Raw genomic sequence first — 144179 nt, 5'->3', positions numbered from 1 at the left:
AGTATTTGAAGCATGGTCCTTGCCTCTTTGGCTGCTGCCAGACATCCACAGACCTCTTAGCATGCATCAGATACAAAAATGATGAGCTACTTCCATGCCTGCCTGCCTGTAGCATTCTGCTGGAATACTGCTACCACCTCCTCCACCTCAGTTTCCTACCATGAGCTGACACATACGGTGAGCCCAGGTTGTGTTAAGAAAAAAAGAAAAGAATGAAGGATGGCAGCAGGAAAGGCTTCTTTTGTTTTGGTTTTCGTTTTTTAATTAGCAGAACTGCAGGTTAATGAAGTAGCACTGCTGGGGCTACTGTATAATTCCTGCTTTGATGCATAGGAGACTGGACCTGGTTCAAGATAGGGAAGGTACAAATTAAGCTAAGGTGGATTAGTGCGTCCAAGAGTAGGTTCAGCCAGCAAAATGCAGTTTCCCATTCCTTGTTCCCTAGCCAGGAGGTAGAACATGATTGACCAGGCAGGGTGCTGCTCCTGCTTGCCCAAGTACAGAAATGCCTAGGTATTGGACACTATCAGAGTGTCAGTCTGGCCTGCCAATACAAGGGTGTTTGTTATCCCAGGGGTCACGTCCCAGTGCAGAGAGGACTGGACCACCATCCTAGAGATCCCAAACAATTAATTCCCTGAGTCTCCAGAGACTCTTCTCCACAGTTCACAGGCAAAGCCTCACCTTGGAGAGTTTGCTGGCTTTGTAAGAAGGTGTGATTTTCATCCTTTCCTGTTGACCCTTACTCTTCCTAGTCAGTTCAGCAGGGATGCAGGTGTCACTGGCATCTTGCCCAGTGGCAGGGATGCTTGAAGAAGTTCAGCCCACTATGGCACGTCATCCATATCCACTTGTGGCTGTTTACCACTTTCCATGTTGTGCTAGTGTGAGAAATTGTTTTACTGCCTCGTAATCTGAATTAGTGAAGGGGGCAGAAAGGGGATTTTTGTCATTTCAGTAGCTGAATTTTTTATTGTCTTTTATTCCTCCTTGCCTGCCAATAGAAACACATTGGCACAGCTGAGGAAGTGCCCAATTTAAACTGCAACAACAGAAGCAGATGCAGATGAGTTTTCTGTCTGATCTCTGTAGCATTCCCCTAACTCTCTTCATGCCCTGGCTGCTCCCAAGCAGTGCTGGCTATGTTTGCAGGGCCTCGTAACCTCACTTAAGGGGTATTGATGTAAATGATCATAACGTAAGTGCCCTAGTTAGGATCACACTCCAGCAGAATCATAGAGTCACCAGGGTAGGAAGAGACCTTTAAGATCATCAAGCCCACTTGTCAGCCCAGCACTACCACTGAAACCCCTAAACCACGAAACCACATCACCCAGCACCAGATCCAGATACCTCTTAAACACCTCCAGGGATTGTGACTCTACCACATCCCTAGCCAGCCTGTTCTGAAGTCTGACCATCTTAACAACGGAAATTTTGTTCTAATATCTAATCTGAATCTCCCCTGTCTCAGTTTAAGACATTTCCTTTAGTACTCCCACTGTAGGCACGGTAGAAGAGACTGGCTCCCACCTCAACACAATCTCCTTTAAGATAGTTTTAGCAATGTAGTAGCACTGCAATGTTGCATATCATACATACGCAGGTGCATGGAGATGGAAATTAGTTAACATGGTCTTCTGCCAGAGCAGAGGATCTTTGAAGTAATTTTAAAAGTCTTTCAAAGGATAGCTGATTTGTCAGCCAAAAGAATGGGATGTGTGTGATTTTGTTGAAGATACTTTTTCTCTAAAGGCTGCTCAAGTTGTTGTAGTTCCTGGCATGACAGAAATGCTGACGAGAGTAGTGGGCTGGATTGTGTGTGGGTTAGATGGCTGCAGGGGATGTTGCAGCATTCAGAGCTTGTATTAACTGACAGTAACAGAGCAGGGAAGGAGGAACTAAGACTTCAGAAGTAATTGATCAGTGAGACATTGACACAGAAAGGGCTGTGGAGGGAAAATGTCCTCAAAACTGCAGCCTTTGTGCATCAAATTAACAATTAATTGCACAAAGTAGCTTTTGATGGACTTTTGGCTCCACCTCTTGCAGGTCTTTATTATCATGGCACCTCACAAGCTGTACTGACGTACAGTATAACAAATTCCCTGTTTCCCTGCCTGTCTGCTGCCCTTGTCCTCCTTCTCAGCCTAAATCCTGTCATCTCCTGCAGATAAGGCAGGTGTCAATATGAGTTGTTGCCAAGCCGTGCACACTGTCATAAGGCAGGGTATTTATAGTGTTACATGTTCTCCCTGGCAACTTCTCTGACCCTTGTATAATAGCTTCAGCACTGAAGAATTTTTTTTTTTTTTTTTCCTGAGAAGCAGTAGAATGATGCTATCAGCATCAGGAAATGATCAATTGAATGATTCTGCTGAAGCCAGTGAAAAGATTTCAGTTGCCAACAGCAGGTGTCAGACTGACATTCAGGTTACACCCTGGAGTCATCCTGCTGCATCAAGGTGGGAGAAACCAGGTGATCCAATCTGATTTGCAAAGCTGCCCAGCAGCCTGGAGTAAAAGCTTGGAACATCCTGTAAAAGACAGAATGTCTCATAAAAAATAATTGTAGGTATAAACGACCCAGCTTTGCCAGTTACATTTCTAACAGATTTGAAGGGGTGAACTCTTTCCCAGCTATGCCTGTACAATCCCAGAGATTCTGTTTCCTGCTCTGGTTGAAGGCAGACAGAACAGGGCCATACTGTCTCATGTAGCACAGTACTAGCCAGCCAGGCATTTCCTAGAGCAGTGTCAGTTAAGGAAGTATTTCTTTTCAATTGCTGCAATTATTTTGGGCATTTTGAAGACCAAAAGGCAGCTAATCTGCCACTCTATGGAAGTATATGAAGCAAAATTAAGACACATGCTTCCAATTATTTCTGAGCCCAGTTGTTCATGAAATCTACACATTCATGCCATATTTATTTCCACTCAGCCTAAAAAAACTTTATAGCACTTTCAGATTTGGGATCTCTCCAGTTTTATATAAAGAAAATAAAAAAATATTTAAAGAAAATAGACAAAAAATAAATATATTAGTAAAAGAATAAAGTAAGCTTTGTGTTTTTAATGTACAGCAATGTCAGCCTTGCAGACATTGCTCTACATGCCGCCTAACTAATCTTATCTGTCAACTAATGTCAACTAATCTTATCTGGATATGAATATATATCTCTCAATAAAATGCACTGTATTCCTTTTCTCCTCTGTTTTTCTGTTAAAATTTTTACCCGATATATATCTTTCTGCTCATTTTATATCTGTGGTGATAACATTAAATGTGATATTTAGGCCCCTCACATTGATCATGGATGTTTGGAAACCTGTAGATATTCCAGGACTTAGGGATCTTTTGACATGAAGGCATGTTTAGTTAGGAAAAGAGCAGAAAACAAGTATGTAGCTGATTGCACAATGATATATATGTCTTATATTGCTGGATGATTGGATACCTTCTTTGCATTTCACCAGTTGAGACAAAATTCATAGGGAGAAATGTGTGTCCCACATCAGTCCTAGTTTGGTAAAAGAAATTACAGACTTTGTAAATAGTCCCCTGGTGTTATCTGTGACTGAGTCTTTTCAAACCCTTTCCTCTGTATGCTCCTATGATTATTTCAGTACCTTACAGTCAAAAATAAGTATTTTGTCTTGATTTTAAATGGGGCGAATATAAATGCAGCAGCAAAGATGTATGTTTTGATAAGGCATACTTTGATGGTAGTGTTAAGATGAGAATTACAAAGAGCAGTTGGTGCCTCATGAAACTCTTAAAATTAAAAATCTATTCAGAAAAATTCTGGTTAATCCACTGTGCTTGGAGGGGGAAAGGGGAAAAAACAGGCTCACTGGAGATAAGTCTGGGAGGAGCATGCCAGTGTTTAAGGGACAGAGCACTAGAGAAGTCCTTGCCTGCTGTCTCAGTGGACAGAGTATGGAGATCCATGCAAGGGTAATTGATATGTTAGAAACCACAAAAGTTCCTGCAATGGTCAGGTAGGATATGGGGCTTCTCTTTCCAGGAAAGTGGCAGGACCAATAACCCAGCTGAGGTACATCTACACCAGTGCATGCAGCACAGGCAATAAACTGGAGGAACTGGAATCCACAGTGCAGCAAGAAAACTGTGCCAAATTTCCACCACAGAAACAGGGTGGGATGACTTGCACAACTGGAGTGCTGCAATGGATGGCTTCAAACTCTTCAGAAGGAACAGGCAAGGAAGGAGAGGTAGTGAGGTAGCCCTGTATGTTGGTGAGTGTTTTGATTGTCTGGAGTTTAGTGATGGTGATGATAGGGTTGAGTGTTTTTGGATAAGAATCAGGGGGAAGATCAACTAGGCAGATATCCTGGTGGGATCCTGTTGTAGACCATACAACCAGGATGAGAAGGCAGATGAAATATTCTATAAGCAGCTGGGAGAAGTCTCACAATCACTGGACCTTGTACTTCTGGCAGACTTCAACTTAGCAGGTGTCTGATGGAAATACAGCTAAGAAAAAATAGTCTAGGAGGGTCCTGGAGTGTGTGGAAGACACGGCTGGCAAGGGAGGTGACTAGGGAATGCACCTGCTGAGCAGATTGGTTTTAAGCAGAGGAGAAACTGGTGGGTGATGTGATAGCTGAAGCCTGTCTTGGGCAGAGAGGAGGTTTAGATTGAAAATTAGGTAAAATTCCTTCACTGACAGGGTTGTCAAGCATTGGAACAGACTTCCCAGGGAAGCGATGGAGTCATCCTCCCTGGAGGTATTTAAAAGACATGTGGCATCTAGGGACATGATTTAGTGGTGTACTGGGCAGTACTGCATTAACAGTCGGACTTGATCTTGGAGGTCTTTTCCAACATAAATGATTCTATGATTCTATGATTATTTTGTCATCTATTTCCATATTCCTCTTGCTTCTAACATTTTTAGCAGGTATATTTCTGTAAAACCATGATCATTGTTGCTAAAGAGCTCATTTGCTTCTGCTACTTAGCTCTCTCTCATGAAAGCATAATCCTTTGCATATCCCATCATACTTAGACACTTGGAATTTCTATAACTTGAGATGCTGAACTAGGGACAAAAACAGATAATTCCTAAACAAACTGTCTATACTGGCATCCTGTTTTTCTCTGTTCTGTAAAAGGAATTACTAACATGTGGAATACACTGAGCAAGATACTGAATAGAAACATAACATTTTAAAGCATTTAAAACAGGTATGTGAGCATTGCAGCTACTTGGGTCAAATGTCACTAAGGCAAGCTCCACCATCTTTAGGGTATGTAAAATCTCATTGCTCCTCTACTGGAGATGTCAGATGTCTTGGGAAGCATCTTTTTCTTACCATTGATTCCAGCTTAATCAATCAACACTCCCAGACTGGTTTCCAGCCCTGTGATATTGACTAGCACCTGTAATTGAGGTGGTGAAACTCCACAGACATAATTTGTACTGGCTCAGGTAACTGAAGAAGACAGATTTTCTTTGTAGCAATGCAGTGGATGAAATGAACCTGTATAAAAATAAATCTGAAGTAGTTCTGACCTAAATTTCAAACTGAGCATGATTCTCTCTTCTTTTTAGTAGTTTGAGCTTCTCTCTCAGTCTTTATTATTCTTACTTCTTTCCCTGCAGAAACTACTAACAGTCCTTGCATCAATAGCAATACCTTCCATTCAACCTAGCAACCTCTGCTGCAAAAAATATGTTCTTTAAATCTCAAAAAGCATTCTCAGAAGCAGCAGATTCTGGTGAGGTCATTGACCATATGGTGTGTCAAGAGTCTTTAAAAGAGCATGCTAAGCCTAAACAGTGAGACATAACTCTCCAGCTCACACTGTGGTAGCCTGAGAGACAGGTGGAAAAGGGTGAGAAATGTGTAGAAAAAGTTATCTTGGATTGTACTGCTCTGGGACCAGAAAAAGTGGAATGTATAGTGACTAAAGAGAGAACTGACAGCAATTACATGTGATTTTTAAGTGCAAAACAAGCTCTCTAAGTATACTAGCTATCAACCTTTTGAATTGCACCCATTTTTAGGAAAAGTTTGGGATGTGGCTAGAACATGCAGGAGTCTCCTTTTCAACACTAGACCTGAACTCTGATGTGTCCTGTAGCAGTAATATTTGGTATGGTACTTCTCCCTTTGCACAAGCTTCTTCCCATGGAGAAACTTGCACAGTATAGTCTGAGAACCTCTGCACACTTTTGTTGGTAAACCATTTACAGAACTCTTGCAGAATGGTGTTCTCAACTAAAATGTGTTGGTCTTTTTCACAGACTGGAAAATTGCTCAGCTTAGTACAATACTATGTGGGGGGGACTTTTTTATTTTTTACACTCATCTTTGCACCCACCTTGAAAATCCACAGTTATCTCTAGATTCATGAGAAGTCTGCATGAGGATGAGATCTATGAGATCTTCCTAGAGCTCTCCTTGCCATTTCCAGAGTGCTCAAGTTGTCCTAGATGTTTTGTATAATAAAACAAGGAACACCAGAACACCAGTCATCTCTGGACAGGTTATGAAAGTTTTACAAATAAAATATAGGGGAATTAGCAAGCAGGGAAAGCAATGTGAACAAACTCCAAGAATGTCCTAGCTGCATGTTTCTAATATAAAACAGCATCAGATGTGGTATTGCAATGTAATAGGAATTTACTGGCAAAATGAGATTTCCATTTCCGGGTCTGGCCATAACAGGATATTAACAAAAGATTGACAAACAAAGTAAAGCTGAGGTCACATCAGGTTTTCTGGATGGATATACTTCATCAATGACTTGGAGAAAATTATTTTTAAAAGTGCTATTTTTTCATATTGAAATCATCACTCTTCAAGCCTGAAAAAGAATCCTGTGCAATAGGATTATCACCAACACACACAACCTCCTTTCATCAGTGTACACGCATATGTTCCTCTGAGTAGGTTGCTTCCACATATGGCCATTTCAGTCTCAGTGAAAAATGGTATCTTTAGGCTATTAATTCCAAACCCTATTTTTAATTCCTAAGAGGGCTGGTATTTGGGGACTAATGCCACTACTGAACCAAATGTTTTGAGAGGTTTTGGTTTGTTAAATGGGTAAGAAACAGTTCTTGCCATTTATGGTGGCCTCAGGGTACTTCAAGGAAGTTGACCAATGACTGAAGGCATTAGTTCACATCCCAGTTAGGTGTTCTGCCTACCAGCAAAAAAAAAAAAAAAAAATTTATACCAGTAGCTTTAAAAAAGCAGGAGAAACATGGCCACAGCACATGTGTGAAGAGAAAGGATGTTTTTCTACTTGTAACTAACTTGAATGGCCCAGTGATGAGTACTGACACCAGCTCTGGGATCCCCAACACAGAAAATGTCTGGACATGTTGGGAGTGACCATGAAGACGATTAGAGTGCTAGAGCATCTCTGCTATGAAGACAGGCTGAGAGACTGGGGCTGTTCAGCCTGAGAAGAGAAGGCTCCAGGGTGACCATATAGGAGCCTTTCAGTACCCGAAGGGAGCTTACAGGAAAGCCACAGAAGGGGGGACCTTTACAAAGGCATGTAGTGGACATGTAGTGGGATAAGAGGCAGTGGTTTTAAACAGAGAGAGGGTAGGTTTAGATCAGATATTAGGAAGGAATTCTTTACTGTGAGGGTGGTGAGGCACTGAAACAGCTTGCCCAGAGGACTTGTGGATGCCCCATCCCTGGAAGTGTCCAAGGCCAGACTGGATGAGGCTTTGAGCAACCTGGTCCAGTGGGTGGCATCTCTGCTCATTGCAGGGGGTTGAACTAGATGATCTTTAAGGTCTCTTCCAACCCAAACCATTCTATGACTGTGTTGCTGGGTGATAAGAATAATGAGCATGTGGGGACTTGTGTCTGTGCTAATGAGCTCCTTTAGCCTTCAAAGGGTCCAAGGAGCACCTTAGTCGCTATGCAGTGATGGAGAGTTGTTTGATAGCTGGCACTTGGCAGCTCAAATCCAGGAGCACCTTTTTAATGCAATATTTGCTTTCCAGAACTGAGAGAGGTTCCTGGCACAGTTTATTTCTGGAATATACACTAAGCCTAAGCATGCTTAATCTCTCCTCCCTTGCATGGGGAAGGGTGTTCAGAGAACTTCTCCAGTACCATGAAATCGCTGGAAATTTTGCCACAGAGGCAGTGACCTGAAGCCAGCAGCACCCAGGGAACACTTTGAAAACAGTAGAAGGGAAACCACTTGTAAAATTCCTGAGACAAGCCACAAATATGAGGAGGTTGCAGAACAAAAACCTGCCTTGAAGTTCCACAGAATGCCATCAGCAGAAACAGCCTAAGACATTTCTGCTCACCCTATTACCACATTTCATAGTCTCTTGACTGGTTTGTACTGGTTTGGGCTGGGGCAGAGTTAATTTTCTTGGCAGCAGCCTATATAGTGCTGTCTTTTAGGTTTTTGATGAAAATTGTGCTGATAATAACACAGATATGTATCAGCTACTGCTGAGCAGTGCTTACAGTGTCAAAGCTGCTTTTACTTCTTACATTGATGCACCAATGAGTGGGCTGGGGGTGGGCAGGAGGTTTGGAGGGGACAGACAGGGGCCACAGCTGACCTCTGTGACAAAAGGGACATCCCATACCATACAATATAATGATCAGCAATAAAAGCTGGGGAGGAGTTAGCCAGGGCCGCTGTTGTCTGGGGACTGGCCAGGCACTAGTTGGCTCAAGGACAGCGGTTGCTATTTCTTGCATCAGTTGTCTTTCCTGTTTTGTTTTGGGATTTTTTTGTGGGTTTTTTTTGTTTGTTTGTTTTTGTTATTGTTATTGGGTTTTTGTGTGTATGTGTTTGTGGGGTTTTTTTGTTTGTTTATTTCTTTTTTAGTTTCTGTCCCTCTTTACTTATTAAATTCTGTTTATTTCAACCCATACATTTTCTCACTTTGCCCCTCTTATTCTCTCCTTCAACCCATGGTAGGAGTGAGCAAGCACCTGTGTCTGGCTCAGCTGCCCACTAGGGCTAACACATAAACCAGGCTGTTACAACTCTTTGCAGGGCTGCAAAATCCAGGTGAGAAGATCCATATCAAAACCAAATTATTATGTCATGATATTGAGATCAGACTCATAAAGAGCAGATGTTCCAGAAAAATCACAGATCATCTTTTAACTTGCTGTGAATGCTTTAGACCACTGCCATTTCTCTGATCTTAAATCACCATTGGAAACACCACACACTAACTGAATGCATTTGCTATTAGGAAAGAATTACCCACATAGTTCTCCAGAATGTAATCAGTGATCTGCAAAGCACAAGTTTATGAATAACTATTTGCAGTTTCTAATCTCCAGCCCACATTTTGATCTCAATTATAGATACCTCTGCGTCAAGGGAGCAGAAACAAGACCACATTATTTAAGGCAGGACATAAAGATTGCAAATGGAAAAACTGTATGACTGGCTGTAATAGTCACAGTTTGCAAACTGTGTTTTTTCTGTCAGCAGTATAGGTCAAATGGTATTATTTCTGTTCCCCCTCTAGACAATTTATATAACAAACTAGTACAACAAGAACAACTTATTTCGCAATCAGCCTGAACTTTACTTTTGGCATAGGAGCACCAGTTCTCATCAAATACTCAAATGATCTTTGAAAACAATTAATGGTTACCTCCCTAGTGGAATAGTGAATTTCATTAGAGATATTTGGAAGCATTTTTCCCAGTCACCAACTTTAGCTGTCATTTTCTGTAACACCATTTCTCAAAACAAAAAATATATTGCATTATTTTGATTATATGCAGTAAAACAAAGCAGTGTCAGGGATGAGTGCTCCAATTTTTGTCATCTTCATTTCAACAGAAAGGATCCATTTAGCAGCCTTCAGTCTGCCCCTAAGTGGTTAATGTAGTGTTCAGAACAGGTTTTTATTACCCTTTCTTCCTTCCCTGCCTCACTGCACACATACTCTTTTTTTTTCCCTGCAACTTGATGCTTTTGGTTCCTTTCACTGTGTATTATCTGCTGCTGGCAATAATCTTAGCACTTCAACTGACAGCAAAATTATGAGGTGCTCAGTACAAGATGACAATTTTCCTTCCTTCATTCTAATTCATTTGTGCCTCCATCAAGGAATCAGCGTCATCTTTTCAACACATTAACAGCTCTCTGCTGATAGAAAGCATTAGCCCCCCATTCTTCAGCAAGAGGTCAAAAATTATTTTTGTTTTGTGACAAACCATTAAATTTTGTGCTTTGGAAAATTCCATTGCTCTCTGATTTCAAACAGCTAGGCTGTTGTCTCAATTGGCACAGAGAGAAGAGAGGGTTTGCTTGGTGAGACACCAAGTGACACAGGCAGCTAAAATCCTTTTCTAGACAGGACTGTAGTCTACCACCAGTCTAGCTGAATTCTATCACCAGCCTAGTTGATTACTTTGGTTACTTGCTTGTTTTTCTTTTTTTTTTTTTTTTTTTTTTTGGCCTACTCTTCAGAAAGGGCTCTTCATCAAAATGATGAAGAAATTATATTCACACAGAGGCTTCTGGCATTGTTTTTCTATCTTTAGAATAGTTTTTAACTAAATGTTGCCATAGGTTTTTTTGAAAATTACAAGAATCTGGGTTTATGTATTACCAGACAAGATATAATCTATTTCTCTGTACATGGCATGGCTTTATTCAGTCTCCCATACAGCTGAACTTATCTGGGTAGACAAGTGAGTTCCCTTATTCCCAAGTAGCTTCATAACAGGAAACCTTGGTCAGTGTTACACACACTCATTTGCATTTAGTGTAACAGAAGCTGAAAATCTTTGTCAGAAAACTTGCATTAAATTGTTCAGTGAGCACAGTTGTGTTTCTGATGGGTGTACAAGCAGATTAAAACTGAGACCTGCAATGAGCCTGGCAGCAGAGAGAGGGGTCTGTAGAGACTGAGAGGCTGTGCTGACCCTGCCAACGTCCCCAGGCACTGGAGCAGAGCCCAGCTGACCAGCTCAGTTCAAGGACACATGAAGCTCGCAGTGACACTCCTTGTGCTGCAAGCAGACATATGGATATAGGGGTTTTCCTACCTCACTTTTAATTGTAGCACTTAGAATAAGTTGAAACCAAAATAAGGAGAATGAGAGATGGAAACAACCTGGTTAAAAATATCCTATACAGAGAGTATGCAGTAAAATATGCATACTGCAATATTTGCAGATAGGGCTGGGAGGAAGCAGAAGTGGGAAACTGTGGTTTTGGGTAAAAATATAAGTCGAAGAGCTAATTCAGCATTCACCTCAGCACTGTCAGAGCCCTGGCAGAGAAATCAGCAGGACACCTGAGATCTGCAAGCAGCAATAGCAGGACACCCAAAGGACAGGTTTCAAGGAAGAGAAACCCGTTCCTTTGGGGCAGAGGTGGATGACATAATAAAACCCCACTAATATTTTGAAACTGTTGAGGAGATCCAGCTTTCTTCTACTCCATGTGCCAGCCACAATTGCTTCATGCCTCTCCAGGGAGTTTTGAGGGGTTCCTGATGAGGGGTATAGCCCTTCTGCCCCTTGCTGAGCATGAACAGTCTGACACAAATCAGGCTGACTGCTCCTTTCCAAGGGGAGTGTTGTAGGCCCATTTCCCAGGAAACTAGGAGCTCTGTGAACCTTTAGTTTATTACTGTTACCTTGGGAGTAACTGTATCTATTTCCAGTTTTACATCAGACAGCAGCTGAAATTAATGCTCTCTAATAAACAGTAAAATGTGTGTTGTCATCATCTCAGGGTAAACACACATACAGTTAGACCTTTGGCAGACCTTTTTAATGTTCTACCTGCACCTAAGAGGGATCTTGAGATTTTGTCCCATGCTGTCTGGAATTGTAGGATTTAAGCATTTAGCCGTGATTCAGCAAAAAGAGGGGAAAAAACTGCCACAAACACAAAGACTTCACTCCTCCTCACTCTTCCCAGCTGCACACACCCAATCGACTCATTTCCTTTCCCAGCAAAGGAATTAGGCCCCCGCAATGCTGTTATTTCCAAAACAAGGATGTTCAGCCATAAAACTTTTGCTTTTGTGTTAGGGAATATGTGCCAGATGTCCTTGCTGCACAAGGGACGAGCCTGGAGATGAGCACACAGCCTACACCAGTTAGTTTGGGGAGATGCAATATCTGCCAATGTATTTAATGCAACGCATGCCAGCGCTCTGAGTGCAGAATGTGCCAAAGCTGCTGAGCTGTGAGACAGCAGGAGACACTCACCCCAGGGGATGGAAGCTGCACAGTGAAGTCTTTTCAGCTCCATGTAGTACTTACATAAAGTAACCTCTCCTGAAGCAACTTCCTGCTTCACCAGATTTAGGATCCTCCTTCCCTTTTTTTTCAAGGGCATTAAATTATCATTTGTTTCTTATTCCCTTGGATGACCCACCTAGTTTATGCTAATTCCCTCGTGAAGTGCAGCTTCTCCCTAGAGACCTTTCACAGAGCTTGCAATGTTTTCCTGTGTAACGATGGTTTCTCCATGAAATAGGCTTGATTTGAAAGAGAAAGTGTTTCCCTGAGCTGCCAGCTAAGTCTCCAGCAGCTGAGCTGGCTTTCTTCCACCTTGAGCTGGAATGACGCTCGTAATCGAGGGTCGTGCTGACAGGCTCCAGGCTCCGGCTGACCCTGTGGCCATCAGGTGATGCTCTAAGTGACAGCTTGCTCGATCTGGTGGCTCTGTCACATGGGGGAACCCACGGCAATGAAGCCAGCAGAGCTGATGGCCGCCAGTGCTGCAGAGGGGTGCAAAGAGGCATGAAAAGCACTTGAGACTAACTAAGATGTGGAGATACCTACTCAAGTGAAAACACACCATCTTTAATTAATTTTCAGAGCGTGAATGCACGAAGAGACTCTTCTACTGCACTGGACAGAAAAAAATTTTCTCCCCTTTACAGCTTTTTCCAAATGTATAAGAAATCCCTAAAGGAAGACCAAAATGCCTTCCTCCTCCCTAATATGAAACCATGGAACATAAATTCATGCATATTCAGACACAATCTTACGGGGGGAAAAAAAATATAGCAGCACTGAAAGAGACAGTTCAGAATGCCACTAAATTACATGTGCCGTGTAATTTGTGTTTTTCCTCCTTGGCAAATCAGTGCTATTCTCTCCTGCTAGCACTCAGTGTCGGTACTTGAATGCTGAACTGCCACTCAGAGCACATGGTGTTCACCTGGGGAACCCAGAGGGAATTCAATGCCCATTAGCTATGGCAAAAGGGAAAAAATGTCATTGCTATATTTCAGCTGGACCATTAGTGCTCTGCCAGGATTTCTGAGGACAGAAATGCTGTTTATAAAGCATCAGTTGGCAAGAAGGTGTTTCATTACTGAAGCACAGTTGAAAAATCTGGCTATTTAACAGACATGTAAATGTTGAGCTTTTTGAAAGCCCGACTTTTTCTTTTTTGTCATTGTTTTTTTCTTCTGTCACTTGTTATTCTGAAGTGTTAAGTGTTTCTGGATGTGTCTCTAAAGCTTTATTATTTTTTGATGATCTTTTTCACATCTTCATTAAATAGAAACATGTTGAGGAGAGTGCAACTTTTTAATATATCTCATCAAAACTGAAATACTGCAGGAAAATAACAATGGTATTCAGTTTTTATTTAATCAATTAGCTATTCAGGAGAGCTGTGTATCTAATATTACAAAGCATGTATGTGATCTCCTTACAAGGTGAAAGGAGAAGATTTTGCAGTTGAGTTTTATGCTTGTCCTTTGCATTTATTGGCTTTTCATTCTCTTTTTCCCTAACTGCTCTTGCTCCTGGAGGAGCCATAAACTTTGCTTCAGCTCTGTTTGAGAGCAGTATACCAGCCACTAGCTCTTCTTGTGAGTAAGGAATGACACCTTGTGGCTGTAAAGTGCCAAAATAAAAATAATCCTATTACATTTTGAATCATCAGTCTATACCTATAGGGCAAAGTTTTCTTTAATTATCATTTCTTTGAGGACCCAAAGAAATATCAGTAAATATGGGTTTGGGCTTTTTCATTTATGATTTTATATGGTTAAGAACATTTAAACTTTCTGTCTCCCAGGGAGAGAAAACAGCTTTGGAGGCTTTGTTCACCTAGCAGCCAGACACAGGGTTTTTTTACCCCAGCTAGACTGTCCTTAGGGAGAAGTTTCCTCAAGGATTATCTCACTGGGATACTTCACTCCTTGTCCTTTGCAGGAATTTGAGGAACAATTTTTCCCCATAAAACCATTTGCAAGAACTGGGCAAGCAGGAGTAGGATAGTCTCCCAACAGACCTTTCTGAGACTATTAGCCCTGTCAGACCTTTGTCAGACCTTTGCAGGGCAGACCTTGGCCTAGGGAGCAGAAGAAATGTGTGAGAGTGCCATCCTCATCTAGGGACAGGATGAGTTTTAGCTTCAGGATATTGTTTCTGCTTCCACCATAAAGTTTAACAAATAACCTTTGGTATTCTTTTTAAATTGCTAGTTTCTTAATTGTCCTAATAGCAAAAAAAAATGGCTCAAAACCTTTTTAGCTCAAGGAAATGGAAGTGCAGTGGTCTTGAAACACCCTCACTCCAACCTGGCATTTCTTCATATGTGGTCATTTATTTTTTTTGTTTAAATTGTACCAACTCCTAGGAACTTAGTGTGCTGGGCTTTGTACTAACAAAATATTCAAAGGTAATTAGACATCACCTCACACCCTCTGTGCTACATAGTGGACAAGAAGTATCAGGTAGACAAAATGGGTTACAGCTGATGATGTGTGCTGGGAAGATAAGACAAGAGTGAAAGAGGGAAAAAACAGGCATTCCTGCTCATCCATTGAGTTTACGTGATGTCAGATGAGAATGATTTGTACTTCAGCATGGGAAAAGCAAATTTTGTGCAGAGATGCTGAAGAGGGTATGTCTAACTTCTTCAGGTATTGGCTGAGAGCTTTGCCCAGTGAAAAAAAGAGTGTGAGGAAGACAATGCAAATCATCCTCCTGCTCTTGAAAGGTTCACTGGGCTAGTCAGGAGGCTGGCAAAGAAAGTGTTACCTGACTCAAGCTCAGTCTGTTTTGCCCATGCAGAGTGCATAACTTCTCCCAAAGTACAGCAGTCATCTCTTAGAGATGCTCAGGAGAAAGAAATCACTGACTTTTTCATGTGTGACCATTATAATGATGTAAAGGGCCATTTGTCCACAGTGACAATGTCAGACACTTTAAGCCATGCAACAAATGAAGATAGAGTAACCCAGATTTTTGAGCTCTGTTCCTTTTTGGGCTTTAAGATCACCTTTTAATGCATCCTTATGAACTTAAGAGCTGAAAGACTCATCCAAACCTCTTTCCTAAGCAAAGGGCAATGCTTGTTCTGGACTTCCCAGTTTGGATGAATATGCTTTGCATTAATATTTAGCTTGTGGCAGGAGCCCTTTTGAACATCACATATCATTCCAAGATACACAAACCTTTCAAAGCACAGTTGGAAAGGGCCCTGAGGAATGTAATTTGAACCAATCTGAACATGGAGCTAGATGAAATGCCCTCCAGAAGCCACTTCAAACTAATTTTTCTACCATTCTCTGGGCAAGCTGTGTGACATGACAAACCAAGTGTCAGACCAGAAAGTTGTAAATAAAGCTGTGATCAGGGCCTTCATTTTGAAGAGAAACTCAAGCCTAACTCACAGTTTATTTACATCATGGTATAATTGCTATCACTCTGCTAGAGATATGGGATGCCTCTTTTTGTAATTTTATTACAAATATTTGGAACAAAATTTTCAAGTTTCAGCTTTTGAAGCCTGAAGGTTTCAGAATTTCAGAAGGAAAACAGCATGCCTGTGGATTGAGACAAACTACTTTTGAAACATGAATTTTCAGACTCAATGATTTGTTTGTATTTTCTGGATGACCACTGAAGTGCCTTCACAGCAGTGCACCGAGTTCAAGTCTTTGATTCTCTGCAATAACCTAAAAGATTATTTTTATACAGTCATTTGTTTCAGAGGGGAGCAAGGTGGGGCAGAAACAATGCCCAGAAATGTTTCATCAGACATGCTTTTCTAAGGCAGTCAGTTAGTAAAAGCATCTGGGTCATAAGCCAGGGGAATGAAAAGTTTCTGTCAAACTATAGAGTAATTTGTACACATTTGCCTGCTATCTGGTCTCTTGTGCAACCTCAGTTTGAGGATACAATAGGTTAGAATACAGGTTTAGATTTTCTTTAGTTTTGAGTCATGCCATTAGGGTCTCTATCAGATTTATAGAGTCAGAAATCATGAAGGCAAATGACTGCACTGGGACTCCATATAATATTAGCCACAAGCAGTGATGATTCTTAGTTTATGTCTATTCTAATAGGTGAGCAGCATCTTCTGACAGGATTATTAAAACAGACAAATTATCCTAAAGGATAATGAGAGGTAAATAAGAACTTGTCTTTAAAAATATTAGACTAAGTGCCACTTCTTTCTCTGGTTTAAGGTTACCAAGAATGTTATAATTATAGCTATAATTATATAATTAACCACTCTTTATTCTATGGAATATTATTAAAAATTCTGGAAGCACAGTAATAATCACCATTATATAAATAAGAAATCTGAATCCAAGGAAAGAAATTTACTTGTAGAAAGTCAGTTGTGAAGCCTGAAATGCAAACAGGGTGCGAGCTTCCCTCGTGGTCCCTGATATGGGACTATACACCATGGTGCTTGCAAAAGCATAATTATGAAAAAAAAATACATAAATTTCTGGCCTGTGAAGTTTTTGTAGTGCTGTGTTTGGTACAAGAGTCATAATTGCCAAAAGGTAACTTTAAAGAGAAAAATGCAGAATAATAAAATATAGTCAGGGCTGGGAAAAAAGCCATGTATAAACAATCAGCATATATTTAAAAGGAATAAGAAGAGAAAAAAATAGTTACAAGAATAAAGAGTACAGCTAAACCCAGGAAATTTGAAATGAAATTAACAGGTGAGTTGATTAACAAGGCTATCAAAAATGATACTTTAAAAGAGTAAGTAAGGGAGCAAGTTTTAAAAGAAAAAACAGAAAGCAGCTCAATAAATTTGGGAATGGATATCACTTAAAATCATATTTATTCTTAATTAAGAGGCCTTTAGAATAACACCTACTTACCTAATAAAAGCATTCTAATAAAGTGTTCCAAAGGTTCTTACAGACACAAATTTGCTGTGTACATTCTGGTGTTCTGCTTGGGTGTATCTTTTCAAGGAGAAAGACTACAGTAAAGTCATACTGAGAGCTTCCATTTGAACACCAGTCTCACAGCAACTCCTATTTTAGGCATCCTCCTTTGCAGAAGCACAGTCCTATAGACCATGGGTTTATCTGTCTGGAAGGGTTTTGCAGCTGGTTTAGCTCTCACACCTGTGAAAGGCTGGATAGCCTGAAAGCCTGGCTTTATGAACTGGTTTCACTGCACTGGGTAATTTTCTGCAAGTGGAAAAAAAGGAAGTTTAGGAAAAGATTAAGGAAACAACAGAATTTTGCCTGAAGTACAATATTTTTTTATTGACCCATAAGTGGTGCAGCTGTATTTTCAATGTTTGATGAGATAAAGCTAAGATAAATATTTCAAGAGGTATGACTGTCATCGTTATTCAGGGCCAGCAACGTAGTTTGAAAGCTTTTTTTTTCCAGAGGTGAGCTTCCTGCAGTGCTTCTGACTCAAATCTGTGTATGCACATGGGAAGTGTTAGATGATTTCTAAATCCTACATGTCTGATGCTTCATGGCATGTCCTGCAGTATAGTTGAGCACAGAACAGGAAATCTCTCATAGCTACCTAAAGAAACTTCTCTGTGTACAGTGGTGTGCCAAGTTTATTGGCAACAAAATCCAAATGCTTGCCAATCTTTGAAATTGTTTCTAAAAATATTTAATATATACGTGATCATCTAGTTGAGATTTCTGGAATGTTGAATCCAATTAATTTTAGAAGAAATTGCCTGCAGGCCAACAAGTAAAATGCAAGAAAGCATTAATTAAGATCACATACTGAACTTTAAATAATTTGAAAGAAAATATTGTGTCCCCAAATGCAAAATTTATACATGGTCTCTTTGTTGTCCCCTTTAAAGACTGTATGAAATTTACATTATGCTTTTATTATAGGGTGAATAAGCCTGCCATATCTTTTCATTTAATAAAGAGTTGCAGGAGGCAGCCCATTTAACCGAAAGCTTATTTTCCACATATTTTTTAAAATACACATTGATGTCATGGCCCCACTGAAATGTGCAGCTGGAGGAGAGGACAAGTGGGAGGAAATAACTGCAGCTGGAAGCAATTTCTCCAGCATCATGACTTGGCCTGGTCAAGGCTGCTTTGGGCCCAGAGCAAAGCAGTCATTTAAAATCATATGTAGAAAAAAAGTATCATTCTGATCACACTTTTCCTGCTGAGAAACTCTAGAACAACAACCACCTGCTCTGATGGGGCAAATCATACAGCCTGCCCAGTCCTCTGATGGTACTGTTGTGGAGAAATTACTTATTAATGACACAGTCATACAAGATTCCCAATCCCAGCCTTATCTTATCAATGCGCTACTCCTTACAGGTTTCAGTCAGCTCTTGATGAGGGCTGGAATTGCTCTTCTCAATCTGAAGCCTTCAGAAGGTTAAGCCTTCTGCCACAGACAGAGTGAAGAAGACAGTGGCTATCACAAAAATTTGCAGTGCAATACCAATATTGAGCCTACTACAATTGTTTAAGCCCCTGTTTCACCTCTGTCAGAACAACTTAAAATATTAACAATGTCAACACCATCTACCCAAGATAAATACAAATGGGCAGCTGTACAGCTAAACCTACAGGTTTATGGTATGGGTTTTCCACTTTTAAGCATTTCAGAAATGTTTGCGGAGGAGTGGGGATGACACACACATCCATTTAGCCATTGCCTTGACTTTTAATAAAAAAAATGCTAAAAGTATTATCTTAATTCTGCAGAGTAGCTTCAAATTTCAGAAGGTTGAAGAGCCAAAAGAAAAATGCTTCTCTATTAACACAGAGCATGGGTGAGGACCTGAAGGCTCCATTTCAATACCTCTCCCTGATACAGGAATGAGAGGTCATCCCTTCGCCATAGCTCACCATGTCCCAGGAAGTACCTATGGACAGAGGGCAAACTCTCCAGATAGCTTCTGATTTTGAACATCTGGGAAGACATAATTATTTCAGCAAGGTATTACATATTTCAAGAGAGAAAGCACTGTTGGACCTGACATGGTGGATAACACAGCCCGTCCCGTCCCATCCCGTCCCATCCCGTCCCGTCCCGTCCTCCTTGCACTGAGCTAGCTAGTGCAGGATAAGGTGATGCAGCTCTAAATTAGAGCATGTTATCAAGGCATGAAGACTGACTGTAATCACCAGCTATAATTGCTTGGGCAAAATCTAACATCAAATACTTGCATTTAAAAATAAACTGGAAAATGTTCCATTTCCGAATTGAAAGCCAGGAGGAACTGGTCAGTAGGTGGCACAACAAGAGCACAGCACTGCACTGCAGTACGGGATTTGAGCGGCCAGGACTGTATCCTGAGCCAGCAAGCCTGCCTTCCCCCAGCTCCTCCCTTGCAGTATTTATAAACCCTGTTAGCCAATGATTTTACTAACTGAATCATTGCACTGAAGCACACGGAGTGAGGGACTTAAGTGGAAGCTTTCTCTGAAATGCTCCTTATTCCATCCCAAAGTGCATTGTGTACACTTGACATCCACTAATATCAACTGCTTTCAAGTATTAAACAAGATTGAAAACCAGTGCACAACAAAATACAAGTTTGACATGCCAAAGTTTTGAAATTATCTGGCATTTAGCATGGTTGTGGTTTGCTATCTTGAAAAGTTCTTGCTTACATTGCAGTCAGAGCACCTAAAAGCCTTTCAGAGTGTTGGGAGAAATATAGCCCCACAACAGATCCCTTCTGCTGAGGAAAAAGGTTTCATGAACTGTGTTTCCTTACCAGCAACATGTTAAGGAAGAAATAGTAGAGCCACATGTCAGGGCTTGAGGCAGCAGTTTGTGGTCATCATGATCTACAGGAGGTCTCTGTCTTTCCAGAGGAACAGCAGCAGCTGCTAGACAACCACATTGCATTGGGAGGTCAATGGCAAGCATCAGATCGAGCAGTTATATTTAACCTTAGGAAATCTGTGATGACTAAAAGATGTTGCCTTTGTTGGCTGATGCCTTCATTAGCTGTTGCCAAGGTTTTTCTTGTAGGTTGGAGTTACAGGAGCACCATGACTGGGTACGAACCAGCCCAACAGTTCCTATTTCTTCTGTGCAACTGCATGTCTCCTCCTTTCCACCAAGATTTTAAAGGAAAATGCAGAAAGACACATGTGCTGAGTGACCTGCCTTGTGACTCTGAGATGTCATCATTCATTTACAGGAGGAAAATTGAAGGGGTGGTGGTGTCAAAAATGATGTGCATAATTAAGCTTTCCTGAATCTCTCCTTTGCACTTTGGTGCCAGAAGACTGCACACAAATCACACAGAATGTTATGAAAAAATAATACTGAATTAGAACCAACCAAGTGTAAAAATTAGGACTTCTGCCTACTCTAAGGTAAAAATATGTCTACAAATAGCTATCTCTAAACTCTAAAAAAGGAAAGAAGACAAACATCAAATACTGAAGAAAACAAGCTATCAGCACAAATATACTTGTCATTGTTATGTATTTTCCTTAAACAAGCAGAATTGAATCCTACCTAGCCTATCTCTTACATTATTCAATTTGTCTGTACAGTTCTAAAAGGACAATTATAAGCACTATTAAAGCATAAAATACACCAAAACCGTCATACCTTTCTCATTTTAGGTCTGATTTCTACTTCCAGCCCACACATACCTGCTGTTATATCTCATTTGTTGCTGTAAATTATGTGCATCAGCATCAGCGCAAGTAACTGATGACACTGAGATCACAGCTGTGCTGAATTCTAATCAAGAAGTAAATTTTCACCCCCTAAAGTCTCCCACACTTCTATATCCTTCTTTCTCAAGTAAAAGAGGACAGGAAGCCTAATTCTGAGATATAATTTATTAAAGACCTGGGAATATGCTGGGATTGCTAAAGCAACTGAAGCTGGACATGGTGACCCAGGAATCCCTTTCACTCTGGTAAAGCCACGGTTTCAGCTCACTCAAGCATCATTAGATGAGTCTTTCTTGATAGAAATAGGTGATGGTGCCCTGATGATTGAAATACTGCAAGCAAGTAAGTGGGGAACATAACCTGGGTCAGCTGCTCCGTTATGCCAGCAGTGTTGCCCACCTCTACCCACAATATGTGACCAATTCACTCTGACCAGTCTCCAAATGCACAGTGACACAAGAATCAGAGTGTATTCTTCATATTTTTAAAAGTATTTTTGCACCATGCATTACTTTCATTTCTGATCAGCTCCAAATGAATAATCTGACATGACTGTTGCTTGGCAAAATGTAACGAGTGTCTGTGGAATTTCATATCTTGATTTGACAGTGATTCGTGGGTGTGGTTGTAAATCTCTAGGCTGCTTGAGGTTGTCATGCAGAATCTGGTGTGAATTCCCAGTGTGGATGAGTTATGCCTGGGCTTTAATGTAATCTTCAGGGGCAAATAACACTGAGTTTTTTATATTCCCAATAGGGATTCAAAATGATACATTTAGTCCGGATCACGATTAATCAAAAGAGCTTTAAAACAAAGCTCAAATGCATTTTCTGGGTTTTACCTATCATTACAATGAGAGCACAAGATTTACCTGCCTATGTCAAGAGCAAAAGATCAACGATAGCCCTTTGGACGACCCTACAGTGAGATTCAAATGGCAAGGAAACCTGAAACCTGGCCATCCACCACTCTCCAGTTACACTGGCGCATATGGCAGGCCTCGCTGTCCTGGAGTCAAGCCTTCAATGGTCTCAGCTGCCTGTGGCAAGGGAAAAGCTTCAGGAATCCTGGCTAGGACACAGCCTGTACATTTGCAACACAGCCGATGTACTCCAGACCCACATCTTAGATTTGCTCTTGCCTGGTAAAAGGTGTGCAGTATGTGTGTGTGGGGGGAGGTAACCTTTTTCTTGTGATATAGGGAACATTTAAAGTAAACCCTACAAATGTATTTTTTGAGGCAAAGCTTAAAGGTATGAGAGCAGGGCCTAAATTGCCAAATACATGTACAGACTGGGGAATGAGATGCTAGAAAGCAGCGCTGGGGAAAGGGACCTGGGGGTTCTGGTCAATGGGAAGTTGAACCTGAATCAGCAGTGCCCTGGCATCCAGGAGGGCCAACCCTGTCCTGAAGGGCATCAGGCACAGCATCACTAGCTGGGCAAGGGAGGGGATTGTCCTGCTCTGCTCTGAGCTGGGGCAGCCTCACCTCGAGTGATGGGGGCAGTTTTGGGCAGCACAACATAAAATATTAAACTATTAGAGAGTATCCAGAGGAAATGGTGAAGGCCTTGAGGGGATGTTGTATGAGGAGGAGCAGAGGTCACTTGGTGTTGGGAAGGATGGATAAATATATTTATAGATAATACAGCCAGGATGAGAACAGTCCTCCCTGCTGGTTGGACAATGCCCTTGCCTACGAATGGGTCCAGGGGTCAAGTGGACTGTTCACCCCCCAAAATGTATGGTTCACCCTGCACCTGTACCCTCCCCTAAAACATCAGGTGCCTGTAACCCCATTGGCCCACCTTGAAGCCCCCTGATTAGGGGTCTCCGAGGGGCCAGATGCCCTCTTGGATCTTCCCCCCTCATAGGACCTCCACCCTTTCCTAGAGCATCCTCTTGTCTCTCCCCTCCCCCATCCCCTCAAGCCTCGCCACGTGCTGCATCTGGCAGCTCCAAGCAGGACCTTTCTGCATCCCTAATAAACCTCGTATCCCAAAGAGCAGCTTTCAGAGCTGCGCATCTCCATTCACCTAAACCATCCTGGAGCACAGCACTCGCTACAACTTGGTCTGTTCACCCTGAAGTGGGGATTCGGGACAGACCTCATGAGGGGAAGAGGAGCAGCAGGCACTAGTCTCCTTCTCTGTGACAGGACACAGGGAAATGTCCTGAAGCCTTCTCTGTGACAGGACCCAGGGGAATGTCCTGAAGCTGTGTCAGGGGCAGTTTAGGCAGGATATTGAGAAAAGATTTTTCACCCAGAGGGTGGTTGGGCACTGGAACGGGCTCCCCAGGGAATGGTCACAGCACCAAGCCTGACAGAGTGGAAGAAGTGCTTAGGCAATACTCTCAGCCACCTTGTGTGACTCTTGGGGATGGTCCTGTGCAAGGCCAGGAGTTGGACGTGATGGTCCTCATAGATCCATTCCAACTCAGAGTATTCTGTGAAATTGTGTGGTGGTGTGAACTCATCAGAGAAGTTATGTTATGTTTAGTTATGTTACAAAACAAGTGCCTCAGGCAGCAGCGACAGTGTTGCAAGAGTCACTGTGGGAATTACTCTGGGAATTACTTTGGGAATTATATTTTGTATATAGCAAAAGTGAAATTAGAATGTGAGAAATGCTGACCCACCCCTACCAGTGCAGCACTGACATGGACACGCTAAAACTGTATTTCCTTCACATGCTCTCGCTTCCTTAGAAGGCAGCAACGAAGCTGAGGTTTCAAACGCGGGCCGTGATTTTGCGACTAGGGTGCACATGGGTTTCTGCAGGGCTCCCGAATATCTTCGGATCTCTCCTCGTTCCAGGGGCCCCGCAGCGCAGCACCCGTAGACTCAGACGTGTAAACTCCTGGGAAAGGCGCCGCTCCTGCCGCGGGCGCCGTCCCCGGCCCAGGAGGGATGCTCGCCCCTTGCCTCCCCCGGAGCTCGCTCTCCCCAGGGACTGGTGCCGTGGCTCCCCCACGTCGCAGGAGCTCACGTAGACACCGGGCGCGGAGAATCGGGATGAAATTTCCTTCATGCATAAAACATGGCATGGCGACAGAGGGACGGCAGGGCCTCGCTGGCCGCCCGCCGCTTGCTGCCGGCGGCCCGGCGGCTGGCCGGGGGCTGCCGCAGGCTTGCCCGGCGGGGAGCGGGGCGCGCCGGGCCGCGGGCCGCCGGGGCCATGGCGCTGTCCCCGTGCCTGCGCTGGCTGCGGGCGCGGCTCTGGCGCTGCGGGCTCAGGCGGAGGCGCTTCCTCAGTAAGTGTCGCGGCTCAGCTCCCCGCGCACCCCTCCCCACCCCCTGCCTTTGCCCGCGGGGCCTGGCAGCATCCCGCCGCCGTGCAGAGCCCCCGCGGCCGGGCTGAGCCCCTGCCCTCCCCGGGCTCTGGCCCGGCTGCGGAGGGCGCTGCCACGGCTCTGTGCCGCGCCAGCCCCGCCGCTGCGGGACTCGTCGGGACGGGATGCTCCGGGAGGGCCCCTGCCTGACGCGGCTGAGCACTTGTTAGCTTTTCTAAGGGAGTCTTAAGACGGGATGGTTTGTGTGGTGAAAGAGGAATAAGGAAAAATGAACAATATTTACTCACTCCTGTTTTTTTTGACCAGCGGAAGGAATCAAAAAAGTCTGATTGAAAGGAACATAACCAGATCGGTGATTTGTGAAGTCACAGTGTAGACAACACTCCGAACTTGCCCACTCCTTTGGTTAATATCCATGCACATCACTGATGTATATATGTTTGTGTGTATATATACATACACATACATGTATATAAATGTATATATAGCCTTATTGCAGGTTTCTGGCATATATTATTCACCTTTTCACCGTGGTTTTACTGGAGGTAGTTTGCTTCTATTCCCTGACAGACCATTACATGGAGATTCAGCCACTTTTAGCTGATTTATTCAGGCTCCCTTTCAGCTGGAAACTTGGAAAGAAATACTGCCAGCACTTCTGCAGAAAAATGGAAAGGGTAGTGTATTGTGACACCTGAGGAAACAGAGGGGATTTCTTTGGTTGAGTCAACTGTAGTGTCTAATTACTCCTGAGGAGATGCAATGCAATGGCTTGCGAGGATGGGCTGGGTTGACTGGCCTCTCTTCCCATCAAGGTGCTATTTTGTAAAAGGGATCTTGGAATTAGAATGCCATTAGGAATACATTCCAGAAAAATTAATATGATTAAATGAGCATGCTGTCTGTCAACTCTTCATGAAGATCACGTAATTTCAGTATCTTAGTTTAGCCATGGGGATAACAAGGTCCGTTTGAATTTTTCTAACTGATAGCATGGCAATACAGACACAAAGCTCTCACTGCTACCTTCTTAAATATTGTTTTGCCATGAATTCAATTCCAGTGTGCCTTTCAGATGCAACATATTACCGATAGATGTCAGAAAGACTGATTTTCCTAATTGTCGGTTGACTGTAGGCTGTGTTCACTGGTTTTCAATGCTTGCACTTTGTTGAGTATTTTGGTCAATTTTCTGGCTGTTAATGAAGTAGAAAAATAGACAGTTTTATTTCCGGTCTACTTAGGATTACATTCAACTTTTCCATATGAAGTTCCCTACTCTTCAAAAATATGTATTTGGCAGATAGTTTGCAAATGTGTATGGAAAGTTCTTACCACAATATTCACTTTGAGCATTAATTATCTTGTGAATACATACGTTCCTTACTTGTGCTGCCCTGTGAGTTAATAAAAACAACTGCCAAATGCACCACTTAGCTGGAGCTCTAAGAATGAGAAATTTGAGAACAGCAGATGCTCTGAATAATTGAAGGAGGTTTCTTTGGTTGACAATGGTGCTATCTTTGCACATCTCTCAGAGCCTCTTTTTTTTAGCTGGCCTGTGCCTTAGGGAAACATTGCAGCACTGAACCAAAAGAATGGGATAAAGATTTTATATTTTTATTTCTTAATGAGTCTGAAAAATGCTAATCACTCAGAAGAGTGTTTGTTGGCTTTGTTACTAGAAATAACTTCTGGCATCTTTAATTAGGTTGCTTTGCCTGGATCAGTGAAGTAACACAGCTTTCTGTGATCTGTGCTGAGGCCAGTCCTGAGGAAGGACTGCTCATTGCAAATTCTGTGTGTCCAGATACAGGTTGTCCTCTTTAGCTGCCTTCTGCTGAGGCACTGCAGCAAAACTGCTGCTATTACAGGAGACATGCTGATATTCTGTTTTACAATGTGCAGTTTAGAATTTAAAAAAAAACCCAAAAAACAACTTAGTGAGAAAGCTACTGCTGGCTGGTTTTCGAAGTCTCTCTGAGCCCAGGCTGTCGTTGTAACTTGTATCTCCTTGTTAAGGCAGCCATTCAAAGAAACAGCCGGGGGACTTTTCAGTCCATCTGTGCCTGCCCTTGTGGCCTCATTCTACAGCTGAGTCCCTGAAGGAAGCTCCCTGCAGGCACGTGTGCTCATGGCAAAAACACTGCTTTGAACAAAGGCACGTTTTCAAATAGAGAGTAATGATTTCCTCATTTTCCTCACTGCCTGGCTGGATGTGGCTGTCCCTTCAACCAAGGGGAAGCAACTGCAGCTGGCACCAGAGAAACCCTCTGAGAGGCTTCTGACATTCACAAAATTAATTCTCTGTTTTCAGCTCGCAGCAAGGGCTGGCTCCAACAGAGAGACGTTGGGCACAAAGTGTAAGTTCATGATCCTGCTGTAAAAAAGACTCTGGAAATACTGAAATCTGCTTTTCCTCTGGACACTCCTGTGTCCATGCATATGGAAAAACATTGTGAAGCTTTCCTGGAGCAGGTCATCCACAGCATCTCAGTCTCACTGGGGTCTCTGAGGTCTCATACAGGTTGGCCTATTTTTCCTTCCATTTCCACTGTCCCAGCCACACATATGGTTTGTGAACCTTGTAGGAATTTGAGGTCTCCAAGACTGCTACTTGGCTGCCAAGTTTGATTGAAGCTGGCCAGTGGGTTAAAAAATATTAATGATTACTGTGCATAATGTTTCCTTAGGAAAAGAGGCTAATAGGTCCTGCTCATGCCAAGGTTGGAAGCTGAGCTTGGATCATGCTAGTAATAACTGCATGGATTGGGTTTGCCTGAACCTTAGCAGATGGGGTTTACACAGAAAATATTAAGAGTTCACAGCAATAAAAAAGGATTCTATGTCCCTGATGCAGGTCAGCAAATAGGGAAATTCTGCTGGCTGTGTGGCCGAGGGCTGTTTTGGATGGCTTTTGCCATACCAGCCCAATCCTTAGAGGCTGCAAGGTCTCTGGTCATGAGTGGTCTCAGCAATTCTGCAGGTTTGGGCCCATCTGTATCTCTTCACATATTGCTGAAAGCATTTGATGAAAAGGCAAAAGCGGGGGAAAACCACAGCAGAAGTATTTAGTGACTTGTTTAGAGCCATAACCCCAGGTGGGGCTGTGGGGCAAGACACAGGGTGTCTGTCCACATGTTCACCCCATGAGCACTGACCACCCACAGCACTGTGATGGGTCTGGGTCTGGTTCTGGATCCAGGTCCATGTCTGGGCCCAGCCCTTGCCAGCACTGACTGTCACCAGCACAAACTGATCCTGGAGTGCTGCCAGGTATCTGGGATCCAGCCACGGTGTTTATTGTGCAAGAGTGGGCCTTAGAAGCTGTATCCTCTGGTGCTAATGCACTTTCACAACCTTTAACTTTTAGGGCAAGGAATTGATGGCAATCTTTAATTAAATCTCGTTAAGTATTCATCGTTAGGCACATTTTCTCCTCATCAGCAAGACCTACTAAAGTAATGTTGTGAAGAGTCCTTTATTCTTTCTGATCCAAACGGGCTGTGCAATTTAGAAAGAGAAAGGTCTGCTTTGTATTTCAATTTGTTTCCAACTGAAAAAAATCAATTGCCATGAAAAAGCTGAGAAAAGAAAGAAAACAGGAGCAAAAATGTCATGTTTAAAAGAAAAAGGGCAAAAGCATAATTTATACATGAACTGCATAGCCTCACAATAAGAAAATGTACCTTATTATTTTGTGGTATGTGCAATTGGTTTATAGAAAAAAACCCTCAACATATGAGTCACTGGTGTTAGGGAAACAAGGCAAGAATATTTTTTATATTCATAAATGGAAATAATCTATATATTAATAGATGAGTCTGTATTTAATCTACACTTAAATGGTATCTTTTTTAAAAGTGTGCTGTTTATCCCAGTCTTTCTTAGTAATAATGTAATAATTTTGAATTATGCTTTTGTTTTGGAAAGAGAGAAGGAGGTTGTTCTCCTGCAAAGGAGTAGATTTCATGCAACAGTTAGGGATAGATGTACTTTTCTTTTTAACTAAGAGAAATGTTTTTTGAAACACAGTGTTATGTACCTGAAGGCATGGTCCTCCTTGAAGTGCTCTGGTACTTGCATGGGCAAAAATCCTTTCCTCAGAGGGGTCCTTTCAGGATCAGTGGAGATTGATAGATTTCAAAACCATATTGTCAGACCTTTGACGTGTGGAAAGAAGAATATGCAAGTATGAGTAATATTCATCCATGGCTGTGAAAAACCTCTTCCCCCAGAGCTTTTGTTAATTCTGTACCTGTGCAATGCTTAGACTCCATGCTTCAGTGACTGGAAAATCATAATAGGATTCAAGGTTTTGAATAATGATTAAAGTATTGAGAATTTCACATCAATAAGTAATTCAAAGCAACCTCAAGAACATTTGCATGGTTTGTTTTGTTTTTCTTAGTGTTGCCCCTCAACCATTCATTTTTTGCTGCATTTCGGAAAAGGTGGAACTTTTTTGTCATTATTCATTACAACTGGGGAACCTGAGACCTTAATGGTGAGTCTGCAGCAGAGCCCTGGAAGGGCAGATGGTGATGAAAATGCAGTTGATAACTTTGTAAACTTGCAATGATTCACAGGTACCATTATTAAGATTTCCAAGGAAATAGGTGATGACTCCAATTACCTGAAGAAAAGAGACAAACCAGTAGCAATAGTTATTTTGTTTGCTGTTTTTGACCCCTTCCTTTAGAGGACTAATCTCTGCCTTATTATTATATGCGTAACATATAAATAAACCCTCTTTCACTTCATCCTCCTGGATGCAACAAAACCTTAGCCTTTCTCAGCTGAATTATCAGCAAATCTGGTAACTCTTGTGCAGTGCAGTAGTGATCTTATACTCATTGCTTGGGCGATGGCTCTTCTTGGGATGGCTTTACTGCTCTTCACTCTCATACAACACAAGTGTACAGGTGTCCTGTGAGGCCTTGTCAAGGATGCCTTGACCTTAGGAGACAACTGCTGAGTGAAAGGAATGTGTTCATTCATCAACTTTCTCCCAGCACTTGTGGGTCTTATGATGAGTTTCACCTTGGTATACAGCAATATATTGTTTTATACAATAAACCAAACACTAGGGGCACTGCAAGGATATAACCCCATCCAACAGCCAAATGTTTCCCTTTTTCCTTGTATTAAAACTGCTGTGTGCTTATTGAAGTAAGGACTTCACTGTTGTGCTGAACATTAGTAAAATTCACAAGCCCTAGATTTCCAGAGCAGGCTGCATTACTTAATGCTGTGTGCTAAATAGCTTTTGTAAAATAAAATCCATACATAAATCCAAAGGAAATAAATCCCTGAGTGGGCCTAGGGCCAGTGCCATTTAAATTCCTCTTAGACTGTACTTTGGGGTGGAGTGTGAGCCTTGCACTACATGCCCCCACAGCATCTTCTCCCAGGCAGAAGGCACAGCACAACCTCCAGGTCTGAGCACAACAGCCCCAGCTCCTGCTCTGAGGACAAAGGGAATGGATCAGTCTGGACATTTTGTATTACCATATCACTGCTGCTGCTCTCCTCATTGAGAACTGTAGGGCCTAATCTAGTCCCAAAACTTAGATGGATAAAATTAATCAATATAAATCCCTCTTGCAGTGATCTTCTAAAGAGTGTTTCAACATTTTTTACAAAATAAATAAAGATGGTAAAGATGTGCCTGAAAATAATAATAATGAGCTGTTTCAAAGCTGGTGATTTAAACAGAGTGTTATAGTGTCCACAGCACAGGCACCATTGACCCTGTGCCAAATATAATGTCTACTTTTGTTAAGCCTTATAATGTCTATTTTTATTAAGCCTTTTAGCTCTGTTAATCCTTTTGATCAGAGTAAGGAGTGATATATTGGAAAACTAATTTGGAAAGTAAACAGAAAATTATGAGAATGAACAGGCTATGCTTGTGCAGAGTGAAGGACATCAGGGCAGAAGAAATGCACAGGACACCTAAAAGTCTTAAAAGCATTAGTACAGTCACCAGGCATGGAGTGGTCACTACACTGAGTAGCTGGTGTGAGAAGTCCAGATAAAAGCATGTAACCAATATTTTAAAATTTATGTCACATGAAAACTTAAACCCATACAGGACAAATGTGTCACTGGTGTAGATGCTGTGGCATGGTGTTTTTGATGAAATGATTTTTAATACCTTGGGGATTATGATCCTGTGCCGTAGGTAGAAGCTGCATTTCTCAAAGCTTCTGAGTGCTGGTGGCAGCTTTCCAAGAAAGATACCGGATCCTGAATTCCTCTTTGCGAGTCACCTTCAAAAACCAGCACAGGCTGCAGTCGCCCACGGCTAAACTCTTGCACCTCTGCAAGAACTGGGTGTTCCTCTTGAGGAGAATCCACATTGCATGTATGAAATAATGGAAAGCAGCTACTTTCTAAGTGATGGACAGCTGTAGGGAATATGTATCATGCAAATTCTGGGAGGAATACAGACCTCCAGTGACATACTACTATCATGCTATTAAAAATTAAAAATATTTTCACTTTACTTAGAGTTGCCAAATTTTCTGAAGTGAGCTCTTCACTTGTAATTTTCATATCTGTTATTCTACAAACAAAATTCACCAAACAAAAGGTGCTTGCATGTTTGTGACAAGCAAGCCTCTCCATTTCCAAAAGTGTTACAGTGCTCTGATGCTGAAATCAAATTACAGGGGTAAAGTCTCTGCCTGCAAACCAGCATAGTCAAAAACAATACAGAAATGAAGCTCAAATTTCCAGTTTTGTTTTTAATATACAGATTTTAGAACACCAGAGCAAAACTGAAAAGAAAGATTAACATATTCCAATTGTCAAGGAAAAAGTCTGCAGTAAAATAATAGCAATAGTCTTGTTTGCAAAACTGCTTAGTAGGAGTATGTTATGTACTTTTCATAACATGAACAAACCATAGAGTCTGGCCAGGTCAGAGGAATCATCTTATGGAAAATATGGAAAATAAAGTAACTCCCACAACCAGCTTTACCCTACTTACCCTTTCTATTTAAAACCTGTATTGAAGGGAGTTCAGTATCTGAGAGGGTTTAGTTTTGGAGAAGGAATGGGGTGATGCATAATTGAATAATTTCTGGTTTGGAGTGGCAGTACAAAGCCAGGCTTTTGCACTGAGTTCCTAAAATCTAACCCAAAAATGTCAAATCACCTTGAAGCAGAAAAAAATAAACTTCTAAGAAGAATATAGACAGAGCAATTCAGTTTGCCTATAATTGGTTGTATTTCCTTTGCTCTTCTATTGCAAGAGTGCTGGATAAATCCAGTGTAATTTAATATTTAATTAAATAATATTTTACCTACACATGCATATGGGGGTGTTTTAATATACTCAGATGCTCTTTAGAAACACTGAAGCATCGCATTAAGTTTTTCAGCTGCAATTGAGAAACTACCACATTTTATTATAGAATCATAGAATATCCTAGTTAGAAGGGACCTATAAGGATAACCGAGTCAAAGAGTCCGACTCCTGACAGGACAGCCCCAAGAGTCACACCGTGTGCCTGAGAGCATTGTCTAAATCCTTCTTTAACTCTGCCAGGCTTGGTGCTAAGACCACTTCCCTGAGGAGCCTGTTCCAGTGCCTGACCACCCTCTGGTTCAGTCACGGAATGGTTTGGGTTGGAAGGGACCTAGTTTCAACACCACTGCCATCTTCTTGATGCTGAGTGTTAGGTGATGATATCTCTGTAATGAAAGCTATCCTGATGTAAGCCCACAGCTCTAGAGTGAACTATTTATTGCTCATTAACACTGTGCTTGTGGCAGTAAGCTTGATTAAGCCATTTCCAATTGCCCTTGGTACAATCTCATGAGCCAGTGTGACAGGGACTGACCTGGGAGCTTGACTCAGGCACATACTTTCATGGTGCTTCCTATGTACCTGTACTAGAAAAAAAAAAGTTAAATTATTGCAGCCCCAAGAAGACAGTAACCTGCTGAATATTGAGAAGTGTAGTACCACGGCCCCCAACAGCAAGGACCTAAAGGAGGATCACAGAAAAATCTCATTTCTGTGCAATATGCAGGTGGGATGCAGAGCTCTCTCTCATGCAGCCAGAGAGCTGTAAATTGTCAAGGGATAAAGGATAAGGAGAAAAGCATCACAGCATGTTGCCAGCTAGTGGACCCCCCTGCACAGTGACCAACAGCCACAGAGAAAAGCAACAAATGTGCAGGGAGGAATTTCCACAGGAGATGCTTGGTTCACAGTCCAGGGCAATCCTGTGAGCTTGCCATGCTGTACTGCCCTCCTAGCTGATGGGCCAGCCAGTGGAAGGGAAAGCTGGACTTCCCTAGGAAGTGCCAGTCCTCACTCCAAACTGAAATGCCTCCTGCTTAGGACATTTGCTTGGAAACGTTTTTAGGTGCATATGAGGTAATACTCTCTCCTTCTTCCCCATGCATTTTCTGTGGGACAGGGAACATCAGTACTGACACTTCCTCAAGCAGCTCATAGCTTGGGCAGATGTTGCTTGGTTACGCTCTGAATAATTTTCACAGTTTGCATTAGAGCCACAACAGCAAAAGATTTTGAATACATATAAAAATCAGAGCTGAGATTGAAGGAAACAAGTTAGTGGATTTTGAAACAAACACGTGCGTATCAAACTGAGACCCTGACAGCCTGACTAAGCCCCAATCATGACATCTGAAAAAAACAGTTGTAACTAGTTTAGTGAAATTTTCCATGGTTGCAGGTCCTGATGGCACAGGTTGGGTCTGACAATACAGCTGAACTGCTCAAAGCCAACCACCACTGGAAGCTGTGTAGAGAAATTGCATTAATAGTTTTAGATCCTCAAGAGATGTGAAAAAAACAAAATCCCTTTGCAAATATCTGCAGAAGGTGCTGCATACGTTTGATGAGCATGAGTTTACATGCTTTCCCTTGCTAATCTAGGCTGACCTTACCAAGAATATGGTGTGTATTTAACATCAGATTGGGATGTCAGGAAGGACAAATGTTGCTTTCTCTCTCAATTTGGGGACTGAGAAGTGTCCTGCTTGCCCTGCTGAGCCCTCAACTGCTCAGCTGTCTGTGCAGACATCTGTGTGGGAAATCCATGTCACCCCTACAGCCTGGGCTCAGGACAGGGGTGTAGGGAAGCCAAGAACTTCCAAAAAGCCACAAGTTCATCAAGAAGATATTTGTTTCAGGGCAGGAGACAGTGATCCTTCTCCCATGGAGAAGGGTCTCCTTCACAGCCACTGCCCGCGTCCTCTGTCATCAGCACATCAGTATTTCACATGAGTACTCTGGAAGCACAATGAAATTATTATTTCTAAAAACCATGGTTATTTCTAAACCCATGAACTATGTTCAAACATTATTCAGCCAAAAAAAGGGCAAGAAAAAGGCTTCTCTCTGCATCAGGTCTGCATGGTTTCTGAAGGTCAGTTGGCGGTGGAGTGGGAGTTTGCCTGAGTCAAGTCTGAAGGATCAAACACTTAGAAATAGTCCTTCTCATTTTGGAATTTCTTAATTGCATGCCTTCAGTGCAGCTATCACCTGTCTCTAGACTCCAGATGAGTGGCAGAAATATCAGCCCACATTATTTACATTATTTACATTATTTACATTATTTACATTATTTACATTATTTACATTGATTGGAAAAATAAGGCAGCTTCAGTTTAAGTAAGTGTTGATGAGGTACCTGCCCTTGGTTTAGTTTGCAATCCCTGCAATAAATCATGATTACATAGGAAACTAACCTGATGACTTCAATTTTTTTGATGACCTCAAAGAAATGTACTACAGTGGTTTTTTCTACCCTTTCTAATAGTCATTATCACCAGGTTTGTTACACCTCATCATTAGCTTAGAAGAACACAGTCACGTATTATTTGTGAGTCAGATCAGTCATTTGAGATCAGTCATTACTACTGACATTAAAGTTCTCACTATTTTAAAGATACATTTTTAAAAAAAGCTTTGGTACTTGTGGCATCTTAAACCTGTTGCAGTCAATTTGATATATTAAAATGTTGGGAAATTGGGTTCTATTGTTATATTGCCATTTGTATTTAAATTTTTTCCATTCAAGTACCCATCAACAGAAGCTGTAAAAAGGTCAGAGGGAGGTCTGGTAGACTGAAATCAATCATTTCCATGGTGTTACCCTGCTGAATTAATCAATTAGAAGTGTTTTCAAGGATCTTTTGTGCTATTTCCAACACTTGTGTATTGCTAGACTATGTATTCAAAGAGTCGTGCTGCATGAATTAGCTTTTGTGGAGGATATGCTTTTCTTTACTTCTTAAAAAAAAGACCATTTAGTTGGTTGCAGGAAATAAGTCTTGTTCAGTGAATGCTTCCCTGGGTAAATGGTCAAAGATGCGTCTATGTGAAGACATTAGGCAAAGAAAATTCATACCAACAGATTAATATATTATATGTAATACATATAAGATAGTATATCTATTTTAACATACAAAGAAGAGTTTAAAAACTATAGAAAGTGAGGAATGTGAGATCACTTGAAGATGATTATTTGGCTAATTGTGTTTCAACTCTAAGACATGGGACTGTTGTGATTTCTCCCTCCATCTTTATATGACATGGTGGCCTTCACCATATATCAAAAGCTACACTAGTTTTATCTCTCATACACATGTTAAATTAAACCCCACAAAAATTATTTGTAGAGTATTTTCTGTTCTGGAACTATGGCTGAAGATCATAATCTTGTTTATCTGGCACAGAGAAACATGGACATTTCCTTTGTACTATGACACAATTATTTTGGTATTGCCTTAATTAGCAACCATAATTGCTAATTAAGATGAAAACAAGGTACTTTGTGTCTCAGGTATTTTCATTAAATATAATTTACTTTAGAAAAAATGAACAGTGGCAAAACCAGATTTCAAGGCTCTTCTCAGCCTGTTTTTTCCAGCATGGGGGTGGTGTGTGTGTACAATGGTAACATGAACAAGGTGGCTGTGCTGTGTGTGCTCTGAGGGCTGGCAGGGTGCTCTGCTGGGTACACCTGTGGGAACAGAGAAACTAGGGGTGCTGTACTTCCCCCTGGAGAGGAATGAGGGAGCTGCCCTTCTGCACAGCCCTGGAGAATCCTCCTCCTGAAATTGTTCTCCACTCTGATTTTTCATTCCTTTTGCAGGTTTTGCTCTTGCTGTTGCTAAAAATCAGAAGCTTAAAACCTTGCTGTGGTGGCAGATGGGATTTTGGGGGCATTTATTCCTTCAGGGCAAAAATGTGTGTCCAACTTATGATTTCATTTGTGTGGAAACATTACAGTGTGGTTGGGGCAGAGATGCTGAGTTGTATGTGCCAGACCTCTCTAATCAAGCTCTCCAAAAACAAGGCTGTTTTTTAGTCTCAGTTACTTCATGAGAATTGCTGTCACATAGAAACAGTATATCTGAAGAGAAATATGCAGGTTTGTATTGCAAACATCCAATTGGAAGCAGGGTAAGGCTCAACAAATGCAACTCAATTGCATGCATGATAAACCTGTATGTGCTGCTAAATCCACTTGAATTACTAACACAATATACAGCAAGTCTGATGGTCACGGCTCTTTGGTGGCAGATTTTTGCTACAGCAAACAGTCAGGGAATTGAATGGTCCATGCTCCCTGACTTGTGAGATAAACCTGCCACCTTTTCCTTCCAGTTCCTGACAGTCCTACCAGAGACCATGACTGCTTATTTTCCCCACTGGTGGTCTTGAAATTGGCTCATCAAAAATGCAGCACAAAATCCTAAAGTCTTCCAGAGGAATATTTCCCCCTTTGAGGGGGAAGAGGATAAGGCACTCTAGAGGCTGGGATTTTCAGTGTGATATATCTGGTGCTCAGCTACCCCCAGGTTATGTAGAATTAGGTACAATTTGTCCAGAATTTATGTCCTTGAATGTAAAAGAAACCAAAGCAAACAAACGACCCTGTGTTTAGATGAGGCCATAAAAGGACAAAGGACTAAAACATCCTGCTCTCTCTGCTGAAGGTTAAAATTGCTGTGACCTCCTTAGTAATAATCACAGTTGACCACTTTGTGGGAGCCTGTGTTTCAAGCCCACTGACAGGGGATACAGATCTTCCCTCAGATGAAGCCAGACCCTGCTAGTTCTGTCTGCAGTCATTGAAGTTATTGGCAGGGTTTCTGCACTCTGTTGGGTGTATCTCCTGTGCAGCTACATGAAACAAAAAATTGAAAGGTATCTTTCTCAAAACTTACATAGACTCTTTCAGCCATGGGTCTAGAGAGGGATCACCAAAGTTTGGCTTTTACAGAGACCACTTTCATGACAAGCTCACTCCCTATTGGGCTCAAATGTCATGCCCACCTCCTCACAGATGATGTGACCTCCTGCCCACTAATTCTGGGGGAGAAGTTTGTCTCTGTGAGAGCCTTCTCAAGTCATTACATAGGGTCTAGAGAGACACATTTGGGGAAGACAAGAGGATTAGTCATTAGCAGCCTTAGGAAGTGAGCCTCCAAGCTGCTGTGTCTGGGTGGACCAATTCCACCTCCCTTTCTTGATTCTGAAGAGAAAAAATTCCTGCCATGTTTCCAATGCCTTCCTATTTGCTTGCTATAAGAAAGGCTGCTCATGATCTTCAGCATGAGCAAATCACAATGGGATTTGCTCATAGTATTTGTACAACATGATTCTAGTACACATCTTAATGTGACTGTTTTTGTCCCTAAGTATTACATAGCTTAATTTAGATGGAAAAATTAGCACAGTTATCAACTGAAGCCAAAAAGCCATGCTGGGATGTTGCAGTACAACAAATTAAAGTGCAAGATAGGCTGAATAAATATATTTTTGTTCAGATAGTGTGTCAGCCTGTAAGCAAGGCATTTGTCATCTTGTGTGAGATGTTTTTCTGAGAGCTGTGATTTTTATAAGAGCACAGCTCCCCAGCAGAGCAGAAGCATGGCTACTGCTAGTAGCTGCAGTGTGGATGTTCTGTGCTGGCCCTCTACTCGTGCAGGGACTACTCATGCTCTAGAAATACCCATTTTCAGAAAGCAGAAAAGGATGATAAGCATGAGGGAAGCAAAGCAGAGCAGTGAACAGCACTGGATACTAAGAAACGGTGGCTGATTTTCTGTTAGCACTGGCCTGATCCTTCACAGGGAAGAGCTTTTCACACAAGTGGAAAGAAAGTGGACTTGGATATGCAGCTGGAGTTATTCATGCTAGTGCTTCCCCACATTTGTGCAATTTATACCTCCTCTTTACTGTGGTCAAGGTTTGGCATGATCTGGAGGAAGCTGACTTTGGTCTCATTATTTCAGTTCCTGATATCATGTAGAGTAGCCACAATGGTTTAATGCAAGTCCTGTGTTTTTCTATCATTGTTTTACCACCGATATTCCTTTGTTAAATACATAGAGAAGCTATAAATGGAGATGTCAATAGAAATGAATGTGTTAGATTGTTTGAGTGAGCCTAATTCCCTGTGATGCTCATTAACACCCAGCTAGATTTCCCTTTACAGAACAAAACTTCTGGTACCACACAGCATTGCCTCTAAGCACCTATAGCTATAATCCAGAAGAACTCAAAGTATTTTGAACACGTTACTAATTAAAGTCCAGAGCTACAAAAGGATTTAGGTGGGACCAAAATTCCTGACATATGTAAGTGCTGAATAACAAAAGTAGCACAGCTGCTTTGTGGATGTGCAATACACACAAGCTGGTGCATGCATTAGAAAGTCCAACAACCCACCCAGAAGACCCAGCTGCTCATGGAAATTGTTCTGTAGCTTAGGTTTTCCTGATTGAGCTCCATCAATAGGCTCTTTGTGGGAGTAGATGAGTGCTTGTGTCAACATCAGAGTGGACAGGACTACCATAAGGTCCCTATAAATGGCTTTATCCTGTGAAGGAGCCTCCTCCTACTGCCTGGGGACACCAGGCTGCTGCACTGAAAATGGTCTCATGTCTGAGAGGTGCTGAGATATTTGGTAGCCTCTCTGGAAGTCAGTAAGAAACCTTGTTGGGGTATGCTTACTGGTGAAAATATGGGTGCCTATAACCCTTGAGGAGCTTTGGCTCATCTGAGTTTCAGTGCTACCTGTGGACTGAAGAAGACAGGTTTCACCAAAGTTGCACTGTAGGCCAAACAATCTTTGTTCTTTTTCATTTGTGTTTTGGTGTTTCGTTTTTTGGGTTTTCTTTTTTAGTTTGTGGTGGTTTTTTTTTTTTTTTTTGTTTTTGTTTTTTGTTTTTTTTTTTTTTTAGCCTTTCTATTATGCACAAGCACAGAGGACAGCACAAGAAAGCAGGTGAAATTCTGATGTCTCAACACTTTTTGGGATCTTTGCAATAGGTTTCCACTGCACTTCACTCACTTTCTATGTGCCTAATTTTATGTTTGTAACAACTCTTGTGATTCTGAAAATATTGCTTCCCATTTGTTCCTTCTCCTACTTCATCAGAATTGCAACAATAGTCATTAGGGATTCAGGACTGCTAAAATTAATTTTTGAGCCTCTTTTACTTTGGAGTATGATACAAAGACAGCGTAATTGGTAACCTGTGTATTATCTAGTGACCTACTACAAGTAGATTAGTTATGGCTAAAAGACAGTATTGAGGTGTTGAAAAGAAGACCAGATGTTTGGTCTGAATTGGAAGGCTTCCTGCTGGATATCTGTGAGTGGTTTTACTTGATAACTGCCGATGTTCAGTATTTAGCAATAGGAATACTTAGAGAGAAGAACCTGGAAAAGCAATGACTCCACAGTGTTGCTGAAATCTGTGGGAGGACCGGATGCCAGATACTGAGTACTAACTTTGTCATTATGTCTAATTATATAAACTGTATAATGGAGGGGTCATGAATACAACCCAGCTCTTCGTAATTCCAGCATCTTCCAAGTCTGTTCTCACTCTGTGAGGTAGTTGCTCTGTCTGAAATAAGAGTCCTCACAGGAGAGAAGGACATATTCTCACTCCCACGTTAAAACTGCTCATCACTAACAATGATACTAGTTAATAAGTTCAAAGTATCAAATTAATAGTTATAGTGTGACAAGACTGAAGGGGACTTTCTCTTTTCAGCCTACAGATAAAACTGAAACTGCAGAACACATGTTTTTGCGCACAGAAGCTCTTCAGGTGGGCAGCAGCAGACTAAAACCAAATCATGTGTACTGCGTTTTGAGTAATACTGCAGAGTTTATCCTAACAATACTAATCCTTTAGATATCTCAAGAGAAAAGCATGGCTTGTAAACATGGAGGAATGGGGAACACTAGACAGAAAAAGGGTAATTAAATCATTAGCCTCCATCATACAGAGAAGAAATAGGTAACTATCATGTTAAGGGATTAGCTGGGATAAGATATGGAAGAATTATGAAATCAGTGTCTCAGTTGCATTTATTATTTTTTAATAATAGTAGAACTATGACTTCTATATCCCAGTCTAGTACTTGGAAATGTTTTGTGGACCTACGTTAGGGTCTTTTTTATGTTTAAGATATGTCATGACATGCATCAAAAAATGCTCTGCAGGATGAAAACAGGACCTTGATGCAGAGTGCTGATATTTCAGTGTTGGAAAGAATAGCACACCAGCTTCCTGCTGTGCCCTGGGCAGACACATAGGCTTTAGGACATTTTTCTATTTTAGGTGATGTGGTGGGCACTCATGAGAGAGGAACTGATAGTGCTATTTTAACACTCTGGTTTCAAGAAAAAGTCAGTGCACAAAGCCAGAACAGTTCCTGCTACATACAGCTGCATCTTCAGCCTCAGTCTCAAACATCCTCAACCCCAAAATTATTATAAGTGATCATTATTATTGTGTTCTCCTCTCTGCATGTCACTGTGTGGGAGCCTGGAGCCAGTGAAAGGGATGTGCTGACCAGAAATGAAGAACATTGAGAATTTCCATTAAAGGGGAGGAAAGCCTGTTAGAATAGTTAGTGCTGCAGCACTGGCTGCAGCAGACTTGCAGATGAGTTTTCTACTTGGCTACAACTGGATTTTGGTAAACATGGATTTCTGTTTGATGGGTTCAAAGAGGAAAAAGGTGGTAAGGGAAGGGAAACCTGCAAATGCCTTCTCCAAGCATTGACTTCTACCCCTGTCTATCTTTAAGCAGTGAGATAATTTCCTTTTTTCCCCCATTTTTTTATTTTTTCTTTTTTCTTTAAAGAGGGTGATGCCAAGGGGTGTGCTATGACAGCAGCATCCCACAGTATGCTATTTGCTTCCTTCCTAATCAAAATATTATGGAGTTGTTATTGCATATCCCTGCTGTAAGTTTGGAAATGTAATCCCCAGCATTTGGGGGATTACACTCCTCCCTGCCATGTAAACTTCCTAAGCAGATTCTCTGCCAAGTTTTCAAGTGTTCCAATTTCAAGTTATTTTGATTTTATCTCTGTTGTTTCCATAGTGCACTTTACTGTTAAAGATTCTTTATCACAGTCAGAAATTACATACAATTACACTCAGGATCTGTGAATACAGGCCGTGCAGTCCAGACCTCTCTTGTTTAATGAAGACTGAGCAAAATGTTAGCTGGGCTGCTCCAGAAATTAATTTGAGGAGAGGCACAGATTTTGTAGCCACACTTTGAGCTGCTGGACTCTGGCTCCCTTAACCTTAATATACTACATGTTACACATAAAGATGACCACTCTAACTTTATCTGGTTTGGAGTATAAATCTTAACAACCAATCATGGAATTTTCTTTTCTAAAAGCTGCAAAGTTCTGCCAAGACAGCCAAGATGACACGGGTATAAGACAAGGAGTTTTGACTAGTGTCCCTAAATGATGCAATAGCACAAATGGGTAGTAAATGTCGTCTCCTGATTCCTGAAAGCTCTCTGTAGAGCTGGGGTGTCCTGAGGGAGTTCCACCAGCAGCTGGTTTTACTGCTTGCTGAAATGCCTGCCATGCATAGCAAGGGCGTTGATGGTTTGAGATCCTTTGATGCAGACTTGCCTTCAGTCCTCAGCTGTGCTGCTAAAGAGAGCTCCACTCACTCGGTGCCTGCCAGCCACACGGCTTGGAAACACCCGCAGCAGCGCCGGCACAGCTGCGCTGCCTTTGCTCCTGGCACACAGATTAACTCAGAGATGGAGAACATCGTGTAACAGCCCAAATCTTTATGTTGATCCTGGGTCTCTTCTTCCTTAATGGGGAAGAAACGTTGTGTACTTTAGGAGGATTACATCTTTGATGGTTTTTTTTAAACACCTTTTCTTAACTGCTTGCTGTTCTGCCCTCTTTCTTGAACACCAAGGCTCTCACAGCAGAATATTGCATAGCAATGGAAGACACATTCAACCTGGTGAGACTCAGGCACTGTAATCCATGGATTCATTTGCACTCACATGCTCAGACTTCCACATCCTGAGTTAAATTCAAGGACTGGACTACAAGATAGGAGGCATACCTTCTAGAATGACTCTTTGAACATCCATAGTATATCTTGGATCAATAAAACACCTCACACACCAAAATGATGCATTATGCACAAAATGTACATGTGTAGATATGTTGAGGGAGATGGAGGCAGAGACTAACTGAGAAACCAATGGAAAACTGGCTCTAGGAGAAGAGCTTTGGCAACTCTGCCCATCCTATGGAGCAGGCAGGACTGTGAGGTGCTAAGGTCACAGACAAAAGCAGAGAGTAAACCCAGAGTGCCTAATTTACCTACCTTGGGAGCAGCTGAGGCAGCTGAGGGTGAGCACTGAATGATCCACCAGGCACTGAATGAGAGGCTAAAGAAAATATTCAAGCACAGCTGGACTTCAATAGCTCTGCTGTGTGCCAGTGAGGAATAACTAATCCCATCTCCTAGAGAAAGTGAGCTTCACACACTCATGAAACAAGCCAGCAGTGGGGTCCTAATAGTCATTTTGAATCCTACCTCTTATTGCCATGGAGAAAGGGCTTTCAGAAAGCTTTAAGAAATGTTTTACATCAGCCAAAATCTTGATAATTCACAGAAAATCCCTGTGTCAAAAACTTCATGTGATACTAGTGAGACAAGTAAAACATTCCTTTATAAGTGTTTTTCTCCCCTGGGAGCTGCTAGGGTTGCTGGAACATACTTGGCAATCTTGGATGAGCATTCCCTGGTTTATATCCCATCCTCCCTGGGATTTCAAATCGCATGCAAACCAGTACTCTCCTGCTGGGACAGTCATGCAAACAAACAACTCACTCTTATTTTATGACTCCCCTTGATTTTCTCAGTGAGACATTTCTAAGTAGCAAATAGCAAAAGCAATAGCATCATCTCTCTGCACTTACTTAGAGAGCTCTAGCACTTGCAGCTGGGCACTGCACATCCTAGAATGTGGGCTGGCTTACATATGAACATCCCTGTCTTCTATTTTCTTTATTACTAGTTTTAGTAAGCTTTTACTTATGTAAAATATTTCCCTTTCTTATGGAAACTACCAGCAGCAGCTGATTCATGATGTTATTCAGCTGAATTAACTACTTCATTCCAAGCCAAAAATAGCATATGTTCTGCCCCTCTATGTCATGTACAAACAGAGCTTTCCCACCAAGACCCACTCAAAACTGCTTCATCCAAGCATGGTTGCTCTCTGCTGTGCCCTGTACCTCCCAGCAGCTTGTGTGCTAGTTACAGCTCATGTACAACATGATATCAGATGTTTGCTATCGTAAGTGGCCAGCTACAAGCAGAGCTGAACCAGTGCCAAGCGTAGGGGCCGCAGCAACACTTAAGCATCCCAAACTTCCCCTCCTGGCAGCAACAAGTATCAGGTGTGGTTCATTTGGGTTTTTTTTTTGTTTTGTTTTGTTTTGTTTTGTTTTGTTTTTGTATGCAGACCCAGCTGTGAGGTCAGGACAGGACAACATGGGAGGAGCCCCTGGCAGGGCACAGAGGGGCACTGGGGACAGGGAGAAAGCTGCTTGTGGGGGTGCCAGGCAGCACTGGGCTGGGGGATTGGGAGCAGCTGTGCCTTGATTTCATCAAGGGGGCTGCTCACACATAACAATCATCCTGTTGCCCACCTGGTTGGGGTCCCAGAGGCAGCCAGTCTGCAGTGTACCTGACCAACACTTTGCATCCACTCTTTGGCACAAACCCAGGAGTTTCTGCTCTGTAGTCCATTTCTGTTGTAAAGCTGAGGGTGTGATATGAAACCAAACATTCACTGAACTTCAGAAAGGGGATGTTATACCCAAACCCATAACTCTTCTGGACAAGTACACATTTTTGTTTCCTGAATCAATCTTTGCTCTTGTGTTGTCCCTTTGACAAGTGACTGTCAACAAAATTGAGGGGAAGACTTCATATTATTGCAAGTAAGAGCTTCCTAAATATCTTGCTCAAGAAAAATAAGGAAAAAGATCCCTAATCAATATATGTCCTTTAAAATGTACATAAACTTAATGTATGTGCTAAAAGTAAACATTACATTGATGTTTCATCTTCAACTGCAGCAGGACAGAGCTGGCTTAGATTTTAGGCAGCATTTTTTAAGTTTGGAGATGATGGAATCCTGGGACAGGCTGCTGAGAAAGGCCAAGATCCCCATAACCCAAGGTGTTAGGGAACAATCTAACATCTGTGGCAAACATCTGTGTAGAGTGGTCTCACCCTGGGACAGAAGAAGTAACTTCTGCACGTCTGGAGTAGAATCTGTAGCTGGAAAATGGGGTGAGAGAAATGTTCTAATGAGATTCAACAAGAGAAAATGCAGGGTCCTACACCTGGTGAGGAACAACCCCAAGTGCCATCACAGTTTGGAGGCTGACCTACCAAAAAGCAGAGAAGGACCTGGGAGTCCTGCTGGGTGACAAGCTGGCTATGAGCTGGCAATGGGTCCTTGTGGTCAGGAGGGCCAGTGGTATCCTAGGATGCATTGGGAACAGTGTGGCCAGCAGGTCAAGAGAGGTGATCATCCCTGCCTACTCAGTCCTGATGGGGGCTGTGTCCAGCTCTGGGCTTCTCAGTGCAAGAAAGACAAGGACCTACTGGAGAGGGTCCAGTGGAGGACACAAAGGTAATTTGGGTCTGGAGTATCTGTCTTATGAGGAGAGACTGTCTGAGGGTCCTGCTTAGTCTGGAGGAGACAAGATGAAAGAGAGGCTCTCATTAATGCATGTAAGTATCTCCAAGATGGGTGCCAAGAGGATGGTGCCAGAGTGTTTAGAGTGGTGCCCAGTGACAGGACAAGAAGCAGTCACCATAAACTAAATCACAAGAAGTTTCACCTCAACATGAGGAAAAACTTCTTTACATTGAGGGTGGCAGAGCACTGGAACAAGCAGCCCAAGAAGGTTGTAGAGTCTCCTTTGGAGACATTCCAAACCCACCTGGATGTGTTCCAGTGTTACCTGCTCTACATGACCCTGCCGTGGCAGAGGAGTTGGAGTAAATGACCTCCAGAGGTCTCTTCCAACCCTAACAATTCTGTAATTTTGTGATTCTGTCTCCTCTACCTCCATTCTAATTTTCTAGGCTTCTAGGTTTTTCCTTTGTACTTTTGTCCTTAACAAATGCGCCCAGTGAGTGTAGGATAACAGCCAGCAACAACTTCCAGCGTGGTGCCAAGGTGGGAGATAGATGCCATGTGGGATACAGGAGGAGCTAGGAGGGGAGTTTCCAGAAGCTCATCTCCTCCCTGAGCCACAGGAATAGTGATGGAGGCAGAAACATGATCTCTTGCTGAGGAGCTGTGGCTGCTCCACACCACACATCACAGGCCAGGACTCCATCCCCATCATCATCAATTGATGTCTTCACCACCTAGCTTTGCAGCTTCTACAATCAGGCTTTTGTGCTAAAATAAAAATAAACAAAGATGCCAAAGGGTTCTTCTTTTAAGTTACTCTATGAATGAGATTCTCAGCTTTTAGTGGACTTTATGTTCCTGGATTGCCAAAATTCTGCTGATGAGGAAAGTTGGTGAGGGTTTATTTTGTAACAAGAGGGCACACGATGTAGAACACACCCTGGATTTGCATAAGGAGACTGAGCACAAGCTGCAGTAATTTGTGTTTATTTCATTGTGTCATCTTTAAACATTTTTCCTGCTCTTTGAAGACTGACTTGCTGTCAGGAGAAGTAAAGTTTTACATGTGGCGAAGAACTTGTCAAGCAGTGACCTCCTGGCAATTGCACTACCATGTTCAGCATCTGCCATGAGAGGACATTTTGCCAAGTAGCTGCAGCAAGAAATCATTCTCTTCTATTCAATGCCATGGATCTGTCTGATGACAAACCTTTTTGGGTAAACCTGTTCCTCATCTGTCCCTGAGTTTTCTCAACTCTCAAATATTCACAAAAGAGTTATGTGGTTGCTGAGTGTTTGTTGGTGAGATGGGCCCAGTTTTCAGATCAAGAGGAAATTATGACTGATGGCGATTTCTGCCTCTACTGGTAAATTGCTTAACTTCACTTAGATGGTACAAAATGTCATGTCAGGAAGTTATTTGGGATCTTTTCTGAGAAAGAGATTTTCACCTTCAGCTGAACTACAACATTCATTTAGGGTTTCAGCATCTCTTTCTGTCAGGAGTATCTTCCTTAGGCCTTCTACACAGCTGCTGAGGCTTACCTGGGTCAGGGGCTTAATTTAGCTGATGCTACACAATGTAGCTGATGCTATAGCTCTTCAAACTCCTTCCTTCTTTGTCCCTTTTCTCTTTGTCCTCTCCTTCAGTGGAAAAATCTGGCAAAGATGTATCCAGATTTAGCTGCCGTACTTGTGGGTCTTTCTCACTCTGCTTCTGCAGTTCTACAGTCCCATCATTTATCTACAAATTATAAACTGTCTTCCTGAAAACAATGTTTCCAGCCCATAACCAGGTTAAGAGATTGCATAGCCAGTAGGAGCTGGGGTTTGGCTAACAGTGATTCATTGGATTTGCATTTAATCTCCAGCATGGTATATTCATGTTAGTTAAACTTGATCTTTTTAAAAGAAAAAGAATGTCTTCTGTTCTTAGATAAGTTTATTAACTGTATGCCAAAATGTGTACAGCTCTGTATTCCCACCATGGACATTCTGGGGTTAGGGTTTCTTTTGTTGGGGTTTTTGTTGATTTTTTTTAAAAATCCTTTCAAAGTGTAGGCAATTGAAAATTTGTCTGCAGAGTTCAGTTCCTCACACCAAAGTAAAAAAACCACCCACTGTTTGTTAGCAGGAGAGGGAATTTCCATTGGTGAAGTTGTGCTCAGAAAGCTGTACCAATATACTTTTATTTCTCACACAGTTTGAAATTTCACTCCTTTTAATAGGGCTGATTCCCAGGCATCATTTCCCATTTACTCTGGGGTGATTGAAGACACACATATCCCAACTCCTTCTGCTCTCCTCCTTCTCTCCCCATCATACAGAAAGCCATAAGAGGAAAAGTTGTTTCTCCACCCACCTCCAGTCTGTTGGCAACCACGAGGCTGTTTTGTACCCAGTGGTTGTGGATGCTGCAGTCGAGGGTGTGATGCTGTAGCCTTCCACAAGCTACTCTGGAAGCAACTGAGATGGATGAGCCACCATCCTTCTGTGACCCTCGGCAGCCTCACCTGCTCCTCTCTGCTGTAGGTTGTGAGGCTTCACATGGTGGCTGAACTGCCCTGAGGAATTCACTGGCACCTTGTTGAAAGCCTCTGGCTGAGTGATTGTTTTGCTGTCTGTGGTCTGTAGAGTGTCTAGAAGTGCCAGGATGGGCTTGGGGCAAAAGCTGAGTGGGAGACCATGTTTTCTTCCTCACCCTCAGGAAAAGCCGGGAGGCTAGCCCAAAACCAAAATGCTGACAACTGTGTGCATGTGCACTGCTCTTGGTGGGACTAGTGTTTGCTCAGTTTCCATCTACAGTGGTTTATGTCTAATGGTTCCTTGGCCTGTCCATGGCTTGGGAGCAGAGGAGGCACCTTAACTCCAGCAGCCAGCATGGATTTTTGGTGCATCAGGCCATTGAAAGCAGCCATTTCTGTGCAGCTTGGAATGTGAAGGCTTCCTAGCCTCCAGGGACAGCTGAACAAAGGACGTTTTACTCTCAGATCTTCCTGTACTAGTTCTTTCCTCAGCACTAAGATACTCAGCAAAATAGCTGTGCAAGGAATACTTTGAGACACAAAGTGCCACAATGCATTAAAGAGAACATGTGAACATGATCGGAAGTGAAACCGTGCAAGCAAAGCAGAGACGAGCTTTAGGCAAAAACAACTACCACTGAGTCCTTGGTCCTGGGAGTGTGTTTCTGCCCAGGGCAGGTAACAGCAGGGCTGTGGGGCTCAGCAGGGGAGCAGAAGGAGAGCCCAGGGCTGAGCACAGAAGGGCTGAGCAAGCACTGAAGGCATGCGGGGCATTTTCTAGCTCTGCTCCCATCAGTACATTTACACAGTCTGTCCCCTGGGACACTGGTGCACAATAACTCCAGTGCCTCCCAGAGCCTGTGACTGACTACTGAATGAATGCATCGGCCATCTGCAAAAGAACTGCCTTCTGCCTAAAAGTCTTGCCAACTCTTGGCTATTTGGGTCATGCCTGTCTGACTGTTCCTCCCATCTCTGTGGTTCTGAGATTCTCTGCAGGTCCTGGCAGTGCTCCAAGCAGCAGCATCATTTGTTTGTTCTCTATTCTATGCCCAGGCAGAAGTCTTGGTACTGCCTGCAGGTACCGATATCCTCCTTGACAAAGCACATCAGTCCTGTTTTTACATGCAGTTCTGTCACCCTGCAGTTCCTGAATGCCAGCCACATGCTCACCTTCAGAAAGGGCAGCTGTTTTATCAAGTGGGCTGGGGTTTCTGGGGTTTTGGTTTGGGGTCTTTTGTTGGAAGGGAAGGGTGAAGCTCTAGGACTACAAAGAAACCTGGAAGATGTGTGTTCATTTATCCCCTTTTAAACCTGCATGAAACTTCTGACCACCTCATCTGGTTGTTAATGCCTGTTCTTCTGTCACAGACTGAAACAAAACTCTGAGTGACAACATTCCTGAACCAGGAAATTTTGAACTCTATATTGCCTGTATCCAAATATAATATCTTCTAACATTTCATTTGAAATTGAGCAGCAGATACTAGATAGGAAAACAAACCCAACTCTTTAAGGTAAGACTCAGATTAAATCTTTCATTTTACACTCTGTGCAGATTTTATCTCCTAAATATTTGATGTTATCCTTTAAATGCCTACTTCCTGGCTCTTAGTTTTGCAAGTGATGAGAACATATCTAGTCTAGCAACTCTGTATCTTCTGAATAGATCACACTGTATGTGCTTGTGCTGGCAGTCTGTTGCTTCCTTGATGGAGGAAATGAAAGGAATCAAGTTTTTCACCATCTTGGTGATAAGAGAAATTCAATACCTTCATTGCCTACGCAAGCAGAGAGTCTCTTTTTAATCACATAGTACTAAAGGCAAATGAGTTTACCTCCAGATCTCCTACCATGGATTCATAACACATCCCACATTCATCAGATAGAATAATGAATAAATAATGTAGGAAAAATGCTTCTAGCTATGAGTGGCATCCTTATTACAGGAACACATAGCATTTCAGACTCGAGAAATCTGAGGAAATTCACTGAAATGAGTTCTAAAATAGCTGCCATAAAAATTCACAGAAGGCTGGTATGGAATAGAGGTGGCTTCTTCCCACGAGAAGCATCAGCAGGCTAAGAACAACTGCAAAAAAGTTGTTTTTTCTGAAACACAGAAACAACAGGAGTGAGATCTAGCAGGAGCACCTCACACCCTGTTCTGCTCCTGGATTTGCTGGGCAAAGAGGACGAGCTTACTTCAGTCCTTGATGTGAGGCACCAACCCAGCTGTTGGCCCACAGTCACACAGCAGTTAGGCTTTTATTACTGCACTTTAATTACAGCATGCTCAGAAAAAGAGAGCCTCCCCATCCCTGATTTCCACATCTGCTGGATAAATAGGTGAGGGAATGCCAGCATCACATGAAAACTCCCTGTCTTCAGCCTCAACCGTGGCACCAGGAACCAGTGCAGCTGGCTTTTATTGGTATTTTTAGCTTGTGATCTGGGGGCTGCATAGTTGTTTCAGCTTTCTTGTGCCTCTCTCAGCCCCTTAGGTGACAAGGGGGTCTGTCCCTGGCACACACTGCTGGCAGCTGGTCTGGTGGGGCAGAGCTGAGGAAGGGGGTGTGCAAGGAGGTGCTGCCTGTGCAAGGAAGAGCTGCTGTGTGCAATGCCTCATCACCCTGATGCTGAGCTATACTGCTGTGGCAGGACTTGCCAGGGATGACAGACAAAGCAACAGAGTGGAAGCACTAAAAAAGACAGTCTCAAAATGAATGCATTGTGTAGAGGCAGTCATTTATCTGATGTTGAGTTTCGAGCAGTGAAACTAATAAAGACAATAAATGAGGAGTGAAATTTAGTACAAGTAGTTTGTAAGTTGTTCAGTGAGAATCCTATCTATCTTTGCATGCAGAAAAGTTCTCATAGCAACCAGCTTTGTAGAACTACCCTTGATCATGTAGGTTTTGTGTATTTTCAGCAAATCTCATATGTCTTTTGTTGGCTCTCTTAAACTAGCTGTGGCATGTAGACATCTTCTTGACACAAGCAGAGCTTCTTCACTGCCCTCTGCCCCACAAAGTGCTGGTGAAAAGAGTTATTTATCCCTAGGTAGAATTACTTGAGTCAGTAGTCCCAAGACAGTAAATCCTTCATGAACTTCCATTTGTATGCGGGTAATTAATCAAATGAATTATTTATCTGTTCCAAACACTTGCAAAATAGCAGCAATACCATTCAACCATTCCTGCCATAATACATTTTAAATTCTCAATTTCCCAACTACCAGTCAACTGCATACGAAAAAGGAGCAACATCACGTATGACCAGAGTGCTCACTGTTGGTGGAAATGAGTGAAATGATCCTCTGGGATGCTGCAACTCTGAATGAAAGGATGAAAGACCTGGAAGACCATTCCTAGTTGCAAAGTCAGAGGAAAGGACTGAAAAGAGATCTGCTGCTTGTTGTATTCTGTATTTTCTGCACAGAAAATTGCATTTTTCCCAAATATAGTCAGGGTGTCAGTGCATGGGGATTTGGTCATCTTGTCTGAGCCTTCTGCACAACAGTCTTTGGACTGAATCAACAGACTGTGAGAATCCAAAATGCTTTTTTATGTCATTCCAGTTGAAATAAAACTCTCTCCTTGCTGAAAATTAATTATTGAGTGTTCTGCTGCTTTATAATATATTTATGTGCTCTTGGGAACCTCTTTTTGTTAGAGCACAGAAAGTACTGTCTTAAATGCAGCTCAGGCAAGAGAAGTGTCCAGCTCTGCTTTGTGATGCCTTTCCTGCACACAGATCAGGAGATGATGCTATCCACAGGCAGTGGGCACTGCCCACAGTGGGTATGCCTGGATCTCCTGAGCACTGGCTATGAAATGGAAGATAGAGAACCCTGATGTTCAGGATGGGCTGCTGCTCCTATGCAAAGTTCTTTGCTCAGTATGCTTCCCTCAAAATCAGGTTAAATGAGTATAGTGCAAGCCTGCAAGGAACTGTATTCTATATTCTGCTGAGGTTTCCAGCTGGGCTCATCCCCATGGCAAGTGCACCTTCCAGGAGCATGGCAGGCACTGTGGCTGGCAGCTGCCGTAGCCCCCCTTAATTTTGCTTCCCATCCCCAAAGGGACAAATGTGTGCAGTGGAGTGTTTTGGCAACCTTTTTGCTTCTGGCTTGTGCAAGTGTTTTTTTAATGAATGTAATGTTACTGTCATGTTCGGAAAGACCAGCTAAAGAAGTGCAGTCTGGGCTGGGGACTGGATCACAGAAGCTCCCCAGCTCTTGTAGCAGTCCTCTCCACCAGCATGAGCCAGCCACTGAGGAACACATGTCCCTGTCTCAGGTGGCTTTGCTCTGCTCATGGGGCTGAGGGGTGACAGCTCACCCACACTCAGGTCTGACAGATGGAGGCTATGCTGTGCAGCACAGCTTTGCTCTGCCTTCCCTGTTTGCAGGAAAGAGGGCTTGAGCAAGCAAAGATTCCTCACCCCTGCTTGCTGGAGCTCACTAGAGCCAGGCAGAGTCACTTGACTGACTGAAGGTGAGAGATGAAGGAACAGGAGAGCATGGGCTGAAAGCTCAGTGTATTGCTACTCTGGTAGCTCACTCTCACTCTCAAAAATGAATTAAAAAAGTAAAATCCACAAACTCAGAGGGCTGGGTCAGTCCTTCTGTTGCTGTTATGCTGTTAACATATTTTGTGATCCTCCTACACTCAGTTTCTTTCTTCTTATGCTTAACCTTGACCGCTAAGGAAAAAAAAAATCATCTAGCAACTTCAAATTCAGTGATTCATTCCACAAGTTAACTGCATTTTCTAAAACACAGTCTACTCTAATGTCCTAATTGGATGCTTATTGTCTGCCTCAAAAGTTTGCTTTTGGCCTACAAATGGAAGCAGCTGTATTCAGGCACACTTACAGGGCTAGGCCTGCAAACACAGCAGTGATGGACTGCTTAACTGAATGCTAAAGCAAATGGGATCTAGAGGGGATTTCATTAAAACCTTCAAGAGATGGCCTTTTGCTTTGCTTTAATCAGTCACTAATCCCCAGGTGTGGCACAAGAACAAGTGGGCGCTCTGGGTAGAGGTGTTTGGGTGAGTTGACATTAGGCAGCATCCCAGCCTAGTGGTGCAAGGAGAGGCTAGCACTCTGACAAGGCACTCAGAGGGAAAATATCAATAAACGTGAAGAAATAAAGATTAAAACTCTGTGGAGATTTCACGTATGACAAGGCTTATACATGTATGTGTAGTTTCCTTCAGGTATTTCTTTCCTACCTCCAGTTCCCTACTGCCCCTAGCAACATCCTCCCTGCAACTTGTCTGTTCCATTCATCATCTGCAGGCTGAAACAACATACCTTTTGGGTGGAAATAACATTGCTTGAATGCCAAGAGGGAAAAAAAACATCATTATTTACCTTTAGGAAGGAAGACACAGCAAAACCAAAGGGCTTGGATTCACTCAACTCTTTATTCAAAATGCAAGCCCTGAATATCAGCTTGTGAGAGTAACTAGATTTGGTTCATGGCCAGCTGCACAGGCCTGGCTGTGTTCCAGCCAGGGGGCTTTGCCTGCTCCCCCTGCACAGAGGAGGTGTGTGGCTCTGGAGGAGATCCCCCCATGTTTCCCACAGCAGCCTCTGTTTTCACTAATAGCTTCTCAGGCAATGCTGGCCACACCTGGAAACCCTAACATAAGTTTGTCTGCCTAGCATCTTTCTTTAGTCTCTTCTAAGTCTTAAATTTACCAGAAAACTTGCCAGCAAGATTCAGAGACCAGATTGAGATTAATTTAAAATCTGGCCGACAAAAGAAGGCTCAGACAGAGCCAGCGCTGCACTGAATATGTCACCAGCTGCCTTTCTTCTCTGCTCTGCTCCAAAAGACAGCCTACCTACTTCAAACAGGCAGCCTTCCTTTTCCACCTTTCTCACATGTTTTTAAGCAACCTAGTTTCACCAGAGAGCAGTCTGTGGGGGCTGGGGTTTCTTACTTTGAAAATGTGAAACCTTCTGGGCATCAGCTACCAGGAGAGTGCCAGTCACCAAAAGCAGGCAGCTTTGGAGGGTTACCAAAGCTGCTGCAGAGGCAATTCTCCACGGGGAGGAGAAAGGTTCAGAAATTGTTCTCAGCCAGCTTGGTCCACACTGTGAAACCCTTGCAGAAAGGAAATGGTCTTCCTACGTGTCAGTTTTGACATTGCCATCCTGTTTGTTTCTGCATTTCAGCATGCTAATTGCTTGGAAAGGTGGGGGGTAAAAGATCTTATACTTAGATCTTTGTGTAGGTGCTGTTGCTAAGATGCATGATGGAGAAAAAAAGTTCATTTTTTCTTTTGATTTATTCCCATCCTGGCCATACTCTGCAGAGGGGAAGGGAGGAGGGGTACCATTCCCTTGCACACCAACCCAGAGTCTGGCAGGAGGGAAAGGTGCTGTGTCAAGCAGCAGACACCCTGTGAGGGGTGGGGAGAGGCTCTTCCTGGGGCTCTGCCACACCACAGTGATGGCAAAGATGAGTTGCTGTGTCCTGGGCAAGGCTCACCACCATTCCTTACTCTCTTGCTCCATCCTCGCTATGCTCCCTGAGCAGTATCATCTCTCTGCCCATCTCTAGGACTGTGAAGTCAAACAAAAATAAAATATACTTCCCCCTCACCCCCATTTTTTTTCACAGTGTTTTTTGCAGCACGTTGTGCAGAGAGCATGAAGTAGGGCATAAAGTTATGTCTTCCACAGTAGCTGCTTTGTCACCCAGAGTAGATCACTACTTTGCTACCACTAATTTCTTGTCTCTTCTGCAGTTTTGAAATGGGTGTCAAAGCTATTGGATTAACCATAACACTGTTCTGTCCCAGAAGAAAGACCCTTCCTACAGGGGTATGCTGTTTGTTTCTGGCTTTCCTTCTTTTTGGCCAGCTTACATTATTTTTTTATAATCCATGAGTATTATTTCTGAATTGCCTGTTTGTAAATTGCTAAAACTCATTAACATCAGACTGAGCCATTTTCTGTTTATGTGAGAAACTAACTCCACAGTACAATGCTGTTTAGAAGAACCTCATACTGGCTTCAAAATGTGTGTGTGCAGTCTCTAAACAAGAGTTAAACTTGATAGAAAAAGAAAATTCAGGAGATGCAAACAGGAAGAAAAGTAATTGCATGAAGTGCCACATTTTGCAGAAACTAGCTGCTATTTTTACTTTTCTGTGTTGTACTGCTCTCTCTGAAGTTGCTCTCTCAGCAAACAAGGCCAGGATGAAAAACAGGCTGATTAGCAAAATCAAGGCTGCTGAAGAATCACTGATGCAGTGGGTGATGATCTTCCCCTAAGAGCTAAGCATTAGTGCAGCAATGCAGCAGGAGGGACCCAAAATCCTGGCCATGTACAGACAATGGAAGGCTTTAGGTACCTTCTATGAGTGAAGTTTGTTTGGGATACCATGGCCAACAACTGCCATTATTTAAAGGTGGAAAATCTGTTTGTTTCTTCCTTTTTATTTTCAGGGTAGAGAACTGCAGATGCATGCAAATGTTTGCAGAGATTTCCTCATTCTAAGATACTCTACAAATGCTATCATTGTTTGTCCACTCAGCTGCCAGAATCTCTTCCTGAGAGATGTGGATGTGGAAAGTAGTGAACCACTTTCTCTTGAAGGACCTCAAGACCACATTCCTTCAATTGGCCCTCCTGTGCTATGCAGGGAAGGGGGAACTGTTACTCTTCAGTTAAAAACAACCAAACCCAAAAATGCCAAGTAAGTCTGCTGTGGTCATTACACTGTTTATGAGCTGCTAATCACTTCAACAAATGACAAAAAGGGAGAAGGAGACACTATGCTAAAAATACTTAAAAAAAAATTCCTCTTTTCTGTCCTACTTTGTAGGAGCAAAAATGAAGCAATCCCTCCAGGAGTGCTATTACCAGTCCTGGGCACATACAGCCCCTGCACATGCCCTGTACCACTTGCTCAAGGAGGAAGGCAAACAGGGTGGGGATGCCTTGCAGGGCGATTTCCTTTACCACAGGTTCCGTTCTCAGCTATGCTTTTTTCCTAGGGCTTCAGATAAAGGAGAAGTAAATCCTGCTGTTGCAATTATTCGGAGAAGTCGATCCCAGAGTGCTACCAATGTACCAAGAAGCTGCAAACACAAAACAGGGACGTTTTTCAGAACAATGTCTCAAAAAGCTACCTGAAATACAGAATAGAATATGCCCATCTGAATTTAACCTTTTTTTTTTGTGCTTAATAAAAGTGTTCTCCTCTGCTGACACATACACAGTAGGCAATATGAAAGCTTATCCATCCTTTGGAAACAGTTCCTTGTTTTTCTAACACCAAGGTGCTCCAATTTTAATTCAACTCTACTGCTGAGCTGTGCCCTGGCCACCTGCAGTGCATGGGTTGGAACTGGGGAAGGATCAAAAGCCTGAGTACTCAAATTGATACTATTTAGGATTAAATGCTCAGATTTCCTGGGACCAGGTTTCAGGGACGCATGCCCTGGAGATAGCACCTAAGTCAGGGCCAGTGTCAGCAAAAGTTTCACAGAAAACAGACTGGGCTTGAAACCAAACAACCTCACTGGTGAAGCTGATATTACACCAGCTTTGTCATTACCTGTGTGAGCTACAAAGAAGTGATGCCTTCCCACAAAACAGAGGAAGTTCAAGGTTTAGGGCTATTACAGCTCTTGGCGATGCAGAATCTGTGTTAGTGAAACTTTCCCACCTGATCACTCAGATGCCACTCTGACAGTCACAGTCCCACTGCCCAAGATTTTAACGGCTGAGACTGAAGCCCCTTTGCAGGGGGAAGTTCCACTGAACCAATGGGTCCTCCATTTGACTCCATCCACACACCATGCTCACACAAACAAGTTTCCCTTATCCCTTCAATCCTAAGTATCCCATAGCAAAAGTCCCAGACATCTGGCTTCTTTAAGTAATTTAATTGTGCTGCTGTGGCATAATAACATTTCAAGCTGGGGGGGCAGGGGGATCCCAAACAAAGGAATTCATGGGCTTTGATACCCTCACAGTCTATGCACCCACTCTTCACACTGCCTGAATTTCATACTGCATGCAGCTTTGTTTGCAACAGCAATTCCTTATGTCCATTAGTCCTTGCTAGGTGCTCTGCAAGAGAGATGTTAAACAGTAATTTATAGCATTTTAGGGACTGGTGAGAAAAATGTGTTGTAGGCAAGGGGGAAATGCTGAGGCTTGGCAGTGTCCTGGAAATGGAAGCAGCTAAGTCAGACTGCCTGAGAGAAATGCATGCTTGCTCCTTTGGGAGCAGCCCCAGGCAGGGTCTGAGCCATCTCACAACTGAAGCTGCCCATCTTGCTCACAGTTTACCAGAATATGGGAGAATGTCTTTTTAAAAAACCCTCTGGCAAAGGAAAAAAACCCACACTGTCTTGCAAAATACCCAAGATCAGTAGTGTCAATAACTATCTTCAAGAAGCAGAAAGAACACTGTTGGTTGGAGCTGGGAGAAGCAAAGACTAGGGGAGAAGATCAGCTCCTGAACTCCTTCCAGTAGCTGAAGAAACTGGAAGCACTGTTACACAAAGAAGTAAAGGCCTCTAAACTGAATAGTCCACAGCTGGGATTATTAATGTGAAGGAAAAGCATTCATCCACAGACATCATTTGTTTGACGATGTGACCTGGGAGTTTAAAATAAATCACCTGAGGCTTTCAATCCATTTCCAATAATCTATCTAAAGGGAAAGAAGGGGAACTCATATATATTTTTGAAATATTACTAAAATAATGTTGTGAATCACTTTTCAATATCTTTTGCCTGGGGTGGAAGTCATACAGATGAACAATGAGATGACTTGCTTGCCTGTTATTTCCTCTAACACCCACGATAGTTAGTATTGGAGAAAAAAAGTATTATTAACAAAAATTATGGTAGAGAAAATTGAGATGGTCTTGTGGCTTTGACATAGGCACTAGAATATTGTCTAGACCTCTTGGGTCAATTTTAAAATTTGTTCATATTGATAAAAGTATTATATAATTGATATCTGACTCTTAGTAAGACATAAGGTTTTGATGCTTCGTAGGATTGAGCATAGTTGTTGGTTATGCTGGGGATAGCAAGCTCCCATATTATTATAGTATTCAGACTGCTTCTCTTTAACAATTTATAGAAACAACCTGAGGTACTTCTGATAGAAACCCATGGGATTTAATCATCTAAGGATGAAACATCCATCCTCTATTCTTTGCTGATAACAATGACCTCACTGGATAACAGAGGAATAAGTGACAAAAGAACTAGGAAAAAAGAATGAACACAAAAGCGACCAGACATGAAGATTTCTTACTGAAGGAGAAACATAGCAGGGATACTTAAATTGCTTGAAACAGCAAAAATATTCCCATCCCAGTAAAGAGCCACTGGAATGTGCTGGACCCCTCAAGCAGTGGGAGAATTTAGCACTTGGCTAAGTGTCACTGAGAAATAAATTTAACAAGTAGAAATCCAGTATTACTCAATAGCTGCTCTAGCAAAACAGCACTGAGTCTAACCTCAAGAGATCCTGTATTCCCACTGCCCTCCCCTAAGACTTCAGAATCAACCATTCTTGTATTATTCCCAGTTGCTACTTTTCTGCTCTGTTCTTCAAAAGCCTTGTATGTGCTTTGTAGGTTAAAGCAGCACTCTGATTCACTCAGCACTGACTCACCCAAGCACTGTCTTTTGCAGCTTCGCTGTCTTGGCTGTTGGAAGGTGGTTTTCCCAAACTTACTTCTTCCTATTTTCTGCTTGTTTGCTACCTAGCCTGCCCCTCCTCATTTGCTTCCTCCATTCTGCAGCCTCACTTCATGACACCTCGTTCACAACAAAGGTGAAGAAGAGGGCTTGAGTGCTGCTCTTACCTCCTGTATTTGTTCTCTGTCCCTCAAATGAAGTAGCTACAGTTTCTCCAATCTTTTCGTTAATTTCCCATTTCCTAACCCTCAGAACAGTCTGGTTGTTCCCCTCAGGAACATCACCCAACAGTCTCTATCCTCCTAGAAGTGAGAAAGTGGTGTCCTGCCTTGGCAGAGGCCTAATTAACCTCAAACACTGCCTGAACACTTTGTGTCTCTGCCTTTGATCACACCTGATGGCAATCTGTCTGCTGTTTTTGGGTGCTGTTGCTGAATCCCCTTTTGCTGTCTCTTGCCTTCTTTCTGAAAACATGCTAATAAAGTAGCCATCCCTCAGCCTGCATTTATAAGGATTATTCCTACTGGAGCATAATACTTCACAGATCATTCTTTTGCATTTAATTGTTTCCAGACTGCTTCTCCAGTTTGTAACTATAATTTGAATTTTGATTCTGTCCTCCAGTGTATGTTCTTGGAAGCCTGGCATCTGCAATTGTAATGAGTGTGATCATATCTATTCTGGGATATTAAATATCATCTAGGATATTAAAGTATATATTGAATAATACCAGATCCAAGGCCGAGCCCTGCAAAATCATGCTTGACTATTTTCTTATCTTTTGATAATGAGCCACTTGGGAACTACTTAACTGAGTACAATTTTCAAGATTATATTAATTCTGCAAGGGTTTCATCCAGCATGGTTTGCTTACTCCCTTTGAATTGAAATAATATTTTGCTATGAGAAGATAATAAGCCAAGTGATACTGGAATGCCAAAAGGCTGTCTTGGAGGAAGCCAGAGTTGCCTTTGATGTGCTGGTGGGATGTGCTAGGTGTTGTAGATTGCAGTGTCACACCTGAGTGTACAAATGCCACTCACCTCTGGGGCATGCCATGGTTTCTCTGCTGACAGCAGGGTGGGGAACTTGAATGGACACCAGGAGGGCACCAACATCACCAACAACACCATGGTTGTGTGCCATAGTGCTTGCTCACTGTAATGTGCATCTGCTGGGGAATTGAGCAAAAGGCTAATGTATTACAGGAGACCTAAGGAACTACCGTCCTGTCTGCTGTGTGAATGGTTCCTGGAGCCAGCCCCTTTTTCAGCCCTTGGAATTGAGTGGTGTCTATTTCACAGCCTTGTGAAGATTTGTGCACAGAGCTCTTAATGTCTGTGAAGTTGTGTGCAGTGAGTCATGTCTTCTACTGGCCTGCCCTGCTGACTCTTGTTCTGGACACTAAAACAGAGAAATTATCCCAAGTTTTTTCTGGAACTGAATATTCCTACTTAAAAATTAAAAAAAAAAAAAAAAAAAAGAGTGCTTAGATTTTTTGGCAAAAAAAGTGCAAAAAGTTTCAAGAGTTGGAAAGAAAAAAATTCTACTAAGCTCACTCAGACACTGACACAGACTGTCTAAACATAATCTAAGTCCCTGGAGTCCCTGTAACTTGCAAATGAGTTTACAACTAGACGAGTTATTATAACTCTATTTATCAGGTTTTTGAGGAACACGCTTTGCTGGAGGACTGACACTGCAGTAATGTCCAGAGCAAAACTTTTACAAGTACTCCAAATGCATATGAACACTCACTTTCCCAACTGACCAGCATCAGCCACCTTTTTCTACATTCCCTTTCATACTATCTCCACCTCAGAGTCACCTGCCCTTCCTTCATCACTTCTTCCCCTCCTTTTATTTCCATGTAGATTATCCCATCAAATGTAATCTTCACTTCCAAAATAGCCTCAGAACAAAGCAGGGCACTAACTACCCCCATGATCTGCAACTTTCTGTATCTTGAGAATCTTTCCAGTTCTGGAACAGGAGGAGATGTGAATGCGGCAGAGGTGTTTCAGACACAGAAAATGGCTAATTCATCTCTCCTGCTCCTTGTGGAGTTGTTGGTAATTTAAGGTAGGGTTGAATTAAAACATCCCCAAAACTTCTAAATGGCACAATATTTTACACTTCCTTTTCATTGGGAATGGCTTTTAGTCCTGTATCTGGAGATAAAACACCAGAACACTTTTTTCTGGATCAGAAATCCTAATAAACAGTTACAGGAGAAGAGTAAGGTTGGAGTAATTTAAAGAAGGTGCTGTAGATGTTGTCTCCTTTAGCTTGATCCACCCTTGTTTTTGACATTTCCCTGGGCTCCCCTGCTTTTTGTTGACAGATTCTTAGAAAATGGGTGGTGGCTTTTTCTGAGAACAGCATCAGATGTGGTTACATGAGAAATAGTCACATGAGAGTTTTGCAGTGGATGCAAAATTGAGGGCTTTTATTTTTGGTGTGGAGTGGGTCATTATAAGCCAACAGGTGAAAAGAACTTACTGTGTTTCAGAGCAGCTCAATAAGTATGAGGAAAAATACTTCCTGTGGGTACAGAAGGGAAAAACCCCAGATATGCTACAAAACAAAGCAGGGAGAAGGTGGCTGTGTTAGGCTGATGGTTGAGATCAGTAAGCAGCAAAGACAAACAGCCAGGGCAAAATCCTGTTGCCCTAAAGGCAAAGATGGTGCAGAGGGAAGGGGAAGCTGGGCATCCATGTGAGGTGGGTTGTTTTTGTCTGTGTTAATTCAGCCTGGCCCAAGGGAAAGGGCACTGTGCTCTCCCGGGGAACAGATCTCTGGAGGAACATCGCATGCTGCGAGCAGTGCAGGTGAGGCTGCTGGCAAGGGAATGATGTGGCAAACGGGAACAAATCAAAGCAACTCCTCTTTCTGCATCTGCAGCGGAGGCTGAGTCATTACCATTCATCACTAGACCGACTGGTGTGTTAATTCTGGTGACAGTTGTTTTCGGGAGAGAGGACAGCTTTTGATGCCTTTTAATTCCTGAAAATAAAAGAAAAAAGGGGTGTCAAGGTAACAGGCATCCGGAGAGGCTGACTGAAAACAGTGGGTAAGGAAATAGCTTTAAGTCCCAGGGAAATGCAGCATAAAAGAGAACTGCCACAATATCCAGGACAGTGTGGCTTGCTCCTTCACATTTCTGAAGGAAGCAGCAAATGGCTAAAACTTCCTATGCCCATGTTACAAATGACCTCAAATTGCAGAACAACGCAGGAGAGTTAGTGCTGCAGTATTTTCTCTGTGATTCTTCCTGCTGGGATGTCTTTCTGATTTGAGTATTCACATCTGTATTTATAGCATTGTTCATTTTGCAACTTATTCTAATCAAGCCCAAAAACCTTCCTCAACAGGGCAGAAGCCTCTTCTGGCCCCAATCCTCAGAGACTGACAGGCTCCACAGCACCCTGGGGCAGTTTAGCCATTGACTTTACAAGATTTCTCAAGATTTTTGCCAACCGCTTCCTGCTGTATGAAGAAAACCATGTGCAGTGGCTGCCCATTGCCAGGAGTAGGTCTTACCAGGAAGCTTTAGGACAAGATACACCTTGTGGCTATCTCTCCTTCAGCATTTCTCCTTTCCCTCACCCCCAGCAGTCATTTCACATGCTGGCCCCACCAGCCTCTGCAAGCCCAGGGGTTCCCAGCCCTGACCCTGGGAGTCCCGGGGCAGTCCCTGGAGAAGTCCCAGCATCCTGTGCCAGCATCCATTCCCTCCAGACTGATGACTCTATTCTGCAGCTTTCATGTCTCTTACTATTCCTCTTTTCATAACCCTCTCTCTCTCACTGATCCCCTCTTCTCCTCATCAATAATGGTGTTTCTCTCTTCATCACTTCATCACTTTCTCCATCTACTCAGCACCATGGCAGGAGGGCTGTACTGAGGCAGAGGGATGCTTTTGTTGAGTACCATCTAATCAGAGATGGTCCTTGCCTGAAAAAATAACTTCAAATAAGCAGAGCAAGAAAAAGACTGAGGGAGGATGTCTAGAAAGGAGGAGTGCCTTCCCCAAGGCTGTCCAGCAGGGCCAGAAACAAGTTCTCTTCTCCTGCCTGTTGAGCCAAGCCGTCATATCCATGGGGATTTGAACAAATGTAATTTTAAAGCAAAGTCAAGTTTGAGGGCAGCCTGTTTGGAATGGAGCTCCTTAAGGAATCTTGCTGCTGTGGCAGAGGAACAACCCAGCAGGCAAACCACAATGCCCCACTAAAAACCAGTCCTGGGATGCTCTTGGGTTCAACCACATCCACCTAGGAAAACACAGCTTCCCAACCCTAGCAAGGCGGCAGCTCACAGGTTGTGCAACCAAGACACCTGGTGTGACAGCAAGGGGAAGTCATGAGCAGGTGGGATGCAACACCACTTTCCAGGGACTCTGCACCCAGAGGAAAACTGCCTGAGCTGGGACAGGTCTTTTCATCTTCCTATGGTAACGTAAGTGCTGCCATAGGATTTGCTAATGAACATGGACTGGGCTGGGGTGAAATTAGGTGCTTCAAATGGACTTGTCCCATCTTTAGTTCAAATTGTGCAGTGCCTTGCAAACACCCACTGGTAGAGCTTTAAAAATCCCAACATAATAACGAGAGAAGAGCTCATTATATTTGTGACTCATCTGCCGGAAGCTGCAGTGAGCACGGCTGCTGTGCTGGGATTCTCGTTTCCAAGGGTGTGGTGACACGTGCAATTACTAGACTGAGTAATTGCTGCTCAGTTCAGGTTTACTGTCATTACATTCTAACTTCTGATAGCAGAGCTGTTGGGGACTGCCTGTGCTAGGTTCCACAGTGGACAGACATATATATGTTAAATATCCCTGAGTGGAACACTAAGACAGCAGGACTATGCAAGGTTCAGACACGACCTAAAGGCCAAATGTATTTTTGTACAAATTTAGAGTAAATTAGTCTGTAGGTTAAGTCCTCTCATAAACTGAGGGACCTGACACAAAGGAGTCAACTTGCTTTATAAAGTTCAAGAAACACAGTGACAGGACAGACCAATATGATGCTGAATTAGTAGCGACAGAGATACTCAAATAATACGCCTATCATTGACAGACAGCAAGCTTTACTTTGGTGTTGTTCTGTTGTACACATGATCAGGAAGGTCCTTAGGTTTGGTAGTGCACCACAAGACTGTGATTCAGATGAGTGTAACTTAGAATCGTGTCCCTGCCAAGGCATCTGCCCATGGGACAACTGCTATCACCTAGAGTTTTCCAGCTTGTCCACATGTCCATTGCTATGGGCAACTCCAGCGTGGGTGAGAAAGTGATGTCACTGCCACCGTGCTAAAAGAAAGATTAGTTCCATGAACATGACAGTGAGAGAGCCTGGGGGATTCTTCCTGTCACACTGTCCCTGGGGTGAAAGGGAGGAGTTGCTCTGCAGTCCGAGCAGGGTGAGTTGTTGCCCGCTCTACCTCCGTCACCAGAAAACATTCCCATTCATATGCAAAATTTTTAACACCCCAGGCTGACAGGGCTGCCGCTGCTGCGCAGTTATGGCACTCAGCAACAGGGCAGGGTGCATTTCGAGCCTGTCCTGCCTCCTCTGCTCTCAAAATCAACTTCTCTCTCAGCAGTAACACACCCCACCTCAAAGCCCATCTCAAAGGCTGACTGTAAAAACAGGAGGTGTCATTTCTGTGAATGAGATTGTTTTTGTAACTGCAGAAGCGGAAGCTGTTACCACCAAAATATTTAGGAAACTGGTGAAAGGAAACAGTCAAGCTTGTAGCACAGGAACAGGTTCAAGCACTCGGCTCTGGCTGCGCTCTGAGCTGCATCCTTGCCACAATGCAGCACTCCCAAGAAGATTTGACTGCACTCGGAGAAGAAGATGATTCCTTTGGGGAAGGTAAAGTAATTTTTTATTAAATTAATCCTTCTCCTACTCAGACTAGAGACCGGTTACTAGCCTGGGTGGTATTTCTTGTGTAAATCTGAAGTTGTCTGTGGGCTTCAAGGTCACAGGGTGACCAGACTCTTTTTCTCCTTAGAGAATGGAGAAGAAAGGGATCACAGATACAATAAAAATACTTTCACACTGCTTCAAGGAAGTTACTGCAGAAGAAAGCTGGGGGACACCCAGTGTATTTTCTACTGTGGATGCACTGTGCAAAGCAGCACATTGGGCATTCAACACCACAGGTGCAGCTTAAAGTGGTAGCGGCTCTTTACAGGGGCTAAGGGTGACTTGCTACTTAAATTATCTGAGCAGAATTAGTGCCCTCCTCTCCAACTGCCACAACCTGAGATACAAAGCCAATGTCATAATTTCTTATCCCTAAAACTGCTTCTGCTGGTGCTTGATTCCTGTTGCTTGCATCCTATACCATCATTTACATGTGTACTGAGTGCTATCAAGTCAAAAAAGCAGAAACACAGATAAGAGGGCCCAGAGGAGGAGGAAGAATCTGGCCCTTGCTGTTCAATTTCTGCCGCCTCTCACTGCTCCCCTTTGCACTTGAGCCAAGGGGAGAACTTGCTCATGCAAATCTTCTCCCGGCCCCCAGCCCTCCGCAGTTTCTAAGGGAGTTGAAGGCACAAAGAGCTGCCTGGATCTGCTCCAAAGACTGTGAACCTTTAAACTCACTTTCAGCACAGCTTCAGCAAGCCTCATTTAAACAAAGCTCAGCTGCGGTTGGTATGGAAAACTTAGCAGTGAATAGTGCCAAATCAAGTTATCTGAGCCCCAGTGAAAGGCATCAGCTCAGAAAAGAAAGCAGTCTCAATGATGTTCTCTCCATACTCAAATACATTTCTCACGTCTCTATGCCCCCACTTTTCACCCTGTATCCCAGTCTGGGCTCAGATGGGCAATGAATTTGCTGACAGGAGAGGTCAGTGCATTTGCATTGTAGAAGAAATCCTGGTAGTCCAGGAAACACCTCATGCCAGTGGGCAAATCAACTGGCATTGAAAGTACCCCAATTGCATTTGCTGCATCCTGCATTCAACACAAGTGGATGCTGTTTCCCCGGATAATCATCCACATGCTCTGACTTGATATGGACGTTTGCAAGTGCTCTGAAGAGCCAGTGGGTTTTTAAGCTTCTTTGCTGTTTCTGAAACCTTTAGCCCATGTTCTTAATCAGAAACGTAGAATGTAGCAGGGAAGGAGAGAAATGTGGGGAGGTTAGTTGACATATAAATTGTGTTATCTGAAGGGAATGATACAACGCTTCAAAAATCTGTTCCAGCCTCTCAGCTAAGTTGTTTCTGGCAGGGCTGATCCAGAAACAGCTAGAGGAAACTCTGCTTTACAAAGGCAGGAACATTTTTAAAACCTCTCTGTGACCCTTCTTGGAGCAGTAGGTTGGAATAGATGATCTTCTGAGGTCCCACCCCACCTGAGGTATCCCATGAGTCTATGAGTTGGTGACATCTTCTTCAACTCACCTACATGTAACTGGGAGCAGTTGTATCCCAGCTGCTCTCTCAGACAGAGGGATTGTTGGCTCCCAAAACTGCCAGCTGGAGAGCCCAAACAACACAGGCACAGTGCTAGACTTTCCCTTCAGCCCCTCTCCTTTCTCTTGAATGGGTTAGCAAGGAAACATTAACATTTTTGCTGCTATTTCTGGAGCACTGTTGACCCTGGACAACCCAGTGCACTCCCTCAGGCTGGGTGGGATCTGAGCAGGGAGGAGCAGGGCCCGTTTCGGTCACAGGCAGCCCCCGCCCCGCTCATGCCGCAGGCTTAGGCGCCAGCCAAAATTTAGTCGCAGCCAAAACTCAGATTTTCAGGCCAGATGGAGGCACTTGTCAGGCACTAAACTCCCAGCTCAGTGCAGACCTCAGCTCTTAGGGCATGACCTATTTTTTATTATTTTCCACATCCACCTTGATTTGGAAAGTGATGATGGCAATTCTCTGTCCACCTTTTTAACTCATCCCAAGGTTTAGCTACCACCACAGCTATATTTTATTGATTCTAGCACTGATCTGTACACTTTTTTGGAGTTAGTTTCCTTCCTGTCCAGGAGAGCTAAGATCTCACTACTGCTTGTGCATATAGAAATCTCATATAACTATCTACAAGCAATATTCAGACCACTTTCATCCTTTGCCAAGCAGACTGTTATCAATGTTTCCTTATAATCTGTTAAGTATTTTCATGGGTTTTGAGACCAGTCCCTTGGAGAGATGTGGACACCAGCATGGAGCCCAGTGCTCCAAAACTGTTAGATCAGGAACAAATCCAGAATACTCATACTTTTTAAGTATATGTATATATAAGTATATATCAGGATCAGTTCAAGGATCTGCTGAAGTCCTTTCAGGTTGCAACATCACATGAGTGTCTGCTCTTCTCAGATTTTTCTCTTTAATCCTCATGTCTTTCAGAGTCAAATTTCTCAGGACAAAGTCAATGCTATCCTGTCAGGATGGCTTATCTCCCTTGCTCCCAGCTATGCCCATACTAAAACCAGATGAATCACCTCACTTCCTCAAGTAGCCTAGAAATTTTCCATTTCTCCAGATATTGTGCCATCTGCATAATCAGTCAATCACTGTTTAAAGTTCCCTTTCAGGTCACTGACATAAAAATAGTTCAATCCCATGAGGAAGAACCAATCTTTATATGTCTTCTCTAGAAACTAGCATCTTTGATGATTTCTCAGCTGGGTTATGTGTGTAAAGATCTCATGCGGTACAAAGTTCTATTTCTTACTAAAGTCTGAGCACAATATCAATACAATTATTTTCTCTAAAATCCTAATGGTTGCCACTGATTTTATTCCATCTCCTTTAATTTTGCTTATATGACTTCAACATCAGCTATTCCTTGACAAGGCCAAGACCACTGCCAGGCTATCATATCATTAGTGATAGGATAAAGTTCCTATCACTATAGGATAGTGAAGTTCCTAGGATAACTCTTATCAAAATTACAGCTTTAAATTCTCTTCTGGGAAAGATCAAGGGGGAAATATTTTCCCATTGATATAGACCATGAGATGGCACTGATATTTTCCCACATGCAAACCAAAACATTTGTTGAAAACTTCCGTGTTTTCTTCAGCATTATTCATAATACCACAATTTTCATTTACTTATGCTTCAATAGGCATTGTTTTTCCTTATTATACCTTGAAATTGCAACTCATAGAGCTGGGTGTGACAAAACAGGCTAGAACTATCCTCACAAAAATGCAATAGGCATTCAAAGCTTTGAAATGTTCATCCTCAAAGAAACTTTGTTAGCTCTTTCCCTAGTTTTGTAATAACAGTGCCTTGCACTGGCATGGTGCTCTCTCCTTCAGAGGTTTTGCAGAGATTTTGCAAGTGACTGTGCTTAGGTTCAGTGAAGCACAACTCCCTCTCCTCTGCAACGTGATCAGTGTTGAACATGGCACAGCTGTAGTGTGGAAAAGTTTCAAAAATAAATTCTTTTAGCCTTTTGAAAGCACAGGGAATGATAGGTTTAATTTCTTTTAAGCCCTATTCACTATGTTAACTCAAAGCAAGTGTCTTTAGTTATTTTACAATTTTGTTAGGTCAAAACACCCACTTTGGGGAAAATGCTGTTTAATTTTTAGTGACTCTAAGTGCCTGAGATTCTGAAGTAATATTTCATTAAAAAGAAATCCCTTCCACTAGCACTAGACTTCCCCTCATTACTGCAGCCTGCAGTGATGGTGTGTATTTTCCCTGACTCTAAGATGACGAGCCAAGCCCAGAGAGTGAGGGAGATTTGAGCACAAGTCAGCTCTCCTGGCAGACCCTGGTTTCCCTGGGAGGAGAGCTGAGGGCTCATACAGAGATGTGATGCCACCACACCAGCACAACCTCTGACAAGGACCAGAGGCTCAGCACAGAGCTCCTGGATCAAGCAGACACATCCATGAGTACAATTTGCAAGCAGTCAGCAAACATGGCCAGCATATAACAGAATTATAGGATATGCTGAGTTGGAAGGGATCCATCAGGATCACTGAGTCCAACTCCTGGCCCTGTACAGGATACCCCCAAGAGTCATACCCTGAGTATGACTTAAGTGCTCAAAAGTATCATTCAAATGCTTCTTGAACCCTGTCAGGCTGGTGCTGTGACCACTTCCCTGGGGAGCCTTTTCCACTGCCCAACCCCTCTCTGGGCGAAGAACCCATTCCTGATATCCTGCCTAAAACTCCCCTGACACAACTTCATGCAGTTTCCTTGTGTCCTGTCACTGGTCACTACAGAGAAGAGGTCAGTGCCTGCCCCTCCTCTTCCCCTCATGAGGAAGTTTTAACTGCAGTGAGGTCGCCCTTCAATCTCCTCTTCTCCAGGCTGAACAGACCAAGTGACCTCAGCTGCTCCTCATACGGCTTCTCCTCAAGGCCCTTCACTGTCTTCACAGTCCTCCTTTGGATGTTCTCTAATGGTTTAATGTTGTTTTTATTTTGTGGCACTCAAAGCTGCCCCCAGCACTCAAGGTGAGGATGCCCCAGCTCAGAGCAGAACAGGACAATCCCCTCCCTTGCCCGGCTGGTGATGCTGTGCCTGATGCACCCCAGGACAGGCTTGGCCCTCCTGGCTGCCAGGGCACTGCTCAGATTCAACTTGCCATCAGCCAGGACCCTTTCCACAGCATTTCTGTCCAGCCTCTTGTTCTCTACACACAACCAGGACTGCCCCATCCAAGGTCCAGAATCCAGTACTTGCCCTTGTTGAACTTCTTACATTTGGTGATTGCCCAGTCCCCTAATTTGTTGGGGTCTCTCCGCAGGGCCTGTCTGCCCTTGGGGGAGTCAACAGCACCTCTCAATTTAGTATTGCTGGCAAAATTGCTTGGAGTTCCTTCGAGAATTAGGTCCAAATATTTTGTTAGCATTGACCACTCTATCCAAACTGAGAAGGCAAAGGAAAAATTGAAATTAAGCTGTGAATTATTGCAGATCTTTTCATGCAGCTGCTCTTCACTGACCTCCCATCACTTCCCACTTCCTGTATATGCCCTCTGGTTGTACATGGGGTAACCATATCCTCCCTCTCAGGTCAAAGCCCACACAAAATCCCATCAGTGTTTCCAAAAAATGGGGTGGGGGAAACCAGTGCTGTCTTTTTCGTTACATTCATTAAGTGTGTGCTACAGTTCAGTAGACCAGAGCTGCATTTTAGATGGTGCACTGCACAAAGTCAGAATCCCAGGGCCTTTTCCTTGCCCAGGACTGACATGCTCCTTTTGGCATACAGATACCTGCCCATCAAGGCTCCTGTGAGAACAGTAACTGCATCAAATGTTTAAAAAGTGCACCAGATGCCTTTACATCCTGGCAAAGCCTGCCTGTATTTTATAAGAGAGAAAAGAGCTTTAGCTTTGGGGTTTGGGACCAGCTTTGAGGCTTAGCTGCAATGTAAGGTAGCTGCTCTACATGGTTATGTGCTCTGTCTGCACATAGTGAGGTTAGAGATTCAGAGAAAACTGAGGAATAAAGTCTTGGATGTTAACTTATAGTTGAGACTCTTTATTCATCAACAATTCAGGTTAAGCAATTCTTTCCCTGAAGCAATACTGGACACTGTGCTTTTCTTGGACATACAACTGCAGTGGCTTGTCCAACGGGGCCATCCATGTCACAGCTTGTCTGTGACCCATGGGACCAGGTTTCTTTCCATGCTGTATCTAGCCCTGTTTTGGTGAGACCCCTCAGGTATGACCCCTTCCCACATAGTACATCAAAGTGGTGTAACTCTAAGAGAATTATGTTTTCTAAGGATACCTAAATGTTCATATCAGTATGGTATTCCAGCAGATGCCTACCTCAGAAATATACAGAGATACTGTTTTTCCAGTGTTTTCGTCCCAAAGAGTTTGACATGGCTACTTTTTATCCAGCATACAGTTCCCTATACTTCGGGAGGCTGTTGTAAGAATGAGCAGCCTTTCAATGTATCAAGCATGGCAGCTTCTCCTTCCTGACTGCTGGGATACTGCAGATTAGTGTCCTGTAAAGATTTACAGGTCCCACCAGGTCTACTTGTCCTTTTGGTTTATCTCACATTCCTGAAGAAAGTGTGTGCTGTACTCCCTCCAGCCCAGAGGATGAGAAGTCCCATCACCAAGGCAACAGTGTCTGCTTCATCCGGATAGATGGATTGTAGTGAGAGGTATTTGGCCTATAAACTCAGATTGAAGCACCTTTCTGCAAGAGCATGATCAGACCTATTTAACATGCAGGACAAGGATGGCAAGGAAAAAAAGGGTGCTGTCTTATGGAGCATTTTTGTTATTCCTGTTTACACTAAATGCTCCACTCACCTGCTTCTTGCAGCTGCTTCGTTTTGGTTGCGGTCCATGGGTGGACTCAGAGTTATGCAGACGGGGGAGAGAGCTTTTTGTGGTCAGAGGAGTCAGCGTGAGACGCCCATCCCCACCCCAGGCGCCCCCACACTGACCCACCCGCAGTGCTCTGGCACTTCCAGCTGTCATGGGCAGCTGGAGGGTTATTTTTAACAGGGCATCGCACTCCATATATGAAGCAAAAAAGTTTGAGCCTATGAGCCCCCCACAAAAAAAATTTAAAAAAAAAAAGGACTGAAATGAGAGACACTTTCTGCTTTGTTCTTTCTCGATTTTTTAATTAAAGACCTTTGATCTTTTTGGTGCTTCCTTCTCCCTTTCTGGAAGGAAACTTTTTTGGTTCATATCTGTTGACAATACTTCTAGATCACTAATAATAACAACAGTGAGGGGAAAATCCAGGTCAAATAAACAAGTGGCATTTAACCAGCCCTCAGAGAAAAGAGGAAGGTATGTACAAGCCAGAGAGAAACCACTGATCAGGTGTGCTTAGGGCGCCTTCTAAGCTTGCAAAACAAGTGTCGCACCAAAGGCTGAAGCAAAGCTGCATTTCTTTTCATACATTTTTCCCCTCCTGGTTTTACATAGCATCTTTACCAAGTTCCAAGAAACATGAGCTTTTTGTTGCTCAGTCCCATCATTAAATTCACAAAATAAATGTGTCTTGGCTAACATGAGTGGGTGGCATAAACAACTTCACCCCTTTAATAATTTGAGGCACAGCTCAGCTGCCTGTGAAATGAGCTTCCGCCTGCCTGGATGCTGAACCAAAGCCTTGTGGTTGGTGTACCATGGGTGTGACAGGCACAAAACAACCGGGTCAGGAAGTGCAGAGGTAAAAGGCGAGGAGCAAAAACAGTCTGTGTGTATGGATGGGGGGGGAGAGAGAGGGAGAGAGTAGTCAAGCACTTGACAATGTCTAGAGGCCCTAAAAAGTTGATGGTGGGAAGATTTCCCAATAGTAGGATTTCTCCTATATCTCAGCATTGCTTGTTGGGGTGGCTTGTCAAGCCACATAGAATTTTAAGCAGTGTGTTGTTGATCTGGCATCCAAGAGCAGGGAAATGGTTTGAAGCAAAGGTTTGTGCTGATATTCCTGTGTCTTTGGCAGCTGGAAAACAGGTGAAGCAAACCTGCTATGGAAATCCTGAGCAAAAAAGGCTTTAATCTACATAACTTAATGGGAGCTGGTATTGGCATAAACTCTAGTTTAATTGCAGGTAGCCTGGGAATTGGAAAGTTCAGAGATGCAGAGCTTGGAAATGTTACCTTGAGTTCTAATAGCTGATAAAAAGGTTGGAAGGCAAGAAGTGAAGTAGAAAGCTAGGAAGCCATGGAGAGTGAGAAAATAAACTGGTACTTTGGGGGAAAGTCCACTGTGACCAGTCCTTGCCTGAACAGATAAACAGAATGGATAAACACATCTGGCTGTACTCAAATTGGGTCAGTTTGAATGACCTCTATTCCAGCCATCTCTGAGATTTAGTGTTCTAGCTCCTCAAACAGGTTACCTTATGTTCCTCTTAGTCATTAGTGAATGTGTTCTAGAAGGAAGGAGGGCAAAGATTGAAACTCCTCCAGGTTCCAGTTCAGGGCATGGAAATAGGGATCCTTCACTGCTGGAAGACCTGGGCTCTTTTCTGACCATGGCAGTCCCCTGGTGCTAGCCTGGCAGCAGCGGGCACAAGTGTGGCTGATGCTGTGGGGTCCACAGCCCAGCATTCCCGCCCACAGGACAACAGGAAGCAAATCCACTGCAGGAGTCAGGTAGACTCATCTTTGTGATAGCAAAGATTCACTGAGGTTCACTGAGGAAGCCCTGCAGCAGCTGCTTACCATTAAAGTGGTATTTACTTGAGCTTTGCCTCCAGCCAGGATCCAGTAGCTAAGGAAATGCCCATGTGGGCCTGGGTTAGGTTTCCCCAGTGCACAGTGATGCTTTTAGTTATGCCCTACTGGGAAAACTGCCTGCACTTGGTGCTGCTTTGTCGCACCTTGGAGGAGGAGCTCAACACCCAGCTCCCAGGGGGAGCTCCTGTATCATCACTAATCAGAGCCCTGCCCTGGGTTTACTGCCCTTGTTGTGGCATTGTGTGAGCCTGCCTGCAATTAACCACAACCCATTCGATAAAAAAGAAAAGTCACTCAAAATAGTCCAGAAAAATAAATGCTTGAGCCCAAAATCCCAGGTGAAATTACCACCTTCGGAAGCAAACCCCAAAACTGCCCCAAAAACTCACAGCTCTCTAAGGTGCCTATAGCAGTGCACACAAGGGCTTGCAAAAGCTCCCCTTTCATCACACCAGGCTGTTCCCCAGGCCAGCCCTGCCTTCCTGCCCTCCCTGTGCCTAGGGGAAGTGACCTGCAATGATGAGCTTTTGTGCAACTGATCCTCTCTTCATGCTGTGTAATACCAGAGTGAAAAGCCCCCCATTCTCCTCATCCCCCGAGGTGTTCACCTATGGTTCAGGTACGGCAGCAGCTGAGCGGCATCCAAGAGGCTCCCTCGAGGGGTGTCACAATCACCTGTGGCAGAAGAGAGAGGGACAGCCTCTCTGAGGGGCTTGGCAGGATGGCTAAAAGCTCTGTGAATATATTTAATATATGTCATTAATGCAGTCATTAAATTTTCAAGGACTCCTGCAGGACCTCAGGGAGATGAGCTTGTTAAATCTCACACAGGAGCCCCATGGCTTTCTCAAATTTGTGATTAAGATGCCAGTGGCTAACAAGGCTGGCCAGCATTCAGATTCCATGGCATAACGAGCTTTGTTCACATCCTTCTCATTTCATGGTAGCTCAGAGCAGTGGAAGAGCTCTGTTGTGAACATGGATATTGTCTACAAGGCACCATACTCTTTTTTTAGCAGTTTGCTGTGAGTGTGTAGAAGTGCAGTTTGCCATGACTGTGTAGAAGTGCAGTTTGCCAGCTGAGAGCTCCTGTAAGTTTTGGAGTCCTGCTCACTGTCTCCACACTGAACTAACAGATTTCCTTTTCTTGAGGGTCTTGGAGAAGAGAGATACTTTATAGATGTAGATAGATTTGAAACCAGATAGCGTCTCTGAGATCCTCCTCCAAACACATGCAAGGAGTGCCATACTAGCAATCCCAACACACACTTAACAAGGGAGGTTATTTTTTTTTTTTATTGAGAGGAGTGGGAATGTTGAAAAGAATCCACACAAAAATATTCTCAAAGAAAAAGAAAGCCACAGGACAAGCAGAGCAGTCCAGCACTGCTGAGCTCAGCTGTGGAGTTGGATGTCAGTAGCTTTTTTTTTTCTAATTACCCCATTGAAACGCAGGCACCTTGGGAGGTCCTGATATGCTCTGCCTCTTCTGTCACTCTGGGGATCTTCCTGCCCAGTCTATTCCTGATGCCTGTTGTGAGCCAAGGAAGAGTTAGCTTAATCAGCAACACCAGCCTCTGAGTAGTGCCAAGTTGTTGTCATTAATCACTTCAAAAATCACTGCACTGAAAATAGTGCAGGGTCAGATGTTCAAAAACTGGCATGGTTTCACTGGTGTCATTTAACCTTAGCCAAAAAGCCAGAACACACCCCTAAAGAAACACTTCTTATTTGCTTTACGTATTATGTATTAATTTTAAATCCACTTACACAAAGCTGCTCTTCACCCTTCCTAGAGGAAGTAACTGCTATGAATGGTCAATCACCTCCAGGTGAAGGCAGGCTGGACCAACAAGGAACGTGTATCCCCCTAAGAGATGCGTGGGGGTACTGGTCTGAGGGTTTGGTTGGAGCTTCTCTGTGCTACAGACCACCCTCTCTCCCTTGGAATCTCAGTCCAAATATTTGGCAGATGCACTTGGGGCTCATTACATTACAGAGGCAGCATGTTCACTGCGCTCCCCCGAATGGCATTTTGTGTGTGCTGCACTTGTTTTGTATTTGCTATATTTAATCCACAGAAATATGCGCTGGGGAGGAGAAGAGGGAAGTGGTGGTATCTTGGAGGCAGGGAAGAAATGAAAATAATTTCTCAAAGCTGCAGTCCTCTGTGCAGAATTTTGGCCCACAAGAAGAAAAGAGGAGCACAGTCTCCGCACCAAGGACCTCAACGGGTCACCCATACTGCAGTTTATCTGGGAATGATTACAAGGTAACTCTGGTGTTACACTAATGTAACTAAGGATGGAAGTTGCTTGTAGCCTTTGCACCTGAGGTCTCCTGGGTTTCTATTATGAAGCTGTCCTGTTAGGGACATGCAGGAAGACAGGTCTGCAGCACTGCAGAATTCGTACATGGAACTAGATTTTTAAATATCTGGTATTATTTGCTCCTTTGCTTCCTGCTTCCACCCCAGCCTTTGCAGCCTTCTTCTACCTGACCATCATTTTCCCCAGTCCATGCTCATCATCCCTGCAGCTCCTCCCCTTCTTGCCATGACCTGTGGGCTCACAGAGCAACAGGAAGGCAGGGCCTGTCTCTATGCTGCTGCTGGGGTATGCAGCAAGGCAGGCCAAAGTCCTGGGTGCTCCTGACTTGCTCTTTCAGTCATGGACTTAGGATACCTTTGATGTTTGCTAACATGTCCTACAGTGTCTTGACCTATATAATACAATCTTTCATGATCCTTGGTCCTTCCAGGCCAGTTGTCTGCTTCACATCGTGGGGTGGAGGAGAACCAGAGTGTGCTTGTGCATGTATAAAGAAAGGTTTTCTCCTCCTCTGTGCTTTAGAGCTTGCCCAAAATTGCCTCAAATGTAGGTGAGGGTGCAAGGTGAACATGGGCTGGGGCCACATTTTAACTATAGTCCTTATGTCAGCAGCAAGTTTCAGAATCAGGCATTACTGCTGGATAACATGGGAAGAGATGGTCACAGTTCCTAAGAGAACCCCCAGATTCAGAATCTCAGCCTGCGGTCATGATGGACGGTGAAGGTTGTGGCAGGGACACTGGTCTGGGCATTTGAGAGCCAAGAAACAAGTAAGAGGCAAGAGATTATCTAATGATTCAAGAGGATCCCAGCAAGGAAGCTAGGAACATATTGACTTTCTGTCTACAAAGCTGAAACCATTCCTGGAAATGGTCTAACAGGGTCCTCTTGATCTTAAGCATGTTGACTGTACTAAGACAGTCCTGAGCAGGAACCTCACATGCTGCAGACCCATGGAAAGCAATGTGTTCCACTGCCTGCACTCCTCTGGGCAAGCTGGTTTTATGGCTGTCCAGCAACAGGACTTCAAGCCAGCCTATTACCAGCAGCATGGATGACACTGTCCTGCAGTCATGCTCCCAAAAAGCAGGCTGATGGTGCCACACCTGTCTCTTCAAGTCTCCAATCCCTCCTGTAATAGCTTTGATCATCTCATAGTGTAGCTGACTTCCAGCTGCCCAGGAAAGCAAAAATTACTTTACAGCAGTTTTTCAAGTGCCTTAACTAGAAAACAAGGACTGATTTTCAAAAACAATAAAAGGGGAAATATAAGGATAGAGCTGCACTACTAGACACACCATCCACACACTTGGTGTGCACGTAAGAGCGGCTCAGCCAGCCCTGGTTGCTAAGCAGTCTGAGAAACTGGAATGTGCTTCTCCCTCCAACCCTGTATGAACATTGCCATGCAAAACCTCCCCAGAAGAGGCATCAGTGCTGATTTTGAAACAGGTTCTGGAGAAAAAAATGCAGTCAGTGGCTCTTTTGTGCTGCTCCCCTAAGTTATATATGTGAGGATAGGTAGGATGTGTGCTTGTGCATACACCTCCCTCACATGCTGCCAGAGGCACAGCCCATTGAGGGGTTCTTGATCTGAAGGCAGCTATCTCAGACCACCACAAATGCAGCTGAAGGTGACTCCTTTTTCTGTCCCTGGCCCTCTCCCTCTGTATCCATAGCTGTTCCTTGACATACCAAGTGCGTCCTGACCACCATGCCACAGGACACAACTACTGCATTATGCTTTGGTCATTCCCAAGGATACAACTGTGCTGAGCATCTGGCCAGAAGTCCAAAATGAAATTTGTTCCTGAATCACTGCAGAAGATCAGCACTAGTAACTTTTCCCCATTAAGTGCCCCAGAGCAACAAGTGGAAAGAATTGCAAAAGCACCATCATGAGAAATGAGGAACTTGAGGGTGGAGCAGGAACACAGTGATGGGAAGTAAAAGGGGGGAAATGATTGCACAGTGGTTAGAGGAGAGAAAAACAAGTAGGTATCAAATTCTTCTAGAAAGAGAGCAAGAAGTGCTACAGGATGGCAATGAATGTGCAACAAACTGGACAGAGAAGCTATAAGGAACAGAGACAATCCAAAGAGCAGCATGGGCAGGGTGCAGTAGAATTGTGGCTACAATTTGACATGCATAGTTGGAAAGAGTAATGGCAAACTTGCATACGGTCAGAATGTTAATGCATACATCTTGCCCAGATTGTTCATGGCAGGTGTCAGGGTCTTGTCTTTTACCTCTCCCCTAAAAACTTTCCCTAGTGATGGTTCCAGCATCTGCCATGTTCCACACACTCAAATATGATCATTTACCTATATTTCTGGACCAAAATCCCCAGTTAAGAGGAGTCAGGTTTGCACCCTTTGTTTCCACAGAAGACTTCCCTGGGTGTGACACCTACTGGAGATGTCCCGTGGGATGTCCATCAGCAATATGAAGATGCCTTGTGCATCTTTTCTGAGCATGGGAGTTACACAGAACCACAGCAAAGACAAGTTACATCAGGAAAAACCAGGTATAAATTGTTTTCCTTAAAGTCTAGGGCAGGCCTGATCTACCTCAGACACGCAAAGCTCAAAGCTGTGGTCTGCCCAACCATCCCCCAATCTCCTTTGGCCTCCTGTTGCTCTGAACATGCTAACAAGAGACCTCCATGCAAACTGCTGTCTGCATGGTCTGCTGAGCATTGCCACCCACTACCAGTCCTTGCTTTCAGGTGAATGAAATCAGCCAGGCCTAAGTCTTTGTGTCTGCATAACAGACATCCATCCCCACAGCAAGCAGGGAAATTTCAACAATATTCAGCTTTTTCAGGGGGTCCACACAGAGCCCTCCCACACAGTATCTTATGGGGAAAAGAGAGTTTCCCCCAGACCTCTGTCCAGACTACTGGGTCATGCTCCCCCTTTCCAGGTTTGTCTAGTCTGCAATGGGCCTGATAGCCTCCTGCTCTCTCGATTCAGGGGATTCAGTGGGCTGGAGTCTGTGTGGCAATGGGAAAAGTGAAGTATCTCTCAATATATCCACCCCCCCAGACGGATGTGTAACTGATGCATATCAGTCAGAAAATCCTGCTCAGCCCTTTCAAGAAGCTTTCTGAGTGCCTGGGAGGAGCAGAGCATTTAGGTATTCTCAGACTATAATCTCTTCTCTTATAATCCTTATTTACTCTTTGGCCTGGAAGCAAAGGCTAATAGAAAGCAAAGTGCTTTAGCAAAGCTCAGCAGGTAATTTAGTGGCTCTGGTTTAGTTGTCTCAAGTATAATGTGGGGTTACCATTGCTGAGAATAAATGTTTGTGAAGGTGCACTGGAGCTGTCTCAGAGACAGAAGTAGACCATAATTGTCAATTACTGCTTTGAAAAGGTCACTGTTTTCTGGAGACAAAGCTAAAATCAGCTGTTGTCACTTAGAATTTCACTGGGGACACTCATGATGACCTATTTTTAACATAACAGAAGATTACGCTGCAATACCGTGAATAATTTATAGGCATAGTAGCATGATCACAGCCACAATACAATGGCAGCTTCAGCTCCTGCCGGATGATGGAGGGAGACAGAGCTCTCTGGCAATTTCCACTGAATTAGCAAAACAAGACACACGTGGAATGACTGTCCCAGCCTTTCAAAAGCATGTGTGTCAGGATGAATACATGTCCAGAAGGACTAAGTGGGGCAAAGATTTTATCTAGAGCATTAATCAACCTACTCAGTCTCCCAGCTGTTTTAACGAGCACTGAGGGCAGAGAAGTGGGAGTGTGTGTAGGGCTGGGTGTGATGGAGAGGAGGAGAGTAGCTTTCTGCATTTGCTATGCTAAACTATATTGAGAAACCAAGAGAAACAGCTCATACATCCCTATCACATGCATTTGCATAGGATGGAGGATATTTCCTTGAAAGAGGAGGCTGCAATATGAATGAGGTAATTTGCATCTGCAACTTTAAGTTTAAAAAATCTTCTGCAAGATAAGATCAAAAAGGCCAGAGGGAGTTGGTAACAATTGACCAGAACTGTAGGAGGCTCCAGGTTGAAGTGAGATGTTGCAATTAGTCTCTGGCATTGAAAACCTTTAACAGATAACCAGGCTTCCACAGTGAGAGCTGCCACCCTCTAAAAGGCTGAAATGGACTCAAATACATATTAAGTATGCATGATGATAGCTTTCAGCGTTGCCACAAATATTTTCTCTCCTCTTTCCCTGGCATTCCATATCCCAAAGTGCACAGATGCTTTTTCCAGAAAGCTATTCCTCCGCCTTTGCCTCAGAGTTCACATCCTGTGTGACACACATGAAATGGGAGAATAGTCCATTCAGTCAGAGATGTAGAAAGGTCACCCTTAAAATTTTGCCTTGGAGCTACAGCAGTGACACTGTGTTGGCAATAGCCCCTACACTTTTTCTAGTGGAGAAATGGGTGCCTCTGGAAATACCACAGCCTTGATTGCTGTAGAGCCCATCTGAACTCAGAAACCTTGGAAACGGCCTCTAGGCCCCAGAGGTCTGCACACCAGTGTGAAGAGCATGCTTCTCTGCTTTTACTAAATCTGGAGTCATTTTGTCTCATTTTTACTTTCTAAGGCTACAGGGTTTATTTTCAGCATACAGTATAAATAACTCATATTCATTATTCCTGCTGAAAATTACTGAAGATGATAGGTCATCTGGAATTGGCAGCTTGGAATTTTGGTCAGGGACAGTCTGGGGGATTGTTTTACATGCACAATGCTCTGTAAAAAACCTAGCTCTGTCTTCCTTGTCATTTGCTTAACTTCTTCATACAACATCATCCTCTGTGTGACAGGTCAGTGTACTCAATGAAAACATTTGCATTCAAAGTGGTGAGTCTAACTGTCCTGACCTAAAAGGGAAAAGATACAGGGATATGGGGAGGGTATCAGCATTGACTTCTCAAGCCTCCTTCCAAATAGTGTCCATTTACCAGCCTAGGAATTGGGTTGGCCAATAGATTTGCCAGGGATTCCCTCTGCCCCTCACTCCCTCTCCCCCCTCCCCCCAGAAAAGAAGCACTTGCAGCTGTTTTAGAGGCACAAGAGGAGCTTGTTGAAGGACCCTATGACAGCTTTAAATGCTGGCAGAGGAACAGAAAATCAAATAGAAAATACAACGTGCGTTTGGTATTTCTGTTGCCTGATGTAAAGTCCACTATTAAAAAAAGTCACAGAAGAGAATTGAAGAAGTCCTCAGGATAGCAACAAATATATGCAAAATCCATCTCTCTAGAGAGATATATTGATAGTAAATAGGACTATCCATTTTTGAAGGAAGACTAAATTTGAAGAAAATACCTCAGAGTCTCTGGGAAAATACAGTATTTCTGCCATTTTTTTTTCTTGGGGTAACAGAAAAACGCTTAAAGAAGGAAACTCAAGGTCCATTAATTGCAATGTTATTTCATTTATATTCGCCTTTAACTGCTGTCTTCAGCCCGCCCAATATCCAAATTTAGAGCTTTCATACACACTACTGAAGGCAACGGAGGCTGCAGCGAGTGGTCCACCGGCTGCGGGGAAGGCGAGCTGCGGGAGCCCGTTCCCTGCCCCATTCCAGGCGGGAAGGGTCAGAGGGATTTTGCAGATGTTCCGCCTTCGGGACAAACGGCCTGAGGGGCCAGACGCATCGAACAAAAAAAAGGAAGAGCCGCACCGCCGCCTCTCCCAAAAAGGTACGGAGGCACCGGCAGCGCCGGCTCCGCCGCATCCCGCGGGGCCGAGCCCGGGGGGCTCCGCAGCCCGCACTGCCCGCGGGGTGGGGGCGGAGGCGGCGCTGCTGCGCGGCCGGCCGCCCGCCCCCTCCTCCGCCTCCGCCTGCCTCCCGCAGCTCCGCAAGGAAAAGCCGGCAGCGGCTTCGCTCGCTGCCAGAGCGGCGGTGCGCGGCGACGGGAGACGAGCTCTTCTCGCTTCTCCTAATTTTTAATTATTTTTTTTTTCATTCTAAAACTTTAATTTTATCTTTTTTTTTTAAATATATAAATTATTATTCGCTGTTTATTAGTTTTCCAGCTGCGGGCGCTGCCGCCCGGGATGGGGCACTGCGGTGCCCGAGGAGCGCTGGGCGGCGGCGGGCGAGCGGCGTCCCGGAGCGGGCTGTGAGCCGCGGCAGCGCCGCCGGCAGCAACAGGTACCCGGCCGGGCTCCCGGAGGGGTGCGGGGCCCGAGCCCGCGGGGGAAGGAAGGAAGGAAGGAAGGAAGGAAGGAAGGAAGGAAGGAAGGAAGGAAGGAAGGAAGGAAGGAAAGGGGCGCTGCTGAACGGGGACGTGGCTGAGAGCAGCTCCAGGGCTGCGGGGCAGGAGAGCCGCGCTCACAGGAGCGGGTCCTAACCCCGCTCATCTGCCGGCGGCGGCGAGGTTTTGAGGAAGGCAAAGGTGCTCTTTTGGGGCGTCCCGGGCATGGTTTTAGGCTGTGATTGTGAAGAAAATCTTGACCATGGGTGTTCCCTGAGGGGCATGAAGCTGGCTTAATATTTTATCACAGAGCGTGGCAATGCTTAGCCCTGTTTCCATAAAAAAGTCTCGGCGTTTCCTCAGGTCTTGTCTTTCTATTTCCAGTGGGCTTTTATGGTATTACTGGTTAGAGGAGAGCTTAGATCCTCTTTAAGTTCCCTTTACAGTCCTCTGGCTCTTTTCCAAGGACTGATGCAAACACATAACACGCTGGCATTGCTCTTCAGTTTACCTCTGAATGCCCTGGTTACAAAAGGTCACCCTAATCCTGTGACTAGTCTTTCTATCGCTGCGTTTGCCGAGCATTTTGGCGTCTCTCATTCAAAGTTTTAAAAAGCTTTCTGGAAACAGTGTGCTTGTGGCCATGCTGCCTTTGCACCCTTTTATCCATCTCTCTGGGAAGAGCTGAGTGTATTCCCAGTGTAATTGCAGGATTCATTAATCTGGCCATGTATTCAGCCACGCTCATTTTGATTACCGTGTTTGAGCTGCTGTCATGCAGCTGGAGCCTGGGGCAGAGAGCACACTCTCAAGCAGAAACATCATCTTCTCCAGTGGTTAATTACATTTCACAAGTATCTCTCTCCTGCATAAACAAAAGTAGGAGCATACCCAAAGAGAGATCTTAAGGAAGGAGACAGGAGGAAGGTGTATTTCCTGAAAGATTCCTTTGCTAGTTGCCGAGCTGTCTGGGAGATCTTCACACACTGGGAAGAGACAAAATGTGATGTGGTTTTTGTGGCCAGACTCAGAAAGGTATCCACTGGGATGGGTTCAGAGCTCTGCTTTATAACCATAATGGGCAAATGTGACAGATTGTTCAATTTTTAAATGAACGTGGGTGGGTATATATGTTGCACAGTGGGAGTCTAAAGGAAGCAAAGTTTATCTTTTTTTCCCATAAATCCAGCGTTTTCTAAGCTAATACCTGAAGATTAGGACAGTACTTAAGATGGTGTCTGTACTGCTTGCAAGTGCAGATAAGCACTTGTGCAAAGTGAACTTTGACGATCCCAGCATCCATAACTTGATGCTGGTTTGACTTTTAGCATCCAAGCTGCATTTCCTTGATGAAGTGTGAGCTCTGGGGATTTTCTTTGTTTTATTTTGTTTTTAAAAAACAATATATTAAATTTCTTTCCAGGATCCTGCATAAGAAACAGAGCACTTAGCTTTGGCATGTTGCTACTCCTCTCTAGAATGACAGGACAGTTATACCTTAGAGGTTTTTCTGCTGCAGAATTAATATTTCTTAAATGCTTTGAAACTTGTAAGTGGAGAAGTGTGTGTTTTGTGAAGGAGCATCAATAAGTGAAAAAGGTGCTTTTCTTCCCATGTGCTTTCAAGGCACATGACCATTTTATTCACCTGTATCACAGAACAAACACTCGGGCTAAGAGTGGTACAAAGCACAGCCTCAAAGCTCACAGTGGCATGTTTACGTGCCATACAGGGTTACCTTTTGCTCTTTGATATTTTTAAACCTGAACAGGCAGAAAGGTAACTTCCACACAAAGTGCAGTGCTGGAAAAGGTCTGGGGAAGCCGCCTTGTTTCCTGCTGGGAGAAGTGGGAGTGAGAGCTATAAGCAGCATTGGCTTTTTCCAAAAAAGGGATGGCTGGTTTGACACTTTTTTTTTTCTGATGCTATACATGTGGCAGTGACAAGCTGCTCGCAGACAACCCACTTAACTGGGGTAGTTTTCATCAGGCAAACTAGGCTGTGAGCAGCTGGGAGATAGACAGCTTGTGTCTGTGGCCATTCAGCCTGCACAGAGCATCAGCTGAAAGCAGACAGGGAAGGAAGTGAAACAGCAATGCCTGAACACACACTCCTGGCACGGGCTTGTTAGAGAGCACTGGGATGAGAATTAGTATCAGATAGGGGCCTGTTACATCACTTTGAAGTTGTGTGGTTCCTGGATGACTCTATTAACAAAATGAGAGGAGAAAAAAATGGTTATTTTCTCACTTAGCAGGAGCTTGGAGGTCATTGTTTTGTTCACTCAGCTTACAGTGCCTGCTGATTTTCTGAAAGGGAGGTTGCTAAAGGAGTTTCTTACTGAGAGATTTTCAAAATTAATCTTAAAGAACACACACTGAATTTGTTTTCCCCTCCACTAGTTTTGCACTGATTGTTGCATTGACTCCAAGATGTGCTTGCCCTTTCAGGAGGCAAAGAACGGCCCACTTGGAATTTAAAGCCAAATGTGAAGTCTTTTGAGAGCAGGAGCAATTTTGCCCTGGGAGACTTTACAAACCATGGTGGCTGCATGTTAAACCCATGACAGAGTCAATGAGAATTTAAGTTGCCAACATCTTCGTTTCCCATGTTGTCCTTCAGACAGTTGTGTTACACCAGAGCACAGGCAGAAGGGCAGTCTGTGAGCAGGGGAGCCAGGCTGCTGGAGGAGGAATGGAAGGATGGGCTTTGCCAGCTCCCCATGAGAGAGCTGGAAGGAGATCGGCAACAGAAGCCAACCTTGATGGCAATGAACTGGGTCATATTATATCTCTCTGCCTAATGTCAGAAATGGCTTAACTAAGGCTGGGCAGTCAGCTCAGTTTGAGCTCCATGACTGTGCTTCCCTACATATCCCAAATCAAACAGAAACTGCATTTTCTTGTCCACAGCTCTTCTGCAGCTTTATTTCCACTCCTCAGTGCAAATGCTGCTCATGCCCTCACTTACCTGCATCTGTGTGGGCTGTATAGCTGGCCTGGGGCTGGTTGAATCCTGTCCTGTCCCTTCCCATAAAGCTGGTGTTCTGACACCTGAAATACTTCCAGGTGGGAATTTCAGGGGGAAAGGAAACATCAGGTACCAGGTAATATTTTCTGGGAACTGTAGTTATCCCCATTTGGCAGCCTAGGGACAGACAACCTTCAGCTCCTGTTTTACAGCCCGTGAGGTACCAGTTTTAGCTCAGCCTTCACCAAATCGTAGAATGGCTTAGGTTGGAAGGGACCTTTAAAGGCCATCTAGTCCAAGCCCCCTGCATTGAGCAGGGACATCTTTAATTAGATCAGGTTCCTCAGAGACCTCTCCAACCTGACCTTAAATGTTTCCAGAGATGGGGCATCTACCACCTCTCTGGGCAACCTGTGCCAGTGTTTCACCACCTTAACTGTAAAAAAAAAAAAAAAAAAAAAAAACCAATTCTCATGTCCAGCTTAAATCTGCCCTCTTATAGTTTAAAATCATTACCCTTTCTCCTATCACTACAAGTCTGCATCCAGGGGATTTGGATTAAATCCCTAGAATTTTTGCTCTTCAGCTCTGGCTTTGAAGTCTTTTTGCTGCTGGTTCTGGTGCTGTTTAGAATAAAGAGGATTCCACCTCCCCAGTCCCATCCAGGTTAATTAGGGAGCTATAGCTAGTCTCCAGGAACCAAACCATGATCAAAAATGACAATCCCAGTACGTGCTGCCCCATGGGATTTGGTAGGTGTGGCGAAGGGCAGGTTCATAGTGTACTTGAATTGCTTTTTGGTAGCCACAAGTACAGACCTTGCCTTATTCTTTGCATACAGGCTCTGCACCCAGTGGACTCAAGAAGTGAGTCCTCTAAGCATGGCACAAGAAGTAACTGGCCTTTTTTTCCTAAAATTGTCTTTTTCTTGCGTCTTCTTCTGTTGCAAGGGTATCCTGTAATTTTTACTTCCTGGCCAGCACAAAAGAAATGACAGATTGGCACAGGAGTATTCGAGCATCTTTCTTCTTTTCAATGGGAGGAACAAATTGAAGCTGACAGTTCCCTGGAACCAGAGCAACACATGAAGTAGTCACAATAATACATTTTATCTTTCAGCTCTTTTAGAGCATCAGAAGCTCTCTGGTCTCTGATGCCTCCAGTAAGCTGACCTTGGCTGGCAGAGCCAACCATCTCATTACTGCTGTCCCACTGCTCACAGCCTGCCCTCTGTCCTGGCCCTCAAACAGCCTGATTAACTGCAGCAGCAGCTATTACTTTCCAGGTTGTGCATCCTGCTGCTAAACCTTCACTAACACCAGAACTGTTTCAAATAATCCCTTCTGTAATCACCTTTTTTTTTTTTTTAAATTCAAAAACCTCATCTAGCTGCAGCACCCAGAGATTTGTCACAGATGACTTTGTCCTGAAAACTCTCATCAACAGGAAAACTTCTAGTCATCCATTAACTCCAAGAAGCAGTTGCAACAGAGAAAATATCTTGTCATCACGAAAGTTCTGGTTTTAGCTTGTGCCTTTGCCTCTACAAAACACCAGTCTAGACCAGCCCTATCTTTTACTATTTATACATTTGTATTTGAGCTGACCAAAAGAAGGAACTGCTTTTCAATGAAATCTGTAGGAGACAGGCAAATAAGCATCTGTAAATAGTGACAGGAGGTTCATGTTTCAACAGAACATGCAAGGTTGAACACCAGATCTTCCCTTCTCTTTCCCCAAATTAACGTCTTGCTGTCTAACCAGCCAAAACTGCTTGATTTGTGCCTCAGTGAGGTGTCTTTCTTCACTGTCAGATTTGTGTTGCATCTGCTAGAAGTGTAAATCTGAACAAAGGAAAAAATTTTTTGCTTATAGTGAATGCACTCATTGAGGGTGCCTTAGAAGCCTTGAGGATCAAGGCTTGTGCTTGGGGTTGACATGGTGACAGTGGTCTATGATAACTGCTGCAGGCAGGTAGGGTAGACAGTGCAGCTCTCTATTCCAAGTCTGATAGGCATTTTCTTGTTGTGTAACATGAAGGAAAATGTATTTTCCATAATTAAGCATCTTAACATCCTCTGTTAGTATTTAATTTTAAAATGTTTGATTTTAAAACTTTTTAGCTGTGGTACAGAAGTAGTGGTGTATGTTGCAGCTTTGTGCAATAATATCCCTGCAAGTAATCTTTGGCCAGTGAGTCTCATTGGGTATGGATGCACCTTTTTCTCTGGTCACCCCTGTAAGCATCGCTGGATCAGGGCAGCAACCTGTGCACTTTCCCAACCAAACAGGCACATCAGTGGGTGACAACAATGCTGTTGCCAATGCTCAATTAAGTGTGTAAAGTGTTGCCCTGCATGACTGACTGCCCTTTCCTTGTCTCATTCAGTGCATCCATAAAACAGTGTTCTGTTAGTTCAAAGAAGGACTTGGTTTTTTGCACAGAGGTGCTGGTGGCATTGGAAGAGTTGGCTGTGAGGTGCTCTTTGATCCATGAGGCTTTTTCTTGAATTCAGTATGACACTTGCAGGTCACATCTACTTAGATATAAACAAAATTTTGTGTATAAGAAGAGATGTTGCCTAAGATAAACAGAGAAGAATGTTTAGTTTATTAGATGTTCAGATTAATAAAACCAGGAGCTGGAATTGCTCACTGCAGTAAGTCATCTGTGCTACATAAAACCAAACCAAAGCTGTATTAAAAATGCTAAGACTCAGCTGAGGCCAGAGAATAATCAGCTTAAAAATCTGCCTGCATAAACTGAGGTTTTGCTTTCTTTGAAATCAGAGGGAGATCTTGTCATCATCTCCCTATATGACAGCTGGACCACAAAGCCTTGTTCCATTATGTAGAGTGCTGGACTGGAAGTGCTTTCAATACATTTGATTTCCATGCCCTGTGCTGAAAACAGAAGTTCCCTGAAGGTTAGATGGCTTTTCATATGCAGTTAACCAGCAAAAGGTTGCTTTTTCCCCATTCTCTCCTAGCTCTACCCTTAAGAAGAAAATAATCTTCCTTCCTAGTAGAGAAGGTGGCAGCAGTGGATCCTGTGTGGCAGCTTCTATCTTAAACTGAACCCTGTACACAGGGTTCCTCCAGACACTGTATTTCTTGTGGGCATGTCATGCTGCCAGCAGCTGAGGAAGACAATGGCCTCAATTGGCAAAGGGACAAAATAATTGTCCATCCTCATGAAAAGCTGTGATATTCTCCTTTTCCTATATCCTTAATAATGGTCTGTTAATATGACGTGATTAGGAAAATGCAGAGATCAACAGAGAAGGAAGAAACGAAGGGCAGCAGAGGACAAGCGATGGGGTCATTCCTAAAAGCTTGTCATTAGCCTGCAATGGCCCCAGTAGGTCTTTCTTTTAAATGGCATACTGTGGAATAGCAGGGATGAGCCAAGATGCGCTGCCTTAATTTGTTTCATGAAAAGTTGCACCAGATAATTACCTTGTAGTTCAGTGACAAAAAGCACTGTCCGATCTTTTCAGTTCATGCTTAGTTTATGTAATGTCTCTGTGTCTAGAAAACTCAAATGGTAACTAATCCTATAGCATAGCTGGAGCATATGGCATTTTAAACTCAGGATTTGGTTCTTTTTTAATGTCCACTAAAAATTAAATTTGCCAATTAACCCTGACTAGATCTACCTGCTGTAGTTTTAAGAGTTTCATCAGGTTTGCATTGGCTTTGTCTGTGACAGTAAACTACAGACATTTGCAAATGTTTTGGGCAGGAACAGCAGCAGACATAGACCAGCCTGTATCTATGGCATTAAACTCTCCTGCCTTTCAGAGGAGGATAGTACATCAGGACTGCTTTGGGAATGATCCTTGGTCCATGCTTCCCAAAATACGCACAGTAGTTGTGTACGAAAGCCCTATGTGGCCTAAACCAGAACTGCACCAGTGACTGTTTAGCATAACTTCCTTTAAGGAGCAGAAAGCCATTGCAGAATCAAGAGAGAACAGCTTTTCTGTACTGAGAATCTCAGCATTCTGGAGTGGTTTGTGTTTTAAGGGACCTTTAAGGGCCATCTACTTCCAATCCTGTCCTTATCATGGGAACCTTCCAGTAGACTAGGTTTGCTCAAAGTACAGTCCAAGTCAACCTCAGTGTTTCCAGGAATGAAGCATCTGCAGCCACTCTGTTGTAGATGGTCCAGTGTTTCAGCACCCTCATTGTAAATAATTTTTTCCTTATATCTAGTCAAAACCTACCCTTTTTTAGTTACAAAAGATTGCCCCTTGTCCTATTACTACCAGGCGTGCTGAGAAGTTTGACTCCATCTTTCTTACAAGCCCCTTTCAAGTACTGAAAAGCTACAGTTCAGTCTCTCTGGAGCCTTCTCTTTGCCAGCTCAACAGCTCCAACTCCCTCAGCCTGTCTTTGTAGGAGAGGTGCTCCATCCTCAGGGCTCACTCCAGCATGTCCCTGTCTTTCCAGTGCCGAGGGCCCCAGACATTGATGCAGTACTTGATGTGGGGTCTCACCAGAGCAGAAGGGCAGTGTCCCTCACCCTGCTGCCCACATGCAGCACAGAATATTGCTGGTTTTCTGGGCTCCATTTGCACGTTGTTGAGTCATCTTGATAAGTGTTGAAATGAAATGTGGTTTCAGAAAATGGTGGCAAGGAGAGCAGGTCTCCCTAAAAATCTAGATATTTTTTCAAGTGGTTCCTGTAAACACCTGTATGTCTATAAAGCTGTTCTGCTCTTTTTGTGGATACCTGGTACAAGATAACTGTGTGGGACAAGGTTGGGATAGCTGTGCCCTCTGGCAGTCTACACATAACAATCATATTTTTTATTTTGCTCAGCTGCTACATTGGTCATAAGACTTCTTTTTCCAGTACCAGTGTCACTAACACAAGCTTTTCCCAAGAGGGACCTTAGCATAGACCCTTACCCTTTTATCCTCTTTCAGATGTTTCATACAGATCCTTTAATGATCCTGACCAGAGAAAATGGTGGTGCTTTGGGAGTTTAGGCTGTTTTATAATATTAGATATGTACTCATATCCTGTGCCTTCAAGAGGTATTAAATGCTTAAAAGAGGTATTAAATGCTTAAAATATTGTAGCCAAGAGAATAATGAACTCTGCCACAACTTTAAATAAAATTTCTTAAAGTTGTATCTGTAAGAAGACTGAAGTTTTGAATTTGAAAATGAGCTGAAGCCAAGAGACAAATGAGTTGCATCAGTGCAGACAGCCATTCTTGGTTGCTCATGGACAGTGTTCAACTACTTGATGTACTGAAAGAGAGCTTCAGACAGATGCTATAGCCAAATGTAAATGGAGTAATACAGGACTTGTATGGCAATGCTCCTTAAGTGGCCACACTTGTAAGGTGTAAAAATTATTAAATAAGTCTGTGCTGCAATGCTCATGTCTGGGAGAACATCCAGCTTTAAAGGTTTTCATCCTAGGACATGTAACGGTGTATCTTCAACAGTACTTTAGTGAGCAGCGTGCCATTACGACACTCCTGGAAATAGACTGATCATATAAACATCCATGGAGTTTTAAGTCACCCTAATCCCATGTATTTAAAGAGGAGCAGCAAAGCGTTTGTATCTCATTAGTGGCTGAAAGGATTTGACAACAATGATGTTTTACTTTCCTTTCAGGGATGCAAAGCCTGTCGTACTTGTTTAATTTAGCTCACTCATGCTTATATTAGAGCGTACCTGGAATGGATACCGAGAACAGCTAGTTTGTCTGTCTTGGCTGAGGGAAAACAAATAATCTCTAGAGCAGCCCACTGGTTACCCAAACCATCCTGCATGTGTTTACTTGATGCATTTACTTTCCTGCAGATGCAAAGAAATGGTATCCTCAGCTTGCTATCCTTGCTATCCTGCTACCATCTGTATTAAATGAGTGTTATAAAGCAGCAAAAATGTTGGTGCAAAGTAATTAAAGAAATCAGCATTCTCAAGGACAACTTTGCTAGCCATTGCTTTTTTTCTCCTATCATGGAGAAGATTTTTATATTCATTCCTTGCACAGTCTGAGAAAGTGAAGTCACTCTGTGTTACTTACACTTGACGTGCAAATTTAGGTCACTGCTCAGATTCATCATGGATTTTGCCAAAGGACTCCCACTGGAGCTGCATCTATTGGCATCAGTGCTGTCTGACCCCACTTGTGCTTGGATGTTACTCCTGGGTGTTATTCCAGATGTTACTGTTGGTCAGTAAGGGTCAAGGGAGACCACTCTTGGTTGGTCACTTTTTGTGGTCTAAGCTAAGAAATTAAAATTACACCCAACATCTGTGGTCAACCAGGCATATGCTAAAAGAGGTAGAGAAGTAGCCAGGCTGTTTCTGGCTGGAGGAGTTCCCACAACCTGTTTTGCATCCTGCTAGTCTTACTACTGCTCAGAAGATTGCTCTTAGTAGTTTATCTCCTGATGCAGGAATAGATAACAGAGCTGTCCAAAGTCTTGCACTTTTATGACTGTGCAGTGCTGCCACAATGACAGTGTAGTTAATTGTGTGCTCAAGCCACTCTGTTGAACTGCTTGTTAAGGATTTTGTGCAAGGTGGATTTAAAGCATGAGAGGATTGTTCTCAGTTGTGTTTCAGAAGTGCTTTTTCTTTAGATTATTTGCCAGCACTTGAATGGCAGTGGGTCTTTGGTTTTAATTAAATCTTACATTGACATAGAGAATTATCAGTGATGAGTAGAATTGGAGTTGACTTCTAATCAAAGATAATTCTGCATACTGGGGTGGGTTTGAGATGAATGAATGTCAAATGTAATTAGATGGTCAGATTCTGATCCCTCAGCTGCACTCACAAGTACAGTTATAGACCAAATTTTGCTTATTTATGCTAATGCCAGCTGAATATGATTGCCCTATGTCTCTAATGCTGTAGGGAGAAAGATTATGGAGGGCTCCATGTGGGCTCCTGCGCATGCTCACCTCAGCCACCAGTGTGAAATAAATGTTAGAACTGAAAAAAAAAAAAAAAAAAAGGAGGTCAGCTGCCACAAACCCATCTGTTGTGTGCTGAACCGTTTAGGATCAAATTTATTTTCCTTGGGTTTATTACAGTGAAATAACTCATTTGCATTTCCCTTTCCTTGGGTTTTCAGCTGTACCAGGAGGAAGGTGCAGTGTAGTCTTTCTCTGAGGGGAGGTTAAGCAGAGGCTCCCTGGCAGCACAAATAGAGAAACGGGGGCATTGCACTGAGAGCTCTAGTGAAGCAGTAGATTCAAAAAGGGGAGGAAAAAAGCTAAGGGTGGTATGAGACAAAAAGGGTGCTGCTTTTACCTTAGCTACTGCCAATCTTTATTTCTGTGTTCTTGTGAGGTGATGAGAATTAATGCTAAAGGCATGTTTTACAATAAAAATAAAATGAAGTGAAAAGTCCTCACGCTGACCTTGGTACCTAGACTGGTGTGAGAGATGACTTACTGAATATATGGAGCTATATTGCAGTAGGAACATCAGCTATCAAGTTCTATGCATTTGCAGTCATATCTACTTTAACGTTTTGCTCTTGACCTGGACTATTAGCTTTTTTCTTACTGTTACTATTGCTTTTTATGCAATAAAAAGGTTTATGTACATCATGTAGTTTGGGTAGGAGGAGCAGGAAAACAACATGGGCTGTTACAGATGGTAGACAATTTGTATTTCTGCTCAGGGTGTCTAGTGATGAGCTAGCAAATATTGTAGCATTTGAATTGAAAATGCCCTTACATGCAACATTTAAAATGTTCTTACAGAAATGAGGCCATAAAGTACAAGCCTTTTTCCTAAGGCTTGATGCAATTTGAAACAAAAGCTGAAATTTGGTACTGAAATATTACATTTTCATTTATTAGAAACAGGTAATGGCACCTTGTGCTCGCTTGTGGGGATTTCTGCATGAAAAAGTAAAGCTCCCAGCTGTGGGCTTAAGAGCTATAAAAGATGCATCAGTTGCATAAACATTTCTTTGTGCATTGTAAGAATGGAATCCACCTGAATTGAAGGTATTGAAATACTGCTAATAAAAGAATCACTGTAGGTGTGGTGTCCCTGATGGACATAAAGTCATCCGTGAGAAGTGTGCTCAAGCCTTCAGAGAGATCCTGCTGGATAATCAGTGCCGAGGATGTCCATGGTGAGGGAAGAGACCACCTCAGCAAGAGCAGGATGATCTGCAGTGGGCTCAGCTAAGTTTCTTGAGGCAGAGCAGGTGTTTCCTTTCCTGTGCTGTGGCTACCAATGACTTTGATGCCCACCCAAGCATGTCCCATGTGCTCCCACGTGTCTTGTTTGAAGGAGGGGGCTCCATCTAGCCTGTAGCTCCTTCTCTGTGCAGCACTGCTCTTCAGCCATGTGGGTAAGCCCACGTGGCTCGTTCTGTATGCTAAAATTAATGTGTGAAGCTCTTGGGTCTGCTGGCCTTTCACCGGCTGATGTAGGCTTGGGAAGTGTGCTTGTCGGTGTAGCCATATGCTACTATTTAGGAATATCTCTAAGCCTTGGACTTGGGTGGGACAAATGCACATGATTTTATTCTGGCAACCAAGAATAGTTCTTCAGATGGAGTTTGCATGTCTGTACAGCTCTAGCAAATGCTGCCCTGCACAAGGGAGGAGCAGCCAATCACTGAGAGCATAAAATGTGCCATGAAGGTTTTAATTCCTGTAATTGAGTGACCAAGAGAAGACACCTTTCTACATGTGCTTCCAGGAGACTCCCACTGCACAGAAATCTTCCTGACACATAGAGAAATTATGAGCCTGCTCACTCATGCCTAAGAGTTTTTGACCTGAAAGTGTAAAAACTCTTGTGCAATAATTAAATTTCTTGTGAAGATTTTTATAATGCTCCTGAGCACTCTTACCCACGTAGCACTGTCAGATTTTTATGTTTAAAAAATCAAAAGGATGTGTGCTTTCTCATGCAAGATACATACCTCTGTACCTTCTGGGAGACTAGGGAACATGGAAATCATAGATTCCAGGTGAAATTATTTGGGCTACTGGCCATGCTGGCCTTGTGTTGCCAAAGTGATTCAGCTAAATAAGAAGGAAGAAGTTGGAAAACAAATATTAAAAATTACTAGACTTAGGCTACAAAAGCAAGCAGCATGAATTGGAGGTGCACTGAATGAGCTTGGCACTGAGCGTGTGTAAGTTTAGAATTTCATTGGCTGTTTTGGAGGATGACATGACTACTAGGGCATAAAAGTTCCCTAATTGTGGTTGTCTTTTGGAGAGATGCATGGTCCTAAATGTCATCTCATTGCATTTAAGAGTTTTTCTCCTTTGTAGGGCAGCCAGCCCAATAAGCAGAATATAGACCTTGGCATAGATGAGAGAGGAAAATGTTTTTTTCTTTCTTTAGTCACAACTATATCAGCCCATTTGTCAGACATATCCCAGGTGTGCAGGTAAGAAATGTTCCTAGCACACCAAACAGAATTGGTTGACTTTTGTAGCCATCCACTCACATTAGTTAGTGGACCCCCTCAGTTCACCTTAATCTAAATAATTATCACTTGATTTTTAACAGGCAGCCTGCAGACCATCATATATCAACATACAAACTATCTCACTGCAGGGATTACCTCTCCTGAGATCCAGAATGAACCTTGAACCATGTGTCACAAAAGAAAATAATATAGGAAGAAAGGATGATCAAGGATGCTTTCAGTCACTCAGTCCTGTCCCATTTAATTGGCAATTATACATGATCCTGAAGTGTCCTCGAAGCCTCAGCTGCAGCCAGCTGCCTTACACCTTACAGCAGATTCTAGACCTGGAGCCATAACTGTAGCTGCTACAAGGAGAAAACAGGAAGAATCAAGGGCACCATCACCACTGTATATTGCAGCTTTACACGGTTGTTAGCACATGTCTAGCAAAACCAACTTGCCCCTGTCATGTGGTGGGCAAAACATGCCATCTCCAAACTGGTCATGGGGAAGAAGCAAAAAAAAAAAAAAAAAAAAAAGGCTGTGCAAAAGTTAGATTAGATTTAGCAAATGTGTTTCTGCCTAAATTTCCCCTCTTAGCTCAATCAAGCACTGTTTATCAAATATTTTGGCACTGTGGGAGGTAGAGGTCTGTGCTGAGGGTGATGAAGAGAGGGCAGCCCTGTGGAAGTGATTGTCCCTTCCCCACTCATTAGCTCAGGCTCAGCTGTTTCCCCATTTCCAGACTGAAAGAAGAGCTGAGAGGGGAGACTTTTATTTCCCTGGGGACAGAGACATCATCAATTATCTGCCATTCTCTGCTGCAAGCTGTCAGCGAATAGGGCAGAGGAGTACTGATAGAATTTCACCTTATCCCTTGATTTACTGATGGGCTCATCATTCAACTGCTGTGCACTTAGCATGGGCAGTACTAATTATATTAATTATATTTCTACACAGGGCATGCTTATATTAGCAGTAAGGAGACTGGTGTCTTTAAAATGGAACATCCCTGGTTCATTAACTATATAGATTTAAAAGTGTAAGCATAGTCATTATGTCCACTGCTGAAGTGGATCTCTCAAACCACAGAAGCATTTAATATAATTTTAGATGTGCAACTTGCATTATATTGAGAGCAAAATTTATACTGCATGTAGAAGACAGTAGTATTATATCACATAACTGTTAAATGTAGACTGAGAAACTTGATCACTCCTTTGGTGTAGCACCAGAATGCCCTTAGCGCTGTTCAGCTGTGGGGATACCCGTCAGGTCAGTAAGAGATCTGGGTGAATCCTCAGGGGCTGAGCTTTGCTGAAATTACATAGCAACTGCATCCATTCACATCATCAGGATACTACTGGATTATTAAATTCAGAGGTAGGTTTATGTAGTTGATAGCAGAGAGACCTGTGAATGGTTTAAGAGGCAGGAAAATAAATCCCTCTCAACAGAGGATGTGACAACAACATGAGAGATACTCATCACTCAAAGTGTATTTGTGAGATGGGTATCATAATAATCCATGGATGCAATACCCATATTGCAGCCATTGTCTCTGTGAATTTGGGCCAAGGAACTGATACAGAGTCTGCAATTTTCTGAGGTTGATTGGAAATATCTGAGATGTCATATTATGAATATTAGTTTAAATCTTAAGAACAGATGGTGTTGGTACAATAGAGTCAACCTTTAACCTGACCAATGGAAAATAACTGAACAGAGCTGGGATATTTCACCAGTTCCTACTGCTACCTCCTTTTATCTCAGTTTTCTTCTGTACAGAAATTAAACATACATTATTCACCAAGATTATATATAATATGTAGGGAGAGGCCACAAGCCTATCTGGGCTCTGAGTTCTGACCATTTTATGCAAAAGCAAAGCAAAAGTAGCTCCAGGCAGGTCTTCAATTTGCATTTCAATTCCACTTCTTGCACATTTTTTCTGGTATCTTGGGGAAAGTCTCAGCTACTAATGCCTTTCAAAGCCATCTGAATGCTTGAGCAAAATAAAGAAAATAAATAAGTACATTCCTTTTCCAAGATTATTTATTTTTTAAGTTAGCTCAAAGGAAAAGAAAATCAAAACAATTCCAGTATTTCTGCACAGTCAGATTTGCACACTAAGATCCTGTTCAGAGTGAAAGCCATTTGTATTCCATTCATATTAATAGAGAAGAGACATCATGCAGAAGATGCTAGGGTTTTCACAACAGTTTTGAATCTAAAGCCCTTTTCATAGCCAGCGTGGTTGTGATTAGCACCCCATTTCAAGTTTTGCTTTATCTCTCTTATTTTTTGAGGAATGGTTGATGTTTATGCAGCTAAATCTCCTCTGACTGTCAATGTTGTTTAGCTCCTCCTAGGTCTCCAGATGTTGTCAGGGTGTGTGTGTTAATGATCCTGTCAAGCCATGCATGTACTGAACACTTGCAAGGGATTTTATTTCTGCTCCTTGGCACTCTGGACCAGATTTTTAATGCAAATCCTTGTATGGGAGCATGCAGATTGCAGCCTAATTGTCTGAAGGTTATTTGCAAACCCAAAGGGAACTTGCTGTGCAGACCCCAGAGTACTGTGGTCAGGTGGTTTCCGCTCTGTCTCGCAGGAGGTGGCTCTCTGTGGAGTTTGAACTGTTAGAGATAAGCTGGCACAGGGAAACTCTGTACCATCTATAGGGATGTGAGGTTTGACCCTGGAAGCTGAAAAATGCCTTCTGGCAAGTGCTGTGCCAGGTATCAGCAAGCCTGAGCACAGCTCAGCCCTGCAGAGGTGTGCAGAGAGCCTTGTGGATGTAGGGGTGAGTACAGAGTCAAATTTGGGCTCTCATTGACCAAAGACTCAAGTATCTCCAGCTGTGCCTGGAGCATGTTTATCCCTGTGTGAGTTAGCCAAAGTGCATCCTCACTGTGGTATCTTCTGAGTTTGTGAGGAGTAGCTGCTCCAGAGCCTCTCTGTTCCTCCACGCTCTCCTCTGTCTGTGGGTTTCTGCCTAATACAGGTGCTCATGGCCCTGGTCTGCCTGAGAGCAACTTCTCTGTCCCAGGGGTTTATCCTTGCTGTGGTTAAACTCTCTGAGCCCTGAGCTGGGTGGGCTGCATCTGGGCTAGGCTGGGACACGAATGGTCAAGTACCATTACCACCGGAAAGGAGAAAACTGTCTTTGACTGCACCCCTTGTGGTATCTCTGAGGCTGTTCAGTCAAGGGGACAGCCCTCACTTCCAAAAGAGGAAGATGTACTCTGGGTCGTGTAATAGAGAAAATGTCTCATCAGCAGTAGTGCTGGCAATGCTGAGACTGAAAGAAGTGTTTCTGGCAGAGTTCTTGCAGAAATATTCCTGACAAAGCTGCTCCTTGGGCAATGCAGTCTCCTCCAAAGAGAAAAAGTAGTTCGCCATGGCACCTACTGCCACCCCAAAGAGTATTTGCCCAGCTTAACGCTCCAAATTAAATATAACTCAGCAGTGCACAATGTTTCCCCACATATTTGCTTTCTGCAGTGAATGTTTGCCATGCAAGCACCATGTAGCTCTGTTGCTTATCATTAATAAATGTGTTCAGTTGTGAAGGCTCACAGTGTAGATCTCTGGCTTTCACAAATGGCTGCTTTATTGGGCACTCGCAATCATTCCTGATCTGTGGGGATGAGAGGGCGGTTTAGACTTGCTGTCACCCTCTCAGCCCTGTAGGTCAGAGTTGTCAGAGTCTCACAGAACATGAGCTGCACTGCCTGCAGGCAGCTCCAGCCCCTGCCATACCATCCTGCTTCATTACCAAGCTCGGCTACTGGAGTGAAATGAACTGGGGCCACGGGGCAGGCTGAGTCCAGCTTTTAAAATAGAGGGAAAAGAATGACTAAAACCCCTCTTTTTCATTTTCTGTCACGTTATTTTTAAGCTGGCCTAGTTTCTCAGTCCATTTCACAGCACAGTTGTGTCATCAGCTGAACTGACATCCCAGGAAGGATGGAGGCAATGAAAGGATGTGTCCTGCAGGATGGAGGAGCTGTGTCTGGGAGTACCTGCTGACCAGCTCCCTCTTCTCCAACATCCCTGTTTTCCTCCTGCTCCGTGCCCTGCTGCTTGGCCTGTGTTGACCATGGTGCTCCTCACGAATTGGTGGAGCCATTCTTCTTATCAGAGTAGCACAAAACCAAGCCAGCAGAAAAATCAATTTAATTGTTTGCCGAGGGCAGAGACAGGAAAAACAATGGATTAAGGAGAAAAGGAAGATAAAGGCATCCCCCTTTTCTCTTGTGGCAGCAGATAGAGCTGCTGTGAACTGTAGCACTTTTCTGCTATTTATTTGTGGATGGATTGAAATCATGCTAGTTTAGTGCAGATGCCAAGCTGGGCACTGGAATTGAGCACACAGGGCAAGGGCTTCCTCCCTGCTGGGCCCCCCCCAGACACATGAAATGCAGAGCATACAGTGCCTGGAGCTTGTTTAGTCCTCTCTCTTCACGGTGGAGGGCATCCCTCTCATCACGACATGTCACGGCTGCACATGCACCCACCGCATCTTCCTTCTCAGCAGCCCCTGGGCTGAGCAGCCATGGGAGCAAGGATCAAAGTGGAGCTGTAGGGCATTCATGATGTATCAATCCTTTTTAAAATTATTATTGTGTATAATCACACTTTGCAGTGACAGTGAGCACTTCCTAAGGGCCCTGCACACTGCCATAATAATTCCCAGGACAGATGGGGACACTGTGGCTGGGGGTGAAGCATGCCAGGCATGGTAGAAATTGGGGATGGCATTGGGATTATGACATTGAAGTATCTGGTTTCTAGTCCCACATCCAGACCCTCTTCGTGTTGCTGGTACGTTTTCAGTAGACCCTGGGCTGGAAGTCAGAAGTTAAAATAGGACTGTTTTGGTTTTAAGTGGGGATGATTTGGAAATGCAAACAGATTTGTGCCCTGGCTTGCAGCCCCTCGTGGGGTCCAGGTACCCCTTAATGTCACGGATGGACACCAGGCTGTCTGGCCTCACTGCCTGCCTTTTACTGTAATTCCACCCTCACTGATATGCTTTCTGTTGTTTTTCAGGAATATCTCCAAGGCTCCCTGACATCATGTCAATAGGATCACATTCATTCTCCCCAGGAGGTCCTAATGGGATTATTAGAAGTCAGTCCTTTGCTGGCTTCAGCGGGCTTCAGGAAAGACGGTCCAGGCAAGTACCCATGTTCCCTAAGGGGAATTTCAAAATCAGGCTGTAAGGGAGTCCTGGGCTTTAGGGGGTGAAGAAGAAAAGGAGATGAGAGAGGACTTCTTTATCTCTGACTCTACCAGATAAAGTGTCCTAGGCTAAAATGTCTCTATATATTTTTTATATAACTAAGCTGTTACCCTCAGCCTGTTTGCCTCTCCCCCATTAATGCAGGGCTTCCTCCCATGCCTCAGAGCTGTGAGAGAATTTCAGAGAACCATTTTATCTATGCAGTGATCTTTTCAATATGTGAAATATGCAGGAACACTGCACATGATACACTTGCCATCACCTCCTGTTTAAGACCACTGCTGCCTAAAAGACAGTTTTCTCATTGCTGCACCACTACGAATCCAAAACAAAGCTCTTTTCCTGAGCTTGGCTGCAGAGCCTTTCTGTGCACTGCCCCTTAGCTACACAGGACTTGGGGCTTTTAGTCAGGCATGCCCAAGCCATGCAGTCCTGGATGCTCCCAGAGGCTACTTTACAATTGATTTTAACTTGTGCAGTCTCCCAGTGCCAGACCACCAGTTAGCAACTGAGGAGTAACAGCAGGCAAAGGGCCTCATGTTGTCAGCCCAAATCAGTGATGGTTGTTAGATGTTGACCTACCCGGCAGCAAAATCCCCAAAGAGGCACCTGTATGCAGCAAAACTGTCCTCACTTTGCCATGCACTCCATACTCAAGACCAGTGATGTTGTTCTCCAGAAGCTCTCTTAATCAAATCCCAATCTTCCTTAGGACCCACAGGCATTATACCTGAGATTATCTTGGCTCTTCTTTCTTTTTAGCACTTGGATGTAGTTCAGCTCTCTCATGGGCTCTCTGATGTGAGTTAGGACAGGCATGGTGCAAAACAGAGAAATGTCTGATGAGCCTCAGCTTTGGCCTTGCATTTCCAGACAAGCGTTTATGTCTTGGGAAGCACATATCCCAGGCTACTCAGATTCTTAACCCGTAGGGAAATGCAGGCCTCTAACTGGCAGGCACAGAAGTAGATACATTTTTTGCAAGCAGATATAATATCAGAAGATTTCTTCAAGCTAAACTCCTTTGAGATTTCTATGATTTATAGGGATTTCTTCCTCTTTGATGTTCATTTTGCAGGTGTAACTCCTTTATTGAAAATTCCTCCGCGCTCAAGAAGCCCCAAGCAAAGGTGAAGAAAATGCATAATTTGGGCCATAAGAACAGCACCACACCCAAAGAACCCCAGCCCAAAAGGATGGAAGAGGTCTACCGAGCCCTGAAGAGTGGCCTGGAGTAAGAGCTTTTATCCTGCTTGTTAACTGAAGCTTTCTGTGACATTTTAGAGCCTAGAGAAACAAGAAGATGAATCCTTCCTCATAAGAGATGAACATACACCTCTTGAAGTCTGGATTGTGACACTTGGTATCTAAAATATTTGTCTGAGAAACAGGAATACAGGAAGCAGAATCCATTTCCATTCACATTTTGAGAAAAGCTCCCAAAGTCTGGGATTTCAGCGTCAGATTTTTTTTCCCTCTGAGTTTCATAGAGTCCTATCAAAGGCTTGTATTGCCTTTCAGATAACATCCCACATGATAACAGGGCTTTTATCAGCCAATGCAGGCATAGCGACTGGAAGGCACCAGCCCATAAACTAAGCAGCAGATTAGCTTACTTGAAACTGGTTGTTCAGTGTAAAGAGAACACCGAGCTCTTCCACACAGTTAAATAAGGGGGCTCCTATTTATTCCCAAAAAGGCAGCAGGGAGCTGCTTTGAGGACAGATCAATGTAAATGAGTTTTTTGTCTGTAAACACATCCAGTGAGGAAAGTCATTTGTCAGGCAGATTTTCTTTTGAGATGGTCATCAGCCAGCTTGGTATGTGCTGCAGAGCTCATGCATCGTTCTCTGGTTTGTGTTTGCAGTGAGTATCTGGAAGTTCACCAGACAGAGCTGGATAAGCTGACTACTCAGTTAAAAGACATGAAAAGAAACTCACGCCTGGTACGTGCCATGCTTTTCCTTTGTGTAGATGCACAGTGGCCTTCTTGAGGTGCTGGAGCAGTCAAGGGATGGGTGTGGGATACAGGGAATCTGCACTGACACAAATTCCCTTTTAGCCATGGTATTGTTTGTGATTTCTGTTGAGTGTCAAACACTACTTTCTCATGGTGCTGTTGTGTTGCAAAATTAATCAGTTTTGTGTTCTCTGTTGCAGGGAGTCCTGTATGATTTAGATAAGGTATGCTACTCCCTTGAACACTCATTTTGCAAGGAAGCATTAATATCCACACAGTGAACATGGAACCTTTCTCAGAGGGATCTGCTAGCCATGCCAACACCTGCATTTTCAAAGGAAGAAGTCCCACTCCCCTCCTCTTCCCAGGGGCTCTGGTATTGCCCGTTAATGCAGCATCAAACACTGTGTGCTCACTAATCTGGCATCAAATGTACCCCACCAACCCTTTTTCTGAGGTCTGCCAGGTCAGACTGGCTCTGGGATGGGCACAGACAGAGAGACAGAGCCCTGCCAGGCAAGGAAGGAAGGAAGCAGAGGAGGGACTTCCTTTCTCTGTCAGCTGACAGCCCTTAAATCCATTCCCTTTTGCAAATTCTCTCAGCCAGCTCCACTCAGATGGGGGCTGATAGCAGCACACCAGGGGGCTGGAGGGGGATCCAGGTAAAGCCCCAGTTCATTCCTGCCAGTTTTGAAGAAAGAAAAATTGAAAATACATTTTCCCTGCAGGAAAATTTGGGTGAAAGAAAAGCTTTCAAAAACATTTCCTGAACAAGTCTGACTTTTTTTTTTTTTTCAGTCAAAATTCCAAGCTTGGGTTTAGTCTCAAAACCAGCTTGCTGTGGAAGACTGTGGATCTTAAAATTCAAAACCTGAGCAATATTAATAATGGGATCTCAAAGTACTGAAAACATTATTTTTTAACCTAAAAAAAAGCTCTGCTTTCTTTGTTTGTTTGGTTTTTGTTTTTTTTTTTTTAATAATTAGAAAAACCTATAGAAATCCCATCAAATGAAAACTCTAAAAATACACATTAGGTAAAGGAAGTGAAGGTGCTTCATTGTCAGCAGCAGCTTAACAGTAGTAGGATGGGACAACTGATTCTGGATTCATGGTCAAGGAAATCCTATGTGGTTTAAGGAGTATCTTGGATCCATGGGGACTAGCAGAGATAGCGTGGCAGTGTCTTACTGATTTATTTAAAGATGCCTCACCTCTGTCTTTTCCTTTCTTTCAGCAAATCAAAGCGGTTGAAAGATACATGAGAAGGCTGGAGTTCCACATTAGCAAGGTAATGAGCTCTCTCCTATCATCTTTCTTCTGCATCTGTTCCTATATTATTGAGGAAACAAACCCTTGGCCTCCTGCTGCCCCTTTGTGCTGGGGAGGCTGCTCCCAGATTGGCTGTTTTTTCCATGATAGGCTGGTGGTTGGAGCCAAAGAAAGGGTTTCCACACAGACCCCAAAGTCCAGCCATGCCCCAAGACACTCCCACATACTTTTAGGTACAGAGAAAACATAGGGTTGGAGACTTGCTGGGGAAGATGTATCTCACAGCATGCTTATTGTCAGACTTTAGATAGAAGGAGAGTTGCATCTGAAAGTAATTTAATTCAGCAGTTATCTCTAGCACACACAGCAGCTAGTTTGGATTTATTCCTGGATTTCACTGCTAATGCTTTTGCTGCGTGGTTTGGGGCCCGCATCCACCTGAATGCATTGGTGAGAATATCAGTGGAGGTACTTGTGATTTACACTAATACGTTTTAGAGCTGGATGAAATCCATGGCATGTATTCCCTTACTTATAAACATATCTGCTAGTCATTAGTTGCTTTTTTGAGGAAATGACAAAGGAATGAATTATTTTTGACAGATGAAATGTCTTTTGAGAGTCATTTGAAAAGCATTTGTGCAGCTTCAAGTCCTCTAATTATGACAACCTATCCAAACCTTTTAGTTTCAGTCCTCTCTTACTCTTGGAGCTGAAAATAAAAATATAAATTATGAGGCGATAGACTGAGATTTTGTTCCCCAAGCCACCTACTCCCTTGCTGGCAACATGAATGGCAAAAATAAGTACTTGAACATTTCCATTCAAATCCTTCCCACTTCAGCCTGCTCAGAGCTAATGGTTTCTGGGTTTATAATAAGAGTGAAAAGCACCAAACGTGAGGGGTAACGTTGGTCCGTGTTACTCAGGCTTGCCAACTACGTGAGTTCACTCTCTGTAACCCACGGCAACAGAGACAAAAGGAACAGAGTGTGTGGCATTAAAGCCCACAGGCTCGGGCAGGTGGAGAAACATCTTTGTTTCTAAGGATAGAAAAGAGTTTTTTCAGCAGTATTTAATCAGGGACAGAGAGATGCCCTCTCTCTTTTACCTGCCACTGCTCTGTAAAGGAAGCAAAGCAACGAAAAGGGGGTGTGCCACAGCAGATCCCACATACTTGGGGAGCAGATGAGCATGTCCTAGCCACACTCACATGGGCAGGAGCAGGATATCAATCCCAGACCAAGGCTCCACTCCAATGTCAGAAGTAAATACCAAATGACAACTATTTATAGCAGCTGTCTTTAGCTTGCTGACTTGCAAGGGAAACAGGAGTGAATATGAGTGCAGAAAGTTTTTTTTGTCACTTCAAAATGGCAAAATGATGCCTGTGTCTTCATGATCTTATGCCGAACTCTTGCACTTTGCAAAGCATTCACTGTTTTGGGTAGGGTGTCCTCAGGTCAGAGGCTTCAGCACCCAGTTTTTCAAGATAGCCTTGTAAAAATTGACCCAAGGCTTTGAAGCCATCAGGAAGACAAGTCCCATTCCAAACAAATTAGCAACAGCACTTTTTGTTAGATGCTAAGCAGACTTGGAAAATAGGATTTGAAACATGCCTGGATTGTCACATCAGGCTCATCTCTAACATAGCACACAAAATCACAGACTGGCGAAGCCAAGGTGCTGGATGCTTTCATAGAGAGAAATAATGCCATGAAAATCTATTGCTGAGCAGGAGCACTGTTGGACACAGAGTGACCTCTTGATTTCAGAGATAACAATGGAGTTATTTTAGGTAAACCCAAATATCATCCTTTTTTAGGAGGGATATTAGAAGCAGAAAGAAGAGACAGCTTCTTCAATTTTTGTCTTTCTCCTCACCCTGATAGTCAGGTTAGAAAACACACATCTTCTGTATTTGACAGATTTAGTTTATAAAAATATAAACCACTATATATAGCTGGTGTGTATATGTGCATGTATTACTCAGTTGGAGTAAATGTATGCATTCAGTACAGGGATTAGAGGGAAAAGGGAAACCAAAGCGTGAGGTGTGTAAATCCACTGCCCCTCCAAAGTCAGATCCAGGTGAGACTTCAAACTGTGTGAGACTATGCTTTGCAAAACTTCTCGAGCACTTACAGTATGTTGAGTCTCTAAGTTATGTGAAAAGAAAGTAAGAAAATGACTAGATGTAAATGTCTGGGGTGGGGTTGAAGTTCAAAATACTTTTTTATCTTGACATCAGCTGTTTGTAAGCCCTTGTGCTGATTCCTAGTAGGACTCCCAGTTTCTGGAGAATGGACAGTAAGAGTTCAAAATAACACTTTCAGCTTCCAATACTACCTATTAGTCAAATATTGCAACAGCTTTGATCCATGACTGATATCACCAAAACCACTGCTGACCCTGTTAAATGTGCCATTTACCACTTCCAGTTGCATTTGGCAGTGTGGGCTTTGCAGTTGCCTTTTAAAGAGCTCTTCCACAGTGAGATGTTTGAGAAGCTGGATGCATTTCTGCCTCACTGTTACGATGGGGAGAGCATGAGTAGCAATGCTTAGAGGCATGCAGGGCAAGCAGGTGAATTGCTGGCATCTACTATGGCTCTATTGAGATTTTTACAGTGGAAGTTTTTTTCATCTTGTGTTCCTTTTCCACAGACTGTAACACTATCACAGCTTCATTTCCTCAGCCCCTTCATTGGATATAATTGTTTGGCTGAGTTTTCTTTTAATGCAAATTACTTCATTGTGTTTGCTTTATTTTGCTGGAGTTTCTGGATTTTCTTTCAGTACACTTTCCTTGTTCCCACTAGGTGGACGAGCTTTATGAAGCCTATTGCATCCAAAGACGTCTCTGTGATGGTGCCAGCAAAATGAAGCAAGCTTTTGCAATGTCTCCTGCCAGCAAAGCAGCTCGAGAGAGTTTGACCGAAATCAACAGGAGCTACAAGGAGTACACAGAGGTACATCCTCATCAGTTCATTCTTTTCACTCTCACACTGTTTGAAAGCCATGGGAACTTTGCCACTAATTTCAGGGAGAGTTTCATCCAGACAGAAGAAATGAAAGCCAAACTCAGCAAAGAAGAATTAGTATTTGTTTTTCTTCAGGTGAATACCTGATGTCTGACAAAGACAGGTTACATGGGCCCAAAGAGTTCCTTGAAATAACAGGTTAGACTTTAGGAGAGCAGGGAACTAGGAACTGAAAAAAAAAAAAAAAAAGCAAAAGCAGAAATCTGCCTCAAACCTACTTAAACTCCTACTACCTCCTTCATCCCTACATCTGCCTGCAGATGTAGGGATGGTAGCTTGACTAGAAATGATGTGCGTACAGACATATGCTGCATCCTGTGTGTTGTACTTGCTGGGATCAAAATCTATTTTATTAAACAGGCAGGAGATGATGAGCAAGTCTAATAGTGTTTTAGACTTCCCAGCACACAAGCTGTGACAACCTTCCAGAACCTGAAGGAAGAAGTGGAGAGGGTCTAATACCAGTCTCTCTCAGACTTCTTTCTAAATGTAGTAGATGTTTCCTGAGAGATTAAATCATGCTGGGAGCTACTTTGGCATAGAGCTGCTGCTGTTGGCACAAGTCCTGGCTGGATAGGACCAGAACAGTGAGCAGGTTATACTCCAAGGGCAAAAGCTTCCCTTTTGCCATCAGGAGGATTAGCATGCAGCAGCAGAGAAGCACAGGGTTAAAGTGTCAAAAAAGCAGGCAAAGGTGCCATTTTTTAGGGCCAGACCTAGCTAAACAAGAAGGATGGCTCTGAGATTGATGTTATTGCAAAATATCTTGAATCTATCCTTACAAGCAGACCTTTAAAAAAAAATCCTAAAGAGGTTTTGTCTGCCCTCACTGCTTTCTTTCCCTACACAGAACATGTGTACCATAGAGGCAGAGCTGGAAAATCTGTTGGGGGAGTTTTGCATCAAGATGAAAGGTAAGTGCCTTTTCACCTTTCCCTTCTTTCTCAGAAACAGTAGCAGCTGCTGCACACATTGGTGAGGGAATTGAGACGTGCTGTGTGATATGCATTTATGACAGGTGGGGTTTCCCACCCATTGCTGAGCCTTCAAACTCCCAATTCACACCCTGCCCACTGGGAAGGATTACAAAAACAGGAACACTAATGCTTACAGACTTTCTGATATTCTGCTTTTTGTTTTCTGGAGTAATTACCTCCCACAAAGACTCCTCCCAACAGCCAAAGCAATTTCGTTTTGAAGACTGCTGTAATTTTTGCCTCTATTTTCAGTAATTCTTTGAGAAGGTGACTGGGAAAGTATCTGAATTGCCATGGAGCTGAACTTGAAATTTAAAATACCTTCTTAATTTGACATCAGCTATTTCTAACTCCTTTGCTTTTGCTAATTTCGACCAATACTATTTTTGACCAAATGTAAAAAAAGCAAAAAGCTGGGGATAGTTTTTGTAGATAATTCTGTGATGGCATTCACCTTTCCATTTTATTCCTTGTCTTTATGACAGGGGAGTTTACAATGGAATCAGTTTTACTTGAAGCCTCAATGGATCATCAGGTATTGCTAATGCTATTATCCCTTTAAGACTCGATGTCTTAAAGAAGAGATTGGGAGGGGATATCTATTTTGGATCTTCAGTCACTGGCATGAGAATAGTTCTATAAAACAAAGTCAGCATCTAAATATTAATGAAATCTTAATTCGTCACTTGATATCTTGCCATTTAAAACATCCATAGTATTGCTGGTGGAGTTTTGAGAGCTCACAAATCTCATACAAAGCTTTGGTTCTGCCTGCCTTGTCACAGTTTTTTCCTATGGTTGCATTGCATGAGATTAAGATTAATCTTAGATTAAATTAAAATAGCTACTCTGTGCTTTCATATTATAGAAAATTGCAGCAGATGTTCACCTAGCTCCATCCCTCAGGTTTTAAATGAACACACAGAGACTGAGACAGATATTTCTGTACAGGAACCCACAGCAGAACCACAGCATGGACGTGCTGAATGAAACAATGCCATAGAGTGTGTAAAGGGATTTTCCAGTTCCATTGGAGTATTTCTTTGCTTGCTGTAAGTGCAGTGCACAGTTCCTGGCAGTGGGACATGTTGCAGAAGTGTCACAAATATCTCATCTGAAGAGGTCTGGCCCCTTCTCTTTGGATGCCAAATCCTCTGGCAAAATTCAAGGACTCTGGAGAAGGCAGGTACTGCACTCATGAGCAGCAGCAGAGCACAGAGCACAAGCAGCAGTTGCTTCTAAATCCAGTTTGCATCATGTAAAGAAGCCCAAATTAGAAAACAGCAAATAGAAATGCCAGATTAAGTGTTCTTTAATTAGGGCATCTGAGATTTCTATCTAGATACTTCTCCCTAGGAATAGGAATCCTATAGGACAATACAGCCACTGCTATTGCTAAGGCTTGCAGCAGCTCTGGCAAAAAAGCCTGCATATCACACAGCAAGTTTCCCCGTTAAGTTATACTGCAGCATATCCAGCTAACTTTAGGATCTAATTTGAAATCAAAGCATTCCTCTCCCCAAAGCTTATCTGTTCCTAGCCATTCCAGTGAAAGTTATTTTTATTTTGTGCCCTCTGTCACTTACACTGAAAGCAAGCCAACCTACACAATGCTGTCAGGAAGCAGGGGAGCTGCACAGAGCTTTTATGACTGATTTTTATAGGAAACAAAAAAAGCCTAATCATTTTTCAGAATCAAGATAATAAATGTGCCAGCAGGCTTAGCTAACTGGTCAGGATTAATCAGTTGTTGAAATTTACCAGGGAAACCCAGTGTGGAAGTTCCTGTATGGAATCTGTGTGTCCCGTTGTGATGTACAGGAAAGTGCCCTTATAGCTGCTAGAAGAGGCAGGCAGCAGGAGGTGAAAAGCCCAGGTGTTTCACTCAAGGGAGAGCAATACGCTGGCCTGACACAGCGGTGGCTCTGCCACACAGAGCAAACCCCAGCAGCCAGGAGTCCAGCATGCACGTTCTGCATGAGCTTCAGCTGGCCCTGCCTCCTTATCACAGCCCCGTGATGGCCCTGTTCCCTAATTACTTATGCTGACCCCCCAGAAGCAAGCTCCTGGCCTGCCTGCATTAAAGGCCCAGTGCTTTAACAAAGGCATGATGTTTGAAATTGTATGATGGAGCCATTGGTTCCTGCCATTTTTTTAGTCCTCAAAAGCCATTCAGTCAGCAGAAACTTGTTTCCTGTCAAAGTACTTATGGCCTTATGTCAAGTCTGCATTTAGCCTCCTCTTCATCATTCTGAAAAGACTTGGCCAGCCTGGCTGAAAAAACAGCTCAGAGACCTAAACATCCATATGGAGTTTTTAGCTGGAGTTTCCTCACCCAACCACTCCATTCACTGGGCAAAAAAGGGACCTTTTATTTTCCTTACATGGTGATGTGTCTCAGGAGAGATCAAATTCACTTATAAAAGCATGCCTCAGGAGAGAGAAGCAGTGGTGGAGTACTAGTAATCTTAAATTATTAATAAACAGTAAAGAAATTAGAAAGGAATTGGTAATATGAGCTCTGTGCAAGGCCCTCTCTGTTCTGCTGAACACTAAGATGAGCAAATAAAACTATTTTCTGGTCAAAGATGTGGAAGAGACAGATAAGCAGATCACAGTGACAGTCTATGACTGCATGCAGGGATTGAGTTGCTCCTACAGTACAACTAGCAGGATGAAGTCATCCCTGCAAATACAGCCAGCACTAGCACTCCTCACAGTTGCTGTGATTTTAACACACCCCTGTGTGTTCCATTGGGGCATCCTTTCTCTGCCACAGAATGTGTATGTGGCCTCAAGATGGTTTCTATGGGCACTGCAACACTAGAGGCATAGATTTAGGCTCACACAGGCAAAGCTGGGTAAGTTTTCATACCAAAACAAGTTCAATGGCTACATATGGAGGGGAATCCGTGAGAAAGGAGAAGCTCCCTCTGTGGGAAAAACAACCAGTGGAATCCTGTAGAAAAGCAGGTCAGCAGGCCAGGAGAGGGGTGGTAATTCCCCTTGGATTTCAGTGTGGAGCCTCAGGAAACTTCATTTCATATGCACAGTGCTGATATAAAAATAGCATTGTTATGTCCTACCTTAAAAAAATCCCCAAACCAAACATAGATCACAAGTGCTTTGCTGTGCTACTTCTCTCACTCTGGGGAAAAAATGCTATTGAACTGGTATTACAGATGTCAGTCATATTTTGTGATGCACATATTATTGAAAGACACTCAGCTATTATGGGAATGATAATGTTATGGAAATGCCAAGCAGAAGGAGCCCCTGTTGCTTGCTGTGTCTCCCTGAAGATGTACTAAAAAGGAATCTGTGTTGAAGCATGGAGCTTGGTCAGTCAGTGCTGAGCAGCATACAGGGGGATCAGCAGCTCGCCTACACCTCACCATGGGAAGGGCTCTCAGCTGAGTGTCTGAAGCCAGATGATGTCAGGAAGCTGTTTCTCCTTTTTCTATAGTTACTATAGAAAAGGAAACTTTAGGGTCTAATAGGGAAAAAAGCTGGAAGGTGTAAATATTCCATGTGCAAGAAACCACAGCCCAGTGAATTTTACACAAAATAAAGAAGAAAATTAAGATGGTGGGTTGTCTTGGTTTGGAGGGTGCACAGGCAGTAGTAAGAGGGGGGATATAAACAGCAGCTGGGGGGCTGCAGGAGAGTGTTGCTCTCTTTTGCCAAGTGTGGCCCTAGGCACCCCACTGCACCCCACTTCTGGGCTCAGCCACACCTGGCAGCCCAGGCCCTCCCACAGCCTCTCTGTGTCTTTCTTTCTCAGGTCTGGCTGGATTCGCTCGGCTCTGCCCAGGTGATCAATACGAGGTATGTCTGCATGAGTTTGTTTATTAAATAGCAAAAGAAGGCATACCTCTGCTGCTTTTTACATCCTTGCAAGCACCCTTTACTGAATGCATAGGCTCTACTTCATCACAGAGCTAAGTGGCAGAGAGGATAACTGAATAACCATTGCTTAAGACCCAGTGTTACCTGCTGGGAGGCTGCGTCAGGATCTCTGGTCATTGCGGTGTTTCAGTAGAGATCATCAGGAGTGTGTTAATTAGAGGTGGATTAAAAGAAAAACCTCCAGCTCTGCCAGACATACAAGAAATTTGTAGTGGATTGATAGTGGATCCCTCCAACCAGAACTTCCTAGCTGCCTAGACCATAGATTCATTTGTTCCCACACCCATTCCCTGTGACAAATGACTCCTGCTGCTCTCACTCCTGCTTCCTCTGTGGGTCATTTAGTTGGTGCAGGTCCAGCTGGCCCAAAGTGGTCTTCAAGCTCTTGATGCTTCAAATTGGGTTACTGCACTATGGATGGCGTTCATTTCCATCAGACAACCAAAACTCACAGCTGGGGAGATCTCTCATGGGGAATGGCTGAAGCTCACCAGCAAGTTGGACGTGTTAGGATAGACCACGGGTGCTTTCATCCTGCCCTCCCATATCTTCCTTGCCCTGATGTTTTCCCTGTAAATGGAATTAAATGTCTTGCAGCTTTGTTATGAGTCAACAAGATACATGAAGTTAAAAACTTGGGTGAGGGGTCCACTACTGAGAGGAGCAATTAGGAGAGCTGAGAGATAGAGATCCTCCAGTTGAATTTTCCTTCTGACTCGATGGGAAGTGGAAGAGAAGCACCTACACCACCTAACTCTTTCAACCTTTCTCAGACCCTTTGCCCAGTTCTGTTTCTGATATTTGTACATCGTGAAAGCAGATTTCTCAAGAAAATAAGGACTTTTTTTTTTTTAGATTTTCATGCGTTACGGTCGCCAGCGCTGGAAACTGAAAGGCAAGATAGAAGTGAATGGCAAGCAAAGCTGGGATGGAGAAGAGATGGTTTTCCTCCCTCTCATTGTTGGACTGATCTCCATTAAGGTATGCATGTCGACTCCTTTGCCTGCAAGCAAGGCAGGAGTCAAGAACCTGCTTTCTCATGCACTATCAGCAAAACCACAGAAACAGATCATTAAACTCTTTAGAAATGAGCCATATTTAGTATTTCTGACACATATACTTAAGTGCTGTAGTGTGGTCCAGTTTAGATACCACAAGATTAATCAGTTTGTGAGAGCTGTGGGAGAGATTTTCTTCCCAAACTGGAGTCTTTCCATCACTGTTCCATCTCTCCATTGCCCCTAGCATCCAAACACAGTTTTCTTCTGGCTGGAAGTCCATATGCTTTCTTTCCAACAAGACTTCAACCTAAAGATACCCATTCTCTGGCCTCTGTCTAGAAATCGCTGCTAGAAACCATTCCAGATGTCCCTGGTTAGGAAGCTTAAATAGAAGAATGTTCTGAAAGTCTTAGGGGAAATGGCCCACTTAGACACTGCAAAAACTTTATGAAAAAAAATGCAGGTGATTACAAAACCCACAACCAAAATAATCCCAGACACATGAAACAGTAGGTTTTCAATGAAAGGCAAGTTGTGACACATGGTGAATCAGTCTCCTCAATCTAACCCACAGGTTTAAGGTGGAAAGTTAGGAGAGAACCCCTTTTTATAGCACACAAGAATCCCAGTATTATTAAGGTTAATGTGTATATTCTTTTCCCTTTTTGGACTCTGTCCAAACACTTTCACATAAAAGGCTCAAAAACTGACTTTCAAGCAAACAGCCAAAGGCTGGTTTGTGTAGGAGCTGCATATAGAACTGTCACTCTGAATTCCCAGGCAAATATATCACTACGTATGAATAGTACTCTATTCCTGCTGTAACAACATACACAGAGGTGGTTCCTCAACAGTAGATCTGTGGAAGTCCTCACCAAAGGCTATCCTCAGTGCAAACTATTACATGGCTTCAGAGTTACGAGAGAGAAATACCTGGAAGAGAGCTCTTCTGGGAATTATTAATTAGGCAAGTTACATCAGGAGATTCCCAGTCAGGAATTTGTCAACTGCTGAGACACTCTTTGGCTTCCCTCTTCTCAGTCTTCCCTTGGGCTCTGGTTGTCATTAGTGCAAGAGATCAAGTACAATACTAGACAGCTCCTTGGTCTGAGCCAGGATGTCTGTCCTCTTCTGACACTCCTATAAAATACATAAAGAAAACATGGAATCATGGTCATATGCAACTATGCATTTCCTAAAAAAAAAACAAAACAAAACCACCACCAAACCCTAATTTTTTTTCCTTAAGTAATGCAACAGACAATCATATTTTAGAAGCTTTTTTGGCAAGGGGACCAGGCCAGACAATCAAAACTATTATCTTGGGATTAAGAATTGCAATGCCTTTTGTGGTCCTAAGTATCCTGTTCTTGTCTCTTACAGGTCACAGAAGTTAAAGGGCTTGCTACTCATATCCTCGTGGGAAGTGTAACCTGTGAGACAAAAGACCTGTTTGCAGCTCGGCCTCAGGTGGTTGCAGTAGACATTAATGATCTTGGCACAGTAAAGCTGAACCTTGAGATCACCTGGTAGTAAGTAGAACTCGTTGGTCAGTTGGTCAATCGATCAATCAATCAATGATCAATCAGCTGTAAAACTTCAACCAAAGAAAAATGGTTCATCCATGTGGGTTGTTATCACCATATTTTTCCCTGCTGAGGAAGATTGTGAAGGAACTGTGGCCTGAGTTTGGTGTATGAGAAACAGTTCATGGTCAGCCACACTTTGCCTGCTTTTCCTGGGGTAAAGAGGGTTGTGCCTAGTTTCAGCTGTTAAATTAAGTTTGGTATGTACTGGCATTACAAGATATAGGAACTGCTTAGTGATGATAGATCTCAGAATTGCCTTAAGCTTCTTTCAGGGCTTAAAAATGGGATATAACTGAGTGCTTATATGTATATGTATATATTATATTTATTTATAATTTTAATATATATATGATATTTTTAAAAAATAATTTTATGGATTTACACTAGCATAACAAAGTTCAGGAGCTGGCCCATCTTGAAATGCTGGCTTTTAAGGACTTCATACACCAGAAGAGTGATGGGAAATCTCTTGGTGTTTTCTATTCACATTGGTCAGCATAGGTGAACTGGTAGCCTAAGGATACAAACCAAATTCTCACTGCATTTTTATGAAATAAGTAAATGTCATTTCTGAAGAAGCACTGATGCATTTAACTTGTTACAAATCATGTGTGCTGTTTCTTGTAATGCAATAAACATGAAGCCAGCAATAACAGCTCCTGGTTTCCTTTATAATGCAACAGCTCTATTAATAGTTGAGCACCTTTCTCATTAGTATGTGTGACACTTGGCAACTCAAATGCAAGAATACTTTTCATGTGAGAAGAATAACATCAGACTACACTGCATAAATAATTTCTGAGGGAACACTTTTATCAGAACCGAAAACCACACTTCTGAGACTGCTGTCTAATTAACAACATTTTCTTTAAACACTTCAGTTTAAAAACTTGCTACCTCTGGGTTTTGATGTGCTAATAAACAGCCCTTTCAAAAATGCTTTCTATGGACCTGAAAGTGCCTCTTGCTCAGCCTAACAACCTTTTATTTTCTCCCCTCTTGCTTGTGTATCCATAGCCCCTTTGATGTTGAAGACTTGACCCCATCCACAGGAAATGTGAGCAAGGCATCTGCTCTCCAGAGGAGAATGTCCATGTACAGCCAAGGCACTCCTGAAACACCAACCTTCAAGGACCACTCATTCTTTGTAAGCGCTGTTTGGCTTTGTGTTTATGTAATGAGAAACCTAAGAGCAGTCCAAACACTGCAAACATTTCGTTGCTTTACATGTCTAAGCTTTTTTTTCCCTGGTTCCAGCAGGTTACCCTTACAAATACTTATAAAGCAAGTGCATTCCTAGCTGCTAATCCTAAAAGAAGGTGACTATGATCTTGGCATCTTTGAAACTATGTGGCCAATTAATGCATACCTATCCTTCCTGCCTGACTGCTGTGATGCTTGAATAATCTTTAAAAAATGTGTTTTCATATTGCAACAGTAATTAAACAACCATTATAGCACAAGTATTTTTAAGTATCCTGTGATAAAATTTGCCCCTGTACTGAAGATATTCACAGGGTGTTCCTACATTTTGCATGAATCAAATTCTGAATGCTTAATCAGGCCATCTGTACAGAGATTAACTACATCCCATGCCTGTAATTTAGTGCTCTGCTACAAAGCATTCATTTAACTTGCCCTTCCTCACACCCTCTTTGCTTCAACTGTGGAAGAAATGGCTGCATCCCCTGCAAGACAGGCCAAAGTTGACAATCTTAGATGCTCTTCAAGACACTTTCTTTGACAAGCTTCGTCGCAGTCGCTCTTTTAGTGACCTGCCATCGCTCAGGCTAAGCCCAAAAGCAGGGCTAGAGCTATATGTGAGTCTTGGTTTTTGTTTGGTGAAGGATTTTTTCAGTTCCCGTGTGGCATTTCCATTCCCACGCATGCTTTTCATGTGTTGCTCTCTCTTGCAACTCGCTCATTTTGCTGACTGATTAGAGGGCAGGACATAACTGTGAGCCCATGCAGCTTGCATTAAATCAAAATTCCTCTTGGTTTCTACAGAGATAATGATCACAAGTCAACTATCTGTGGGCAGAGAGCAGGGCAGGAGTACATGCCAACAGTGTTCTTAAAAATTACCTGCTACACTGATTGATGCTCTACATTTGCCTAGTAACATGACTTTCAGTTACTAAAAGCATACTGAAAGCACTTACTTTTAAAAACTAAAAGCATACCCATGTCCAGGGAGAGAAGAAATAAACCTTTGACTATGATTATGTCTAGGGAGAAAAAGCTGCTAATAGTACTAGAAAAAAAAATTCAGGTTTTGTACTATTAAACCTTAAGCTTAACAACATGTGGATGCCTACAGTTCTTTCCAGCAAATTGTCAGCAAAATAGTAGTTGCCTTCCATCTGTGCCATGCATTTCTGTGAGCTGGCCACATAACAAAGCAAGGTCTGTAGGTTAGATAGGCAGGTTGTGACTCCTATAGAGATTTTTCCCCACATGTCAGTCAGAGATGAACATATATATATATCTGCCCTGATAAGTCTGGGGTCTGCATAGGTTGGTTTTGCTTCTTAAATGATCCGTGTCCTGCTCAATACACCACCCATTTTGCTGACTCATTTCAGCAGAAACTCATGCTGGACAGGATATAGTTCTAGGTCAACAATTGTTACAGACATCCATGCCAAATGCAGGACATTGAATAAAAATAAATGGCACAGTACTATCACTCCTTAACCACCATGACACTAGAGAAACTTTTGGAGCAAACTGTGTTACATTTTACGATTGCTACTTTAGAAGTCAGAAAATAAGTAGAACAGAAGTCTGTAATGAGTAGGAAAATGCAGACAAGGTGGCTTATGTACAATTCCATTAAAAAGAGACAAGGTACAGGAATTAGAGCAGTGCACTGGAAATGCTGTTTGAGACAACAGAGTAGGGTGAGCACTAGAACATGGTAGGGTGAACAGAATTCATGACTCTCTCTGGAGATAATTTCCTAGAGCTTTCTATTTAGCAGGGACATGCAGAGCCCAGGTTTTCCAGAAGTTTTCATGGTGAAATTGAGGAGCTGTGCCAGATGAAAGTGGAAGTTTGATTTGAAATATTTTTTCCATCTCTCAAGTCTTGAATGCTTCTTTAATCTTTTTCCTCGCCTTTTTCTTTCCTGGGCACATGCTGTTATTTTTTTCCTCTTTCCCATGCTGCATGAAAAACATTTTCTCCCTATTATCTTTTCAGTCAAATTTGCCAGATGATGTCTTTGAAAATGGGACAGCGGCCACTGAGAAGCGGCCTCTCTCCTTCACTTTTGGTGACCTGCCTTACGAAGCCGCCGTGCCCCCCGCCAACTCAGCAGAGTCCTCGTCTGCTCATGTCAGCTCCAGCCCCGACATCACTGCGACCCCCACCCAGCACCGAGCCCTGGAGTCCTCCCAGAGCTCAAGCCTGGACTGTAGCAGCAGCGACTCCCGCAGAGACTCTGTTGCTGAGCCAAAGGACCTGCTGTCCCACGGAGAGGGAGCGGGGGCTGAGAACAAGAACACCCCGAGGGCGGCTCCTGAAGTTTGCCAAAAGATCTCTGATGCTGGGAGCGATCGTGTCTTTGTAGAAACGAGTGTCCCGGTGTCTCTCCTGCAGGACACGGATGAAGGTTCAGAACTCAAGCCTGTGGAGCTGGATACCTATGAGGGCAACATCACAAAGCAGCTGGTCAAAAGGCTTACATCAGCAGAGACACCTCTGACCCCAGAGAGGCTGCCGTGTGAGGGATCCATTAGTGGGGAATCAGAAGGATATAAGTCTTATCTCGATGGAAGCATTGAGGAAGCCTTGCAAGGGCTTCTCTTAGCTCTTGAGCCACATAAAGAGCAGTATAAAGAGTTTCAGGACCTGGATCAAGAAGTGATGCATCTAGATGACATCCTAAAAGTGAGTACATTTTCAGAAAATGCTACCCTAAAGAAAATCTGAGCAGGTAGAATGTCCTTGCCTGCCTCGCAAACATCAAAGTAAGCTTTCTGGAGAATTGTAAACTTCCCTGGTAGCAGTAGATTTGCTCCTGCTTGGAGCATCCTTTGACAATGTTGCATTTTTAAACTTTTGTCAGCAATGTGCTTATCATAGCCTTGTGTCCTCAAGCAACAGATCTTTTATCAAAACCTGGGGGAAAGAGAAAAAGGTGCTATGACAGAAGGGTAATTAAATTATACCCTTCTCTGAACGCTTTGTGAACCATTGTGAATCACCTCTTGTGAACCCATTGTTCGTGCCATACTGGGGATCAAATATAGGCAAACTTCTGCCTTTGAAATCTGTGAGTCACATCCTCAATGGGTGTACTTTAGCATGCTGCCCCTGAACTCCATAGAGCTGTGCAAAACGACACTAGCTGAGGATCAGACTTTGTAGCCATAGAAGCTGAATTTTCTAAATGGCCAAAGGGATTTAGAAGCACAAGTGTCACTGAAGTCCCCATGTCATCTAGGCATGGTCTTTTCCTTTTTCCCTCATCCATTTTCATAATGAGAGACATCCTGTCATTACATCAAGATGCAGAGGATAATATTAAAAATTAGAAGAAAGGGGGTTTGCATGTATGTTGTTACTATGTTTACTGTGGGTCACTGTTACTAGTATCCCCCCCCCCAATGAATAACAATTCATGACACATTACTCTGCAAACAATATTGTATGGGAAATAATCATTTCAAATGCTTCATATTCATATGCAAGTTGGTCTGCTGGTCATTTAAGCCTCATAATTCAAAAAACTTGGCTGAGGAGGAAGCAGGGAATTATTTACTCTTCTGCATTATCTTTTTACAAAGAAACTTTGTTAACCTCCTTATTTCCATTGCATGGTACTTTCCCAAGTTAAGTGCTTTTTTTGACAGCCTGCAGCCCCCATTCCTTGCATTATTTATTCCTAGAGAGGTTCAAACAGGCAAAGGTATCATTACTATTATTTTCTAACTTGGTACAAGAGGCCAACTATCCAAAGGGCAGAAAGACAATAGACACTGTTTATTTAGGCTGCTTTGATCAGAAGTTACAAACAGACAGACATGGGATGGGGGCTGAGAGGATGGACGTGTGCAGGCAGGATTCCTGCACACTTGAGATGGACACCTCTTCAGATCTGTTGAAGTCTGGATGTCACCTATTGATCAGTTTGCATACTGGCACTCAGCATCACTAGCAACCATGCAAAAAAGGGCTGCATGGGCTCCTCATGCAGAAGGGTTGAGCTGGAATCCAGCTGTGGATGAAGAAATCTTTCTTGGCCATATTGGATGAGCAGAGAAAATGGCCCACATGTTGCTGTTTGCGTTTGCTTGAAGAAGCTACACTACCAAGCTCTGAAGGAAATGTAGGCTGAATCCATTTGTGCTGCACAAGAAGAAGGATACAGCTCATCCTTGTCACAGATGTGTTGGGAAGTGTGTTTGATCAGCTGTTGACTGTACAGTCAGTTTAAGGACTCAAACATCCTAAGTGCAAATGTGTGACCATTAATATTGTGTGCAAACAAATTACAAACAGAACTCCAGCTCCTTTCAGCTCTAGAGCAGCTGGTGCTGGATCTGAACTCCTCAGAGGCCAATGCATTTTTCTGTGAGCTGAGACAAAGTCATGGCTCCTGCTTGGGACTGGAGGATATGGCCTGTGTAATGGCACCAGTGGCTCATGACTGTTTCTGATCAAATATTCACATGGTGTGAAAGATGCTGAAGTCATTGCGCCAACCACTGGAGATGATTCCTCAAGTTACATCTGATCCTTCAGAATGACCCTGGAAGCAATTCTGTGGACACGTGGATCAATTTCCACATGGGGCCAGAGTATTTAATACTTCCTACAGCAACAGCAAAGTTTCCTTTGCATTTCTTCCCTGCAGTGAGGTGGGGATAGTTTCCCCCCTCTCGCTAGCACTGTTAATATCTGAGTTACAATACTGCCTTTCTCTGTCACTGAGGAATCTGATGCCTTATTGGCTTTTCCTTGATAATCCATTTGGCTTCAAAGGCCACAAAACTCCTCTCATTCCGTTAATAAATGTGCAGCTATGGGATGAAATTCATTCCTGGCTAAGGTCTGTTAGAGTAACGTCTGGAATAAATCAGGTAGTGCCATTGGATATGTATAAATTGGCTTCTGTAGCTAGCACAGCAATTAAGGAATGTGCCTTCCCCTTTCAACTTCCATTGCATTAATTCCCATCATTCATTTTGGAAAATGCCGAGAGCTGCGAAACTGGGATTCTTCTCATTTCTATAAAATGTGTTGAATTTTGCCTTTGAGGGTTTTTCTCTGGGGAAGAGAGTGGGTAGCATGAGGAAGGGAGCAGGAATAAAAGGCTTTTCCCCAGTTCTCAGGCTTTGATTGTATATGCTATGAATATGAAGGCTTGAAATGAAACACCCAATAAAATGAAGTTTTAAAAATAAAATTAAGAATTTGAAGTTTTAAGCTTTATCATTTTTTTTTTCTTATCTTTCTTATAGTAGCTAATATCTGGGGTTTTCATTGGTTCGTTCTGCCTTTGCAGTGCAAGCCAGCAGTAAGCCGAAGCAGGTCCTCCAGTTTAAGTCTAACAGTTGAAAGTGCTTTAGAAAGCTTTGATTTCCTGAACACCTCTGACTTTGATGATGAGGATGGTGGTGGTGTGGAGGTTTGTAATGGTGGAGGAGGTGCAGACTCAGTATTTTCAGATACTGAGATTGAGAAGAATAGGTAAGTTTGTAGTACCTGCCAGCTGTGCTTACGCCAAACTGACACCCTGGCTCTTTGTCACTAACAGGGGATCCTGGTGCACAATTTATTCAAGGAAGACTGACTAATCCTTGATGAGTTTTAGGGTCAGAGGGCTCCCCATGGCTGCTGCATACAAAATCTTTAGTTTCCAGGACCGTTTTTTTTTTCTCTGTTCAAATATATGCAATCTGTCCTCCAAAGGAGAAGGGTAAAAATTAAATTAGGCTGACACCAATACTGGCAGAGCCTCTTCCTTGACATAGGTTTGGACCTGGCTTTCCTTGGATGTAATTACTAATTCCTCTGTGGTTTTTCCCCCCTCCCTTTGTCTTTTCTCTCTAGCCGAATGAGTCTTTGCAGTGGATTAAGCTTGTCAGTAACAATAACACAGGGCCAGATTTAAGCAGCATGATGTAGGTTGCCTTTGGAATGTAAGAGTGGTGATTGGTACTCTGTTCATGGCCCTGCGTGTTACCTGCCCTTCTTTCATCACTTTTGGTCTTTCTGAGGGGAAAAAAAAAAAAAAGAAAAAAAATGGAAAACAAAAAAGCTGTGGTGTTGTGCCGTGGCCTGCCATTGTTGTGTGACTTTAAGATGCTGTGCTTCAATCATTAGATCTTAAAAGCATGTTTGCCTTCTTTGAGCTGACACGATGCCCAGCAGGCACGTAAGCGGCACTAGAGCTGGAAAAAAAGGAAGGAACACCCTTCCCTCCCTGCCTGTGCTTTCCAACCAGGGAGCTATACTACTCATAGCTTGCTTAAAGCAATTTGAGTGCAACGAGCAACCACCGTGCAGTTCCCATCATCTCATGTCCTCATTCGAGAATAAGACTTGGTGGGAAAAAAAAATTGGGAAATTGTGTTGTTTGCTAAACTGGCACTCTGACCTCAGTCCAGTCTGTGCTGATTTAAGGATCTAGCTTCAACCAGTTAAAATAGAAATTAAAATTGCTTTTTTCCCCCTCTGGCTCATCCCCAGACAGTGCAGATTCCCACTTCCATTTTTAGATATGTAAGTGTGTGACTCAGTGTAAAGATTGCAAGTGTTGAAACTTCTGAACTTGCAGCCAAACACACTTGCCATCTGGGGACTGACCTCAGGCTTTGCATTTAAACACAGGGAGGATCATTTGTGCAGCAAGACAATATTGGAAATAATAAACCCAGTAAGACTAGCTCTACACTTGCAGAAACTATTGGCAAAGTAAGCTGTACACATTGTGTCTAAAACTGCATATGAAAACATCATGTCTCTTAATTCAGCAGTGGTTTTCCTTTCCTTCTGCAATGAGCCTTAAATTTGACAGCAGGAGGACTCTGAAAGCACAGAGCTGTTCTAGCAGCTCAGTGCTTGGGAAGGTACAAATTGTCATGGTTCTTAATCCAGAGTGACTGGGCAGGTGATTCATCACAGATGGAAGAAAGCTGTCACCACCAAGGGAACTAACCACGACAAATCTTGCTGTTGAGGGCATCACATCACTCAAGGCAGGCCAGTGAGGGGACAGATCTGTCCCCTAGATGGGCATGTCCCTCCTGTACCCAGGCAGGGCAGCCCTGCTCCTGTGTGATATGATGTGCCCATCACCAGGTTTCTGTGCGCTTTCAGCTCTTCTGCCGTGCTCTTTGCTCATCACTTGTGTGTGAGTGGGTTAGTGGGTGTGGGTGTGTGTCTGTTGTGGCAGCTGTTGGCCCTGCACTGACCTCCTCCTCCCTGCCTCCTCCCCAGTTACAGGACAGAACACCCAGAAGCCAGAGGCCACCTGAGCGAAGCTCTCACCGAGGACACGGGCGTGGGCACCAGCGTGGCTGGCAGCCCTCTGCCCCTGACCACAGGCAACGACAGCCTCGATATAACCATAGTTAAGCACTTGCAGTATTGCACCCAGCTCATTCAGGTACCAGCCCAGCCTCATTTGTGGCATTTATTCTAAAATCATTCCTGCCTGCAGCATGGGTACGAGCAGGCTGGCAGGGTCAGCCCTGCTCCTGCGAGGCACTGGGAGCGCAGGGCTGGGACAGACACCATGCTGGAGTTGGGTGGTGGCACCCTGACCCCAGCCAGAGGTGCCTCCATCGTTTCCATCCTGGTCTGTTTTGGAGCAGACCTGACATGGGAACTATGGGATGCTTGGCACAAGCTGCCCAGGAGGGCTGAGGAGCAGGGCAGTGGGACACAGGGGCATCCCCTGCTCTGGGTTACAAACTCCTGCTGGCTTTGCTGGGGTGTCCTCAGGGGAGTCAGTTCCCAGTTAAAGCAGCCTGTGTCTTCAGAGGTAAAACAGGAACCCTGTCTCCCTGCTTAACAGAGCCCCAGATGAGCCTGCAGATTCAAGAGCAGAGATGAATTTTTGCATGTGGGGCAGAGACTCTGTCTGCAACAGGCACAGTGAAGGCAGCATGAGACAGCCCCCCTGGGGCATCAAAATTGTCAGTTCATGCTCACAACTAGAGGGTTTTTTCTGTAGTTTTTTTTTTTTTCCAGAGCCCATGCACAGCAAATGTGAATTTAAACATCCAGTAAGTGAGGTCATCAGGGTTTTCCTGACAAATCAAAACATGCTGCAACTTCCTCTTCACAATTATTTTACTCTTCCATCTTAGATATAATTAGCTTTATTTTCCCAAAGGCTCATTGAAGCCATAGAGCGTGAGCCTGATTCCAGCACCCTTTGTGCTGAGCTGAAAACTCTGCTGACTCACAACTATGAGAAAAAGGGAGATTTTTTTGGTTTCAATATAAGAGTATACAGTAAATATGCAGCTGAGCGAGGTAAACTTGAACCATATCCACACACAAAACAGATTTGATATGAACATTATTTATGTAGACTGCTGAAGAATATACAGATATCAGCAGTAGGGAGTATTAGCAAGGATTAATTAATTAATAAAATTAATAAAGGCACCAAAGTAATTGATCAAAGCTGAAATGGAGTGGAGAAAGAGCAACATGTGGTCTTTCTTTATGCAGGGTTGTCCTCAAAGTCTATGGCCCATGTTGTGTGAAAGCCAGACCAATATTCTTGCCTGGCTTTAAATCTTGTGGTGATGGGTTTCTTTAGCTTTGTGGAGTGTGTAAATCAGAAATTACTTTTCTGATTTACAAATGGTTACTTGGATACTCAGGTGTCTGGATAGGGATGTAGATATTGAAGGTACAAGCAATGATGCTTATCAACTAGGACCAAAAAATATCCAACAACAAAAAAATTCTTTAAGTTAAGGAGATCCTGTGGTTTGAGGCAATGAAATTTGTCATTGCACCTCAGGTGTTTTGGAGTTGGTTTTTTTGGGGTTGTTTTCTTTTTTTTTGTGTGAGGCTGGATTTCTTTTTGGTTCAATGACTCCTTTTTTTCTCTTCCCATTTGTCTTCACCAGCAAATTGTGTTCTCCAGTAAAACACCATTTGTGACAAGAGACCTTCTGGATAAACTGTCCAGGCAGATCCTTGTGATGGAGAATATTGCGGAGATCAGCACTGAGAACTTGGGAAATATCACCTCTCTTACTGATGGTAAGAAACAGCTTTCCTTCTGACAAGGATTTGCCTGGACATGTGTGTCTGCTGAAATAATTGCTGTGCAGATCTCACCAGCAGTGCAGGAGAGGCCACTGTAGTGAGGGCTGGCTCAGGGTCACCAGAAGGTGCAGCAGTCAAGGCAGGTGTCACCTACATCTGTCCTCAGCACCGGTATCCAGAAATATGCAGGTGAGAAGAGAAAGGACATCTTACACAGCTTGATGTGCAGAAGATGGACAGATGTCATTGGTGTTATGGAGTGGGGATACTTCCACCTCTGAAGACGCAAATTATTCTTCCACCTTTCTTTTCTGAGGAAAGGCAGGATTTACATTACAATATCAGAGGCATAATACAACTTCTTGAACATTTCATTTTTATTCATCTCTATGGAGAACTTCTTAGTTATTTTTCTTTTAGCATCTGTTTTAATACTTGGAAGAGTTTGACAAATACATAGTTACCCTCATGTACACTCTGGCAGGATAGGTAAATACTACAAGCTGTATTTACTATATCAGAAAGTTGAGGCAAAAATTGAATGACTTACTTGAAGTCAAAGTGTAGTGCTAGGACAGGGACCAAACTTGTGCAGACCATTTGTGCTGCTCCCCTAGTATTTTGTGCTATTTAAAAGGAAGAGGCATCGATGCTGAGAACTGGATCAGGAGTAAATTTTCTCACATTACCATGGGAAACAGAAAAAACATGTTACAAACCTGGGGTGAAGGTAATGGCTCAGGGAGACCCAGCAAACAGGATAGGGTGAGATGTTTGCTAGGTCTCCCTGAGACCCATTCTTACCTTCTTTTCAAAACTGATACTTCCAGCATGGCTTTGTTTCACCATTCATTTTGTCTTCCTCAGCAATTCCAGAGTTCCACAAGAAGCTGTCACTGCTGGCTTTCTGGATGAAGTGTACTGGCCCTTCAGGAGTGTATCACACCTCTGCAGACAAGATGATGAAACAGTTGGATATCAATTTTGCCACCACTGTGAATGAGGAGTGTCCAGGACTTGCAGAAACAGGTACAAACTTCTGAGAAAAAAAATGTGGCAGCCATCAAAATGGATAACAGTTGTGTAGTGAGCTTTGTTTTCCAACCCCTTGGAGATCTGTTTGGCCACGGTTCCAAGATCTCAGCTGAAAACTAATGCTATAACTCTTCAAACACTTTTGGCCTCAAATAATGAAAAAAAAAAAAAAAAAAAAAAAAAAAAAAAAAAAAGGTGAGGTTGACAGAAAATAAAATACTATTTTAAGGTTTATGAGCTAACCAGAAAGAAAGTCTATTGCCAAATATAGATTTGTAAGTGATTCAGTGAATCAGGAACCCTTGCACTTAATTTTGTATGTTTGTATAATTCCCACACCCCATTACAGTGCACTGGAATGAAACTAATCCACATTCAAGTGAGTTTGTCTGAGCACAGGTTTTTATCTTGCATGGGATGTAGCACATCTCAAACTCCAGCAATACTGACTAGCTCTCCCTTGGACAGAATGGGGATGGAGGCTGATTTGCCCAGGTGTGGCCACCTGCACTGTGGATGCCTGCACAGGGCAGTGTTCTCCTTCCTGCTCCATGGTACAGCTCTCACAGGCAGTGCCTCAGACTAGCTTTCTGCATGCCACACTACTGCAGGAACATGAAAAATAGCAAAGCCAAATCCTGCCTCAGTGGCACTGTGGGGATATAGCAGGCAGTGCATATGGAGAGGGGTTTACAATTCAGGATATTGTTTAGGCAGAAATGATGCTCTGTTGATTGCACAGGAAGATGTACTAGTCATCTATAAACTGGCAGAGGTTCATCCTTACAAAGATATTCTCTGACAATGAGACCCAGACAGGGAGAAGGCCTGTCCAGCTTCTAACCTAACCACAGCTGAGTTTAGAAACATTGGGAAGTACCTGGCCTTGCAGATGAGGTTCTTTCTTTCCAGTTTTGAAGTGGACTGCATAATTTTGCCAGCAGCTTTTGCCCTCACTAACCTGTCCCTTTGTCCATGGCTGCCTGCAGTATTCAGGATCCTGGTGTCTCAGATCCTGGACCGGACGGAGCCTGTCCTCTACTCCAGCATGTCCTCCGAGACCATCACTGTCTTTCAGTATTACGACTACTTTGCCAGCCACAGTGTCAATGACCTTGGAAGCTATTTGCTGCAGCTTGCAAAAGAAGGTAGGGTGTAAAAATTCCACTGGCTGGTTAGGGAGCACCTCCCTGTCTTTCTGAGTTCAGCCCTGAGGCTGGTTTTTACAAAAGAGACAAAGAAATGTCCTGGCTATTGAGTGAATGCCCCTGAACTGTTGTATGTGTCAAGGGAAAGGAGCTGATGCAGATAGACTCTCAGTCATTCCTATTTCCATATTCAAATGGAAAAAAACTGTTTTGGAAAGCACTGTTTTTCAGGGAATGGCTGATGGTGGTGGGCTGAGCCCAAGTTCAGGGAAGTTTTCTGTGCCTACAGTTTGGATGATGTCTTGGTCTTTCATGACCTGTTATGGAGACACCTTCTGAAGTGCTGAGCAATTCTCAGGGACCAAAGCATCACAGCACCTCAGGGTTTTGCAGGCCCTGCCACCAAGACCTAAAGAGAGAAGCAGATGCTGCACAAAGTGTGCTGAACTGCAGTCCCTGGCAAGCCAAGTTTTCTTCTCTATTTGAGATGGAGTTTGAGGAATCTTGCCTAATTTTCCTTTTTATTTGGGCAAACGAGGGAGCTTTTGCTCAAAAGCCTGGAAGCAAAATGGTATTTCAACTTACCTCTGAAATATATTAGCCCTAGCTCTTGTTGGCAGACATCAGTCTACCCAGGAAAAGCTCTCACAAAGATGCTCTGAAAGTCAATACACTAGCCAGGATATTTGGTTTCAATACTAAGAGTGAGAATTCCCATCTTCCAGCACAAAGCAGAGAGTTTTGACAGGTGTGCCTTTAGCTCTGGGTAGGCCTAAGTGCTGTACTTTGGCCCATCTACTCATCTCCTCACTTGAAGAATGTCTGAGAAACTGGCCCAGCTTAAAGCCCAGACAATTCCCCATGCAGACATGCAAACACACCGACATGCTGCAGTTGCTCAGAAGGGAATATTTTCATATCCTCAGTGTGTGTAATATAAATCAACAATTGCTAGTGGGAAAAGGATCAATCCAAAGTACTGAGAGGATAAAGTAACATGGATCTTTTTTTTGCACTTCCAGCATCTGTGGTTCAGGTGCTGCAGTCAGTGAAAGACGGAAAACTGCAGCAAAATGTGTCCAAAATAAACTCCAATAACCTTCCACCACAGCAGGAAGTTTTAAGAGCTTTGGCTTTACTTCTCAATGAAAATAAAAATGAAGTCAGTGAGACTGTGGCATCACTTCTGACAGCAACTGCAGAAAACAGGCACTTCAGGGAGAAGGTAAGTGGCAGAAAATCACCTTTTGCATGAGAGACCTGTGTCATCATGACTTTTTTCTAACTGTATATCTTAAATATCTGTGCATATAAAATAACTGATCCAAGCTTGATTTAAAGTGATCCAGAGGAATAGCCTGTCTAATTTTTCTGCACATGTGCAGGTCTGTTTCCATCTTTATGCCAGTCTGCTTCTACCTGTCATTACACTAAACAGGTACCAATCAAAACTGCAAATACTTACTGGGTGCTGTGCTCTCCAGCTATCTTACACACATCAGCATTTCTTCTCCCCTGTCTCAGACTTGGCTTCAGTCCAAGGCTTCAAGGTAATAGTCCCCAGCATCACCAACATGCAAAGACCTAGGTCTCAGATTTTTTTCCCCCAAAGGAGTTTGCCAGCTTTGGGACTTCCCACCATTTCCAAAGGGGATGGACTGCCTTGGGCAAGCACAGCTCAGCTATGAGAATTAAGATTTGAGTCTATCTCTGATACCAAATGCAACAAACAGGGCCAGGTTAAACACAGGAATTAAATAGAGGGGAGAAGGAGGAGGAAGAAGAAATTAGAGATTGGCTCCTGCCCTTTCATGGCAGACCTTTGCCTACTATTAATCTTGTTCTCTGTCAGGAAAGAGCAAAAGAAAAAGCAGCTGGAAGAGGAAGAGTGGCAGAAGGAAGGCAGAGGGAAGAGAAAAAGTCTTTGCTTCTCCTGTCTATCAATCCAGTCCCCTTTTTGTTTGCCCTCCCACTTCATCTTCCATTTTTGCGGCCTTTTGGTATTTCATACCATCCTTCTCCCATCCCCAGTTTCCTGGTGGCAGCATCTCAAGGCAAATATAACCTTCTCCTGGAACAGGCAGCATGTGTAGGTGATACCTGGTCCACTGCCTGCAGGAAGGACCAAGGAGTGGCTTCTGTGAGGGTATTATGCAGCCTTATGCTGCAGATGAATTCACTGTACAGCTGAGTGCTGCTGAGATTTGCTGCTCTGTAGTAGCTACTAATTTCTAAGGTCAAGCAGTAAAATGGTCTAGCAGCTCATGTTGACATAGTAATCATTATTTTAAGTCTCCCTGGGGTCTATACCAATGAGTTCATTATTATCCCTACATTAAAGAGACCATCACAAGGGCCACCTCTTGAGATACTAGACTCCAAGGCCCATTCAAAGCTCTTTGGTGATATATGGTGAAAGGCCTTCAAAGATGCCAGATAGTGCATCTCACTTTAACATGAACTTCTCCTCCCCAAAAGCTGGCCTGAGACTGCTGATCTGTGACCAGTGGTCTGGCCTAGATCTGCTGTAGGGAGTTATGCCACGCTGTGCCATCCCACATGCTCACTGTCAGGGAGGCAGGCTGCAATTGCTCTCCCTTTAACAGGGTAGCAATACCTCCATGCTCCACCCTTCTCTGTGGAGGCACAGGTATTTTCAATGCTATTCTTCTTTATCTGTTTTCAGGCCTTGATTTATTACTGTGAAGCACTAACCCAGCCCAACCTCCAGCTGCAGAAAGCAGCTTGCTTGGCTCTAAGATACCTCAAGGTAAGAGACAAGGAATACATTGTGGTGCTTGGCTTTGCTTTATAGAAAGGACATCTGATAGGTACAAACAGCAAAAGAGAAATTGCAGTAACAACAGCGGTAGTGTTTTTGTTTTGGGTTGCTGTGCTCCATCCTTTTTCAGATAAAGGGAATGGTTTAGAACCTTCTGAACCACAAACACCTGGCCTCTGTGACCTTGGCAAAATTATGTCTTTTGCATAACATCTTTTCCTCCCCCTCATATTGACTTCAGGAGACTCAGTTCCACATCACAGAGAAAAAAGAAAAAGTTAATCTGTAAATTACTGACTGAGAAGGATAAAAAAAATGCTTTCCCAGGATAAAATTAGCTCAAATGCATGTGAACTGCAGTAGCAGAAAGGAGAGATCACATCTTGTTTTGTGACAAATAACTGGTACATCTGGGCACTACAGCTTCAGCTAGCATCTGGTACCATCTTTGCACTCCAGCCTATGACAGGATGGGAAAATGCACTTTTGTTTTGGTTGTATAGAACCATGGGAGACAGCAGCCACCAAGCCTAGCTGGCATGGGACACTGGGGCAAAAAATGTGTTTCATGGGACTGATGCACTTTAGACTGACTATTTCTCCCTCTAATCTCTAAACTATAACTTCATCCCAGTCACAACTGATGCCATCTAACACATAATCCAGTATTGTTTAAATATGAAAAACCTTTCCCTTAAATGAGAAGCTAGCAGGCATCCCTGAGAGGCAATGCTGAGGGACATTATACCTCTGCTGCCTGGGGTTGCAGTGGGGTTTTTGATTGCTCAGGAAAACTCAGACTAGGAACCAGTGGTGGGAACTGGAGCTAGATAAATTTAATTGAAGAGTGTGGCTTCAGTGAGTCTTGAATAGTGAGAATGGCTGGGGAAAAAAGCTATTGAGGAAAAGTATCATTGTTTGGAATCTTCAGTGATAAAGCTGAAGCTGGAAGTTATTACTTCAGAGATGGAAATGCTACAGTGAGTAGGTGGCTGTGGATGGGGTAACCCAGGGCCAGTTTAATCAGTTGCACAAGGGCCCACTGAATCTCTGAGGGGTTTTTCAGATGGCAGCAAGCTCTGTGTTGCTCTGGCTCCATCACTGACAAGCATTTGAGCTGCAGTCACCTATGCAGCCTTACCCCGAGTCACGCACAAGTGGCCACACTGAAGACAAGTGGTGAGATTCAATGGCTCTGGCCCTCTTTCAGAGCATGCAGACCAGACCTTGTGCCCCATGGATTGACAGGGCTCAAACAATACTGACTCCGTGGATCAGTGTCTCTTCCAGGTGTCACACTGGGGTAGTACCTGCTCTTCCTTTCACTCATCGCTCTTGTAGTATTAAATAGCCAACCAGAGGCACTATGACAGCTGCTCTCCCAAAAGACCTGACATTTTTGTATCACAGAACAGGATTATTCCTTGCTTTCTTCCCAAAATAGGAGAGGCAAGGCAGAAGTCTGCAAATATCGGTGAGCAGAGGCTTGTCATGCTTTATAGGAAACCCATTTTCTAGACACCTGTCTCCTGTTCATTTCCCTGCTGTACCCTTACCTTGGCATTTTATGGCCTTGGTCCACAGCCCATCACCTATCCTACAGTCAGAAGTGGCAGACACAGCTGCTCTGGCAGACTTATGTATGTAATGTATAGAGTAGGGAAATTGGAAAGGGTCCATGCCAGCAGCAGAAAATACACCTCCTCCAAATGCTTCCCCTCAGGGAAACCCCATTCCTCCTGTCTCCACCAAAGCCCTTTTCTTGGAGTGGGAAGGACAGTGCAGAGGATGGTTACTATTTGCATGCAAGGTTGTGGAAAAACCTGTGTGTCCTGTGTGGTGCTAATGCAAGTTCTCTTTGCACTTCCCAGGCTACTGAGAGCATTAAAATGCTGGTCACGCTCTGCCAGTCTGACAATGAAGAGATCAGAAAAGTGGCATCTGAAACCCTGCTCTCCCTTGGTGAGTTGCCTGGTTTAGAGCAGTATTTAATTTTATTTTTTAACAGAGCAGCATGTGAGACACCTGAACTATGTAAATGTGAGACTGTAAATTGAAGGAAACTTTACAGAGTGACTTAAACAAGTCAGAAAATAGAGATTCTTAAAAATAATTCATTTTGAAAATGAGCAAAAAAGAGAGAAATTGAATTGTGTGAGTCTGGAGGGGGAAGTAGTAAAAAGGATAGCAAAGAAGAAGTTGAGAAACAGAAATAATTGATAATTAATCTGCACAGTTTCTGAGCACCAGTACTTCAGTGGCATGGAAAAATTGTGATTTTCTGGCCTTTTGGCTAGGCATGAATTTCTACTCCACGGGGAAGGTATCCTTGTCTTATTTTAATTATGCAAACCCTTCAAATATACTCTCTTCCATTCACCACTTCAGCAGGAATTCAGTCTGCTGTTGGACATGTTATTGCTCAGGTTATAAAACAACTAGCCCAGTGACACTTGAAAACTCTGATTGTTCTGCCATTCTTCTAGACAACATACAGAGACCATTTTTGGCTCCTAATTGCCAGTTCAACACATTAGGCTCAATACCATCTTCATGAAAGTGCATATAGATGGCAGTAGCTAAGGAAAAAGGGGTTGAAAGACACAATATTTAGCAAACATACTGCTTCCTCATTTTCAGCAGTATAGAAGTAATGATGTGGATAGACTCACTTCTTTAAAGTGCCAGGAAGTGGGAGGTGCATAAACTTTATATTTTCCAAGGTTGAAGTGGATAAATATAATTTACCTCAAGTACATCACAGCAGCAGCTGAGACCTTGACAAGCACAATAGGTCATTCAGTACAAATGTGCAGATATTGTCACCTCATCATACAAGCCACATCTGCTACTGTTTGGCTTTAGATAACCAAAGAAGCTACATGGGAAATTAAAAAAAATAATAATTTGAACATACAGAGCATGTTGAATTTTTCCAAATAATTTCTGAAATAACTTCTAACAAGATAAAGTTTAAGAAGGGGTATGAGTTGCTGGCCAATCAGAACATCCTAACAGCAGAGAATCCAGTATTTTAAATGTTCTAGGGCAATTACATAATACATTATTATCCTTTATCATTTTGCATTCAGGTGAAGATGGGAGACTGGCATATGAACAGCTGGACAAATTTCCCCGGGAATTTGTTAAAGTTGGAAGCCGCCGTGGAACTGAAGCTGCCACAGCTTTTTAGATGGAAAAGGACCTGTAACATTTAACAGGCATTAAAGTAGGATGGAGCTGCACTTTAGTGTGGGGAACAAAAGGAAGACTTTAACAAATTCTATGAGAATGTTCCAAAATGTAGCAATTTACAGACTTCTTCAAGAAAAGCAAAATCTAAAATCCAGCTTAAGGATTCCTATTGGCTCCTTGTTGCAGCTCATGATGGAACAGTTGGATGCTGAGGAACAATACTTTATTGACTGATTCTAAACAAATAATGTAATTGCAGTTATTCAGCCTCAATAGACTTCTGTGAGGTTTTTAGAATTTGGCATCTCCATATATTTTCCTATTACATTTACTTCCTTGAAGTTGTTGTGAGAGCTTGAGATGTGTGATACCGTATCTAACAAGGACACTCAGGAGGCCACCTGAGCAGGCATGCAAAGTTTTCCCTTGAATCCCAAATGAAGTGTCTGCTGCCATGCAGTGTCCTCAGCAACACTCCAGTGGCAGGAAACGCTGCTCAGCTTTCTCAGTTGTGTCTTGGTAATGAAATACAGGGAAAGTTCTGCAAGTTTTGCCTGGAGAAACAGCATGATGTGAACCCTGGGAGGTGTCACTTTGGTGACTCATTCTAAATGCCTACACTGGTCTTTTATTCCCTTCTCTTGCCCTCCAGCAGCAAACTATCATTAATCCAGCAATTTCTGAGGGGGATCAAACAATCATGTAGGTTTCTGAAAGCTAAATGAAAAGGTAAGGTGCATTTATTTATTCTGAGAAGAAGGAGTGAATACTGCTAATTGCACGTTTCCCCAAAGCCATTTTGTCCTGCAAGTTGCAGGCAGGATTGGATTTGGTACATTCTAATTAGAGGAGCATAGTTTCTATAGAGTGATTTCAATATAAAGAACAGAACAAACTCAAGTGCACCTTGGAGGCAGCAATAAACAGAGGGGGAAATGAATGCATCTCCCCTCCCTGCACTGCAAGGTTGAAAGAGAGTACTTCAAACTGTTGATTACAAGCCTTAAGTTAACAGAGGTGAATAGAATTTAACAGAAGAGTGTTCCTGTACTGTGTTCATTATGCATGAAATGCTATTTAGATGTCAATTGAAGTATCCAAATTTGCATAGATGACATAGAAAATATTGCAAACAGTTCACATCAAGAGGAAACCTTGTGAGCCAAACACTTTGGCAGGCAGGGGTCATTTGTTTTGTTTTGTTTTTTACTGTGAATGTTACAAGAATGTACATATCTGTATATTTATAAATATATATATTCTTCCTTTAATTAAAGAAGTACATTTTGTACAGTGCAAAATGCTTACTTGTTTACTGAGGGATAAAACTCTTTTTGCAGAAGGTGAAATAGCCATGTTATGGTTTTTATACTACACCAGTCCCATCAGTTGAATTCTTTCACAGTGTCCTTTTGTATCTATTTTTTTTTTAATTTTCTTTTAGTTTTTTGGCATTTGTACTCACCATATTTCCTATCACATTTAAGTTATAATAAAGATTATTTTTAATTACTAAGCACATCAGTCCATATGTACAGTCACCCTTTCCATCAGCAGCCTCTTCACTATCAGGCTCATAGTCTAGGTTCAGAGCAAGCCAGTTTTGTGTATCATTCAAGATACTTACCAAGAAAGGCTCCACAGGAACTACCAGAAAATGTGCTGGAGAGGCTCCAGGGTTGTTACCAAACTTGCATTGATTACTCCTCCCTTCTGTGAAGACTGGCTCTCCTCAGACATTCCTTCCATTAATTTTCCCTTCTCAAACATTCAGCCTTACAGCACACACCTTGGGGAATGTAGAGCTGCCTATGGAGCAGGGAGCCAAAGCCACAGAGAACAGAGAGCAGTTCACATACCGAGGTACTGCATCAGATGGAGTGTGTTATCTCATCTCACTGTAGTTTAAAGCCACCCTTGGAGAACTTTATTAACCTAAAGCTGATCTGCTACACCATTATAACCAGGATTCATGACAGCTGTGACAAAGTGAACAGACCTTAAAAGCTTCCAAAACTGAAAGCAAAGAAAAATGACCAAACAATTTATTTGTCTAATAGCTTGTACATTTTTTTGCTTGCAGAGCTGACAATGCTGCCTTTTCCTGGCACACTGACATACTCCCTGGTGGAGTAGGAAAAACCAGAGGTGAGCATCACAAGGCTCGTGGTTACCGACTTGTAAAGAAGGAAGCAGCAAGCAGTAATTACAAAAGCTCTTAGGGCTGCAGCAGGCTTACTTGAACAGATTTAAAACTCAGGGCCACCCCAGGAAAGTATGTTAGGAAAAAGTTCCCATGCCAAAGTAGCTCAACAGCATTGCAGATGGAAGAGATGGGCAGCTCACTAGAAGTATACTGGGAAAAGGGGTTATCTGGTGGTAAAGGTATCCTTACCTTATGCTGTGGTGGTTTTTACTACCCCTGCATTTGGCCCCATAAATAGAAATCTGTAGCACCCCTATACTACTATAGATACAGGCTGTTATATCCATCAGACCTTCAGAAAAGGTTATACTCTACAGCTTCACCCTATCCTGCAGTCTGTGATATATACAGTATAATGTATACTCTATAAATAATGCTTATCATTAATATGGACTTCAAAATTAACAGTCAACAACTGCCAGATACTGTATCTTAGGTATGGCTCCCTGCTTTGCAGTGGGATTGTCCGGAGGAAAGGATCCACAGCACAAATGGCTTCAGTGCCCCAAAGGCAGGATAGATGTGTCCTCACAACTGATTACATTTCATTACAGGGATTTACCAGCAGTTCATCAAACAGCAGCAAGTTAAGGCTCCTCATAACACCATTATCAGTTGCTAAACTGCTTTGTGTTATTAGAGGAATGGAAAGAAATTAATAACACAATAAACATTTTCTGCTGAAAAAAAACCCATTGATGACAATGCAACTCAGACTTAAGAGCATTGGAGTGCTGGAAAAGCACAGCCTTAGCAAAATTCGCACATCTTATTAAATTCTCAAATCCAGTTCTGACAACAACCCGAGATGACCCTTGAGGAAAAGTAACTGAATATGCATCACATGTTCTTAACAAAAAATAACCTATGACTAACTTCATTACTTATGCAGAGGCCACACCATAAGGTGGAACACAGGACAATGCTGCAGGCCCTCACATAAGCAATCCAGTGCCAAAAACCAAGTGAGTTTCAGCTGCCCAAACAAGTTGCTATTATGGTCTAATTAATTTCTCCACACATTGTCTTAAGTACAATGGGTGCTTAGCCAAAAAAAAAAATCCTTAGTGTAAGCCAGTTATGAATTCTTCCTCATACAATCCACACAAACAATCCCCCTGCCCCATGGTTTGCTTGTCCCTGCACAGCTGCTCATTCTGGAAACATGTGATGCCTGCAAATGACCCACCTCCCCACACTGCTCTTGCATGAAATTCAGCCCTGTTCAGACATGCACATTTTATGGGAGAAGTGCTAAGACACCATAGATACATCCCTCTTCCACACAGCCTGAGCCTGCCTCAGTGAAAGACAAGATTGTGTCTGTACCCTCTGCAGTGAAAAGGAGTCAACATGCTGGTAGCACAAACACATTTGACTCCTTGGAAAGAATCACATTCTTTCCAAGTTAGGTTCCAGAACTGATAATTTTATTGTGCTAGATAGAATGTTCTCTCTATAACTTAGCTGGATGTAAAGGTTGTCTTTAGTAATGCTGCTACATAACTGTGTTACAGTGACAAATGAGTTTCCCTATATACTGGTTGTAAGAACTAACCACAAACAAATTTCTGTATAATTTCTACACCTTTTCCAAAATGTTAGCACCTAAATACCAAGTTCCTAGACTTAATATGTAGCACAGTGCTACTGCATGCAAGTTCATAAAAGCAGCCAGGAATTTTCAGAACAATACTCAATCCTTTCAGAATACTTTTAAACAGCAATTATTGCAGGATCCTAAAACTGCTGAGAACATTTCCATACATTAATGTCTGATACAACAGGCATAGTCACTGTGTTTGATCAAGGTTCAATGCATCTGTGACAAAGCATGTATAATGATTTTATTATGGTGCCATTTGGCTCTCACACTTGGCCTTCTCGGGCATCACAGGTTTTTTCAGTTTATACAGCAAACTATCCACTCTGCTAACAAATTGCACTTAATAAAACCATAGTCGTTTTGGTTTAAAACATTAGTATGTATTACTAAGTGGCACATGCCTTTTTGATGTAAGAATTTACTCTATTACAGGTGGGCCAAATGCTGCAACACACCCATCAGCCTATTTGCAGAACTTCCACGATTTACTTGTACACATTCTATTTCAACAGAAGGATCCAGCATATCAAGAGACTGTCACATCTTTTATTTAAATAAAAATCAATCCCAAAAAAACCATAAGATTTAAACCTAATAAGCATTCCCCTGATTGACATAAAAATAAACACAGATGCAAATACTGCACACAAATTCTGGATTTGTCTCTCTGGCAGTTCTCTTCCAACAGCCCCTGTAGTACAGCAGCTTACACAGCAGGAACTGAAACAGTGGAAAAGCTGCACTTGCTGTCTCATTTTGGTCTCCTAGTCATGCCACAGAAGTCCCTTCTTCCCTTCTACAGCCTCTGCAAATAAAATATGCCTGATGTCCAAAAATAAAGCCACCTCCAAAAAAATTAGTTAATACAATCAACAACTTAAACTAAATTGAACTGCAAAGAACAATTATATCAAAGTGAAAATGCTTCTTTACTTACTAATTTTGAATGACTTTAAGACAGTTGCTTAGAATCTGAGCTAGGAGAGGTCTAAGTCATTTGACAAGCATTACCCACTTCTTAACAGAAAACCAAGGTTACTCTACAAAACATTTGACTAGCACAGTTTTATTTCTTCTTCAAAACAGCATCAGTGCAAGATAAAGGACATGCCTTTATCACCTTTTCAGCACTGTGATGGAAAAGAATATGTCTAAGCACTCCCTGGTGCACACATTGGAAGATACAATCTTGTGCTACAAAGTTCACAATATTTTGTGATGCCTCATTTTCTAGTTAGCATGCTTGAGGTAAAACGGCAGCCAGGAGTATTACCTCCTACAATGGTTTCTGACATTTCCTGGATGTCAGGACAGAAAGCAGTTGTAAAACATCTGTTAACTTATCAACGGCCACAAGAAAGTAAAACAGAAGGAACATAAAAGGTGCCAATCCAATAGCTCCGGAGTCATTCACACATACCCTGAAGCAACCATCTTTGGCAAGGCCAGAGAGATCCACAAACCAGGATGCTTCTATTCACTTCCACCTCCTGAAAGGCACGCAGCTTTAAGCTCCTCCCAAGATATGGTGACAGGTACCATTGTTAAAGCTTTGCCACAGAACAACTGTCCCAAGTTCACTCAGTAGTAGAAAATCTATATCCAGTTTCTCTCCCGCTCCATCACAGCCCATGCAGATACCAGATAAGGCGCTCAAGACCCTTTCTATTCCTGTAAACCTTTCAGAACCTTAGTAAAAGGGTGTCTCATCTCCTGGTAAATACCAGAGCAGTACCTTGAAAACAATGTTTCCTTTCAGAATAGCACAAAGTATTGGCTGCTTTGTCTCCACCTAGTTTTCAGCACAGCTGCTAATGGGACCAAGAACACACCACCTTCTCTTCATAAGCCAATTAAAGTATTACTAAAATAAAAGGTCTAATATATCCTACTCAAGCTCTCATTACACAGCTTGCAAAATGCCTCCTTAGAAGGCAGAGGAAATGAATTTTTAAAAATCAAATCTAACTGACCTTTAGATTTTGACTCTATTACCCAGGAAGATTTTCTGAAACCTCACCAACAGCACACAAATTTTTGCTTTTCCCCTGCCTTCTCTATCCACAAAAAAAGCAATTTTGTTCTCCAGAATTCTGCAAACCTAAAAAAGAACTAAAAACTGCCCAGGCATGCCCCCAAAACCTTGAAAGCTTCCATCAATAGGAGTCATAATTGGTTTAAACCAAGGATTATCCATTCCCCTGTCAATTAAAACACTATTTTGGTAATGCAAAGATTTATTTATCAATTTTCATGCATCATGTCAGACCAACTGATAAGAAAGATATTTACACAACAGTTGAAATACACAGTATTTGTGTTTCATACAAATAACTACATGCAGCCTGTAGTAAACTTTCCATGCATTATTCAGATGCTTCTCCCACTGCTACATAATTCCAGTTAAAAATACCAGCATCTGCAATGCTCCCACAGGAGTTTCTATACCTGAGGTTTAGTATACCCTTTCAAAAGGAAATCTGCAATTAAAAGCCACATACATAAGCCCTTTTTAAAGGTTGTCATTCCAGTTGCACATGGCTTACTTCCTTTGAAGGAAGATCTGATCTATTCTCTCTTAAGCCAGACAATACTTGAGATGGCTCTTCTTCAGAAGGGCTGTCTGCCTCATCTCCACAGTTATGCTCTTCATTCTCCTGTCTGGATTCCTCTAGAGCCAGACTCTCCAGCGTCTCAAGACTGTCAGGTGCTTGCCCAGTTAGCCTCTGCAAAGAGAAGGCAGTGAATTTAATATTTTTTATCCTTAACTATGAAATAGTGAAAGAAGACCCTGCATACTAAATTAAGTAAACTAATCACCTTCATTTGGAGGTTGTTGATATATTCAAAACATTCCTCAGTTATAAAAATCTTAAGACAACTTCAACTCAAATTACTACTTCTTCCAAACCACATTTGCTTTGTTCAATTTTTCTTAAATTCTTCAGTAGGACAGGTTTTATCTCAGGCGACCTAAAACATGGGAAACTGGTTCCCAAGTATTTGCTATAGTACCATATAGATTTAATTTTAGAAAAATTACTGTACAACTAATTTACTCCATTTTTAGTTAGAGATGAAGCTACATTAAGTCTAGATGAGCTTTGAGACCCAGCAGTCTCTAGCACTTGATCAACATAGAAGTTCCTCACCCTAACCAGATCTAAGGAAGATAAATAGGACTGTAAGGCTGGTTTTGAAGCTTCTGGTTGTTTGATGTATCCTTAACCTCATTTAAGCCTCAGAAGGAAGCAGCTGACACCTAATAAGTCATCATAACTTCTGAGAAACTGTAAAAAAGTTTTCAACTATATTAGTTCAAGTCCTCAAGTGATGTAATTTCTGCCAGTGGGTTTATCACTAACAAACGGTACTCCCAAATACCAAAAAAGTCAAGTGTAGAAAAACAGTCTTTCAAGGCTGATCAAAATAACTGCACTAACTGAAAAGTAACTTGATGAAGTTTAATTCTTGATTAGACAAGTTCCTTGCAATAATATTTTATTTTGTTTCTGCCTCCCAGTCTAGTCAAAGATTCAAAGTGTTTGCCAGGCACCCAGCTTAATGAGAGCTTAATTCCTGCAAAAACAACCTGAAAGCCACATCAAGGTTCCACAGCTATCTATGTATTCATCACAGCTTCAGTGGCTCTTAAAAAGAATCCACTCCTGCTAAAGGAGCCATGGAATTAGTGACACAAGTACTTACCCCAAAGAATTCTCAAAGAAAGCCGTTAGGAAATTTATGAGTTTATGAACCCTAGAGACTCTGTGTACAGCCCTTTTTGGGCAGTCAAACTAGCACTGTGCCTTCACAGGAAAACCTTGACCTTAAAGAGCATAGTGCTCCCTCTCACTGCTCTACTTTGTGACTGTTTTAAGTTTAGTTTCTCAAAGGACACAGCCAGTACCAACCTATTAAGCAGCACATGAATTTAAAGCCACCCCAAAAAATGTAAAAGTCAACTCTTCCTTCCCTTATCACAGTCACCAACATGCAAATCCTGTTCTGTTAAGAGAGCAGGTTGAATCCCTCCTTCTGAAAACAACCCTCTTAGTACTCTCATTACTCCTATAGGTTCTAAGATGGGAAAAAAATCATCCCCTAGAAGGAGCTCTTTAACTCTAGAATTAGAGCAATTCTGCAGGAAACAGGTCAAAGAGCAGTTTAAAATGAATAGTCATGTTAGCACATGTAACAGAAGTCATGATTCATTATAAACACCTTGGCTGGTTTCTCACTTTTTTGTTCTACAACATTAACTGAAAATTGCTTTGAGTACCTCAATCACACCGGTCATATAATGGACATGCTCAGCAAGGGTCATGAGCTCTTCATTTTCTTCTTTTAGGCGGGCAATTTCACCATCCTTCTGCTCAATTTCTTTGTGCAACTGAGTTCAAATAACAAAATGTCAGAAGAGGAAGACAATAACCAGGTAACTTTAGCAATCAGGCATCTCTGAGTACCTACCTTTTCATTTTCTTGAAGCACTTCAAACAGAGCCTTCCTCCTTTCTTCAGCCACTTCTTTCCAATATTGAGATGAAGGATCTCCTGAAGTTAGAGGCTACAGTAAGTCCATGGCTCTTAAGAGCACCTTAAGATATTTAACTTGTATACAAGTATTCTATGAGCTGTGATACTGAGAACTCGCTCTGTATAATGCTTTCAAAGATTAGTTGTATAACTGCAACTAGTGACACAAGCTTACAGGAAACAGATCCTACACTGCATTCATAGCTGTACAGTGCCAAGCTGCCTCAAGCAGGGCAGCAGGCTCTGCAAGATGGCCACATTTGCAAATGCTGCTCTGAATGTGTGCTTTATGGAAGACAGAAGTGCTACTTCCAAAGTCACTGTCCACACTGGGCATAATGGTACTGAGAAACTGCTGTGGCAGAACAGGCTTTCAATTCAACTTATTAGTCACTAGAAACTGATAGGCCAGCCAAAATAACAAACTACAAGACTCCTTAATACAGCTGCACACCATGCTTCTCAGCTACTGGTTATCATGAACTAATTCTTAACATCTATATTTAATATAGAGGATAAGTATCATCACCTCCTGCTAGACATTATGAAAAACCCACAAAACCCTTATCTAAATGACACAGGAAATATGTTTCAAGTAGTACTCCAGCAGCAGCATAGCATTTAAAGTGCAAGAAAACATTTCAGGAATTACCACATACCTTTCATCATGAGATCTTCAGCTTGAACGACATCATTCTCATTCTCTTGTTCCTTGTCCACAAACACCTCAGCTTTACAAGCCTTTGAGGCAAATTTGTTATTACAGAGTTTCCTTTTGACTGAAGATTTCTTCTGCATAAAACATGGGCAGGTTTGAGTTTAGAGGAACATCTCAGCCTACATAAAAATACAAACTTCTAAGCCTGCAAGTAAGTCCCCAAATCCTGCTTTCTTCACATTATAGTTCCAGTTCAGACATCTTCCTTAATACCCAAAAAACTCAAATTGTTAGGTTTTAATATTTTTTATTACTAGAACAAGCTTAAGTTGTGTCACTCTAGTTAGCACATTATATTTTTCAAATCTATTAGTTTTCAGTTAACAGCTCAAAAGCACTTCACTATGACTAGAAATAATTCCATATTTACAGATGATCTTTTAGTTTATACCTCATTAGGCCTGCCAACCAGGTTGCCAGATGCTGAAGGCTGAATCATTTTAAGAGTTGGTCTTTGGGCAGCACTGCATGTGGTATCTGTGAGGTACTTCTGAAAAGACAAAAATGGTTCAGAGAGTAGCCACTCTTCTTTACATAAACCGAAAATTAGGAATCCATCATCCTTCCATTAAGGTAACACAATTTTTCTTTTCAAGACAAAAAAATGACCCTGTAGCTTATATTAAGGCTTTTGTAATGAAGGGATCTAATTTTTTGTAGCAGAGACAGATCTTTACAACAGGAAGCTACATCAATCCCTGCCTCTTCAGAAATATTTACCTTTCATAAAAACTGGAGCAGAAATACTCTGATTAGATTTCAAGACCAGTGACTTTAGCTGGACCTCTCAAACTTGAGTTTGAGAGCAGCAGTCTGACTTTTGGGGACAGGGACCAAACTGATTGCAGTTGCAAGGTTACGTGGTGGCACATCAGGATCAGGTAGTAGCTGTTTTTGTAACCTATGAATACACCGTCAAACAGTGCTCATTTAAATAGATGTGTTACTTTGATTATCCATTAAAATGGATCAAAAGTTTCTTTGTGTCGATCCAGACAGGCTATTGTTTTGTCTAACCAGTATGTTTATCACCCTTCCTATCATGCATAAATGCCTCTTTCCTGCATCAAAGCTTTCTGATTGGGTTGGTTACACTGCCACCATGGGATAGCAAACAATGGCAGACAACCAAGCAAGAACAGCCAGGATACAATGCCACACCAGCGTGAGAAAGTCACCAATTCACACCGTACTTCATAGGACAAGAGCTCGCATTTCCCACGGTAGTTTCTGCCACCAATTATCCTACTGTTCCACTAAAGGACAAACATTAACTGCTGTGGGAACAAGAATCACACCGTGTGTCAGACACTGCTTGCTGTTACTTAGGATTAGAGTCAAGTATATTCTGCCAAGAAATTATTGGCCAATACTCAAGTTAACCCACTGAAAGGTTAAAAAGCCACACAGAGCAATTTATACCCTAGAGACACTATGGGACAAGAGTGCCATAAATCAGACCTATCAGCAGTTCTCATTAATACCTGAAACTTACATTCCAGTCATTGTGCGTCATCATACAAGAATTACCAGCCTCTATTATATACAGTTTTGTAGCAGTCTGATTAGGGCCTACGTTAAAAGATTTACCAAGAAAAGTTACTATAGTTTGTACCTAATCAGTTAGCTCTTAAAAACCTAAATTGTTTAAGCATTTCCACCAATTCCAAGGCAACTATTATGAAGGTGATTTTAGAAAGTGAACCGCCTGCTTGAATATTTCAGTTAAATCATGTCCAACACAAGACAGAACTCTTCAGAAGTTCCCACCCATAAAGAACAGCCTACAAAACCTACTCTACAACCCCTAAGCATAAGCCAGACAGATTCAGTAAGCAAAGGCACATAGTCAGGACAAACAAACCAAACCAACCCTGAAAAATTAAACGGAGACAGTAAGCTCAGTGTCAAAGTAAAAAGGACTTGCTGAGCAATAGGAAAAAAAGTAGTCATAAGCACATATACCCAAGCAGGACAGCATGTTCCCAGCCACATTGTCTGCCAGGAGGTTACTCAAGCCAAATGGACATAGGCCAGGTGGAAGCACATTGCAACAGATCCCTTTATATTCCTTCAGTGGACAGAGAAGCTTGTGTCAGACAGAGAGGTACTAGCTTCCAGGCTTTAAAACCTATACCTGCAAAGATCCTGAGGACTGTTCTGCGGTCAGTTTTTGTTTCATTTTGGAATTCATGAGATCAACTGCAATAGAAAAACAGCGAAATTAATACGGCATCCCCCTACTCCTGAAGTTCGGGAAACACTAGTTAGAGAACACTACCATTTCGGACTGTCGGCTTTCATTGCTGCCCTAAGCAGTCGGCCATGCACGGCGCCGTCTGCGGGCCCCTCCAGGGCCGCTCCCGAGGTCGCGGCCGAGCCGCGAGGGGCGGGAGGGCGGCGCGGAGCCCAACCCGGAGCGGCCTCCCCGCCGGGCGGCCGGGGGCGCGCCGGGCGGCCGGGGGCGCGCCGGGCGGCCGGGGGCGCGCCGGGCGGCCGGGGGCGCGCCGGGCGGCCGGGGGCGCGCCGGGCGGCCGGGGGCGCGCCGGGCGGCCGGGGGCGCGCCGGGCGGCCGGGGGGCGCGGGGCACGCAGCGCGCCAGCCCCGCCCTCCGCGCCGCGGCCAATGACGAGCAGCGAGGCAGGAGCCCGCCAACGCCCGAACTCAGCCACGGAGCCTCGCGGCCCCAAGGCATGGCCGGTGGCGGCGGCTCAACCGAGATGGAGAGCAGCCCCTTCCCTTCCCGTGCCCTCCCGGTGTCCCGCTCCCGAGCCCGGTGCCCCGCTCCCGAGCCCGGTGCCCCGCTCCCGAGCCCGGTGTCCCGGCCCCTCCCGCCGGCCCCGCTCACCGCCGGCCGCTCCCGCGCGGACCCCGCAGCGCGCGCTCGCACACCCAGACGCCTTCTCGCGCCCGGCGCGCGGCTATAAGGAGCGCGCCGGAGGTCACGTGACCCGGGGGCCCTCTCCGAGCCAATCGCGGGCCGCGCTGCCCCCGCCCCGCGCGCCGAGCCCGGCGCTGAGGGGGCGCGCGCTGCTGCGCGGTGTCCTGCGGCCTTTGGGGGCTTCTGGCGTTGGGTTTTTTTTTTGTTTGTTTTACATATAAAGGAGTTGTGCCAAATTAGATTTAATCACGTCTCCGCTTATTCTCATCACTCCTATCTAAACACGGTACATCCTGCGCAACCGGGGAAGAAAATTAGCAGTGTTAAGCCACAATAACTGCTACACAACACTAATTTAATGCATGATATAGACTACAGCTCTTATGAAGTACGCCTAAGGCGGGCTGTTGAATTTGTTAGAAGCCAATTGACAATTATATTCTTGCAAATATTTGCACATTTATCTTTTATTTATACTAATAGTATCTTCTGCTGACTTGTGAATAAACAGTTTGTTGAGTTAAGGACACATTCCTTGCAATCAAGGTCTCACAGAATCAGCTATCAACATTTTTCCCAGGCAATATGATGGAGCTATTAGAAATTAGGACAATTACAGAGAGAAGTATTTCTTTAGCTTGCTATTCTGTCAGTCTCCTGTTTGGAAATAAATTCTATGGCATTTAAGAGAATGTTTTAAGTAGAGTGTCATGGTCCGACGAAAGCAAGAAAGGCAGAACATAAAAAAAGATGCATTAGGAAATCTTTAAACAAGGATAAGGAAATAAAGCTTCTCTCTCTCATTCAGTCTCTCATTGACCTATTTAAATTTTCATTGTCCACAATATCCTTTGGCAAGTACCTCTAGAGCTCAAATAACCTTTGGTCTGAAGAACTCCATCCTTTTTTTTTTTTTTCCCTTTGAACCTGATTCCGATATTGTCACTTGATGTCCCCAGTTCTTGTACTGGAAGGGACAACAAACAACCTGCCCTCATCTAGGCCACTGTTAACAAACTGCTCTCCAGTTCTCTTTCCCAGGCCTGCTTAGCTATTCCTGGCAGGAAAGCTATTCCATCTTCCTGCTCTTTTGTGAACTGTATGGCATTTGATTTGCCACTGCTGAACACAGGGCTGGCATTTCTATGGAAAAATCTGCCATAACTTTGAGATCTTATTCTTGAAATTAAGATATTTTTCTTATGCATATTCTTTGATGTTTATCTGCATTGAATTTCATTGCTGTATTTGCCCATCCCTCAATTCCATAATGCCCTTCTGCAGTCTTTCAGTCAGGTCCCTTCTTGTAATCTTGAATAATACAGTGTCATAAGCAAGCTGTCACCTCAGTAAGCTTTGTCTTCTATACAGCAAATGAAAAGGGCACATGCAGAAATGTAATATAAATTAACATCGTTCTGTTATAGTGCTAAAAAAAAAAGTTCATGCTCTTATGCTAGTTTAATTCTTGTTGATTCTGCAAGAAAATTTGAAATTTCCAGGTTTCAAAACATTAGCAGATATTCTTAACTGGTTTTAGATGCACACAAATCCTACCAGCATTGAATGTCCTTTCAGAAAAACCTCAATACAGGTAGTTCCTATATAAGCACAATATAAAAACATTCCTATTTTTACATGTTATGTTTTCTTACACATAAATTTAAAAACCCAATAAAAACTATCCTAAACATTTAAATTAGACATATGCATCAATTTCTATCATAAATCATACTTAAGAGGCATTGTATGCATTTTATGGCTCCAATATATAAACTGTACATCTTGTAAATACTATGTTTTCAAATTAAACTTTCCCAGATGTTACCTTTTCAAAATTCAGGTTTAATTCATAAAAAAATTCAGATGGATTTACAGTTCAGAAGTAGAATAACTGCTTTTGGTAATTGGAAAGGTCTGAGGTAGTGGGAGATGGTTCTGATGTGACAGTCTTGTTTGTTTTTCTTTTTAATTTCTTCCTTACTGGAGGCATACAATCTGGAGGTTTATTACAAAGCTGCCACTCCTTCAATTTATCCAGCTGAAGGACGTGTCCTCTTATGAACTACCATGTCCCAGAGTTCAGCCTCTTCAGTTCAAAAGGTTTGTAAAGAACTCCATCACCATCTCAGAAAGAATACTGAGTTTTTTATTAGAAGCTTATTCATAGCCTTAATTTTGGGAAACCAGTATAATTATATAAAAACCTCACAAAAAAAAAAAAAAAAAAAAAAAAAAAAAAAAAAAAAAAAGCATCCAGGTTGTTTTACTGCAATAATTTCGCTTTGGTAGCCAA

The 144179-nt window shown here is 43.0% G+C and overlaps 2 protein-coding genes across 8 annotated transcripts; one reads left to right on the top strand and one right to left on the bottom strand.

Moving 5' to 3' along the window:
• Positions 1–24061: 24061 nt before the first annotated feature.
• Positions 24062–131235, top strand: RIPOR2 (RHO family interacting cell polarization regulator 2). Of its 6 annotated transcripts, none has more exons than XM_021528657.3 (23): positions 24062–24143; positions 97587–97713; positions 98858–99013; positions 99647–99725; positions 99940–99963; positions 100976–101029; positions 103832–103981; positions 104904–104967; positions 108815–108858; positions 109795–109920; positions 111324–111472; positions 112547–112676; positions 113203–113349; positions 114734–115423; positions 118044–118228; positions 119981–120149; positions 121633–121768; positions 122642–122803; positions 123799–123957; positions 124980–125182; positions 126644–126727; positions 128611–128701; positions 129832–131235. In XM_021528657.3, the coding sequence occupies exons 1-23, from the start codon at positions 24068–24070 to the stop codon at positions 129930–129932; spliced, it is 3306 nt and encodes a 1101-aa protein (XP_021384332.1). In that variant the 5' UTR covers positions 24062–24067; the 3' UTR covers positions 129933–131235. The 6 variants fall into 6 exon arrangements, with proteins under 6 accessions (XP_021384332.1, XP_021384333.1, XP_021384335.1 ...); XM_021528658.3 differs by lacking the exon at positions 24062–24143 and adding an exon at positions 62929–63313; XM_021528660.3 differs by lacking the exons at positions 24062–24143; positions 118044–118228 and adding exons at positions 79044–79627; positions 118592–118662.
• A 4730-nt stretch (positions 131236–135965) lies between these two features.
• GMNN (geminin DNA replication inhibitor) lies at positions 135966–141960 on the bottom strand. 2 transcript variants are annotated; one of them, XM_021528662.3, is made up of 7 exons: positions 141851–141960; positions 141140–141204; positions 139394–139492; positions 138944–139076; positions 138220–138302; positions 138029–138139; positions 135966–136472 (listed from the first exon to the last, which is right to left on the bottom strand). In XM_021528662.3, the coding sequence occupies exons 2-7, from the start codon at positions 141194–141196 to the stop codon at positions 136269–136271; spliced, it is 687 nt and encodes a 228-aa protein (XP_021384337.1). In that variant the 5' UTR covers positions 141197–141204; positions 141851–141960; the 3' UTR covers positions 135966–136268. The 2 variants fall into 2 exon arrangements, with proteins under 2 accessions (XP_021384337.1, XP_021384338.1); XM_021528663.3 differs by lacking the exon at positions 141851–141960 and adding an exon at positions 141284–141409.
• Between the last annotated feature and the right edge of the window lie 2219 nt (positions 141961–144179).

Source organism: Lonchura striata, chromosome 1, assembly GCF_046129695.1.
Source record: "Lonchura striata isolate bLonStr1 chromosome 1, bLonStr1.mat, whole genome shotgun sequence".
NCBI classification, from domain to species: domain Eukaryota; kingdom Metazoa; phylum Chordata; class Aves; order Passeriformes; family Estrildidae; genus Lonchura; species Lonchura striata.
Note: the sequence above shows the minus strand (reverse complement) of the source record. Positions and strands in the feature narration are given on the sequence as shown.

Coding starts and splice junctions, on each gene's coding strand:
- RIPOR2 (XM_021528656.3), top strand. CDS start 79,540: ATGTTCCGCCTTCGGGACAAACGGCCTGAGGGGCCAGACGCATCGAAC. Junction 120,150..121,632: donor ATTGCACCCAGCTCATTCAG/GTACCAGCCCAG, acceptor TGTCTTCACCAG/CAAATTGTGTTCTCCAGTAA. Junction 121,769..122,641: donor TATCACCTCTCTTACTGATG/GTAAGAAACAGC, acceptor TGTCTTCCTCAG/CAATTCCAGAGTTCCACAAG.
- GMNN (XM_021528662.3), bottom strand. CDS start 141,196: ATGAATTCCAAAATGAAACAAAAACTGACCGCAGAACAGTCCTCAGGA. Junction 139,493..141,139: donor AGTCCTCAGGATCTTTGCAG/GTATAGGTTTTA, acceptor TTGTCTTTTCAG/AAGTACCTCACAGATACCAC. Junction 138,140..138,219: donor TGCTTCAAGAAAATGAAAAG/GTAGGTACTCAG, acceptor ATTTGAACTCAG/TTGCACAAAGAAATTGAGCA.